Below are 110515 nucleotides of genomic sequence, written 5' to 3'. Positions count from 1 at the left end.
CATTCACACTTCAGCTTCTTCATGACTTGAATCCTTCTTCTTCATGTTCTACAAATAGGACTGGATGACATCACAGAAACCATGCGGATCATTATATTAGGGGATGTATTAGATTATCACTACAATTAACATAGATTAAAATGCGCTAAGGAATATGTTTTGCGTACGCATATGGAACTGACTCTGTTAAACACAGGGGGACACTTTTATTCTTGCTCCGAGCTATCAAAGAAGTCATTTTTATTCTAAACCTTTTGCATGTGCAATTAAAACCTTGTTATAACCTTGATACACGAACACAAGATAAATTTAAGAAAGACAATTTCTGTCTAAAAATTACGGCTTCACGTAACTAGACAATAGTTTATCTCATCATTCCAATTCTAATTTGACAGGCAGCAATCACGAATTCCGGTGAGTTGAGATATATTTATTTTCCTTCAGAATTTTACACTTGATATAATATTTCAGCAGATGACCGGAATTTAGTGTTGAGAAAGATATACTCATCATGTCAGTTCGTAGTAAGATTACGGTACTTTGAAAGTCCATATATCCGTCTCCAGACTGTGTTCTGAATTGTTGCTGAAGACTTTGTAGGAACACTATTTTATGAGTAAGATGTAAGTTTTGAATATATTTTATGGTGTTGTGTTTTCATCTGGTGTCGATTTTTCAGGCTATTTCAATTTACCTGGCCAAGGACGAAATAAATCTAATTTAAAAAATAACGAAGTCGAGAAGAAGAGAGACTAGACGTGAGAATGACGGCATGAATTGAGATTGAAATGTGACATGTAACTAGATACAGTAAGTGTTTTTAGACTGCTGCCTTGGAAAGAGCACATCCCAGTCCGTCTTGGCAACTATTAATAAATCTAGTCAAATTGGAAAATGTCATTTTGCTGAGGACTGGCTGTCTGCCATGTTCAAATTAGCCGCAATACAGTTCTTATTTACGCTAACGAGTAGTCGCTTGACTTTTGCTCCAATCACTTATATTTATTATCTCGGCATATTTAGCTAATTTGTCGTTCCAAAGAGACCGTATTGTGAAGTATTTGTCCCATTAGCAAAGCTTGTGATTCGTATATTTCGACTGCTTCAGCCTATTTGTGCTTATTTGCAAATCAAGCTAGTTTACCCAGTTTTCTTCGTGTCTTTCCAAGTTGTTATAATGGCACCAAATCAAATATGAGAGCATGGACTAACAAACCAACACTGTCACTGGTGGCAACTTCTCTCTAACAGAACTGTTCTGTTGTAAAACAAACAGGCTTCTGGCATCGTTTCTCACAGCTTTTCTAAAATTTTCATGCTTTGACGATGTCAGCTTTTCAAATGGTATTTCCATGTCACGCTGTCACTTTGTTGCCGTGCTTTACATTTGTATGAATACAGAAATCTGAAAATTAAAAATTTTCGTAAAATATAAATCTGCGACAATTTTCTGACTTTCGTTCTAGCGGGAAAAGCATGTGTAAGTTATGTCTTTTGACAAGGTACCTATTAGTTGTTGATGTATGGATAAATTTATGGGGGATCATCAGAACAGAGAAAGTTTATTTGGCAGTCAGGAAGCACCGTTTCAGAGCTTAAGAAGTTGCCGGTAATTTGTTACTTACATTGTTGCATATCCATGGCTGAAAGCTCCAAAATCTGTGACTTGTACTTTTCATTTTGCTTTTAAAAGGCATTTTCTTGTTCTTCTTCCCAAATTATCAAAAATATTTGGTGTTTAATTGTCAGCACAAGTGTGAAAGTCCTATGCCTTTGTTGACTTTCGAATTTAGTCCAGGAAAATTATATAGAATATTGATAATTATTTCCACGCTGTTCTTTTCACTAATTCTGCATCCGAGGTCTACCTGTACATTGTTCCCAACGCAGCATTACGTGTACTTTCCAGGTCAATTTCTTATAGAAAACAATGTTGACAAAAATTGAAAGCGAGGACATGCAAATACGCTACCTCGTAAGCTAAACGAAACTAACAACTGTGTGGAGGCAACGATAGACTTAAATCATATGAACTCTTAGATAATTTAGCTCTGCTATGCATAAGATGGTAATGGTGCATTTGTATCTAGAGCTTCAGGTCAGTAACAGTATTCGCGTCAAACTGCAGTAGCAGTCGTCTGACCTTTTATCGTATGTGGAGCGAAAGATACCCTACGATTTCTGAAATGTTTTAACAGAACAGAGTAGGTAAATAAGTAGAGTTTAACCTCAGCCTGTTGCAATGCTATATAATCAGTTGAAGGGTTACGGGTTACCGCTCTCTATTGTTTATCGGATTCCTCTTTTAATTTTTAATCAAAAGTCAGCTAACACTGTATGGTAAACCCTACCGTACTTGTTCATCGAAACCTAATTTTTGTGGTAATTAGATAGAAAGAAACCACAAAACAGCAGTCGCAACTGAACAATTTACGGAATGGAATTTGGGAGAAATCTTTTAAGCTTTCTTGACATTGCAGTTTTGGGGCTTACATAATCACTATGAGTGATGAGATTGGACAGAACTAAGAGAAGCAATCACATGTTTCTTTTCACTCAAATTTCAGTGATCACGCTACTGTTTTCACAACAAATGATACGGCAACAGAAGACGCCTATAATTGCTATTCTCGGTTTCTATTGATTTTGGAAAATAAAAGTGATTTGTCATAACAATGACTTAGACAGTGAAAAGCTTGTTAACATAGTCGTCAAAGTTTACACCTTTTCATATACACGAAAAAACATCAGCTGACATACAATATGCAGAATAATGACAATTTCAGAGATATGAAACGGATTTGAAAATTAATAACTCTTTATGCATTAGAAATGTGTGCGACAGAAGTAGATATTAGGATGTAAAGTTCAAGACTCTAGGTGTCAGGTGGGTCATTGGTCGGTCATTGAATTACCATATATAATCAAATGATGGGCGACAGACTTGGGTTATATTAATGGTTTTTGGCATCACGAAACTAAGTTCTTCTAATTCAACGGATCCAAAAGGGAGCATTTTAAGGTCGAATTTACCCAAAACTCGGACAGTTTCCTCATTCTCGTGTTACTAAATATTAGGCCTGCACAGCACTTTAGCTGGTGAACGCTATCGCTTAACTGAGTTAATGGCATTATTTACGAACGGCTGGTTTTAATAGGGTGAGTGAAAATCTAACCTTTCAAATCAGATGAATATTTGGAACATAGCAACTACGTTAGCCACAACAGTAACAGGCTGATTCAATTTAACGCACGGGTTAGGCTAATTGGTGTTTCAAATTCCATTTGATAATTTCGCCATTTTCTCGCGCGATGTCTGAATCTGAACGCTTCAAAATGGAGCCTTTCAAACATATATATTTGGATCGTCGGTTGTATCATTGGAAATGAGCAGTAACACACCATGTAACGCGTACAACTTTTCATTCGTCCAAATATCTAGAAATCTGACCGATACTGATCGCTGACCTCTGTCAACCCCTGTAGGGGGAAAACACGTCGGACCAATTAGTTTAAAATTACCATATCGATTGCTTCAGTTTGTCAGTTATGTTGTAAATCGTCGACAAAACAATGGCGCCAACTTAACTGTCGCAGAACTTAATATTCCATCGACATCTTGGCGAGAGGTAATTGTGAAATGGTGATAAAACATGAACATTAAAAACAGTCATCCGTTAGGGCAGTCATTAGCGTTCAGCAGGCTGACCATAACAATGGCTAAATAACAATATTTTGAAATACTGAAAGGTTATTTCAAGTAGGGCAAACTATTTCATTCTCCTTGACAGTGAGTGGCCTTCCAAGTTTTCACATTTGAGACTACTGACCTTCGTTGTTATGATCGACGACATATCACGTGATACTGTAACCAATACTAATGTGACCAAAAATGTACAGTTATTTACGAAGGCTTCAAGATGTTATCATCATTGGCGACATGTTCTGTCAAGTTATAGTATCAGTTGGATTAACTCTATGTCGACGGCAAACTTGGTCATCTCACTGTCTTATTGAAGCATACGATACCTTCCTAATAGTTATACAGTGTGAATCTTGGAGGTGAATTCCAACGGACAAATGTTGATGAATCTATTGCCCTCATTATTTATCATAATTTACAAAAGTATATCATATATGTCAAAGGTCATACAAAGTTTTGGAATACATTTTTGTGCGCCATCGACCGAACGCAATAGCCTTAAAACCAGAAATAATACGCGGTAAAACAGATACAACGAGCATAAAACTGTCGTTTGTCAAATTGTACCAATGATGTATACAGAACAAGACTACAAAACCAAACCACAAATGACTATATTTTAACACCTGCAATATTTGATATTTCCTTGAATGTACTAAACGCACCTTGTTTCCTCCTCTACGAGTAATGCTAACAAATGTCAACTACGAGTATGTTGGGAATCTTGACGCCCATGAGTACATTGGGGATGTCGACGGCCATCGTCTATGACAATGAAAACCAAGGTGACGCTAGCAAACGTGAAATGTTGAGCTCGTGATTGGTTTTCGACTTCCAAATTCTCAAAGTAACTAGATTTATGGGCTCAGAGGGTAATTTTCATCATAAATGTACAGCATTCGTCAATAAAAAATATTAATGTTGTTCTCCGCAACAATGCAAATGACGACAAAAGTAATGTACCTGGGTGGATGTACATGATAATACAAACAATTTGAATACTCTAGTCTGAGTATCGGATGTAGACAAGTTTACATCATACCGGTCTTGTTGACGGGGCACAAACAACCTGAATCGATTGACAGCGAAATTTGACCATCATCTGTGTGCAAGGCTAACGATGTCCTGATTGTCCTGATCACACAATTTGTTGCCACTTCGTAGTTTTCTATTAAAAGTGGCGTGACTGTGGACATGTGACTCAGGGATGCAGCAACAATCAGATTTCCTAAAGGGGCTGAGATGTATACAACATCGACATCTTTCAGTTCTTGTCAGGATGTGCCTCGATAAGTACAGTGTAGATTGACTACTAATCATCACTAACTGTTGAAACAAAATGATAAATCCGTGACACTGAGTGGTGCCACCACGAATTTCTATTTTCGAATTTTATTCAAATGTCACACGTCTGTGAAACAATTATCCTTAATTGGTTGGTTAAATTTTCACAACCTATCTTATCTTAAACATTGAATGATTTTATTTACACGCTCGATCAAAGATGCTGCTCTTTACACTTCATCAAAATCAAATGAAATGCGATATGTTATTATAATCTTTTACTTTGCAGCATTTTGAGAAGTTTACAAATTTGATGATCCGCTTGAGCAGTGATCAGATCTTAACTTCAAGTGATTCCACAGGTGTGTGTACTGATTTCATATTTGAATACTTGTACCTTTTTGACAAGGTTTCAACATCATTATTGCCAGAGTCTTTCGTCCAATACAAAATAAATCTTACCTGGTCCAGTGTCAATCAGTCGGTAATTATGGGAGTCAAACAGCAAGGTTCAGACTGTTACCTCAGCAACACCGTCTATTCATTCCGATGACCGTTCTGGGTGTACCAAACTATCTAACAGAAGACAGACCAGCAGGCAGAGAGACAGAAATACGCACAGTTATCCATAACACAGTCTTCCACCGTATGAAGGTTTACGAAGGTAGAAAAGAGCGTTGTCGAGTTGACAAGTCGAACGACCAAAGCAAAATGTGCTAAATTTTTTAAAAAGTTAGTGAAATGTGAATATCCAATTACCCCAGATTAGTTTCAATCGTGTTTTAAAACATTCTCCTTCAAATCAAAATGGCAGCCATCCCTGTGTTAAGTCTATGGGAGAAATTATACTTTCCAATTTCAAATCAAAATGGCAGCCATCCCTGTGTTAAGTCTATGGGAGAAATTATACTTTCCAATTTCAAACAAATAAGCTGATGAAAAGGTTAGTTACTTTATTTGCTTCAAAATAAGGCCATAAAAAGTGGTAAACCAGAAAAGTGTTGTAACAGTTTGAGAATCTGAACGAATATATGTTCCCGAGTTAAAGATCAACATGTGTACACTGCGAACATTTTAAGAGTTTCACACAAGGAAATGACATGTCATGCAAAAAAAACCACCAAAAAACAAAAACAAAAACAAAAACAAAAAAAAAACAGGTCAAAGCCTTGACGCTTTAACATTTGTTTTAGAGATCAGAAACATGATGATGAATGCATGAATATAGAAATTAAATGATATTTCAATATGTAGCTTCATCAAAGCGTTTCATTTATACTAATACACATACACTGAACTTTTTCAATAATTGTTTGGCCAGATTTAGAATAATGATTTGAGGAAAAGAACACGAAAGGCTGATGGAAGAAATTAAAATGATGAAGAGAGATTAGATGTCTCTGCTAATGTGACAAACACTTTCTAAAAAAGTTCAATTTTTTTTCTTTCACTTATTTCTTTTCATAATTAATGATATACAGCTGTTTCTAAAATGTATTAAGAGAGATAGCAAAACTTTTTTCACTAACCGTGATACATTTCCCTTAGTTTATCGCAGCCAGTTTCGTCAAATGGTATTTTCCTCCAACAAAATAGTCGCTGACAGAATATGATGTAACGAATCTGTCAGGTATGTGGATATTGCAAAGTAATAGAATAAACTCTTCAACTAACGCCCACTGCTTTATCGATCACACTGTATTTTATCTTGATCTGGAGTTTGGCGTGACTTCGATGTTGAATTTTGTGCAATATTCAGTCAGAAGATGATGATTCATCTGTGGAAAACACTGAGTCAAAAGACAAAAAGTGGTATTTCCAAACATTTTGCAGAAAATAAAATAGCGATAGATTTTTTTATTATAAAACACTTTACAAGGTTATTGTTGACTGTCCAGTCTGGTGTTGTAGACAGCATGGTATATGAATAGAATCTGACTTACGCAGAGAAAGCAAAAGGGGACTTGCAAAGTGTGTAGATTGATTTACATTTAAACAAATTGCCAGTCAATTAAGCATATTTGTGAATGTGGTGTCTTGTTTTCAAGGTCGATTGCGTCAGTAGGGCATTGGATCACTTAGATCTACAGTTATTTTCTGATTCACCCTTAGTGCAAGTTACAAAGAGCAGGAATGAAATCCTCGTCAACGAATGATATATGTATTTTGTTTCGATCTGTTTGGAAAATATTTTTATATTTGATAGTTACGATCATTCCGATCTTGTAAAGACACGATCTGCCCAGTGGACCTTATATCTCAAGCACTTGTGAACTGTATCCGTATCCGCTACGTCGTGTTTGGAGGGACTTATATGATGCACGTATGTGTGCACAGTGTAGGACATCATAGCAGTGGGCTTATGACAGTCTGTGCGTGTAATTTTCTCTTTATGTCCAACTTCTATGAAAGTCGAATAAGAAATCGTTGTTCTTGACTTATTGTAGATATAAGCCTTGTGGTCCCTTTGTAATGAGATCTGTTTAGTATTAGTGGCTTTTGGAACTGCGTTTAGAGAACAGTGACTCGGCGAATAGCACACATACGCATACATATAGACAGCAAGGCACAGCGCCAGATGTGGTCTGATGAACCCTGCAAAATACAAAGACAAAATAGAGGTTTTCGTGCAGAGAACAATATGTGTAGCAGAACCCTGTTACGGCACTGTGCGAGTAAACCGTCATCGCTCAGATCATTAGCAAAGTAATATTTGACAGAGAACAAAAATTATGATAGCCCTGAATTAATAATTGATAATCATTGAGGACTAATTATTATTAATAAGTATTGTAATTTCAGAAGTTGCTTTTGATATCCCGGGGCTTGTAATATGTCTTGTATGCCACCTCATTTCGATTCCAATTAGTGAACTTATCAAACTTATTAGATTTCATTAGAGTAATTAATAATTTACTCGAAATTAGAATGATAAAATTAGTTCTGAATGAACGCACACCAAATTAGAGCCATTCAGTTGCTCAAGATGACGTGAATTAGTTGTTACATCAAAAATCTGATTTTGCAAACCCAATTTCAATAATGGAATCTTTTGACGTTTTATTAGAAGATTAGTAATCAGTGATAAGGGTTGATTGGAGAGGCCATCCATTGATAAACAACCTATGAAAGATCATTTCCTTCTCACCATTCTCTCCCTATAAAAGTAAACACGCCTACAATGTTTTCATATTTAAAGTCAGATGGTTAGTTGATGAGTGTTATCGATTTGAAGTATCGTTTCTAAATCAATTGTCATTCAGTAATCGATATCAAAAGTGTTACGATGTTATCAGAATTCCTGTAATTCGCTTGACATTTTTTACTGCATTATGATGGTGTTTCAAAAATATGATAGGTCTTACTTTGCACTGCTAATGATTGCCCTCTGAATGTAAACATTGCGTAGAAATTCTACAAGTCAGAAAAGGGGCCGGATTCTTCTGTCCGGTCAAACAACCACTGCCCACGGTGAAATTTACAACTCTTTTGCCAGCCGGGCGCAAGGATTACCTCAATCATAAAATATATTCATTTCTCAACTGAAATGGAATATGAGAAACCAGTCTTGTCATAACCTATGCATATACGTGTAGGCAGACAGATACACGATACATGTTGCATCTTCGATGATGCCCATTTAAATCCATGAAAAGACGTATACATAGCGTATTTAAGGATATTAAGGTTTGACTAACGAACAATGTGTAACTGCGTGATCTTACTTTTTTCACGAAAAGAAATCTATATTACTTTCCGAAAATTAGTTGAGTAATTACTGCAGTTTTGTGACGTGGAACTAAATTCTTGTTCTTCTTTAGTCGATTTACTCCACGAGGTTTCCATCCATGTAATCAGCGATGCATAGAATGTGACATTTTCAATATTCATCGACTGGCTGACATCATAATATGCAGGGTTAGTGGCCGAAAATTCCTCCATAGTATTTAGAAATCACAGTTTATTTCATGATGGCAATTTTACTATAGGACGTTTTTCCCATCAAGTGAACCATAAAAGTGTCTTCGCTCTGAATTAATACATCAAACTCCACGAATCGTCTAGAAATCGGGCATTTTGTGAACTTGCACAATTTGGTTACCATACTTAAATGCCTGCATTTGTGTATTCTTGATAGTAGGCGTCTAAGCGTGCGATAATTCAGGCATTGTTGAATTGGAATCCTTGCATGGGCAGACCGTCACGTCTCTCACAGATTTGCTTTACTTTCCAACAATTAATTTTTCCCTATTTGTAAGATGCTAAAAACAGCACCCGGGAAATCTTTACCACTGAAAAACTGTCACAGAAAAAAAGCTTTAAAAATGAATAATTTCCACGATTGGATCTTGACAACTGCACACAATAGATTTACCTAACAATGGCTGAACTGCAATGTTTCCATGAGTAATGATCCAATTATTCTGTCCCTGGGGACATATTCAGCTCTACTGATTTTATACGACGGCATACGATGGCACAGTTCAAGTAGAGGTTTCCTTCAAGAAAATTCAATTTTGCATAGCAGCATCTCAGTTGAACATTTCCATTCTTACTGCAATATTCTTAGTTATCCAAATTGCTCAATCAATATTTGTAAAGTATACTTGTATTTTAATGAATACAACGAATTACTTGAGATTTTATGGTCGCTTTATGAAAGACATAATCTAGCTAGATTTGCATGTGATGTACTATCAAGGGCCGTTGTATCTGACTTGTCTGTAACCTGTTTTGACAGGCCAACACCAAGTCAAGGCCTCGGTACACTGTGTAAATGTAATATATCCAGCGTAATCATTTAAAACGAAACGGACAAGCAGTCGATGTGGATAACTCAAGAGACTCCCTGGACACTTAGCATTCATTTTAGTCAGGGAATATCTAAATGTGTCGATAAATAAATAAATGAATTGATTTTATGACTCTGGGCATGACATGTGTGACAGACTCCAATAATGTGAGAAATTGCATATTATATTATGTATGATATTAAATGATAAATTGAATTGCAAAGTGTGGACGTGATTGACAGAACACTTATACAATGCAAGTATCATAACTTAACCGTACGACATCAAAGTCCACAAATTCTAGTGTTGAATAAAGTCGACATATTAGACTTTTCATGATCGGTTTTGTGGGGGGAGGGGGGAGGGACGGTAGGGAGAGGTATTAAACATGATTGTTCGCTTTGATCTTTGTTAACGTTGAGGAATTCTGAGTACATTTTCGAAAGAGTGTAAAGGCTTATAAGGCTAGGTTGTGTATTGCAATTAGCCGGCGCGAATCAAAGCGGGATGAAAGACTTAGCCAAGTCTTACAGACGGTTTGCTGGACTTTGCCATCACTGCATCAGTCTACGCTGTACATAGATTTTCCAAATGGAGCCATTCTAACATAATTTAATCCCATCGATATCATTCGATTATGTCAGAGATAGCCGTGCTTTTAAACGGCTTTGTTTCTGGATAAGGTTGACTTCCTAGGGGAGATACTGCCAACTTTTCTGACAATATGGTCAAATGGCAATGTTACAACAGACTGAGCAGTCTTCTAACGTGACTCCGTTGTAATTTGTCACTGGCTGTATGCAACAAACGTTGCACTTTGTTGACAGGTTGTCCGCAGTATAGGCTGTGCCGATAAAAAAAGCAGACGATATGATGGTTTTATCGATGAACACTATTCATACAGCCCCTATTTGGAGTATATGTAACATGTAGACTGATTCTATCAAGCTTTGCTTGGACTTTAAACTGAAGCTTTATGAACAGTGCCCAATGGTGTTACAGATACATTGGTTGCGTAATGTGTTTGAAAGAAAAAATACTGTAAAATTGCGGTCATTTGAAAATGAAATCGGTAACATGGCTGAGCTGCTTGCCTTCTTTATTCCCTTTGATTATTTTTCTATTACATTTGATTACTGTAGCATTTGATTAATTATAATCTGTATAGGCGTTTGACACTGGGCTAACACCGAATTGAAATTTCAGCCTTGTAATTATCTGGCATTCACAGTAGGTTCCGCTCTAACTTTTCCCTTTTAATGTACCATCCTGTTTGAGCTGATGAGTTTAAACTACTAGCTACATGTATCTTCTGACTACAATTTCATTTTCTGATGGATAGGATTACCCACAAGGGAGATACAGTGCCACCAATTGTATCCATGGATTTAAATCTGACGTGTTAATGGACTAATTGACGAATTAGTAGCACATCATTTGCCGGCAGTTCAACACAACATGATACTGCATTCTGGAAACGAAAAGGGGCCAATGCGGTATTTAGCGCTGACTAGGTGATCAATGGTTACGTGATAGCAGTATATATCTGCCACACTCTAATTTAAAACACAATTTAGAACAGAGCTACTGACCAAGATCGTGTTCGTCATGATTGCATCGTAGATCGGGTTACCAGAGAACGCCGATTAAGATACGAAGTCCATTCTACAACCCTGAAACCGAGTTTGTATGAAACTGCCTTGACAAAGCCGTCGATAGGTACAGACTTCACTGAGCACTTGTTCAAACCAACAGATAACTTTAATTGAATGAACAGTGTTTAGCTGATTGGTACTGCTTTTAAAAATTAATACAATACTGAAATAAAATACAAAAAAAAAAAAGTGGTGTGATAACGGCAAAATGAGAAAATGACACAAACAGCTCTATTGAATACAGCTTTCTGTTCATAACATTAATAATTAAATAATAATAATAATAATAATAATAATAATAATAATAGTTGTTGTTATTGTTGTTGTTGTTTCTGTTGATGTTGTTGTTGTTGTTTAACATTGTCAGAGGGAAGAGATACAGTATGCAGTGCATAATTATCAGGTTTGGGTACTAATTTTCTACATTCATGTCTCAAAGTCTATTTTCCATGAATTTCTTGACAATGTATGCAGTTCGTACCATGTAATATAAATCTATATTTATTTGCAATCAGGTCAGCATGATAAGCTTTCAAGTCCAAAAGAGTTCCAAACTATTCCAAAGTGTTTCTTTCTTCCCCCAAAAGACTCTGACATTCATATTAAAAAGCAGCTTTATTGTTGAATAATATCCATGTTAAATTATTTCTTGGGACAAAACAAGATCCTAGTTCACAGCAAAAGTCTTTGGTGTTTCAAAAAGTGCTCACACAAGACATTTAAAAAACTGTCTTTTTATGATCAATAATGAGTAGAAATGAATGAGTATCATGTTGAAATTGATGGATTCTGCTGTAGATACTCTACCAATCACTCTGTAAAATGTCTCCTGTGCTACAGTCATCAAGGTCCACCCTTAAAAGAATGACAGTTTTACTGATATGTGTTTACAGAATACATGGAGCTGATTGGTACAATTACTAATTTTTAAAATTGTTACCAGGGCACAAAACCACAGTGTGATTTATCCCATTTCATTGTGTGATATATTTGGCATTGTAGTAATCAGTTACTTTGACACAAATTTTGCAAGAGACACTAAACTCATGACATTTTAATGTTGTTGGTTGTTTTACCCAAAGAGCAGACCAACTTTGTTGCCAAAATCATGTAGTTACCGTGCCAACATCAATTTAGATAGGAAAATTAAAGAAACTGTTATATAAATCTATATATACAATATTATGGTACAGATGTAGGAAGACAAAGAAAAATCAATTTTTCATCTCTGCCACACAATATCAAATTTTGCATCTCCTTTGATTTTCCCTTATTCACATTGCTTTTTTTTCACAAGAAATCTTTATAAGCACTAATTTTGAGACCAAGTATGCTCATCAGCAAAAAATGATCATTTGACTGGCTATTTCCATCAATGAATAAAAAATTCCATCATACATTAAATTGAATCTCTAAAACAGTATTGACCTACAGTTATTGACCATTCCATCAAATTCAACTAAAAGTTTTGTAAGAACAGCACTAGAAGATATAAACACTAGGTGTAGAGAATTAAAAGCAGACATTTCATATACAATCCTTCATCAGAAACTTCATCTTCAGTTACCGAAACATCTGCTTTTAATCCTCAATACCTGGTGTTTTTATCTGCCATTTTTCCAATATTGTAATTTTATCTGATTGCACATAAATACATAGTACGGTTTTGTACCTTTTTAAACCTAAGTTTCTGTTTTTTACAACTAGAAGATATTAGCTTCACAGTTTTACTTCAAAGTACATCAATTACATAAAACTTAACATGCATACCTTATTAAATTTCACTCATAAATATCTGATCACATTGAAATAAAATCACAGAACATAAAATGTATTAGCATTCTGATTAAGGCAGGAACCCATCCAACCTATTGAATGGTGTCTAAATAGAACAGTCTTCACTAAAAAGTGGATAAAAACGCCATATGACTTTGACTGTGACTGGGGGTTTTCTAAAGCAACCATGAGGTGACTTTGGGTTTTCCTAAAGCCACTATAAGGTGACTTTGAGTTTTCTTAAACCACCATGGGTGACTTTTAATTTCTTAAGCCACCATGAGGTGACTTGGGGGTTTTTCTAAAGCCACCAATGAGGAGAATTCGAGTTTTCTAAAGCCACCATTACGAGACTTTGGGTTTTTCTGTAACCACCATCAGGTGAATTTTGGGTTTTCTGAAACCACCATGAGGTGACTTTGGATAAAATGATAAATGTCAGGGATAGTTAAATATTAAATAATGTGTTCATCTTTCTTATGTGTAGTATCATATTGGGCTTTGCAAAACAAATCATAGAGACCCTAATTCTCACTGATTCCTGTGCTGTTTTAGGCCATTCCATATCTGTGAGTACATGTTTTGTAGTTTATAGGAAGTCTATAGGGGTATTACTATCAATAGGGCATAGCTCTCTTATTAAAGCCATGCATCCAAATCAAGTACAGCTAACGGTTAGGCATGTACTTGTTGGCAAGAGACGCATTGTTAATCTTGAATCTAGTTTTTTTTTAAAGATGTTTTAAGATTTTCAAGAAATTCATAGTGTAAAAAAAAATGGAATTTGTTAGAAAACACCAAAGTGTGCTTTAAAGTTTTGAAATTTTTTGATAAGAAATTTAGAAATTCTATGTAAGTAAAAATCATAAAATGAACAAATCTTTGTGCTATGTAATTAATTTCCAAGGAAAATCCTAAAGACAATAGTGCCTGAAGATGAAAATTTATTCATACTTGCCTTAAAGGAAATTAATTTACACATATGTATGATAATTTGTATTTTTCAATCAAGTAATTCTTATAATCAAATATTTTGATTGTTGCAATAATCCAAAAACTCTGTATTTGTGCACTTTGAAAGTTAGAATTCCTTCTTGATGTCAGATCTTGCTGGTAACACAATAAATTGATTTGTGGCTATTGGAATGGCATCTTTGGACATTAAAAATATTTACATAAAGAGGACAAACTGGATGATATACTGAACATGTCATAGTGCTATGTTGTGGCACCTGACAGCCATATTGGTAAATCATAAACCAAATCAATGTGTCTATATATGTTTGAAAAAAATTGTGAGTTTCTGAAAATATTAAGGGGCCATCGATGATAATATCTGACGCACAAGAAATGTAATTCCTTTGTTTTACTTGAAACCCCTCCCATCCCCCTCAAAACGAAAGTTCTTATGTGAAATCAATTTCGTATTATGATGCCATTTCTTACAAACCCCCACACACCTCCCCGATCTGCACACCCATGAAAAAAAATACCGGAAGTGCACATTAATTAATAAACCTCCACTTTACCTGTTTTACTTTTTAAGACACAGAACATTTTAATGTATTTCGCACATAGGAAAATGTTTCATGTACATGTCTCACATTTAAAAAGCATACAAGTTTTTTATTTCACATCTATGTCTGTTCGTTGTTTTTTCTGTCTCCATATGTTGTGGTCATTCTGTTCTCGATGAACATGAAGGTATTGCGATCTCGCGGCAAAGACGCACTTCAAACAATAGATGAAAATCCTTATGCGATTTTGATGCATACAAAATGAAATGAGCTTTTACCCCTTCCCCCTAAACAAAAGAATTACATTTCTTGTGCGTCAGCTTTTATTATCGATGGCCCCTAAGGTAACAATCAAGCAACTCATTGCTTTGTAATACAAGAAAAGTCAAAGACTGTATGTGTTTTGAATGATGTACAAAATGGTTTTATATGCATATATATTGGTCTACAATGATGTCACATGATTAGCAAAGACTCATCTATCTCAATTTGTCCAGCTATTGATTATTTCTCTAAAATATCAAGCGTTGGCTCTTGCTTCAAGCACATTGCTATGGTGATGAGTACAGTACAGCATATTGCTATGGTGATGAGAACAGTACAGCATATTGCTATGGTGATGAGAACAGTATAGCATATTGCTATGGTGATGAGAGCAGTACAGCATATTGCTATGGTGATGAAAACAGTACAGCATATTGCTATGGTGATGAAAACAGTACAGTCCCTGTACTTTGCTGTGGTGATCAGAACAGTACAGCATATTGCTTTGGTGATGAGAACAGTACAGTGTATTGCTATGGTGATGAGGACAATACAGCATATTGCTATTGAGATGAGAACAGAACAGTGTATTGCTATGGTGATGAAAACATAACAGTGTATTGCTATGGTGATGAGAACAGTACAGCAGATTTCAATAGTGATACAAACAGAACACTACACTAAATTTCTATGTGTTTAGAACAGTACAGAAATAGTAATAACAACCATTCTTTTCATAATGCTCCTACAGTATTTTAAATAAAGACTCTGTAAGACATACGGGTATAAGGCCCTTAGATTCAACATTTCAACAGTTTGCTAATTGTGAACTTGAGTACGGGCTGTTTTCTGTATGTAAAAGGTTTTATGATAATCCTTTAATTAATTTTTTTTAATTATTTGACCCAGTAAAATGAATTATTTTCAAGAACTGCATGGTTAAACATGAAGCCTGCATGGACACAAGGATGCCAGCGTGTTTGGTGTATTTCAGTTTTCCCCAAAAAGCAGTGCATTGACAAAAGCTAATGAAAGACACAATACAGAACAAGGATGCAGAGTTGGAATGAGTGACAAAAGGGCAATTAATGGCAAGATGCCTTCACACTGCATTCTCTACTTAATCAGAAGTAAATTGAGTGACAATTCCTTAAGTTAATTATTGAACAATTTTGCTGCTGCTTTTCTGCTGTAAACTTTGAAGCAGATATACATATGTTGGTGCATGTAGACAATGACAAGGTTTGGCAGAACCAACTGGTAAAGGAGAAGACTTGTTCAAAGCCCATAGCAATGAAATTTACAGCATTCAAATACAAAATTTGATAAAAATGCCACATATTAAATTTTTGAATAAATGCAGAGACTGGAATATTTTCAGACATATCATCATCTTTGTTGATCTGTGGATTAGATAGATTACAAACTAAGAAATTATTGACAAGCCAAAGTAAAAGGGACAGTTGAAGTGCAGTAACTGTTTGTAAAAATCAGATGTTTTTCTGTTCTTACTAAGTACAAATCCTGCGATATGCCAGGGGATTCTCACCGTAATAATGTAGAACTTTTCCACCTTTCACTTCAACTTATCATGGCCTAATGGAGCTCTTTAACTCGATAACAACTTTGTAAGGGGGCTGTTAAATGAAAATTATGAATGGAAAGGGTGTGTGAAAGGCCCTTCCTATGGGGCATTGATAATTCTGAAAAGATGGTACGTGTGGACTAATACAGGAACATACGAATAATGAACACCAAACTGGTGAATTGGAAAAAGTGGCCTATTGTAATTGGAAAGTAACTGCCAATTATACAATGCATGCTGCTGGTAATCTGTAATAGCGTGTACTTCTCCACTGCATAAGCGCGTACTTAATTGGAAAATAATGCAACAAAAAAATCCTAGAGATCTTTCTTTCTTATTAGGAGAATTGTAATTGGTAATTGTTGTATTAGTGAACACGATATGAAACTAGTTCCATTCTAAAAGTAACTAAAGGTAACTGAAGGCAACTCAAAAGCTTTTGCATGTTCAGTCAAACTAAATCATAATAAGTTGGTTTTTGTTAAAATACCAACAAGTGGTGGCATACTAGCGCTTTCAAATTTGGAAAATTAGATGTGGTGAAAGTGTGCAGTACAAAAAATGCACTGCCAACTAGAATACTTCATTACTTGATCCGGTACCATGCATTACTGAATGGCTATCGGCACAAAGAAATACTGAGTTTGCGTTTCCTGAACAGATTTCCTACAACAATGACACGGGATGGAATCCCTTGAATTTTCAATGAGAATTAAAAGAGCGTAAAAGGAGGGAGTGATGGCTTGTAGCAATTCACTCAGAGAAAGTCACTGACGGGCAATTATACCCGCTATTATTAGTGTTTGCATGCCAATTACTGACATTGTCCTTCGATCAGGCATATGTATCACATTTATACTAGCCATTTCATTCAGTTTTTTCGCAAGGTCTCCCAGGGCCACTGATAAAAACTAAATTTGTAGAATTAATTTCTCTCCTTGCGAGAAACGACATCACAGCTTGTCTATCCAAGTGATAGTTGAGGAATAAAGCATACTGAAAAAACAAGAGGGAATATTGTTACTGTACAAATTTACATAGCAGCAATGGTACTGATATCTCACAGAATTGATGAAATATGACTTTGACAATTTAAAATAATAGGTTTTTCTAAAACGCAAAATAGCATCTTTTGCCAAACAGTGACAGTTATAGATTCAGACGGGTAATGTCAGATTTAAATTCACTGAGAAATGACAATTGCCAAACTCTGTAAATCTAAACTTTTGTACGCATTTATGTCTGCAAAAGCAATGCTGTATTTTTCATCATTGCCATGGTGACATGCATGATGGTCTTAATTTGGATAGAAATTATGAAGAAAATGATTGTTGAGTATTGTAACAAGCTTCTATCAGTGGGAGAGCCAGAGTTTAAATCTTGTCTCTCTGCTGTTTGACACGTTTCTTTAAATCATTACTGTCTTACAACCAAAAGTGCAGATCAATTTTTCTCAGTGTTCCACGTGTACATACATTTCCATCTGTCTGTTATGAAATAAATATTTACATCTGATGATTTTTGTTCATGCCTTTTTTATAGGCCTTCTGAGATGAATTAATTTTGTTAATTTGTGGAAAGATAGATGAGCACATAACAAAATGGTTTTTTACATTGATAACAGATGTAAGCTGAAATCAGTGTAGCTAGAAGAGTCAAACTTGTGGTGACATGGCACTGTTACAAGACTGAGTAGAATAATAAATGCCAAATCTAAATTCACTGAATTGGATTTGCTAATTGTATATGGTAAATTGACAGTATACCTTGCCCAAAAACAGACAAAGGTTAATGTCAGTTTGTACAGATACAGAAAGGCCTTCCAAGCAAAGTATTTCACAAAACAATTACAGGAAGAGTTAGAGCTAACACTAGTCATTATGGGTAGCTGGCAGCAACAATTATTTTGCAGATATTGGTGTCTTAATTTTAGGCATATGATATTGTGATTTGTCAAGTTTGTGCTTTTTGATATCACAAGTAATTAAGGAATAATGGCAAAACAACATCTCATTCTAACTGAATATGAAGGAAAAATGCTGGTTTTCCATGAGTTTCACTATCATAAAAGATCATCAAGTCAAATTTGCAAAATATAGAGTTTCAAACACAAAAAACAACGTAAACAATGTTGGTAGGGCAGTTAGGTACAAGCTTGATTTCCCTAGTGGTTCAGAATCTGTACTGTCAACCTAACATGCCAAACGCCCTTCAGGAATGTGAAAACAGATGTTGCAAACATTAAATGGAATTCACAGTACACATTTACATGTATATTTCAATGTCTACTCTATTGGCTGTAGGAATTTGATGAAGAACTCCAAAAATAATGTTCATTTGTTATTGTTCTTTAAGAGATCAGGATGATGTTTAGAAATAAATATCTGAGGAAAAATTTGCATTGACCTTGTCTGTCTGTAGTAGATGCTAAAACATACATACCAAAACACTGTCAATTGAGCAGATTTATGCCATTAATACAGTTTTCTCATGATGCAAGTTGAGAGAAAAGTGTACTTATCAGGCTGTATGCAAATGTCCTCATTGAAGAAGTTGTCACATATTCTTCTTTTGTTTCTCAGTGAATATTCAAGTTTCATTTGTTAAGGCAAAAACAGACAACAATAAACAACATGAACAAACATCAATACTGGAAGATGATTGTCTTGGATGATTGTCTATTGCTTACTTTACTGTTCACAAATTTGCAAAATGGATGTTGAAGATGCATGATATTTCATACGATCAAAGAATTACGGTAGACGTAAAGAGTCCTTGTCTTGATATATTCAATCTGCAAAGATACCACATTTGTCTCACTCCCTCAAATTGAAATTTATTTCATCTTACTAAAACATTCACAGCTGTCTTTCCCCTATACCATACTATGTACCATTAACATGACCTCAAATATGAAATAGATACTACTATGAAAAGCTCAACTTCCCCTGCTCTGAATTTTGTTGAAAACAAATATTAAACATCTCTAGCCTCAGCAGAAGTTTACAAATTAGGATCCATCTTAAAAGATTCGTATCCAAAAAGCATACATTTGCAGTAAGTAATCTTAGCACTTGCAAAAGTGGGTTCAGTTCCAGAGCAAAGTACTATAAAGACTTGAGAAAATGACTTTTATCAAAAAACTAGTAATACATCAAACTCTGTGTTTTAGGAACATAGCATTGTATAGCATGACTTATTATGAAATACTGATTTTGTCAGTTTTATTATTTGTTTTCACTTTCATCAGCGGCTGAGTTTCTCACAAGAGTAATTTTCACTGTGGCTTTAATAGAATTTGAAAAATGACAAATATAATCACAATAAAAAGTAAAAAAAAAGAACAACATTGAGATGGTAAGTGCAGGGTCATGAAATGCTTTTCAACTTTAGTTACTTATGCCAAGAGCATGTCTGAAATTTTCAGGTATACATATTATAGTCACTTTGGATTTCATTTGCATAAATCTTACCCAGACTGGAATGAATTCATCCAAGAATGGATTTCATTGGGAGATTGAAAACATAGAACACAACAAAAGCAACAACTGTCAACTGTAAAACACTGATCAAAGTTTCTGGCAGTTTTATTTGGGAGACTGCAATAGTACAAAGGGATTTACAAAGGGAATTACAAACTTTGATGTAACGGTAAATAAAAACATCCAGTGCTTCCATAGTATGGTATGAAACATTTTCTATGATTTGAAGCAACATGTACTGAATGTTATTTTATAGTGATAACAAGCATAAATTAAGTAATCATTACCTACAAATTTCAAATGTGAGTTTAAAGCCCCAATAGCTACAAATTTTATGCATTATTTTCATGCTTTTCAAACCAAAGTTGGTTTGTGTAAATATAGTAACTGAATGACATATATAGAAGTATCACTGTTCACTGATTTGGACCATGCCTATGCATTTCACAGGTTAAATAATTAAAACTAGTGCCACACTCATAAAATGGCACCTCATGAAAAAGTACAAAAGGTGCAGTATTTTGTGCACATACACATCATGATCATACAAGAACAAGCATTTAGTACTTGAATGCACAACATGCGATGGCTGACATTTTGTTTTTGTAATCTTTATTTTTCTGTCATGTAATTAATTTTTGAAAATGGCAGGAAATAAAAAATGATAATAAAAGTTTTGAATTACCATGCCACTTTAAACACTTATAACGGTGTTAAGTCGTTAATGGGTCTTATTCAAAGAAAACTCTTGGAAAACTCAGGATATTTTGAGATTGGTTTATTTCACATTTGTAGCTATTGTGGCTTCAATAGCTACATTGTGGACCTTGATTTTGTGTAAGGGACCAGTCAGTTCTTTTGGCCTGGAGGCCTGAGGATTATTTTTTTTCATATATCTATATATATAACTGTATATAACTATATATATATATATATATATATATATATATATATATATATATATATATATATATATATATATATATATATATATATATATATATATATATATATAGTCATATATAACCTCTATTGTAATTTTTATACTGCTAAGGTCATGGTGGATAGTTGATTCATTGATGTACAGTCATAGCTTCTATTCAATGCTACTTTTGTAGTATGTTGTACTGGTCAACAGATTTGTATTGAGCTCTGTTTTATTTCGCAAAGACTACACTATGTTATACTTGTTTTGTAAGTTAGCTTTTTAGGATTAGTACCTGTATACTTACTACATTAAAATAAGAATTGGCCAACTATGTCTTTTGTTTCCTTTTTTATTAAAAAAAATTAAACACATTGACTCTCTTTTAGCATTTCCAAAACAAGGTGATTCATTACCAAATTCAAGATCAGGGTGATTCTCTCCCCCCCCCCTCCAAAGAAACTGACCAGTCCCTAGGTGTTTTGACCTTTGTGACAAATTCTGCCTGCCATACACCAGACTGTTCCAATTTGGTAAACTATGAGAAAGTATGTTGCTTGAGAAGTTATTGACAGTTTAGGTCTAAAGTAATCTTGTAATAAACCTAGGCTATAATACAAACAGACTGTAGAGCAGGTAACTTAAAAGCCACAATACACATGTCTGTAGGTTTGACACACACTCAGTAATAACCAACAATGACTGCAGTGTCACAGCTGTTGTGTATTCAGATCCACCTATTGGCAAACAAAAAGCTGATAGAATGTCTTTTCTGCAGAATAACTTTTCATATTCTTGGTGCTTTCAGAAATAGAATGTACAAAAATCATTTGTAATATTGACATTTATGCATATAATTTTGTACCAACTTCTGTTTTTGATTTCGCTCCAAAACTTACATGTTAACAGCAACTTAAACCTAATAAACAGTTAATGATAGAAGGGTGCACTACAATAGATTTGTACAAACATTATGACTACATGTTCATTTTGGCTTCACATATTATATGAAATTCTTTCCATAACATCAGACATATAGAACCCTTGGCGGTGAATAGCCTTCTTTGAATACTTTGCTATGATTGTTGACACTAAAAATTGGGCAATAACTGTAATAATGGTAGTTTGACAATTCAAATCCTGCAGCCATAAACTGGCAAAAAATTCACAAAAGAAATTGACTTATTTCAAATGGCCTCTGAATTATCTGCTAGGCTGGAATTGTGAAGAAAGTTACTCTGTAATAATAAGGAAATTGATGTACTATGTCAGGGACAGGCTCTTTAGAACAATTAACAACCTTTGTTGGAATGGAGTAACATTATCCTTGCATGTGAAAAGTAAACCTTTCCTTATACCTAAATTATGTGATGGCCCCAAGGACAGGCTATCAAGGGACCCTCTGGAAAATTGAAGATCTTTATACTGCATTTCCATCAGCTTGAAACACTGCTTGTGAAACTCTGTTATTGCCAAATCTCATGATGATTTCAAGACTGAAAATGTCTTGGTGTTTGTTTTTTATGGTATTTGACTGGAAAAACCACCACACATAGAAATAACCAAGTTTTACTGAAGTGCTTTAGAATTTATTGACTGGCTGAAAATGCTAGAAAACTTGATAATGTGAAGCTGAAGTTTCATAACAAATCCTTTCAACCAATCATCAAGGCTGACTATGCTGATGCTCTCTCAGAGAAACTAAAGAGGGCAGTCTATAAGGCCCTGTGATCTTAGCAATACCTTGCAGATCTTTGAAATAGAAAGTCATGGTGGGTGGAAAGGTGTGGTCCTATGGCCTTACAAATGCACTGGATACATGAAAGGCTGGGGGTTTGGTTTGAGTGGCATAGTGAGGATGGTGACTTGATAAGAACACTGATTTGGTAACTAAGATCATGATGGTTTTATGTGATCCTTCAAATAAGTCACTCACACAAAGATGTGAGAAAACATGAACAGAAACTTCTGCACACCTCAATGTTACTAAAACTAAAGAGATAGTGATTGATTTTAGTTGTAGGCACGATGAGCCACAACCAGTGTGCTTTAAGGGGAAAACAGTCGACAGAGTGTGTACTAACAAATATCTTGGTCAAATTTTGGACAATAAGTTAAACTGGAAGGAAAGCACTTCAAATATCATTAAAAAAGCTCAACCACGCCTGTATTGCTTGCATAAGTTACAGTCTTTTGAGGTAAATCCTAGTATTTTGTACACTTTTTATTCATCCACTGTACAAAGTGTTTTAATGTTTGGAGCTGATTGTTGGGGTGGTAACATCTCAGTCCAGGAGAAAACTAGATTGGAAAAGGTAATTAAAAAAGCTAGAAAAGAGGTGGGGCAGAAATTATGCTCCTTTGATGAAATTTATACAGACAAAATGATTTATAAGAGAAATGCCATCCTCAGTGATGAGACACATCCCTTGTACAAAGAATTTGATAGTCATCGTATCGAAAGAACTGGTAGATTAGAGTGCCCTTTGCACACACACAGCGTTTTAAACATTCTTTTATAAATTAAGCAGAGCAGATTTCTAAGCAAGTTTGTTTTTGATACATTTTTATGTTAGTGTATGAACGTGTTTGCCTTTTTATTCTTTGTTGCCGGATAGTTTTGAAGCAGATATTGTAATTTCTCTACGGAGATCAATAAAGTATTTATTATTATTTATTATTATTAAAAAGGAATAAAATAGATATGTAATATTTCATAATCACAGAATATCACAGTTATATCATCTTGGCATTCTTCAGACTCAAAATAAATATGTTTTTGCATTTATGCATTTATGTAACATGAAATATAGCAGTGAAAGAAGTGATATTGGCACTACTGCCATATGATAAATATATCTAGTGTTGAAATAATACAAAAAGTGTTGTTAGGTATTGTCATGAAACAAAATCAGGAGAACTATTCACAAGATATACTGACAGATAGCATTTGTCACTTGAATCAAATTTTAATCAGTATATATAAATGCTAAAATGCTTGTGTATATGGTCTTCATGCTGCTAATCCCTGCACTCCATGACTATTAATCACATAATAGCATATATCTTTCGGCAAGTAAGAGGCAAAAATAGCCTGTAAAGTCCTCACAACACATTTAGATTGTGTGCTACTTGTACCATCAGAGCTATCAATGGTCATACTAGTTCTTGACAGTAATAATCTGGATGTCACTAAATTGGACCATGTTAATCCAAGGGCTGGAATAACGTCATATCTGCAAAAGTCACTATCCCGTCTCATATTTGCACTAACCTGTAAATGTTAAAAGAAAATGACAACAGTAAGGAGAGTTGTAGTTTACTCATTAAGTGTTAGTTTGACTTTGGGGAATTTCAAAATCCTGCCCTTATAGCTTACAAAATATTTTACAATATGTGCCTCATGTTTCTTGCCTTGGGATCCCTGAGTACCATGGCTACTTGCACTGCAGAGTAAATACTTAAATATATTATGCCATTTCTTTATGTTTTGGCCTGGACAAAATTGATGTGGGTGAGGGAGAGGTCTGATGCTTTTCAACAACTGGATTATTTGTGACACGTGTTGATGAAAAAGGTGGAAATCTTTGGGCCAATGTGCAGCATCTAAGAAGCTGTTATCCAATTGGGTAGCTGATTCTTACTAATATAATTAAAACAATACAAATAGACTCCCTAACTTGCGGTGAATAGTGAGAATGGACCAATCAGAGATAACCTTATTAGCACGCTGCACATCAGCAATCTTTGATAGCTCATTTAATTTCAGGATGGCCTGACAAAATACACAATTGAAGATTTCATCATAATTTGAACATATCACTTTAATATCATCCCTGAGATCATGTCAACCAAAGCCGTGAGATGAGTAAGAACCAAATTTTTTGATAAAAATAGGCAAAAATTGCCCACAAAATACAAAATTACAGATTTCATCATAATTTCAATATATCATATTAAAATAACCCCTTGGAACCTGTATACCAAATATCAAAGCTATCAGAAGAGCAGTTTTTGAGAAACAAATTTTTTGACCAAAAATGGCAAAAATTGCCTTAAAAATATAAAATTGCACATTTCATCATAATATCAATATATCACATTTAGTTCATCTGTAGGAACCTGTGTATCAAATTTCAAAGCAATTAAACGTTTAGTTTCAGAGAATAAGACAATTGTTGGTGGATGACCGATGGACAGATGACAGACGGACAACAACGGAAAATCAGCCTATTTGATATGCTCCGCATTGCTGATAGTGGAGCTAACAATAACTTGAAAGGCAACTGCTGATGTTAAGATGAAAACTTGAAAACATATTAACAACTCGGACAACAAGCTGCAACAACAGCTGTGTGCAACATTGACAAAATTTGTCTGAATTTCTCGCATCAGTGTATGTCATTGTGGTCTGTTGAATTACATTTTCATATGTCTCATGTTGTTGGTATACAATATTGCAATAGTGGAGGCCATGCTACCTTCAACAGACTTTAAACTTTGAATTTTTTCAAGTTTTGTACGTACTGCAGTTACATGTAACAAGTAAAAGGGGTGGCTGCATTGTAATCATGCTACAAAGGATATGAAAATCAAATGGGAATGAGAGTATTCGAAGGTTTCTCAGTTTTAAAGCTGGATTTTCAATTTAGCCGAAGACTTCATAAATTTTAGAGCTATGAATCACCACTGTAAATTTATCAAACTATTCACTTCTTGATGATTAGAAAACAGGTTGACAAATTCTGAGACCAATTCATATCATGCCCAGTCCACACAGTAAAGGTAATTCACACCTAGAGCAGTGGGCATTTCAAGACCAGTGTTGGAACTGTGGAAAGGCCTGATATTCACATACCTCTACTTTACATAATTTCAACTTATATATCTATGCAATTCAACAGGTGGTTCCAGAGTTCTAGACTTTCACCTTTTTCACATTTTCCAACCTTTTCTGCATATTTTAAGGATCAGATTTTTCATTTTATTAAGGAGATGTGTTCATCCCACAATGCATTACTACATTGCATATCAAAGTGATAAATGAGTAATTGTAGTGGACTGACAGCCAGACAGACATACAGACACTGGATTCTCCGCTTATTGATGGGATGGATCACTTTCATATACACATTACAGAATATGAACTGGGAATTAATGAAATCCCAGATTAGAACCAAGGCCAACACATCAGGTGACTTATTGACTCATTACTTGCCATTTACTTGACAAAGTTATAACTCTCTACACTGATCACTGAATCACGGCAACAAATGATTTGTCATCATTATATTCAAATTATTTATTAAGGTACTGAGATTAACAAGGTAAATACTATGAGACAGAGAAAATTTTTGATAAGGCAGTTTATCCTTAGAAAGCAACTGACCTGGTTAACACAAATCACAGGAATATTATGCTGCTGGCTTAGTTTGTGTAATAATAATCCCAAAGATCTGAGATGATAAGCTCTTTTGGCTGTCTCTTCCAACCCGTACTCCCCTCTAAACAATGCAGCAATGGAATCAACCACCACTAATTTCACAAGATTTCTTCTCAGTAGGATGGGAATCCTCTTTGTCACGCATTGCAGCAAACCTTCCTAATAAAGAGAATTAATTAACATATAAACATCACAGGAGTTAAGAAGACAGTATGTGCAATTGGAATTCTAATACTGTAGAGTCATCTCAACAGACATCAACCTTATTTTCAAAGTTCATTGTATAGGCATATTTCTGACTTAGTACTTACACATTTTGGAGGGAGTGAGAGAGATTACTGCATAAGCCTTTCAAAGGAAGTTTGTGCATTGAACTGAAAGCCCCCTTTCCCTCCCTACTATCAAAATGTTAAAGTTGTATTGATAACAAACTGTGAGTAAAACGGAAAAGTTTAGACATGACTATTAAACAATTCTGAAATGTAACCATATGTCATCATTTAGTTAAGGTTCCAGGACAAGTATTGAGCCCTTCTAAACAATGAACTATCTGCAAACAACTGTGCTTGTAACTAAATAAAAGAATGTATTTTTTGAAAGCCTTGATATTGGCAAATGCTGTAATTTTTATTTTGTAATAATCAATTACATTAAGATCATGTGGCAGAAAATTTGAGTAACCTGTAAAAAGTTGTTTTTTATCTTCCCAGTACAATCACTGCAGTGTTTCCTATTGAAACTTGTGTAATTAGAAGTTCTTTTATCAATCTTACACACACAGTCTGTGATTTTTGGAGTTCCATATAATTTTCTTTTATACGCTGATTTTCCGGCTCATGATTGGTCCATAGTCAAATACTTTTCACAGTCTGTATCAAAATCATGAACACTGATAAAAGAAACCCATGAAAACATAAATTTTCTTGAGTTTGTTGTGTTATTAGTAGTTTGTGCACATTTTGACCGGGAACACTGCAGTACTGAGTACAGGGGAAGATAAAAACACATTTTTTTTGGAGGGTTTTCAAATTTATCATATCACAAAACCAATTGAAGAGCAAATGTACAGGATAGTGTATTATCTTTGAAAGAATTAAGCTGACATATGTAGGAGAAATGGGTCTGGATGCATATATGCAAGGACTGACACACAGAACCAATCTATAAGTATTTCCAGGCAACTAACAAAATAAACATCTTGCAGCCATATTGAAATGTTAGGCGAAAACAAAAACAATGTGCATATGTATGATATAGGGTTATCCTTGTATCAACTTTCACAGAAAATAGTCAGGGCAATCATGTTTACCGGAGAAAACACGGTGTACGTATGACATAGTTTTACCGTAAGTCATTGTGCTGACTCTGAAAACATCTTTGAGAAAATTTTTCAGACAGACTGCTGATGCACACACACACAGATACACAGACAGACATGACCAAAACAGCTGCCTACTGGACTTTGTCTGTTTAGACTAATCATGCAGAACAAGTCTCTTCAGGACTACATTTCTAACTGTAAATTCTTTTTTACAGCCACATTTCTGATATTACGTAATCTGATATTTCTCAAAAGATTACCTTATTACAAACGATCTTTTTAAATTATCATTCAAATAATGAGAACAAAGCATGATAATATCTGACTTTCAATTCATACCTTATCGGAGGCATGTTCTATGAAAATGTGATCACCGAGTCTAGGGTTTTTGGTTACATTGGAATCAAGCTTCTTTTCAAAATGTTGAATCATCTGGTGAAGTCTCTTGCTTGGAAAAACATCTTCAGTACAAATATACACTGCACCTTAAAAAAGAAAAGAAAAACAGCAATAAAGATAGTGTGGTCCTATTTGATAAGGATGGATGTAAGTTTGACATATAGATTATGATAAGTAGTTTCATAGGAAGAGTCTTGAAAAGAAGGACATGGGGTCAAGAGACACTTAGGGGCCGTGGATAATTAAAACATGCGCATGGTAAACGAAACTAAGTGTATTTTCTATATAACCCCCATATTCCGAACGAGTGTGGCTGCGTCGCGGACGAGTGATTCCCCGTGTAGCGGCCGTATTCCTCCGAGCCGGTATTTTGTGTTCTACACATATATTTTAATACTCCATATTTCCTTATGTTTCATTACCCTCCCACTTTTGCATTTCAGGGATTTGAAAATAAGTTCTGAACTGAACTTAACTGTGAACAGCTGATTTTTTGTTTACGTTTTAAAAGTAGTCCGGGTCCCATATCCACCACATGTGGAATATGGATTCATCGTAGTCATATACCTATAGTGTGACGTCATACTATAGGGATAACTGGGTCTATGTATGTGATAATTGTCAATATCCCCCTCCCCCTCCCCTACACGAAAGTATGGAGGTGCGACAATCCATCCAAGCCTCATTCTGTATCTCTATCCAACAATTGGTGATTACGTCACTATGAAATCACACATACTCTACCGACCCCCATACCCTCTAAAATCAATCTCTGTTCAGTGCCAACCCAACAATGACGCAACCAATAGAATGACATGAAACAGTGTATCCAAAATGATTGCTACGTTATTTTACTTGTGCAAAGATTCACATTTAAGTCAAAATAATGCTGGTGTAGCACCGGTGCTGTACTGGCCTGTTATACTCCAAACAATGTAAAGCGATATTTTGTGATACGGGAAAATGTGTAGCGAGATGTTGCAATTGGAAAAATTGTAGTGCGATTTTTGAGCATGGTAATCAAAATACAGGCAAACCCCTCCCCCCACAAACATAAAAGTTGTGTTTACTGTGCGCGTGTTTTAATTATCCACGGCCCCTTAGGTCATTTTGACTTCCCATGTCAAAATTTAAAACAAATGTGCCTTAAAATATACTCATACAAATTCATACAATTCAGACAAATGTGAACTTTGCTTTTATTTGAGAAAAGAGGTCAAAGGTCGCCCTAAATTTGGTAACGAATTATGGTCTCTTAGTGGTCCGTAGCTTATAGGAACCCAATCACTAGCTCAACCTAGACTTATTATGCACAAAATCAAAATGGGTACTACACAAAAGAAATTGTGCAGTACAAAACCTGACCTTCCACTGGAGCAATCTGCCTTCATGTGTATCTTTGGATTGTCACAAATCAAATTTTGGCCCATAAGTTAATACACAGAGCAGTTAAAACCCATAATTTGTAAGTTAGTTTGGCTTTGGTATCCACACTGTATATTTACTTTTCCAAGCTTTTATTTGCCTAACTGCACACATTTTTTTGCCTAACTTTACAACACTACATACATGCACACAACAATAATTGTTTGCTCACTTTGTGCTAGAAATTGAGTAAAAACGGATAAAAACAAGACATGTATAGCCACAGAATGAACAATTCTGACTCCAGTTCAACTCAAGGAACACACATGCCAAACATAAAAGTAATCTAATCTGTGGTTTTAAGGAAAAGTTGAAAATATTCATTTTGACCAAACTTTAACAAAAAACAGGAAAATCGTATCAGGAGAAATTTGCCCAAGTGACCATCCCACCAAATTAAAAAATCTTACTGGACAGTTTTTGAGATGCATTTGTACTAGTGTCTATGGCATATTACATGCAGCACACGGCATATACGCCAAGTCATGTCATTTTCCAAAGGACTAAAAATTGATCCAAGTAATGTACATTTGTAAATGTAATCATTTCTTTGAAGGAAGTTACTTTAACTAAAAACCGGAATATTGGCCTCAAAAGTTCACGTCTAACTGCCATCATCACCGAAGACTTGGAACCTAAAAACCAAATTTGAAAGCTATAACTGGTCAGTTTCAATGAAAAATGCATAAAAAACCACCAAAAATTGCCTAGTTGTGCCTTTATTTCCCACACTACTGGTAGGTACAAACACATCTTGGTGCTGGTTCCAAGTTCTGGGCAAAGTTGATTTCAAAAGAGTCAAAGAAAAGGTATGCTAGGCATCTGTACCCATTTACTCTAGTTGTGTCAGATAACACACAGTTCACCATTAATGAAACACAGACAGCATTGGAAATAACCGTTTTAGATTTGTTACCTGGGTAATTACAAGGAAATATGTTGAATTTCAGGTTGTTAGTGACTTAACACACTTCCCCTGGTGCTGTCAACAGTCTCCTGAATTCATAATATCATTAATTCTTAAACTTTAAACCATGCAGAATGCAAATAGTGTGCAAACTATCTACAGCCATAGTCCTCCCTTTTCTGAGTACTCTCAAAGTATTTAAGAATTAAAACTTACAAAATTCAAAAAATAATCATAAAAATCTGTAATGCCTGTATGATTCATCTTATCCACCTCACTTGACAATTCTCCATCTTTATCCTTTGAGTTACATTGTAACAAACTTTCCAAACCAGATGTACACTGCTTTTTTAACTTGTTTACAGACATATATCGGTGCCCTCTCTTTCAAACCTTCTCTAGGGACAGACATTGACATTATGACTACAGCACCACAGACATTGACATTATGACTACAGCACCACAGACATTCATCAGTTAAGCTAAAAATCAGTGTCTGTACATTGTATATTGAATGAGCACCCAATGTCCCTAATGCCCTTGGATACTGTGTCAGAGACCACTTGTTGTACCATAACTTGTAGAAAGTTCAATTAACACATACCTGCATTGAGTCCATTCATGTCAAGTGGCAGCTGTACTGCTAAGCACAATTGCATACATAACTGGGTTTTCCCTGTTGCACTTTCACCAACAATTTCGGTGATACCACCGGATCTAACACCACCTCGTAGAAATTCATCTATGACTTTGCAACCAGTGGAAATTCTTTGAACTTTAAGAGCACTGGGACACAACCCCTCATGGATATCTAGGGCTTTGTTGTTATTTAACATGTAAGGAATAGAGAAGAGAAGACCAGATATGTATCATTTGGACAAGCAAACAATGTGGAGGGGACAAAGTCCTGTAAATGTTACGGAAGAGAGAAGTTAAAACTAAAATTCAAAGAATTTCTATCCATAGCAATACTTTTCCTTATCATACAAATGTTTGTTCTGTTTGTAAAAAGCATTCTCTTTTTTTTTAAAAGACTGTGTTAAGCATATCAGCATAGCTCCCATGTTGTCCAATGTTATTGTAGACAACTACAGATAGTGGTCTAGACTACAATTCATCTGTAAACATTACCATTGCATATATTGTGTTTGCAAGACTCGTAGTTTTCACATATTTTAGGAAAATATTAGGAAACATACTTGATTTTTGGATGAAGAACAATGAAAGTATTATTGAAAGTTACAGTTATTGTCCCTAATAAGAAATTAAGAAAATGAATGGAAATTTTTTATTTGCCATGTAAAAATTTGCTGCAGCTAAAATCACACTAAACCAACTACAAGTCTGGTGATATCAACACAAACAAGTTTATTCACTAAAATGTGAAAATGATTGTATACTAAACCCACCTGTTGTCATTGGGCTTTGTGTGACATATTTAGCTGTCTCTTTGAGTAGATGCTGTATATCATTGGAAGATAACTTTGTTTGACGGTGAAGATCAGCTTCAGAAAGTGTCAGTATTTTCTGTGCAGAACAGAGTTTAGCTGTATGAACAAAAGAATAAAAGTATAGGTGTATCATCAACAAGAGAGCCTGTAAAGGCATATGATCATCATATCCATATACATGAAGGACTTTCATCAAAACACATTCATTTCATCTGGAATTTGCCTGATGGCATTTTGAAAAATAGTGTCAATGATACTGGGCTTTCATTCATATTTCGATGACAATCTATTGGTATTAATATTGACCTCCATTTGTATGAAACAAAGTGTCATACTTGTCAGTATTTTAACAAAACCTGTGTTATATTTGGGAAGTGAGTTTGAATATCATTTATATGTATCAGTAGTTTTATAATAATTCAGAACAAACAAACATGAAAACATAAAAGGAAATTTGCACATCAAATTTTAAAGCCATTAGTAGGTGATTTCTTAAGAAAAATTCTTCAATCAAAATTGCTCAAAATATTCTTAGGAATACAATGTCTCTTATTTTGTTTCACATAATAAAAAAGTTAATAGCCTAGTCACTGCCATGACTGGTAAATTTGACTGGCACAGCACAAGAATGGTGCTTGAAATTAAGTTTAGATACATTATATCAATTAAAGAAATTAATAAGCTGTGATTAGTACATAGGTTCTATATATTGAAAGTGCATGCATTCACTTTACAGACATTATAACAAGACTTTCTCCTGACCAGAATTGAGTGCTGTTATTTTGGCTAGATGGACCTCACTGAGCGATGGCACTGAAATCTTGTTATAGAATTAATCATTAGATGTTTAATGGTGGTGAGAAACAGTCTGTTGGCACTTTGGTTAGCATCCATACAAACAAACATACATATGATTACAAGGACACATTTTAAGGTAATACCTTGAAAAGACTTCATGATATCTGGAGTATTGGAGATATGTCTTTCTTTAAGTTTTACATAATTCTTAGCAAGATCTACATACTATGTTGTGAATTGAAACTTTCATTTTCCCATGAATAAATGTATGAATAAATGAATAAATGGCGATCAGCAAGTCTGGAACAGAAATCTTGGTTGTGTTAGCATTGCAAAAGATATAGAAAAGCAAATAGTAATATGCAAATTGTACACCTTAGCAACAGTGAAACTAAAAATACACTAAGATCTAAATATTAGTGCCACTTCAATGAACACAAAAGTGATGTATATAATTTTGGCCTACTGGTACAGGTTAGTTTAATTACAATTGGCATTTGCAACAAGGTGACTTGAATTGGCATTGAGCATGGCTGAAGAGCTTTATAGAATTTTATTCAAATCTGGACAACTGATGCATGAAAATGTTTAGAGTATTTAAATAGTATAAATATTTTGCTGATCATTTATTGTATCTGGTTTATCGCACCGTTTTATCAATGTGTTTGACAGACAAACGACAGCTTCAAAAATCAATATTTCTTTACTTCAGTGATTGGCTGGATGGATGTATTTATATGTGCTGCAATAATTTTTTATGAGTAATAATAGACAGTAGAGGGCCCCATTACCCGTGGGGAAGACGCTCAATTTTCAAACTAATGTTAAGTGTCAGTATGTATTTTCAAGTAAACTCAATTTCATGGCAATGACATTTTACTGCCTAATTTACAAGGCATTGATATTTTTTTACGAATTTTCATTAGTTCTACGCATGGATTTTTTGATCGAACAATTGATGTTGCATGTAAAGTTTGGCCACACATCCAATGCATTCACTTTGCACTGATGTTTTTTGATAAAAATCGTATGGTCAATCCAGTCAATGTAGTATCACTCAACTCTGAACGGTATGAAATGTGTCATTCTGTCAGCCAACCCCCTATCCACCCTTTGCGTTTTCACGTAACGGGGCTTTTTTTTTTTGCCTACTTTTAGTGATTTTCTGAAATATGGACGCCTTATGTAAACATAGTAGGGTATGCAGCTTGGGCCAGGGCAGCAGGTAACCTCGACCCCTGTCCGTTTCGACCCTCATTACTTCAACCTCAGTCGCTAGTCATGTTATATGACAACATTTTACTGAATATGTTAAGCCTTGAGAATTGGTTTTTCTGTTAGATAATCTGCTTGCTTGACTACAAAATTTGATACTTGAGGGACGCCTAAGGGGGTACCCTATAGTACATGTATTGTTATTTACTGACTGGGGACTGTGTGTCACTGAAGGGGGGATTACCACGTCATTTACTGACTTGGGGAAAAACGCATTCTTCATCATCGCAATTGCTTGCCACATGCAGCAAAATTGGATGAGCGAAGGCGATCCACTTGCCTTGATGACTTAACAGTTATGCTCAACGGAAAGTAGACGATGAGATTAAATGATACCTTACTAAATTACTAATTTACATCAGACACTTTATTTCTAAACTACACTAGTACCTCACAATATTGCTTGCGAGCGGCAAGTTCTCAAAGACAAGAATAACAAATACCAGACCTAAATGATTCCTTAACATAACAGTCGCTTGCCTGCTTCTCTGCCGACATGAGTGCCTTATCTCTTTCCAATCGGCAGCTATAGCACTTCTATGTTCATAGTAAATTCCCGGAGTAAATTACACCGATTGATGCACCAAACTTATAATACATTTTCAACTTATTTAGACACATAAAATTGACCACCGGATTGATTGTACGAAAGAATTTTAGCGTGAACTTTGATTTTGAGTCGAGCTGAGGGTCGAAATCGGCAACTGCAGAACCGAAATCGGCAGCTATAGCAGTTCTATGTTTCAAGTAAATAACATCCATTGATGCACTTTTCCAAACTTATAATACATTTTCAACTTATTTAAACACATAAAATTGACCACCGGATAGATTGTACGAAAGAAATTTTTAGCGTGAACTTGGATTTTTAGTCGAGGGTCGAAATCGGCAACTCGGCAGCTATAGCAGTTCTATATTCCAAGTCAATTCCCGGAGTAAATTACACCGATTGATGCACCAAACTTATAATACATTTTCAACTTATTTAGACACATAAAATTGACCACCGGATTGATTGTACGAAAGAATTTTAGCGTGAACTTGGATTTTGAGTCGAGGGTCGAAATCGGCAACTGCAGAACCGAAATCGGCAGCTATAGCAGTTCTATGTTCAAAGTAAATAACATCCATTAATGCACTTCCCCAAACTTATAATACATCTTTAACTAATTTAGACACATAAAATTGACCACCGGATTGATTGTACAAAAGAAATTTTTGGCGTGAACTTGGATTTTGAGTCGAGGGTCGAAATCGGCAACTGCAGAACCGAAATCGGCAGCTATAGCAGTTCTATGTTCACATAGTAAATTCCCGGAGTAAATTACACCGATTGATGCACTTTTCCAAACTTATAATACATTTTCAACTTATTTAGACACATAAAATTGACCACCGGATTGATTGTACGAAAGAATTTTAGCGTGAACTTTGATTTTGAGTCGAGCTGAGGGTCGAAATCGGCAACTGCAGAACCGAAATCGGCAGCTATAGCAGTTCTATGTTTCAAGTAAATAACATCGATTGATGCACTTCCCCAAACTTATAATACATTTTTAACTAATTTAGACACATAAAATTGACCACTGGATAGATTGTACGAAAGAATTTAGCGTGAACTTTGATTTTGAGTCGAGCTGAGGGTCGAAATCGGCAACTGCAGAACCGAAATCGGCAGCTATAGCAGTCCTATGTTTCAAGTAAATAACATCGATTGATGCACTTTTCCAAACTTATAATACATTTTCAACTAATTTAGACACATAAAATTGACCACCGGATTGATTGTACGAAAGAATTTTAGCGTGAACTTTGATTTTGAGACGAGCTGAGGGTCGAAATCGGCAACTGCAGAACCGAAATCGGCAGCTATAGCATTCTATGTTCATAGTAAATAACATCGATTGATGCACTTTTCCAAACTTAGGCCCTATAATACATTTTCAACTAATGTAGACACATAAAAATGACCACCGCATAGATTATATACGAAAGAAATTTTAGCGTGAACTTCGTTTTTCAGTCGAGGGTCGAAATCGGCAACTCGGCAGCTATAGCAGTTCTATGTTCCAAGAAGGCCTAAATTCCCGGAGTAAATTACACCGATTGATCCATAGACTTTCCGTTTTTAAGGTCTAAGCTTATGATTGATCCAAACTTATTTACATTTTCAACTTATTTAGACACATAAAAGTGACCACCGGATTGATTATACGGAAGAAATTTTAGCGTGAACTTGGATTTTGAGTCGAGAGTCAAAATTGGCAACTGCAGAACCGAAACCGGCAGAAAGTTTAGCGTGAACTTGAATTTTGCGTCGAGGGTCGAAATCGGCAACAGAACCGAAATCGGCAGCTATAGCTGCCGATCTTATCCCAGTGAAGCCCTGTTGGATAGTCTGCGCATGCGCGGGGGACGAAATCGGCAAGGGATAAAATCGGCACGGCACCCCCACAGAGATGGCAATCAGAAAGTTCTGGCGAAATCCACTGGCGTTCGTTCGTCTTCCAAACAGTCTGATCGAAAGCTCTGTGCCCGGGCCCTGCACACTTATTAACACACTAAATAGTAAATGAAGGGTGTCTGAGTATGCCCTGTACTTTTAGCTACGGTTCAAAAGGTATGTCTGTGTTCTGGTGTTCAGCCCGCAGCATAGTACTACACTCACACTAAAACATTCATTCTCTAAAATCCATATCTTCAAAACAATATTACCTTTCTTCAATGCTCCTAGTATTTTTGGATGAAGTTCAAGTGCCTGTAGCTCCATCATTAAGCTAACGGTTACGACAGATTCGCAAAACAACACATGGTAATGTAATAAACAACATAAAGTGACAGCAGACGAGCGAGAGTTGACGGAGCGGGCGATCGTTGTATGCGCAGTGCATGCATGCACTGGGTCGAAAATAGTGCAAATGACCTCGGGGTCACATGAATATTAATTTCCTATGATTACGCAGGGAGCCGGGAGGTAGCTACCTCCGCCATGGTCCGAGCAATGTCCATAAACAGGATAGTTTGGAAGAGCCAATGGCATACCGTATATGTTATGTATTAGTATAAAATGAGGTTAAGGCAAGAACCAATCACGTACTGTATATGTAACGAGGGTTAAAGTTTACGTTGGTTCGCTTTGAAATGTTATGCGATCTGACCAGGTGAAGTGAACTCTGCTTCCGAGAGTGGTTCCTGACCTTCACTTACGGTGGAGGTGACAGGGCGGATATGGACGCCCTTCAAGCATACATTAGCTCAGATTCTGATGACGAGAACGAATATCATAGAAGTGGAGAAAATGAGGGTATGCAGCTTGAAAGTAAGTCATGCGAACATGAAACAGTGGAAACGAAAACTCGGAATGACGGCAGTGGAGTTCCTGCTTTCTGTACCAGTAGTAGTACAAAATGTAATGACTTCTGCCAGATACGTGTAAATTTACCTCTGAGTGAATCTCCAAATTCAAAATGCAAGCTACAAAGGACTTCCAAGCAACAAGTAAATGTAGAGCCAATCTTAGGATCTTCTCAACAGTTTATCTCCACGACGTTGGTAAACTCAGATCTTAGTCCAAATTTGCTCTCGAGTGAAAATTGTCAACTCAATCTCGAGCCGAATCATGGAAACAGCACACAGACTCAAAGGTCGAATATATTCAAGAGCATGGAGTACTCCCATTGCAAAAGTGTCCATGAGACACAATCGGCGGGAGAACCAAGACCTTTCAGGATATCACGAGTAACTGACAACAGAAAATGTTTCCATGAAAGTGGGCAAGCCACACATACAACAAGAACACAGTTTTCTTTGCAGACACGACATGATCTCCAGCCAGCTATCTCAAACTTTGGTCAAAATGTCCACCAACAGAACCCCGTCCCTATCCTTCAACCATACACGTCAAAGAGAAGGAAGACTCAAGGAGGCCAACAAGATTATAGTCAGAATTACCATACCACAGTTGAATCAAATGACGTTGATCTCGACAGGCGCATACAACCAACACCGACGGAATTACAATTAAATAAAAAATCTTACAGAATACCACAAAAAAGGATGTACACTTTTACTGAGCATAGTTCAGCCATCAATCGCATCAGATGGAACAATAGTCAAGATAGTCATCTCCTTGCATCAGCGTCTATGGACAGGAGTGTGAGAATATGGGACCCCATTGCTTCAAAAAAGTGTGTCCAGACATTTTTGTACCATGGAAAAGGTATTAGAGATGTGCAGTGGAGTCAGAGTGGTGATCATGTTCTCAGTTGTGGATATGATAAAACTGCAAGACTTTGTCACATTGAAACAGGTAATTCATGTGGCTTCACACGTTCCCTCCACTTTGTGGAGATGAGTCTAAGGGACTGGTCAGTTATGCGCACGAAGGGCGCGCCAAAAAATGCAACTGGATGAAATTTGTGACTGACACGATGCATTTTAGGCAATGATGAGCCTGTGTCGAAATTCAAAAACACACTGACCCCCCCTATTGGGCATTTCAAAAACATGGTGACCCCCCCTATCACCAAAGTCAAAAACAGGGTGACCCCCTCCATGAATCCACCCCCCCCCAGGCCGAAGAAACTGACCAGTCCCTAACATCATGTCTCCTACACTCTGCCACTAATGACCATTTTGTGACCAAGAAATGAGTTAAAGGTGGTGTTTAAAAACATGTTTTCAAAGCAGCGTTTCTCATCAACGATGCACAAAACGCCCCAATACTACACATTTTCAAAAAGCAGAGAATGTAAAGTTTAGTGTGGTAGCAAGAGTAAAGTCAAAGGATGGAGTAAACATTTTGGGCAAAAACCCCCCTCAATTTTAGTATTACAGTTGACGCCATTATTCTTTGGGGGGGGGGGAGTTGGTAATTACCCACCAATTTAGCTAGCAATATGCCAATATACCAAGGGAACTGAGCCAAACACTGTTTTCCTATCTGGAGCGGCAAGATGAGATCTAAACAAACACAACAGGTAACAAATTTTACAGCAAGCAATGGTGATTTATTTTGCGGGAATTTTCTTCAGGGTGGGGGGATGGGAGGGATTTATAGCATTATGAGAAAAAAAACCTCCCATCACCTTGTTTGGCAAGTATACTATATTAGAGAGTCAAAAAGGACCATTTCTTTTGTACAGGGAAAAATACAAAGAGAAGCCCAGCAATAAAACACTATTAGATAAGCATCAGTCATTTGCACACTTGCAGCCATCTTGTGTCAAGGTTTACTCAACTGCAGTTTAAATATGTGCTGTGCTATATCAGTGTTTATTCTAGGCCGCGCCATTGCACAATTCACGAAGTAAAATCTCGATGGCCCTAATTTCACCCTTTGATATGCCCCTGAAAAGTCAATATATTGAAATTACATGGCGGCACGAGCTTATGGGCTTAGCCCTTTGTGTGATATTAAATGAATAAACAATCAAACAAAATATTAATGAATAAATAAAAAAAATAAATGAAATAGAAACAAGTCCTATCGAACATTCTTATCGGTCAATTTTAAAGGCCCAATAGCTGTATCTTTTAGCATTATTTTTGTGATTTTACTTCCAAACTAAATAAAGTTTGTGAGAATGTATTCATTGAGAGGTGTTTATACAAGCATAATAAACTGCCCACTGGGACTGCATGTGCAATTTTTAGCAAGATAAATAATTAACGTTTGCCCAAACATGAAATGGCACCCTTGTGCAAATAAAGGAAAAACATTGTACGTCATGCATATATGCATTGGAATCTTCACAGAAACAACAGAGTAGTCCAATATAATGCATAGTGCTGAATGTTTTCCACTGGGACATCATATGCTCTTTGTAATATTACCAGTTTTTAAAAATGGCGGGAAATCAAAATAATGGTTGAAATTTTCAGTAGTCAAAGACTATATCCTTTAAATTTGTAGAATTTTTCAGCCTTTTTCAGGTCAACAAATTTCAAGAGTTACAGCTATAGGGGCTTTACGAATACTAACATAGATTGGTCAGTGGCAGTGCTGAAGTGAATTGTCCACTTGCAAATAAATCACGTAATTGATAAAAGTAGATTGTACTTTGATGGATACGTTGATACACTGGTAATCTGGTAGGGCTACTGAATGGCCAGTCTATTAGGATTTTTTGGCTTCCAGTCGTTGTAAGGCAATATGGCAAAAGAAGCTATAAGGATGATAGCTGTCAAAACACCGAGTTGTCTTTGAAGTGATGGCACTAGTTACCCATAGATTTTGATGTGTAAATGTATTTTTGGTCAACGATATAAATTTTAAAGATGTTAATTTCATGGCTATGTACCAAATAAATGCAGAAATGATAACATATTTAAACACCAAACCGGCCAAAAGATAGACCTTTGTAATTTTTTGAAATACAGTAAAACCTGTAGAAACCGAACCCTAAAGGGACTGAGAAAATTGTTCGGTTTGGAGAAGTGTTCGGTTAAGAGGTCCTTTTACCATAGAGTTCTATTGGACTGGGAAAAGGGTTCAGTTTATACAAGTTTCCAGTTTAAACAGGGTTCAGTTTAGACAGGTTTCACTATAGTTCTACTGTGCTGCAGATCTAAGCTGGTTCAAGCCAAGTTGATTACATCATCATTATGCAAATGGATAGAAAATCAAAATAAACCTAAATATTGTTCAAAAATCTGATTCTTAGAAACTATTTGCTATTGGACGATGAAATTTTGTTGAAAGCAGATTTAAGTTTTTTAACATTTTTGTCACAATATCAATCATCTCTTAATCTTCCCATCTGTCAATGATAGTATCAATGCTAGTACAGATTGTCTATACTAGCATTGATACAAGCATTCACGTTTGGTGTAGCACAATTAGTGATCAAATAGGAGTACAAGTATCATTGATGCTATTCATTTTAGGTAAAGAAGTGGTATGTCTTCAGCATCCAGCTTACGTAACCTGTGTGAAATTCAATCCAGCTCAACCATCTGTCTTCCTCAGTGGAACTTATGAATCAGCTATTCTTTGTTGGGATACCAGAATAAATAAGGTAAGTGAATTTATCAATAACTATAGCCACATGAAAGTAGTGTGCAAGCTACAGAGCTATATATCAAGTATTCAGGCACCTTGTCTCAAGCAGATGTTAATACATAAAATGCACACACCCTGTATATCATCAGGATAGAACAGATCATCAATATACCAGTAAGGTAACTTAGCTATTAATTCTGCTATATATGAATTTGTAAACAAACAAACAAACAACAAAACAGTCCGAGACTGGTTCCTGTGATATAATGCAGTGAAAATTTGATATGGCTAATAACCAATTTGTAACATACCCATGTCCAGAGTATTACAAATGACAGGAACTACTTTGAATGTTTGGTTTCTATTGTGCCATATACATAAATATGGTAATATTTATATGTAAACACTCTTCATTCATGAAGAGTACGTTTTCCTTGAACTGACACCCATGCATGACAGGGCTGCCACACATCACCTAACACCATAAGTAACAATAACAGGACTTCTATACTCATGATTGAATATGGTAATTACAAAAGTTTTCCATGCAAAACCCTTGTGATGTTCACTGTGCCAGATCATTGACTGGAGTGGAGAGTGGCAGCCATTTTGTTTATTCTCACCAGGAGTTGCCATGTCAACAGATGTTGCACATGCAATGGTGACACGGTCACACCATTGGCCCACCGCCTGCTTTGTGAACCATAAATTGTTTGCTAAAGTTAGTACAATATGTCATTAACTACAATGGAACTTGGGATAACATTACAAAATTCAGCTTATTCTTGCCGTATTTATAGCCACCCAAAATATCCTTGTTCATAAGAGCCATTCAATTTTGATATCAGCAACAGTGGATCATAGGCAGGAAACAGCAGCCATTTTTTATGTACTATGTTTACTTTCAAGTGTAGTTCAGGCTCATCCTAGTAGGTGATGTTTAGTACTGTGTATTTCTGTTTACCATAAAATATCGTGGCTGATATGTTATCGCAATTTCACCATCTGTGCAGTGATTTTCCTGGGATTAAAAGCTAAATTAACTTGGTATGCTACCTACTGTCTAAGTGGTTCAGAACACTGACACGAGAAACGCCTGTTTGGCGAACTCTTCGTCCTCGTTATAGGCGTTGTGCACACAAACAGTTCAGCATGGTTTGGTCTCACTACTCCATCAAAACTTCTAGTGGTGACTAGGAGTTGCCAATCCTGCCAACTACACCAAATGTCACGGTTCTCACCATCAGGAATTTACAATACACACGATTAACTGAATTTCACCAAATCTGCTTTTATAACGCCAAAAAAATGTATGACATCATCAGTCTTCTAGTTTCTGTTGCAGGTCTGGCCATAGGAATAGACGCCAAATCACAAGTTTATGTTACATAGGCTAAGATACAATAAACTACACTTGGAAAAAAATTACATGTATACTATTTGTAAGTTTTAGGCGACAATTCTACTCATATTGCAAACGCATTTCACTGGTGTATAGAAAGTAGTTGTTTGTCAAGTAAAGCTTGCATGTTCAACTAACCTGAAAAAGTGTATAACATCATCAGTCTTCTAGGTTCTGTTGCTCTTCGGCTACAGAAATAGACTGAATTCATAGTACGCGCCATCGCTTTCAAGTGGCAAACCACGTGCTGCTAAGAACAAACCACACAATACTGACATGTTAGCTTTCAATGGGTGACAATAAATTAATGCCTGTTTCCTATTGGTTCTCTGAATGTGTAAAAATCTATACAATGAGTCAATATGTTCAGCTGATTGAAAGAACAAATATCAATGGTGTCATTGGTTGATGATGAAATGTATGCTATTTGGCTGGTCAATCGGATAACAAATTCAAGGCTGTTACACAATGTAAACAAACAAGATGGCTGTCACTCTCTGCTTACGATATGATGTTGCAGACTTAAAAATTTGAACAGCTTTGAGGAACGAGGATATGTCAGGTAGCTAGGTTAGCCTAAAAGGTTATAATATGTTGAATCCTGTAATGTTATCCTGTACTTTAATATTCCATTGAAGTTGTGGTAATTTTTTTGAAAGGCTCTGGCAAATATTTTACTTTTTCCCACGGCACATTCAACCTCCGAACAAGTAGTGAGTGCGTGGCATGACAGCAATGTTGCGTGCATGACACCTGCTGGCAACTCTCAGTGTAAACAAACAAAATGGCCACCTCTCTCCGCTCTGTATGACGATGGATTGTGATCAGAATCAGGAGAGATATAAAGCAGAGGAGAGTGTTTGATTGTTAATGATTGTAATAACATAGTGTACCTTCAAAACTTGACTATTTTTGAATCTCGATATCTTTTTTCTTTGTGTTTATTGAGATATTGAGGATTTGTCAGGCGTGGTGTTAACGACTTCGTATGGTTTATGAATGAAACCTGTACACAAATATTTTGATATTCATGTGCACAGTGAAATAAAACTAATGCTACGTTCAGACAGGTAAAAATTGAAACGCTTCTGCAACACTATTTGTAATTTGTAAACACAGGGGATTAATAGTTTGAGTCAGCTTGTGTCCACACTCACAAAATCAAGCCATTGTTTGGTGTTTAAGACGTCTTAATGCGCCCTCTCGAGTTCAAAAGGTGTGTATGACCAAGCATACGGCATTGTAACTAGATGGCTGAAATGAACGACGTGGTACTGGCTTGTCTTCTGTTTTTTTACCTGCTGCATATTCGGTCCAGACCGAGTCATCGTCGCTTTAATGATCTGAATTTCGAAACCAGTGTGGTTCTTCCTCAGTCGCTTTTTTGATATTTTCTCCCCATGGATTTTTGTTTCACTGTTTGTGGCTTAATCATTGTCAGTGTTTTGTTCGTCCAGTAAGGAGGCTAGAATATTTATATTCGAGTCAGTTGATCGTGTTTCATTTTGTTCGGTCTTTTCTGAAAGATTGTATACTTGTACATTTATGAGCGTGTCGCCAATGTTTGGATTTCTTTTGTATGCGATGATCAGTTTCATCGTGAATAATTATTTAGTGTTTGGTCTTTTTCTATTTCTTCCTTGTTCTTCAGGAGTGCTTGTTTGATGTCTTTTGTTTTGATATTTGGATTATGTGGACTACAAATAGTGTTGCACTATGCGTGATGTGTGGTAGAAAATATCACTTTATTAGTGTTGTTGTTGTGTGTTTGTTTGTTTGTGTTTGTGTTTCTTCGTGTTGCGTAATTTGTTTGCGCATTGATGTTCGATATTTCTTGTTGTGAATATCCTCGTTGTAGCAATTTTTCATTAAATGTTTTGACTCTGTTGTTAAAGTCCTCTTTGTTGTTACATGTCCTCATGTACCTTAATGTTTCGCCTTTGATCAGGCCCTTGAAGGTTGATTTTGGATGACATGATTTTCTGTGTAAGAACTGGAATGTATGTGTTGTTTTGTGTGCGTTCTAGTGTCTAGTATGTTTTCGTTGTTGTATCGTTGACCTTTGTAAATGACTAGATCAAGATATGTTATTTCGTGTGAAGAACTTTCATACGAAAATTTGAAAGTAGGATGCATTTTTTAAATTACTGTTATAAATTCGTGGAGTTCGTGCTCCGTTTAAATTAAGATTAGGAAAATATCGTCTCTGAATCTACACCATAGTGATATTTTTGTTGTGTGTTCACATATGATTTTCAGTTGTAATTTGTGAAAGGTGATGTCGATCGGCAATCTCGGGTGACGATGGCACACCCATATGTTTGTTTGTAGAATTCGTTGTTAAATTCGAATGTGTTGTTTTTGAAAATAATGTTTAGCATAGCTAACATGTATTCTGTTGGTGTTTCTACTGGGATTGACAGACGGCCGATTACCGAGGATCTGAGACAGTTATTCGAAGAAAGGCATCGATATTCTGCCGGTCCGTCTGTTGGAGAACACGGCGACATTGCACTTTTATATGATATCCGATATTTACGGCTACTAGTATACAATATCGAAGTTAGATTGGCTTAGCTAGATCTATAAAGGGCTGAAATCTCCGATATATATCGGATATAGTGCGATTTGACAGAATCAAGTATCGTCTAGTATAAAAGAAAGAGTCAGTCCTTGGAAGTCGGGTTTGACCAGAACTTTTAAGGTGGTGAAATCTCCGATATATATTGGATATTTACGCACGATTTGAATGAATCTAGTATCGTCTATTATCGAAGCTAGAGTCAGTCCTTGGAAGTCGGGTTTGACCAGAACTGCAAGGTGGTGAAATCTCCGATATATCGCATCATTACGCGCGATTTGAATGAATCCAGTATCATCTAGTATCGAAGCTAGAGTCAGTCCTTGGAAGTCGGGTCTGGCCAGAACTGTAAGGTGATGAAGTCTCCGATATATATCAAATATTTACCCGCGATTTGACAGAATCTAGTATCGTCTAGTATTGAAGTTAGAGTCAGTCCTTGGAATTGGGTTTGGCCAGAACTGTAAGGTGGTGAAATCTCCGATATATATAGGATATTTACCCGCGATTTGACAGAATCTAGTATCGTCCAGTATCGCAGCTAGAGTCAGTCCTTGGTAGTCGGGTCTGGCCAGAACTTTAAGGTGGTAAAATCTCCGATATATATCGGATATTTACCCGCGATTTGACAGAATCTAGTATCGTCTAGTATCGAAGCCAGAGTCAGTCCTTGAAATCGGGTTTCACCAGAACTGTAAGACGGTGAAATCTATATATCGGATATTTACGCGCGATTTGAATGAATCTAGTATCGTCCATGGGGTTCTGTCATATTATCGATATTAGAGTCCCCAAATTGCTGGTAAATATCGGTGATTTCATAGATGCGGCTTCCCATGGGACAACCGCAGTTCATTCTAGTATCGTCTCGATATTAGTCCCGAAATCGTCGATATGTCAAACTGCGATACTAGATTGTAAATATCCGACATTAAAAATTGTGCAAAGTCACGCCTTCATGGTCTGTTGCTGTCGACAACTTCTTTGTATTTTTGTAGTTTGTAGATTTTAGCTTCAGTGCCTTGAGCTTGCAGTGGCACTGATCTGCTGTCCGGTTATAACCTCTCTGTAGAGCTTTTTCTGCAATTTTTTGTACACGAGGCTGTGGCGACATGTTCTCTATCATTCTTTGAACGCTTTCGTCTACCCAGACTCAGATTAGCAAGCTTATTTCGTCGTCAGACCAGTTATTTCCACGAGATGTAGAGCTGTGTTCGGCAGCCATGACCAAAGTGAATATTGTATGTTGATTGTTGTTTGTTTATGTTACAAATACCTGTCGCGTGAGGGCGTTTGAAACGCCTCTGAAGTGGCTCGGTCCGTCCACACAGCGATTTGCAGATAGAGTTAATCCCTACAACGGCTCAGGTCGGGCTGACTAAACCGTCTCAAATCTGAAACGCTTCAGAACCACTTGGGAGTGTCCACACATAACTTTCTGTGCCAGTATTGGCCCAGAACCGTTTCAGAGGCGTTTTAATGGCCTGTGTATAAACGGCATAAAACTAAAGCTTCAAAATTTAATGTTTTTCCTATCATTTGTAGAATTCTGGGCATGGGTATGTGATAAATTAGTTATTACCCAACATCACCTGTTCTGTGTGTTGTATCAGCATTCATGTCATTTTTGCTGTGACAAACACTTCATTTCATGTTTGTCTTTTGTCTGACGCAGCACAAATGACACTCCTGCTGTTGCATCACAGGAACATGTGACATTGGGTAATAACCACTAATTATGACACAACACAGGAGTAGGTGATATTGGTAATCAACTAGTGACCTTTTAGCATTTTTGTGGAGGGACTATGTGTGGCTGTATCAAGAATGACATCGATTCACAATGTCCAAAAATGACTTGTGTATTTTGCATCCATCGGCAATGAAAATACAAATGCGCCTTTGACCATTCTATTAATTCTACCACCCTATTTTTTTTCTCAGAGTGTGATTTCATTTTACCCTTATCAATTCAACCACAGATGCAAATTCGAACTCTCTCAATCTCTAATAATTCGACCAATTGACAAACTGTTTCAAACATTTTATTTTCGAGAAAATACACAGAACAATACAAAGTATAGCACAGAATGTCAGGAACATCACTTTTAATTGTTTCAATAATCCAAGATAGTAAACATATTACTTATGAACTGTCAAAAAAGTTGAAATCCCTAATAATTCAACCACTAAAATTATTTTGGCTTCGTTAATTTTCTAATAATTCAACTATTTAACACTGTAATTATTTTTTTCTGGGCGAATTGATAGGGTTTTTACAGTGGTAGGTCAAGGTGTAAGCTGCCAATGTGTTCTATGAGTAACATACCCTGTGTATACCCTATGGCTAAACAGTTCTATGAGCAGGGTACACTATGTATACCCTATGGCTAAACAGTTCTATGAGCAGTGTACACTATGTATACCTTAGCACACACTGCATTATGGAAGCAGTTAAAGAGCTGTTAATATCAGTATATGTACAGTATTTCATTGTGATTTTTTAGACCTGTTGATAGTTAAAAGTCTTAAACCCTTGTTCCTCAGACTTAGTGACATGCGTACAAGGTCATTTTCTTTATTATAGGTAATCAAGGAATACCGTGGTCAGTTTGGTCAAGTGTTGGATCTCCTTTTCCTAAGTGGTGGGTCAACATTTGTTTGCTCCACAGATATTGTTTCAAAAGATTCATCAGACAAAACACTTATTGCATGGGATGTCAGAACATCAGCTATCTTGTCAAATCAAATATATCATGTAAGTATTCAGTCAGGGTGTAATACATACCTCATAACAGTTTTGTCAGCATTCATTTGTAAATAGCTTAATGTTCTGCATATTAACATATTTTTTAACCAGAATCTTTTTCTATCACTCTTGGGAGTCAACACTATCATCATGGTTTTAGTATCTGAATGTGTCAGGGGTATTGGTGTGGAAAATTTGAGTCACATTCAAAAAGCATAGGATTTCCTTCATGTTACTGTTGTAAATCTGTGTTCATTGATTTAGAAAAATAAGCTCTTTTGAGTTTATAAAATATTATAAATGTTAATGATCATAAATTTTAATTAGCTGACCACCATCTACAGACTTTAGTCAGTGTTCAGTCGGATTGAAATCAGATGTAGTTGTGGCAACATATCCAACTTTGTTTGTTCTTTGCCATGTATAACTGCTAGTCTCCTCACTACACCTGAACCACCTGAACCACTGCCAAGGTAGCAGTCAAATCTTAGGCATTGGCCAGAACAGCTGACCAATCAGAAAGAGATTTACAATCTCAACTTGCTATGGATTTCAGTATTGTATGTAAACAGGAACTTCCCCTATAGAAGACGGATTATTGTAAATCTATGCAAGGGTAAAAAAGCTACGCTACTGATTGGACATGGTGTGTTTGGTCCCAGAATCCCATAATTTTTGTCATGTTTCAGGCGTTCATTGTCATTGAATCTTCCATATGATGTCTGTAACTATGTAGTGACAACAGGGTAAACTTGAGTCAAAATAAACTGAAAAAATGTACTGGTTCTTGTCAGAGAATGCATATGTTTCAAAATGTGCTTCCTGTACGACAATTTTGACCCCTCTATGCATATGTCATGAAAATGCTCATGATTATTCAATTGATCATATGGTCAAAGCAATGTTATAAGAATTCAAAACCCCCACCCAGTGTATGCAAATGGCTTCATCTCCCTTGACAATAAGAAGTACATGTATGAAATTTATCTGATTTTGTTCATTTATAAATGCTTTAGATGCATGCATCCTTCCTTTCATTTAGTAGCAGAGGAGCCAGAGCACACAGTACTGTACATTTCCCATAATTCATTACGATTTGTATCCTCGGAGATTCCTCAGTGAAGTCTACCAGGTCTCCCATGTGTAGACAAATTCACAGACTATTTATCAGAATTTTGAAAACGTACTTTTATGCACACCATTTTTCTCAATTCTCATGTTAAATGATTTTAAAAATTATGCATAATTGAGAGAGGAGATAGCATTTTTGTAAAATTTGCCACAGATTGTGTCCTCAGCCATACAGAATAATGTGACGGAAAGTAGGGAGACTTGTTGCACCTGTAATGATACCGATAACACATTTTTTTTTGGAACAGCTCTTGTGTTTAAATGTTAAAGTTTTCTCAAATTCTTTCCTTTGACTTTGTTGTTGCTGACTGGGGGTTGGTTAATTTCAGCCAAAATGACTCCAGAAATGGTTTTCACCATAGAAACGTTGTAAATAGCAAAGGCAAACTATCGTCTCAGAAATGTTTGTAGTTGAGTTGTGTCAATTGGTTTTCAAGGCACGTAAAGTTCAAAAAAAGAAATGGCAGCTCGCTGAATCACAGCATGGAGGTCTTTACCCTCATGATCACAGAAACAGATATTTTCTTTTGTTGTCAGCCAATATTGTATTCGCTATGTCACTCATTATTGGGATCGCTTGATCAGAGCCTTCCTTGGCTGTGAACCCATTCTGAAATTGAATGCTGACATAAAAATTACATTGTTGTTACGCTCGTGTAGCTGGCATCGAGATGCTGTAGCAGTCGCGACAGTTAGGTGGAACAGTTTATGCTCTGTCTCAATGTTGTTGCTAATCCATCAACATATTATGCATAATCCCTTCCCAGGCACTCTCCATATGTTTGTTGAGTCATCACATAGACAGTGGGGGGGGGGGGAAGTCTCCCCCTCTACTGTCTATAGTCATCAGCACTGTGTACATTGTGCTCTGCGAGGGAACATCTCTTCTGAAAATCACCCTTCTTAGCCTCATTTTGACCATTGACACTGATTTCAAGGAGTGAATATACTGTTTGGATGGAATAATTGATTTCATTCTCTTGTTTTGGTGTTTTATCTGTTGAGTACATTGTTTATGGCCAATCTAAAATAAAAAGAAAAACTGAACCAATTTACTAAATCCCTTTTTATCAGTTCAACATTTTGTCACATTGCAGCACGCTCAAAAGTTTGACTTTAAAGAGTTTAACGCATGAACGGAAGTTCACCAGATTTTCACAGATGTCTGTCAAATAGATTGCCTCTCAAAAAGTGTCTCAGGTTCTTACTGAGATATTTAGTCATCACTGCTAAACTAGTCAGCATTATGAGATTAATCGGTTGATAAACTTTGATTCAACACTGAAAAAACCATAGACCCTCCAAAAATCTTGGAGGGTCTATGAAAAAACTAAGGCCTTTTTCAAAAACCTGAGACACTTTTTTGTAGCCAGTATCCTGAAGTGTAATTACTCATTGACACCAAGACAATAGCCCCTTCCACTCTGACGTAAGCTTTTTACATCAGTTTACCCAATGTCTTCACACTTTCATTGAAGTCTTCATAAAAATTAATTGACCATTAATTTTCTTGATCAAACAAAAAATTTCATGGAAATAGCTTTCAGGTGATAATATAATACTTGTATAAAAATACATAACTAGATGGCAAAATTCATGTTCGAAAATAAGTCGTTGCAAAGGTGGAAAGCTACGTCAATGTTGTTGCACTGAGAAAATTTCATGATGAGTATGTTTGATAATAAAACAAATTTTTATCCACAGGAAAAGTACACTTGTCCAACTTTGATATCTCACCCACATGAAGATGTTTTTCTTGCACAAACCAATGGTGACTATATTGGGTACTTCTCAGCAGTCAAGCCATATAAGATGATGAAAACTAAACGGTGTGAAGGGCATAGTGTAAGTATGGCAAGTCACTTATAGCGATATTGGTTGTTGTATTTCAACTAGAAGTAACCCAATGAAGATCAATATGGTACAAAAACATTGAGGACAAGCATGTGTGAATAGAGCTTTTCCCTTGTATTTTGTAACATTATAAAAAAATGTGAAGTAAAGGACTTTGATCTGTGGAAATTTAAAGTGAAGTGATGAGTATGTTGGCCTTGATTTTTTTACCCATAATGCTGTATGACTATGGCAATAGAAGCTGTCTGTATAGGCATGCTTCAAGTGGCATCTGTTATGTACCGTATATGTATGCACATTTACATTTATATGTCCAACCTTTTCAACAAACACTTGCAAACCTCAGCATTCAAGCAGCAAAATTGGGTTTGTTTGTTTGTAATGGGGTCAAAATGTGAATTCATTCAAATGAACAACTCTCAAAATATGCAAATGAGCCCAAATAATATGAAAATGGTCAAAAAATAAAAAAAAATTGTTAACTGCTCATCCCATTGGCTGACATTTAGTATGTAGGTACAGTAGGTAGATATTTGTAGATCTTGTTTGTTTTTGATATCTGCAAATTTGTATGTTGGTTGAACATGGTATCCGTCTTCCTTTGTCAACTTTGCTTTTATCAGAAACCACTTCGCAGAAATCTTTCATACTTTCTGTACAGGTCACTCAGGATGACCAAACTTTGGTTTGTCAGTTGATGAGAATGTTTGCACTGTACAACTTTTTTGACTGATATTGTCATTTGAAGTCACTCACACATCATTTTTTTCACATACTTATAACTGATAATTATTAAGTGTCATGAAAATTAGAGAAAAATCTGCACATTCAATTTCTTTCATTTATGGTCAAATTGTTTCCTCTAATACTACTACCTTTGAAAGTCGATGTGTACTTGATGGGAATGTCCTCTTTATGAAATGTGAAAATTTGCATAAAATTTGTGCATAAAATTTTTCGGAATGGTTTGTTCTCTTTTTCTCAAATTTCTTTTAAAGTCTGTATCTCTGGCTTAATGTGTTAATCCAACAGCAATGAGGAATACCTTGTATGGTTTCTTTAAACGGTAATGAAACATAGTATATGCAAAAATTTTAGGGGTCGCGTCATCTGTATCCCGCCAGTAATACCCCTTTCAAATTCATTATTTACCTTTTATAAGGAATGTTGTCATTACACTATATTATGTGAAAGTTTGTGTAAAATTCTCATTTTAACATTTTTGAGAATTTTGTTCTTATCTATTGTTCAATTTTCTTGTAAAAATCTGCTGCTCTGAAACTTTTTGATAAATACACAAGATTACAGGACAGGCTTGTCTGCTGTCCTAGCAACTTGTATACAATATCACCTAGCAACACAGTTCTGTTGTATACAGTATCACCTAGCAACACGGTTTTGTTGTATACAATGTCATCCATGAAGCCTATCATCAGCAGTGTTTATTTCAAAGCAATATCTAGGCATTTATCAAGATTGAAATATTAGGATAACAATAGTACTATTTGTTGCAGGTTTCAGGTTATTCCATTGGATGTGACATATCTGCTGATGGAAATGTTGTAATAACTGGTAGTGCTGATGGGAAGATTCATTTTTATGATTATAAATCAGCAAGGAGAATTCATGTGATGTCTTCTCACCAAGATGTTTGTATTGATGTAGCAGTACATCCTATTTCTACAACTCTGTTAGCATCATGCAGCTGGGGAGGTGTTATTTCACTTTGGCAGTAGGAATCTAATCTACATTAATTTTGTAGCTCAGTGACCATGATGTTTTACTATATGCATTCTAATCTTGAATTTGCCATAGAAGATTTTGTTGTTGAAATCTTTTCCCAGAAATACAACAGAGTAAATTTACAAACTACAGGCATTCCTTTGAGTATTGATCCAGCTCCTTTCATGACAAACTTACATCAACACAGATAAAAATATAGATTTATATCAGTACTTAATTATCCCGATACAGGACATGTTCAGCAGTATCATTAATGTGCATGACTCATGCAAGACATACATGTATGTATGTCTTCTAGGTTATGGTGGAGTTTTGTAGATTCTGTGAGAAATTGGATTATGATATTCTGTAGAGTTGTAGTTGAAATGTGAATACAATATAATACAATAAAACACTTCAGAAAGTATGTTAAAGCAAGCACAAATAACTAAACATTTTGTACAACATTGTATTGTACTCAACCACTGCTTCTATGATAACAGACCTTATAGTACATGTATTTGTAGTTCATTTCATGTTCTCAATTTGTCATATATATATATCTATATATATATATATATATATATATATATATATATATATATATATATATATATATATATATATATATATATATATATATATATATATATATATATATATATATATATATATATATATATATATATATATATATATATATATATTATGCGAAAATTGTTTGCTTGTCAATGCAGGCAAAGTATAGTGCTCAATGCATTTCTGCAGGGCGGTAATACTGAGAATCTAGGAACTTGTAGTTGTAACTCTACAGGCTGTTTCATGCGCTAAGCAATCATCAGACTCCTGATGATTGCTTAGTGCATGAAACAGCCTGTAGAGTTACAACTACAAGTTCCTAGACTCTCAGTATATATATATATATATATATATATATATATATATATATATATATATATATATATATATATATATATATATATATATATATATATATATATATATATATATATATATATATATATATATATATATATATATAATATTTAATCACTTCATTATAGAGTGAAGTTCTCCACTGAAGACTTATGAATTGTACACATTTGTTTTTGGTTTTTCAGAATTTCTTTTTGCACTTGTAAGAGGTAATCAGAAATGTTAAGTTTTGAAAACCAACTTCCAACTTCCAGCAATAAAAATTCTTGATTTCTAAAATAATGTCTTAAAAGCAAAGATTGATTTATATCGTCTTTTAAGTTCTATGCCTGAGACCTTTTGTTTGTATGTAAATTATGAAATCACAATAAAAAGTATAAGTTGCTTTGTTAAGCTATTGTGGCTTGTTACATGTTTGACAGATTACACCTATACAATGTACTCTTTTGAACCATGAAACTATGGATGAAGTGGACCTCGATACACAGTACTGGAACACAGCACAGTTAGGTGTTATACAATAGTTAGGGGTTTAAACCTATGGCCCAGAAGCAAAATAATCATCATTAAAATGGAGGCAAGGTACTGGCTTGGTTATGTATGATTATTGTGTGACTATCTGTGTTAAAGCCCCCGCTCAATTATCAGATTTATCTAATATAAATATTATTTACTTGATGAAATATTCAATGGAAAACAAAAGAATGACAAACTGTTAATGGGCTGTTGACACATTCGCTAATGCAAGAACCAGGGATTGACGAGGGCACCTTTAAAGGCACACCAGGGGTTTTGTGCTAAGGAAATTTTTATTGGAGTCATGGGGGGGGGGGGGCAGTTAACACACTGTTCACACCTGATCACCCCCTTAAATTTAGCAGCAAAGTGAGTTTTAAAACAAAAATTGTTTCTTGGGGCAAACTAAAAACTTGGATCTGTTGCATTGGGAGACCACCGCTGCAGTGAAAATGTAAAACAGAGAATTGACTTGCACTACAGGTCTGTCAATTCCAAAAGTACAAAGTACAAAGTAATTTCAATATGTAACATTTAGTTCATCTGTAGGAACCTGTATACTAAATTTTAAAGTTATCAGACAACTACTTTCTGAGAAACACATTTTTTGACCAAAAATGGAAAATGCCCCATACCAAAATTGCAGATTTCTTCATAATTCCAATATATCACATTAAGTCCATCTGCAGGAATCTCTATACTAAATGTTAAAGCTATCAGATCAGTCCTTTTTGAGAAACACAGTTTTTGACCAAAAATTGCCCCCAAAATACAAAATTGTAGATTCCATTATAATTTTAATATATCACATTTTGCTCATCCCTTTAAAGCTGAATACTGAATTTCAAAGCTGTCAGACAAGCGGTTCTGATGAAACAAATTTTGATCAAAAATGACAAATATTGCCTTAAAAATACAAATTTGCATATTTCTTCATAAATTTGAACAATTCTGAAATAGATCATCCATAGAGACCAAATATCAAAGCTATCTGACCTAAGGTTTTGAAGATTTTTAAAGATTTTTTGACCAAAAATGACAAAAATTGCCTTAAAAATACAAATACGCAAATTTTACCACCATTTAAAAGAAATCTAAGTGGGGTCACCCAAGTAAACTGCATATCAAATTTCAAAGCAATCGGACATGTGGTTTCAGAGATTTTTTTTACCAAAAACAGCGAAAAATGCCCCAAAAATACAAATATGCAAATTTCACCACGATTTGATCAAACTTAAGTGTTGTCACCCCAAGTGAACTACATGCCAAATATCAAAGCAATCAGACTTGCTAGTTTAGAGGAGAAGGCAATTTGTTGACGGATGACGGAAAACGACAATGCAAAATCAACCTATTTGATAAGCTCTGTGTCGCTGACAGCGGAGCTAAAAATTGTAGATTCCATCATAATTTGAATAGATCACATTTTGCTCATCTCTATAAACCTGTTTACCAAATTTCAAAGCTATCAGACTAGTACTTTTTGAGAAACACGTTTTGTGACCAAAATGGCAAAAATTGTCCCCAAAATACAAATTTGCACATTTCTGTGCAATTTGAACAAATCTGAAAGAGATCATCCCTAGAGACCTATGTACCAAATATCAAAGCTGTGGTTTTGAAGATTTTTAAAGATCTTTTACCAAAAATGACAAAAATTGCCTTTAAAATACAAATATGCAAATTTCACCACGATATGAACAAATCTAACTGAAGTCACCATAAGTAAACTGCATGTTAAATTTCAAAGCAATCTGACACCTGGTTTCAGAGAAGATTTTCTACCAAAAACAGTAAAAAATATTACAAAAACAAAAAGCAAAATTCACAATTTGAACAAAGTTAAACCCCGGTGCTGACTTAATCCAAAAATCTAGCAACATGTTTATACAATGATTGCAATTTCAAAAGAACACAAAAGACAGAAACTCCTCATAATCTTCTTAACACCTCAGTTAATCCTGATCCCGGGCCTTTTCGAGCCAGGCTTTTAAGTATGATCACCCCAAGTGAACTGCATATCAAAGCAATCGGACATGTGGTTTCAGAGGAGAAGGCAATTGTTGATGCAATTGTTGATGGATGACGACCATGGAAAATCAGCCTATTTGATATGTTCAAAATCGCTGACAGCACAGTTAAAAAAGCCCAAGATAATTTAGGCTGAAACCTCGTGCATTACACAATGCTTTCTCTCTACCTTGGTGATTCTTCTTGGCAAACATTTCTGTCCATCTGAACACACTGCAAAATAGTAGCATACAGTGTAGTAGTATGTGAACTCCTAAATTTAATCTTCATAATGTGAAACCAGCCATGATATTGTAATTATATGTGACCATAAAGTATTACATTTATGGTTAAAAGGTTTTATGGGGGTTCATGAAACTGAAAATACTAACATGTATGAGCATAGAGCTCTGCAATAATTCAGCAGAGAACAATCGCCAGGTCAAGATGACTAGTCTTTGTGTCATAATGTGGAGAATTTCCTTTTCATCACAAGTAACTACTATATCGTGAAAAATGGGTCTTGATCTTGAATGTGTTAGAGCTACAACAGTATAATTTGAAGATTTATTTGAGGGCATCAAACATGTCATGCAAAGTTACCCAAGATGGCCTCCCTTAATTATCATACTGTTGGTAAACTGCCACAGGTCAATCTCAAAAATGTCTCATAGCACATACTTGTGATCTTTGGAACTGTTGAATGACACCCAGCTCCAAAGAGGTCAGCAAGCATATCTACCGCATACATGATTGATCTTGCAACCAAAGACAACATTTTAGTTTTAGGCGATAGATCATTGTTGAATCAGAGAATGTTTAGAGTAAGATTCTCTGTCCTTGTGCCAAGTTTAACAGAAATATGTCAAGGCATGTTTATGTATTGGCTCTGGGCATCATAAGAAAAAGACTTCCTGGTAGCCATATTGGATGGTATAATGGAGACATGTAAAATTCTTGTGTAAAATCATAGAGTTGTCCTTGTGCCAAGTTAAAAAGAAATTTATCAGGTATGTCTATGTAATGGCTCTGGGAGTTAAAAACGCAAGAAAAACAAATTATGGTGTGTATGTATGCTATAGTGCATTATCTTTGTGCCAAGTTTGAAAGAGATTGGGCCATGCATGTCTCGGATATGTGTGGATGGACACACAGATGGATGTCAATCTATAAGTCCCCTTGACTGAATGGTCTTCATTACTTGTTACTTCAGTGACAGTGCCCTGACCGTCACAGTCCTAGTACGGTTTTAAATAACATGTAATTCACATGTTGAATGTGTAATTTTTACATTTCAAATTCATTGATGTTAAAGGAGGCAAGCCTACTATTGCAGTAAGATTATCTCCTTTGCCTTTCTTTATGTAAGATGCTCGCCAATGACCTCCCAAACCTATGTCACGTAACAATGCTATGTGATAATCTTTGCATCACAAAGTCAAAGAATCTAAAACATAAACACATATATTCTAGTAAAACAGATCACTTCTATTCAAAAAATCAAAAATACATGGCATTTATATAAAAAATTCAGCAAAAATTTATAAATTCCTTACACATCAACAAGAAATAATCAATATTGAACATACAATCTTAATCTGTCAATTTGTAGTTTGTACAAATTACCAATAGCTTTATTAAAATAGCAAAAATAGTATTGTCATAAATTTTACTTGCATAACACAGATTTTTCCAGAAATAAAAACCTTTGAATATCTTAACGCAGTGAAGAAAGTGGCAAGTGGTGAGCAATACAAATCAGATTCTGCAAGCACAAGCATTGCTCTGCCAGATACTCTGGATATAATATGAACTGTTGTACTTTGAAGTCTAGAGTGAGGGCTTGCGTACTGAATATGGAGTTTGGAGCTTACCCTTGACAAAATACATATAGCAGATAAACAGTAAGATGTATTTCAATACAAAGATGTGCATTTCTGCTAAAACACAATAAATGGCATTACTGTACAGTCACGCTACTTAATAGCAAATTATCTAATATAGTAACGACAATTTCTTTTACATGTGGAAATCCCACCTTTCAAATCATTTGCCTAAAATTCACTAAACATGTGATTTATTACATAAAATATTGCAATGTTGAATTCTCAAATGTATCCCTGAAGCTAAATTTATTCAAGAAACCTTACTTTATGGTAGGTAGCACATGCAAGTTAAGGATGATGATTGTAAAATCTATGTCTCTTTAGGTTCACAATTGAACCTAGCTGCATTTCCATAATACAACTATACCTAGCCGCATTTCCATAATACAACTATACCTAGCTGCATTTACAAAAACAATCGAACCTGGCTGCATTTACAAAAAACCCTGTCATGGAAAATATTCTCATTGTTAAAAAACACACACAGAAAAATTTTAACTATTGGTGACTGTGGCTACTGATGAAATATCTTTGCAACAACGTATTTCCTGAAACTACAGTTCCAAGCAAAGACACCAACTCTATATGGAACTCTGTTTATGAAGGCTTAAAAAAGGGGCAAAACAATCTATGAAAGACCTTGTGACAAGAAAGAGAGGTATTTACAGTAGGAATATTTTACACTCCTTTTATGTTTATATCAACTTTCCACTGATACAAAATGACCAGTTTTTGCATAACTATGTATCCTGTCATATGCCCTGTGCCATCTCACTTTACAGGATTATTACTATACTATATAATAATCATGACTTTCAATCTATTCACTTTTATATAAAGCTTTGCTTGTATTGGAGTAAAAAGTGAATCTCAGATCTTTCTGTAGAAAATGCCTGACCTTTGGAAAGATTTGGAACGGGATCAGTTGATTTTCATTTTAAAAACAGCCTTGGCCTTTTCCCGTGACATAGAAGTGACATCTTGTGATCCAAACATATTTCTAAATAACAAATATGGATTTTGCAGTTTTTTGTTGAACTTGAAAGCTTCTTGCTATATCTCAACGACTGTGAACAATTCCAAAACCCTTGCTACACCATACTATTGTACGTAGTATGCAGTGGTTGGCATTAGCAATGTGTTGAAGTCTGATGCATCCCTTTGTTTAAATGATTACATTGCAATAACAGCCCGGGTAATGTCCGTATAGAGGATAGTTGGAAAGAGCCAATGGCGTACCATATATGTAATAAGGTTAGGGCAAGTACCAATCACGTAACGAGGGTCAAAGGTTACATTGGCTCACTTTAAAATGTTATGCTCAGATCGTGAGCTGACCTGACAGATCCGCCGATCGAGTGAGACTGTTGGCTACCCGGAAGTGTCTCAGGAATGGTACCTGGCCAGGAAAACCATCCAAAGAAGCAATTTTTGATGTAATAGCCACCTGTGTCAGTCGCCATCTCGACCGTAATGAACATTGTGCGTAACGTCTACATCTAAAAACTACATAGTGCTAAAAAAAGGGTGAAATCTAGCCGAACATTCTGAACTTGTTGCAATCTGCGAGCCAAGGTTTGCATGGTTAATTATTCATGACGTTGGCGGCGGCAGGTTCGCTGATTGGTCAATCGTAATATCCTCTCTATGGACATAACCCGGACTGAATAAGGACACTATCACATCACACAGGAAAACTTCCTAAAGTGGATATCGATAAACTATTAAAAAAAACATGGTTGTTGAGATATGCTTTGACACAATGTCAGCACTGCTATTAGTATAAATTAAAAACAAAGCAATCTAGACATATATAACACACACCATTCTGGCAGTCAACTCAAAAATGTCAAACTAGAGACTATGGACCATACAATATAAATAAAAAGTTTGTGGATTGTCTGATGAAAGAAAGTACTTTACACAAATATGGACCAAATATTGTGATTTATGCAGCCCTAACAAATAGAAGTGCCTTCTCATGAAGATAAAAATTAACACACATAATTAAAGCCATGATGAAATGGATTCTACTTTAATACAATGCTTTATTACCTACTGATGGTTATCTGTCTGTCTAATCAAACTGAAGAAATTGCACTACATATTTACCAATTAAATAACCTTTGAAATAATTTCACCGAGATTTGGCAGTGTATGTATTGTATGTTTTTATCAGAAACGTAACCCTGAGATACTAAAAACTTATTTTCCACAAATGATTGATGCAGATACTATTTTACAAAAAGTTCAAGTCTGTCTGCTTAGCAAATGGGTTGTGATTGTTATACAAATGTACTTTTCACTTAATTTCACAAATTAAACATCAAAATTACTAAAAATTCCAAAATTGATTTGAAAAAACTAAGAAATCTTGTGTTACACAAATATTTTTGCTAAGGTTTAAGCTAATGCAGTAAGAAGTGGTTAGGCCATAGCTATGCATTTATGAAATGAGTCTTTCTTTATTACATAAACAGCAATTAACAAAAAACTTACCTGTGAACAGGAATTGTTGTATGTTTGTTATGATTAAATAATTTGTTGCCAAAGATAATTAGTGATTGACTTTTCACAGTCCAAAACATTTCTGTCTTAGTTGTTCAACTTAACATCAAGTACTTGATGAATACTTGGTAGGACACTTGGTTCAAATGATCAAATAACTTTGTTAAAGTGCCAATGCACTCCGTTCCCCGTCATCTTCTATCTTTAATCCATACAATGCAAAGGGTGCTACGGGTATGATGATATGTCTCTCTATAAAAATACACACTAATGTAAAAGTTGCAGAATTTGGTTATTTTGAAGCTCAGCACTGAGTCATATGATTGCCCTATCAGAATTCTGTACACAATGACATCAGCTGTTTACTGCCCTATCAGAATTCTGTACACAATGACATCAGCTGTTTACTGCCCTATCAGAATTCTGTACACAATGACATCAGCTGTTTACTGCCCTATCAGAATTCTGTACACAATGACATCAGCTGTTTACTGCCCTATCAGAATTCTGTACACAATGACATCAGCTGTTTACTGCCCTATCAGAATTCTGTACACAATGACATCAGCTGTTTACTGCCCTATCAGAATTCTGTACACAATGACATCAGCTGTTTACTGCCCTATCAGAATTCTGTACACAATGACATCAGTTGTTTACTAATCATTAAAGTGCCACTAGCTGTAACTTTTGATGATTTTTGTCTCTATTTTTGTTTTACAAGTCAATTCCAAGTTCTTGTTCTACTCCTAAAAGCATGTTGAAACACATACTATTTAGTTGACTAACACTGTGTATATACACCTAAAATGCACTGTTATTTATTGTATACATTTGAACTCCAGTCTGGACCACAATGCAACTGTCAACAACATCAACAACAATAATGCAATGTACACTTGTACAGGCTGACTTGAAAAGCTTAATACTATGCATTTCAACATGCTTTAGGGAGTAGAACAAGAAATCTTATTTTACTTGAAAACAAAAATAATGAAGTAATCAAAAGTTGAAGCTGCTGGCCCTTCAAGCAGATCTTCCCCCTTTATGAATGGATGATTTTGAGGCAAGATAGTGTTGTCCCCCTTTATGAATGGATGATTTTGAGGCAAGATAGTGTTGTGCCCCTTTATGAATGGATGATTTTGAGGCAAGATAGTGTTGTCCACACAGCATCTAGGGGGATGGTTTACAAAAATGTAAACTTGTAAACTGTGTTGAATGCTGATGACACACCCTCTGAAAATTATCTTAGAAAATATTTATTCAATTGATTGTCACCATGTGAAGTGTGATCATAAACTTGGACAATAAAAGCCTTGCATTGCTATCTTGAATACTAGATATGAGACAAAGAAAGACTAATATGAACATGAATGAAAACATTAAATGACATTACTGTATGAAATTTAAATAGTTTAATACAGGAAAGGTACAAGACGATATTTTACTTTTTGGCAATACCTTGCCCAGGCAGCACCATATTTCCTCTTACATTTGTCATAATCATTTCTTTCCTGACATACTGTGTTGCACACTCCAAGGATAGTGTAAAGCCAGGGCAATATATGAGAAAATCCTGAAGAGAGAAAAATGGAAGAAATTTGCAAAGATTTATTGAAGGCTTACCATCTGAAGAATAGCTGCTATAGTTGCATTGGAATTTGACATCAATGTTTTCATAGTCATTGTCATTGAATTTGGTGATGCATCATAACACCATCAGCATTTTGAAGCTGGAAGTGCTTACTGTCATCCCTGACAACTACCTACTTTCCAATTTTCTCTTTATTTATTTTGAAATTGATTGCCAGGTATTCCAGAGTGTACATTTATCAATAATCTGTGTTTGACAGGTAGGTATTCCATGGAGTACAATTATTCATCAGGCTTAAGAAGTTTGTGTAACCATCAAGGGGGGTCAAATATGTACCCAAAATATAAATCCACTATGTGTATGTTGTTATATTACACAATGAGTATTTTGGTTGGTGAAGCTTCAAGTAGATTGTTATGATAAATAAATAAATTAATCAATAAATAAAATGAATAACAGAGATGCTGTCCATATGCTGATGAAGATAGAACCATGGATATTCTTTAATATTGTGGATGGAAAAGTCCGATCAGCGTTACTCTAGTTGAAAATCTACAGGAAAGAGGTTTATTCTTGATCAAACTTCTTCTGCATTTTACTTTTTAGATGTGATACCAATACTTTACTTTGATAAGATGTAGTTAATGTTTGAATCCATCCTTTCCCTTCTTCAAATGCAGTTTAATATGCACTTAACTCTTTCTGTCCATGTTTTACTTCACAGCAGAACTTAAATGATTTTGGTAAAAGAGACAACTTGCCTCTAAATTTATTTGAAAATGTGGGCAGGTGACTTTTTTCTCCTTGACAAATGAAATTGAAAAGTCACTTGCATCACGGCATGCGAGTTTAAAAAATAATTTTCATGGCCTGATGTGTACGTATCTTTTCCCCTAGCTGGCTGGTAGGTTTTGAAGGAGGACGGCAAACAAATAATTTTAACTTTAGCTGACTGAGAGAAAGAGAAACAACTTGAAGAATCACTTCCAGGTAAATCTTTGGTAAAATTACACAATGGTATACAAAGTCTATGATTTAAAATACTCTCTACATAGAATATGCAAGGGTGAGCAATACACTAACCTAAACTCATGGGTTAGTAGTTTTTATGGCTAGGCTGGCAGATTTTTGCATCTGCAAGCCAAACTGACTAGTGCATTATTCAATTGGTAATTAAAATGTTGATGGTGGGCATAAAGTAACTGAGGCAGGACCAGTGCTTTTATTTGCTGACTAGAGCGTAGGCTAATGATCTGAAAATGATTTGCTCAGCCCTGATATGTATATATTGATGATAGATTCTTACCGCAGGGTAGAGACCAAGCAATGGAAAGTAAGATACTGCCAAGGTAATTAGGATGTCGAACCAAACCCCACCATCCTGACACCAGAAGACGAGTCTCAGCACTTGTAGCAATGCTTTCCAGATCTAAAGCAAAACAAAGCATGTCTCACATTGAGAAAGATACCGGATTGTTATTTGGAAGGTGGGGACTTTGATTTTGATGGAATAATATCAAATGTATATTTGTAGTTCTCACTTTGGAAATTTCCCCTTCGTAATATTCATTGTATTGTCAAGGCTGTCAATGAACACTAACCACAATAACATAGTCACTGAAAGCTGAAAATGTCTCTGTATAACAATTTGAGCTCCTGATAACATGACTTTTTCAACATTTGATTCAAAATTTTCTTCAACAAGGAAACATTTTTAAGCTCTACAAGTGTGCAGCTAGTTAAAACTCAGTGAAACTAAAAACAGCTGAACAGTGAACTGAGTACAAAGGACTACAATAATGGTACTGGCTTAGTGTAACTGCATTATGACAGAGTGCTCTTTTATGATGGCTCAAGAAAGCTCCCTTGGACTCAAGAAATTGACATAGTATATGAACTGAGGAAATTGTCTTTTGGACCAAACAATCCAGCTTCAACCTAAAACTTTCATACGGCAACAGCAGTGTTTGTATATGTGAGTTTAACATACTTACGTGCTAACTTAGGATTATATGGATTTTGCCGGAAATCCCATTTCTGTGAATTTGAGAGACGGTAGACTGCCATGGCAACCACTGAGGAAGAAGATAAAAAAGTAAAAGATTCACTTTGATATGATTGTTTTACTTGACACTTATGACACATAAGTTTTTCGAATTATTTACACTACAGTAGTCCAGGATTGCATTGAATGCTAGGAAATCTGGTAGAAAAAAAATTTGCCTCATGACCAAAATCAAAAGGTTTATTTCAGGTATCATTCTATTTTATATATATTTTGTTTAATCCCTTGACTGCAGGAAAAATCCAGGCTATTATGAATTACTGTACACCTTAAAGGCCAGAAAATTCTGGTAAGATCCTATTGTGATGTTCATGCTATCTTTGGTGCTGCTACATTACAACTTTGTGGTATATTGTTGTATGTCTTTGGACTAGGTTTCCTAATTTTTGGAACAGTTTGGATGCAACTGCCAAAACTTTGGTCAGAGGTAATGATTTGTGAACCTGACCTCTGAAGGTCAACTTTCATAGATTGTTTGCAAAACAATTTTATTCTGTTGTAATGTTAACTAATATTAGCCTTTGACTACAGGCAAGATACACTGACTGTATTTGAAGTGTTCCATCTTTTGAGGGTAACGATTTTGATGACAGCAACACGCAATGCACATTGAGTGAGTACCTTTAAGTGATCTAAAGACTTTCATTCACAACAAAAGAATATGCAAATTATGCATTGTTATGTAAATTGGCCATCCCTCTCTTTTTTCTAAGCTGTGGAGAACACTGTGAATACTGAATAAATATAATGATGATGATGATGATGATATAATACCATGTGACACACCAATACTACAAATACTTAGGTCCAGTTTACCTGATAAAATAGTGGTTTTTAACTTTTTTAATGTTATTTTTGACTTTCAATATTTTCAGCCATTTTTTGCAGGAGTAAATTGTGGAAATAGAAATATTTATGACAATCACAGTTTATATAAATACTTTGCTAACAATCCTGAAATTTCCTTGATTTTATTTTATTGGTTGAAATACCATAAATATGTGTGTGCGTGTGCATTGTAATAATACAAGCTGTGCTGCAGCATGTAGGAATAACATAGGCAATGGTAGTCAGGGGTTCAAATGACTATTTTAATACTTTGAATGGTGTTGGAAAGAATATACTGGTACTATTAATAAATAAAACTATGAAAATACCACGTCTTATATAAATTAGAATTGCTAATATATACTAGTTTTTAATCATTATATGAAACACTTACACTGCGTCAAAAGAAGTGCTGCTATTTTCAGACTTTGTAATTCAACTGAGTAGAGAACAAGATACTGTGTCGTGAAAGCCAGTCCAAAAGGCATCATGGTCAAACATCCAAAAGTGTGATCAAATCCACAGCCATATTCTTGAAAGTATGATGTAAACACGACTCTGTCCTGTCATAAGAAAGAATTTGAAGTGCAAGATAATATAAATAGAAACATATAATTGTGGATAATACCTAGATGGAATATCCATAGCAAATATATTATCATGTCCAAGAGTGTTCAACTATGGTCATGATTATTAACTACTAGCTACACTGAATCATTTTTTGTGTTGTCAGGAAATGCAAAGACAAATATAAATATCATGACATGGAAATCTTCTCAGAAGAGTTTGTAAAGTTCCTGAAAGAGGACTTAATCCACTGACTGTATAAATCAAGTTAAGGCAATACTGAAGGATTCAAGTATCTAGGCAACAGTTGCTAAGGAAAATTTGTCAAATCCATGCAAGTAAGAGTGTTTGTGCATTTATTGACCCTGAGATGCAAAACAATGGCACCGACAACCAAGCAGACGAATGGTTGCTGGTCATGGAACGTGTGACATCATAGATATGCAGGTTAGCAGAGTATGATTTTGAAATGATTAAGCCACTCCAAATTTACTCAAAATCCCCTGAAATATACATGGTGATACTTCATATACTCCTTCAGTCCTGGGCATTGATTTTGTCGGCAGTGAAACATGCACTATGTTTTGAAATGGCAAAAATCTACTTTGTAATTTCGTACAATTTTTAATCCTTCTTGCCATATCTTAAAAAGTATTGAGAATTTTCTAAAATGTATGCTCAACCTTATTTATCTAGGTGGTGTCTACAATTCTGCTGAAATTCATTTCCACAGATGGAAAATTGGCCGACTTGAAAGCTTTTAAACATTTGCACAAGAGCAGAAGGCAATAGTGCCTAGAAAATTACGATTTTCATGTGCAATAGTGTGCATTTGCAACAAATTCCAGCCTTAGTGATTTCGTGTGCGTTGAATCCTTTGGTATCGCCTTACAAAATTGAAAATAGTTGTTTTACTAAACTACTGGTAAATTAGCAACAAACGTTACCATCACCAAGCTATAACACATCAGCAGCTTTCCTCATGCTACACAGTGGGTAATACAGTTGAGAATATCACTATGGTATCTTTGAAGACCTTTGAATGTCTGTCTTCATGGTACATAAATTTAAGTGCTTATACATCACTTAATAATATATACTATGGTCCAAACAAGGTACTACCGGTATGTGCCAGCTATAGGTGACCATTTACCCGACACAAGGAGGGCAAATGGTCTCTTGCCCGGAGGGTACATAGTCTCTGGTTTGGGCTATCATGTTTTTATTACATGCCACTCTTACATAATTTTCACTCCAAATTTTCAGGTTTACATACAAATGACAACCATATGCTATACTTCCATGTTAGATGAAAATCTGTTGAAAAAACAGGTTTTCATCATCAAATGGTGCACTGATATATTTAAATCACTGTTATGCTGTTTATTGAATTTTTTTCACATAATTTTGTAAAAACGCTATTTCCTATGTATTGCATGTAATTTTATCAATCCTCAAACTATCAAATAGAAAATAGTTCCGGTTTCAGTCAAATGGTGACTATGCGGCCCACTATGTCATCAACAAGTTACCATTGAATCCTGTGGAGTGTGTGATGTTTGATGAGGCATGTGATAAACACTGTAGGGAAACATCTGGGAGTAAGATTTATATAGCTACATATATTTCTGTACTGTTCCAATTGTAATTGGTAACTACTTACCTCATACCAAAGGGAATCTAATGCATACCAACACTGCAATGCTGACGCTAGAAGTATAGCTGCTGATGGTTGTCCACCATTTTCACACATCTTACCCACATTGGATAGAGTCAGTAATACCTGGGTAAGTGTATAATGAGAAATTGAATATCTTCACAAATGTACTACTCATAAACATGCAAAGAACAGACGCTAATTTAAGGTAGTGACTCAGGTTCGTTGGTCAATTTTAGCGATTTTGTGATTATTTCATATTCTGAACCCCTGAAATATGATCTTTGTATTAGAGAAAACTGTGAGGTAACATTGTACTGGGAAATGTCTGAAATTTTAGTGAAAACACGGCCTTCTAACCACTGCGCGAGTTTTTATTATCTTTTTGTTTTAACGGTCCGGATTACTGTCAGCATTATCGTTATACCTTGAAGGAGATTATGTAATTTTTACGCACTATATTGCGCATGCGCGCACGGTCTTCATAAGAGATGCAATTCCAACATGAATGATGATAGCCAGCAGTATAAGCTGTAGAAAACGTAAACGAGGCCAAAGAGACTCTATTTAATCTTCATTGGAAAATATGGTTCTAAAACAGCAGCCCATATTTTGGACTTAGTTTTTAAATTGTCAATCCGACACTGTTATGTCGGTCTAGAGCACAGCAACGTACGCGAAATGTCGCTTCACGATCGGTGCCAGTCTAATTCTATCTGTGTCAGAGAGTGTCGCTGGGTGTAGCGACATGTCGCCGTTTCAGTTTTACAATCAGCGAATCTGTCGAGTATCGCCTCAGTCGTTTATTTTAAGTCATGAAAAATCGCTTTTACGTGTAACTGAAGTTGATTTTGATTTCATACCCAGGACCGTAATAGTACATGTCACAGTTGAAAGCGAAATAGCGCACAAAAAAACAGGTATCATATCTGGTGGTGAGCAAAAAGACTGCAGCAGATCACATGTGAAAATTATAAACAACTTGAACTTCTCAACTACAGAATTTTTTAGAGCATCGAGAGTTGGTCGTCTCATCTTCAAAAGCAAGCAAGCAAGTGACGTCCTGTACTATAGGCACAAAAATCGGCGCTAAAATGAACTTGACAACCATTTCACAATTGGTACGTGCAGAAATTACGGGCTATGAGACCGGAAGTCGAGCACTTGCAAGCAAGCCAACGCGCGTCGTCGGTAGAACGCAGCCCTGTTAACCATTCCGGCTGTATTTTTTTAAACTTTTTTAGTCTTGTAACCAGACTCTAACCATTACCAAACAGTGTACAGTTAATATAATAATAAGCTAGATACGTATTTGACAAACAGATTATGCCCTGAATGATCTTTCTAGTGTTTATCGTGTAAATATTACCCACCGCTTAGCTGAAAAGCCTCACGTTTCTACGCACAATTTTCATCATTTTTAGGCGAACTAGTGTTCAGGACTTGTCAGAAATTCTTCAATCTGATGCCCAATATTTAACCTAGACCCAGGTCGAATGAATTTTTTTTAAACGCGCAAAAATCTGACTTTTTCGGCGAGTTTGTGTGAAAAATGGGACGTTTACACAAATCGTCGATTTTCTCAGTTCCGATTGTTGCTATGTATGCGCATCTTCAAATGAGTGTAAGTCGGCGACGCTTGGGCGGATTTCCCCAATTTTTCGCATGCTAACACTTCATGATTAGACCTGAAAAACCGTGTTTTAGATTTTTGATAAACCCCCCTGAAGGGACGATAACTTGACAAACGTGAACAAAAGCCGTTAATTTATGCAAAAATCCAACAGTTCACACTTCGAAGGCTCACTGTGCAGAAACAAAAGCAAATTTCAAAAATCCAAAACATGGTTTTCCCCCTAGTATATCAAGCTGTCTAGTGCTGTTAACAGATCACTTAGGGGCGCTGCCAATTCTTACTTATACTTTTTTAAGTGAAAAAACTCGAAATCACACGTTTTTGACTTAAAAAAATATACCAATACATGTTTTGACTACTGAACAAAATTTTTACCTTCTTCAAATATAGACCTAACAGAAGATGTGCCACATGTTGGGTGTGAGACCCCGTTTTTTATGTGAAACTTTTGATTGAAAATATGTGTCAACGAATCTGAGACGCTAATTTAAGTGTTCCCATGTTGTGAAGGGTTCTACTATGAAAATTCTGGTTCTCTGTTTCTCATCCAGTGTATATAGAAGGAAAGCACTGCCTAACATCTCAGGAAGATACAGCTTTGATGTAGAAGACACAAGCACAATATGAAGCTCATTTCAATTTCATGTTTACAAAAGGTATACCTAGACAACACTTCTTAAACTTGTTTACGGAGCTAAAACATAGACTTGTTCTTTATGTTTACATCAGCAAGACATAGACAACATTTCATGCTGTAGGTGGGATTCAACCAACATTGATAACCTTCCATTCTCAACATAAAATATGTCTGAATTAATTAATTTCTCATTGTCTCAGAATATTCAATAATTCGACATAGTCTCATCAGGCACATTTTGCTAATTTGATGAATTGGTAATTCCTTCAAATTCTATGTTAAAATTAAAATAGACAAAGTTCTGATACACACAGACAATATAGGAAATTTGCAACTCTTTTTACTCTTAAATACAGTAACTTACCATTGATATAAAGCTCATCCGATACATAAACATCTTGAAATCAATCATTTTCAGTCTTGGATGTAGTTCATGTCCAGCAAACATGTCATAAATTATTTTACCTGACCAAGTGACAAAAATAGTGACACTAAATAAAGATGACATAAAAACCATATTATACAGGGCTTGACAATTCCTATCGCCCGACGCCCGGGACAAGTGAAATTTACGTTCGGGCAAGTCAAAAATAAAATCTGGTCGCCCGCCGGACAAGTTGTTTATACAACTTCTGGCGCAATCAACGCGAACCTAAGTTGCGGTGTCGCCCGATTTGCGTTGTCGTTCACATCATACAAAATAAATGTCAATCACTGACTTTTTTAGATACAATTGTGACGTTCTTCTGCGATTCATTTGCCGACTCACACAATGTTGCAATTTTTCGATGATCGACATGAAATTGTTTCATCGTCCAATTAAAAAGTTGCTTAAAACTTGGCGAAACAGCATTTCTTTGTTGTATGCTGACTGCTCCGCCCCAACAAATTAGGTAAAAAATTGCTAAACCCAATGCCATAGTGCTTATTGGCAATCGACCGTGCTGTACTTCAAAATCATTTATGCGGCCTCGCGAGGTAGACGAACATTGTTGGCAGATAGTTTGTGGAGTGATCGCTGTAAATATGAGTATTTTACGGTAATATTTCCACTAATGCAAACAAGGCATTGTGCATTTTCGCGAGCCAGAGCGTAATTTCCGCTCCGCAGACCTACGCAAAAACCAAGCAATGTTGTTGCCGTAAAGAGGCACGTAGTTTACGACGATGGGCATTGTGTAACTCTGAGAAACGACATTGTGATGATTTACGACGGCGCCACGCGGGCCAGCGTGAGTGGGATCGTCTGAGAATCGACGACTCGATGTGATGATCGATGTTTCTGACAAAAGATCTAAACATAAGCGTTATGATGAGGAAAAACGCCGTAGACGTTATCTGCCGAAATGGAATTTGGAAAGCACAGTGGCCTTGGTTGAAATATGACGGTTCCAAAATGTTCAGTACGTCGTGTCTCAAATACCCCACCATTGCCAAAGCATGGAGGTAGGAAGAGACTACCTCCATGACCAAACCAAGCGAAATGCTTTTCTTGACAGATACGACATGTTTCGCGTTGAATCGATAAGGTCTCACGAGTTTAGTCAACCGCATTTGGACTGTTTGGCGCATCGCAGATGAGATCGTGACGACGACAATGATTGTGGAAATTTTGTGGGTCCCGCTGAGCCCGATAGTACGGTTTCACTTGCCAACAATCTGATCGCATGCACTCGCAATGCGTGAACCGAATGACGACGACCAGCGACAGAAACTGACCAATCTTTTACGACGGCATTTATGCTTGCCAAAAAACGGGAAGCCGATGTATGATATGTACCTTCAAATTCAATGTTAGCTCTGCGTACAGGTCTGTGAGTTCCCGGCGTTATAACGGCCTCTTGTGGTGGAGGCCGTATGACGCCGGAAACACACAGACCATACGCAGGCCTACTTCAATGTAAACTTTTGAAAAAAATCGGCGTCAACATCGGCGAAAATTACCAAGATAAGAAAGCCCTGAAAGCCGCTACGGACTTCGTCGCAAGCATTTGGTCTTGATTATTACAAATGGAGGACAAGTAAAATTTTTGAGAGGACAAGTGAAATTGAAAATCCACTTGTCCGACGGACAAGTGAACTGGAAAAAAAATTGTCAAGCCCTGAAAACCATATTATATAGTACATGTATGTCTGTAAAAAAAGAAGTTACAATAAGAATCAATGAGGCCAAAGCAAAAGAGCCTGCAATGGCTAGTAAATGGTTCTAAAGTGCTTGTAGCTTTAAAGTTGGTCATCTCATACTATGTCAGAATTAACAAGTGCAATGGTAAAAACCCTAATTTATACTTTAAAATGCTCGAAAAAATAAAACAAGGTAAATACCATAACAAAATATTTTAAATAGTGACTAAGTGTGCAAAACTATTTATTGTAGTGTTGGCTTAACAGATAAGTTATTAAAAAAAAATCCAAGGCTTGGAAAAAAATAGGGCAAATTTCCCTGTAGCTACTATAGATGAGGGCGATAGGATGGTGTGGAAGACGTAGATAGCAAAATACCAGATATAGTGAGTGCAGAGATCCTTTGGTCCTTAAGGTATAAGGATTGTTTCAGTATGGCTCATACAGATCCCCTTTATACTTGGACATGTGACAATAGCCAGCATAAAAAACTGCATCTAGGTCTATAGTTTCTTTGCCATCCACCTCTCACACAAGATTGAAACTTACACAGGCAATTGGATACAAAATCTTAAAATGTTAAATACCTATTAGAAAAGTGGTTTCTGAGATGATGATTCATTAAATATGCAAAAGAGCAATAATTTGATAGTGCTTCAATGCCTTTCAGTGTCAGTACTTCTCTGTATTAGCAACATGTACAGTATGTGTTATCAAATTTGACACAGTCTTAATGGATGCATTACCAGGTACTTTTTAAAGGGCTTGCACTCATAACTACAATACTATTTACTAATTAATTTGTTCAATGATCACTAATAAATTTGAACCTTGGAAAGAGCACATTTAGTATTAGAGGGATGTTGTTTATTCTGTTTGTTTGGTGGAGTGGGTGGCTAGCCTCCATGCTGTGATGATTTATTTAACCAATCAATGACCTGATAGCTGTGTGTATGTTGATTTAAGGAGGTCTACTCAAAATTAGAAATATTATTTTTCTGAAAGAAAACAAATTGACCAAAAATGACAAATATAGCCTCTAATCATTTTATATAAGTTAAAGCAATCTCATTTATGTCATCCCTAGGGACATGTATAGCAAATGTTGGTGCTGTCTGACCAGGACTTTTAAAGAAGGTTTTTAACCAAAAATGACAAAAAAATTGCCCAAAATTCATCACAATTTGGACAAATCTCATTTCTGCCCAGATGAAATGATGTGATGGCATTTAGCCTTATCATTGAAGAGATAACCATACTTACCAGAATTTCCTTGAGGTGCAAGAGCGTTGCCTGGAGCTATTCTAGCTTTCACATACAGCACTAGACTCAATAAACATGATATTACAACACTGATGGAAAGATACTGTAGACAATGATCATGTACAGCTGTGACAGGTACTTCATACCATGCAGCAATACAAAATGCAGACACTGTGATGATCAACATGCACAAACCTAAAAAGGAAAAAATAATTTTAGCGATAATCAGAAACAAGCATATCCATGGTATGATATCAATTGATTCATTTTCTTAAATGAAAGCTTATAGACATAAAATATGAAGAAATATAGATGAACAGCCTACATACCAGTATCTGCCAGTTTGAAATAGAGCAAACTACCGTACTCGTCCGAGTATAAGCCCCCGGTTCGGCAACACTAAAAAGCCACAAAACTAGGGGAGGGGCTTATACTCGAGCAACCCCATGTTATCTGACATGGACGCTTAATTTATGCTAATTTTATGCACGATTTTTTTCAACACCACTCGATCTTGATATCGCTTTCAAAATCGACTTACACATCCAAATAAATTGATTGTACAATCTCTGAATACAGAAGTGATATTTTGGTGAAATTTCAGCATCGAAAAAACCCCAAACTTGAAACAAAGAGTTATGTATGCTGCTGCTGATCAACAGTAATGTGAACAGGCATGCATTGCCTTTAGGCAACTCAATATTCCAGTATCAAACTGTCTACATCTTGTGAAAACAACAACATAGCAGTGAAAATTGTAATAGTCACCAGGAAAAGTCTTCACAAATGAAAGGATAATGGTTTCAAACAAAAGAAACAGCATGTTTCAAGCATGCAAACATCGTGGCCGTGAATGAAAATAAACAATGGCGGACGTGAGTGAGACTATTCTATTTAGGCAACAGGGGTGAGCAGGGTCAAAGAATCAAGATAGTACTGGAAAAACGTGTCATTTTCCTTACGATGCTGTCAAGGGAACTCCAGTTTCCCATTGTTTTAACATCTTTTAATAGTTTCTTTATTATCTAAAAGTAATTTTACCAAGTTAAATGACCAAATATACTCTCCTAACCTTTCTGTATTTGAGTTACACTAGGGTAGGGGCTTATACACGGATGTAATGCAGTTTCTAAAATCCTCTGAAATCAGTAGGGGGGCTTATACACGGGCAGGGGCTTATACTCGGACGAGTACGGTATATACAGCAGACATGTATGCATTGATTTATTCTCATGGATGGAAGACCTACCTTCTTATCTACATATGTGTGGCACCTTCAACAGTTGAGGAGGGCTTAATGGGAGTTAGTGCATAGGTGGAGTGAGGGCTTCGTGGGAGTTAGTGTATAGGCGGAGTGAGGGCTTCGTGGGAGTTAGTGCATAGGTGGAGTGAGGGCTTAATGGGAGTTAGTGCATAGGTGGAGTGAGGGCTCCATGGGAGTTAGTGTATAGGTGGAGTGAGGGCTTAATGGGAGTTAGTGCATAGGTGGAGTGAGGGCTCCATGGGAGTTAGTGTATAGGTGGAGTGAGGGCATAATGGGAGTTAGTGCATAGGTGGAGTGAGGGCTCCATGGGAGTTAGTGTATAGGTGGAGTGAGGGCTTAATGGGAGTTAGTGCATAGGTGGAGTGAGGGCTTAATGGGAGTTAGTGCATAGGTGGAGTAAGCTGGCTTAATGGGAGTTAGAGCATAGGTGGAGTGAGGGCTCCATGGGAGTTAGTGTATAGGTGGAGCGAGGGCTTAATGGGAGTTAGTGCATAGGTGGAGTGAGGGCTCCATGGGAGTTAGTGTATAGGTGGAGTGAGGGCATAATGGGAGTTAGTGCATAGGTGGAGTAAGCTGGCTTAATGGGAGTTAGAGCATAGGTGGAGTGAGGGCTTCATGGGAGTTAGTGCATAGGTGGAGTGAGGCTTCATGGAGTTAGTGCATAGGTGGAGTGAGGGCTTAATGGGAGTTAGTGCATAGGTGGAGTGAGGGCTCCATGGGAGTTAGTGCATAGGTGGAGTGAGGGCTTAATGGGAGTTAGTGCATAGGTGGAGTGAGGGCTCCATGGGAGTTAGTGTATAGGTGGAGTGAGGGCATAATGGGAGTTAGTGCATAGGTGGAGTGAGGGCATAATGGGAGTTAGTGCATAGGTGGAGTAAGCTGGCTTAATGGGAGTTAGAGCATAGGTGGAGTGAGGGCTCCATGGGAGTTAGTGTATAGGCGGAGTGAGGGCTTAATGGGAGTTAGTGCATAGGTGGAGTGAGGGCTTCGTGGGAGTTAGTGCATAGGTGGAGTGAGGGCTTAACGGGAGTTAGTTCATAATTGGAGTGAGGGCTTCGTGGGAGTTAGTGCATAGGTGGAGTGAGGGCTTCATGGGAGTTAGTGCATAGGTGGAGTGAGGGCTTAATGGGAGTTAGTGCATAGGTGGAGTGAGGGCTTCGTGGGAGTTAGTGCATAGGTGGAGTGAGGGCTTAACGGGAGTTAGTTCATAATTGGAGTGAGGGCTTCGTGGGAGTTAGTGCATAGGTGGAGTGAGGGCTTAATGGGAGTTAGTGCATAGGTGGAGTAAGGGCTTAACGGGAGTTAGTGCATAGGTGGAGTGAGGGCTTAACGGGAGTTAGTGCATAGGTGGAGCGAGGGCTTAATGGGAGTTAGTGCATAGGTGGAGTGAGGGCTTAATGGGAGTAGTGCATAGGTGGAGTGAGGGCTACATGGGAGTTAGTGTATAGGTGGAGTGAGGGCTTAATGGGAGTTAGTGTATAGGTGGAGTGAGGGCTTAATGGGAGTTAGTGCATAGGTGGAGTGAGGGCTTAATGGGAGTTAGTGCATAGGTGGAGCGAGGGCTTAATGGGAGTTAGTGTATAGGTGGAGTGAGGGCTTAATGGGAGTTAGTGTATAGGTGGAGTGAGGGCATAATGGGAGTTAGTGCATAGGTGGAGTGAGGGCTCCATGGGAGTTAGTGCATAGGTGGAGTGAGGGCTTAATGGGAGTAGTGCATAGGTGGAGTGAGGGCTACATGGGAGTTAGTGTATAGGTGGAGTGAGGACTTAATGGAGTTAGTGTATAGGTGGAGTGAGGGCTTAATGGGAGTTAGTTAGTGCATAGGTGGAGTGAGGGCTTAATGGGAGTAGTGCATAGGTGGAGTGAGGGCTTCATGGAATTAGTGTATAGGTGGAGTGAGGGCTTAATGGGAGTTAGTGCATAGGTGGAGTGAGGGCATAATGGGAGTTAGTGCATAGGTGGAGTGAGGGCATAATGGGAGTTAGTGCATAGGTGGAGTGAGGGCATAATGGGAGTTAGTGCATAGGTGGAGTGAGGGCTTCATGGGAGTTAGTGCATAGGTGGAGTGAGGGCTTAATGGGAGTTAGTGCATAGGTGGAGTGAGGGCTTAATGGGAGTTAGTGTATAGGTGGAGTGAGGGCTCCATGGGAGTTAGTGTATAGGTGGAGTGAGGGCTTAATGGGAGTTAGTGCATAGGTGGAGTGAGGGCTTCATGGGAGTTAGTGTATAGGTGGAGTGAGGGCATAATGGGAGTTAGTGCATAGGTGGAGTGAGGGCTTAATGGGAGTTAGTGCATAGGTGGAGTGAGGGCTTCATGGGAGTTAGTGCATAGGTGGAGTGAGGGCATAATGGGAGTTAGTGCATAGGTGGAGCGAGGGCTTCATGGGAATTAGAGCATAGGTGGAGTGAGGGCATATAGAGTACTTCGAATTATTAAAATTATTGTAAATTATTTTCATATTGGCTTTGAGCTCTCATCGGACATACAGACTGTTGATTGTGTTCCCTGAATATTACAATAATTCACGCTCAAAAACATCAAGCATCACCACATTAATCAATGTGACGATGATAATGATAAATGAACTACCACGTTGTAATTATCATTTATCACTAGGTTTGACAATGACAATTGTCATGCAACTATTGGCTAAGCTCTGGACAAGATAATTACATGATGGTGGCAATGTTTTTCATTAGATATTAGAATAATAACTTAGGACAGCTTGTCCAATTACATGAAAAGGCGATAGAGGGACCATAGTTTGTACCTGTAATATTGGCTTTACATTGGTATTAATTTGGTGGAGTTAATATTACATTTGAATATCTTCTGTTTTTGTATTTCTTGCCATCAAATGCATTCTTGTACTTTGCATTTTGATTGATATGTTGAAATGGCTGAAATGCAATCCTTGGAACTTGTACATCTGATGAAAGGATTCAGTAAGTCAACTTGCAGCCACAACCTATGCTATCTAACTATTACACAACCTATGCTATCTAACTATTACACAACCTATGCTATCTAACTATTACACAACCTATGCTATCTAACTATTACACAACCTATGCTATCTAACTATTACACAAACTATTACACAACCTATGCTATCTAACTATTACACAACCTATGCTATCTAACTATTACACAACCTATGCTATCTAACTATTACACAACCTATGCTATCTAACTATTACACAACCTATGCTATCTAACTATTACACAACCTATGCTATCTAACTATTACACAACCTATGCTATCTAACTATTACCATGGAGGTAGTAGAGAAGGAGTCACAACTGAGATAATTACGTTTATTACTATTGTGCACCATTGGTTTAATCCCTTTATGTCCATTGTTTAACACCCCTTTCCCGCCATGTGCGTTGCCGACGGTACCTTCGCAACCGAACCGAGTGAAATTAACCTGGGTTTGCTAATGCGACTCAGTTTCTCCACAGTGTCATAACGCCTGCGCAAAGACTGTATTTGCGTAGCTTGGGTCAAGTGCGTCATGATAGTGTAAGAACCGACACGTTCCGTCCACGAAAAGTGAAGTTACAAGGAATTTAAGTTTTTCATTCTCAAAATCTTGGTAATTTTAACGTCGTTTTTTATATACTTTACATTCGATCGCAGGAACCTTTCCTTGTTAGAATGAAAGTTCTGATCACGAACTTTTCAATCATGTACTGAGTATGGTGCAGCGGACTGCAGCACTGCCGTGAGCGTGGGTTAAACTTGTAGCGTTTCCCGGGTGTTTATGACGCGACGCCATAGGCGACGCTGCGACGCTTTGTTTCAATGCATCGTACGTGTTGTTTTTATATCGCGACCATTCATTAAAGTCATGGACGTAGCAGTTAAAAGCTATGCTTTCTTATTTAACCTTATCATTAATGCCAGTACAACATGATAAAACACGGCAAGAACCAAGAACTGGATTTGGAAAAAAGTTGGTGTGTTAACAATGCTGCTCTACGATGTATGGCATTTTTTTGTAATCGCACGCTATCGATCATCAACTCAGTCTCGCGCCTTTGCAGATACAAAAGCTCCCTTCCTCAATTATCTGTTCCTCGACCTCTTTAACATCGTGTACATCAAAATCAGTGGAACGACTCGAACTTCCCGACGCGACGCTTGGACACGTGACGCCATGTTTGAAGATCTGTCAACTGCCGAGGGACGGCCGAAACACCCGAACGACCCCGAACGAACTTAATCTTGTTTCCTAAATCCGAGAAAACGCGTTCGCATGTCCCGTTGGTGCTAATGGAGTATTAGTAAGGCAAACAGCGGCAAAACACATGGTCCCTTTGATCTCCGCCTAGTTGTGACTCCTTCTCTACTACCTCCATGCTATTACACAACCTATGCTATCTAACTATTACACAAACTATTACACAACCTATACTATCTAACTATTACACAACCTATGCTATCTAACTATTACACAACCTATGCTATCTAACTATTACACAACCTATGCTATCTAACTATTACACAACCTATGCTATCTAACTATTACACAACCTATGCTATCTAACTATTACACAACCTATGCTATCTAACTATTACACAACCTATGCTATCTAACTATTACACAACCTATGCTATCTAACTATTACACAACCTATGCTATCTAACTATTACACAACCTATGCTATCTAACTATTACACAAACGGACAAACAATACTTACCATTCTTTCGATATATCATTCTTTGTCCATTTCTCATTATAGGTCCCTCAAACACCTGTAAAATAGTGAAAATATTTTTAACTTTGGCTCCTACCAAACGTACACATAAAGCAATAATCAAATAGATCTAATTTTATCTTGAAACTTTTATTTTATTAATATTTTTATTAATAGGTAAAATTTTCTATTTTACAAAGCAAAAATCTCTGCATGATAACATTGTTTGATTGACTAAATGGACTCTTGTCAATAATCACAGTGGTTTGACAGGTACTGTGCACAGACTAATAATTTTACATATTACTTTGTTGGAAGAAAGATACATAGCTGTATAAAATGTTATATCTTTTAGCCAAAACAAGGTACTAGGGGCCAGAGGGTAGTTGACTATGTGCCCAACATAAGTAGGGCAAACGGTCTCCTGCCTCAAGAGTTCATAGTCCCTTGTTTGGGCTGTAGTATTGTAATTACATGCCTCTAATACATAGTTTTTATGCCAAACTTTTGGGTTGACATGCAAATAATAATTATATGCTTTATTTGCATGTTGAATGTAAATCCAATAGAATGATTTTCATTAGTGAATGACGCATTTATATATTAAAACACTCTCACGCAGTTTATTGGTTTGTATGCATAATTTAGTGAACAGTATTTCCTATGTAAAAACTGCAATTTAATAATTTTGAGACCCGAAGTTGTAAAATTTGAAAACAGTTCTGGTTCACTTTCAGTTAAATCATGACTATGCATCTAATGTACGTCATCAACAAATTACCACAGAATCCTATGGAGCGCACAATGTTCTATATGTACAAGGCATGCAATGAAATAAAATTTCTGTATTGGAAACTTGTTTATTGCAAGACAAGATGATCAAGCAGCCTGTATTTTTATCATATGGATTTCAAAACAAGTTGATGTTACTGTCATATGTCTTTCATTTTTCATAAAAGGTGAAAGGAATGTTATCAATGAAGGAATTGTTCTTTCTCCAAGCATTACATTGACAGTTTTATAAATCACACACTGTACATACCTGACCAAGTGGTAACATAGATAGTATGGCAAGGAATAAAATCAGTCCAAGATACTGCAATGATGCTTGGGTGTCAAAATATTCTGATGGTGCAGCAAATGTGGGCTTCTCCAAAATTGAGCAGGATTTACGATTACAAGCAACATACAAGTAGAAAATGAGGACTGGATACAGCAATGTTGCTAAGATGCAACCTGCAAAATAAATAAACAAACAAAACAAACATAAATAAATGTCCATCCTCTTACTTCAGAGTTGACATGTACCTATATTGTAAATATACTTAGATATTACTTCAGAGTTGACATGTACCTATATTTTAAATATACTTAGATATTACTTCAGAGTTGACATGTACCTATATTGTAAATATACTTAGATATTACTTCAGAGTTGACATGTACCTATATTGTAAATATACTTAGATATTACTTCAGAGTTGACATGTACCTATATTGTAAATATACTTAGATATTACTTCAGAGTTGACATGTACCTATATTGTAAATATACTTAGATATTACTTCAGAGTTGACACAAGCACTGAATTTTTTACTGTCATATGGTCACCTGGGAAACTATATGAACAAAGTTAACAAAAGCTGTACATATGGTAAATGATGCTGACAAATCTAACTGTACACTGCTCCATAAATTATTTTAATTGGTATCCAATTTTCTTCTGTCATGAAATTGAATGTGTGGATTGCCTTTAACTCTAAAGCTCCACCATCACCCATTTATCAAAAGAAAATGAAAGGTTGGTTTGATTTTCTCTAAGTTTAGATACTGAATTTCATGTTTCTACAACTGATAAACTGATCGCAATTGTGCTAAATTCAGAGTTTCTTGTTTGATTGTGCCAAATTGTTTAGTTTTTATACTTGACAGTGCCTCTTCAACACAGTTAGTTCTACTCTTCGATACATGTATTGAAACACACACTGAGCTACATGCACTTACTGGATGTGGGAAATTTATAAGGAGTTTATCCATTCAAGGTATGATGGAAGTGGTACGGTACTATGGAAACTCATTATTGAAACAAACAATTCATAGTCAATGACATAGTCCCTGCTGGATAAACTATTTTGGCTTGCAGCTACTGATCTCAGTTTCTGATGATTTAGGTTGAATTTGCAGACAGGTAGACGGTAGGAGTCTAAACCATTATGTCCCTGCATCATGGAACTAAAAGTCAGTCATAGAGTAAGTCTAAGAAATGGACAATAACTCACCAATACTACCACCAAACCCTAAGTCTCTAGTCTTAGGTACTCGTCCACTTCTTACATCGACTGGGAGTTCTATGGTTCCTTCCCCTTTCTTGGAAACCGATCGTGTTATGTAAGTCCTTGTAGTTTCACTGACAATAGTCTGCATGACAGAAATATTTCATGTTCATTGCCATATGATGACAATTGTTAATTTCAAAGCTCTCCTGTTGAAAGCATTGGATGACTCAGAGAGAAAAGTTCTCAAGGTGGATAAAGTTACAATTTTACCTCTGTATCAGAATTTGCATTTAGAATGATGTAGGACAATACATGTCATACACTTTTCCTTTGGCTAGCTTTTTACATAAACAGGTGCTGACTCCAATACCATACACAAGATTATTATCAATTATCATGATAACAAAGAAAAGTCATAGTGAATGACATAGTCCATTGTTAATCCCATTTGAATTCCAACAGTTCTTGTCTGTGATTTCTGCAATGATTGTCAAGTGAAGTGGTCCTTGTGCAGTATCTGTGTATGAACTGAGTATTTGGGAAATTTCATATGGTTGCACTGTCTCATTCTGTGATGAACTGCTTGAAAGTTTGATATCGGAGTGTTGTCATCCTGGCTATTTTGTGACGTACATGTCAGATTCACATATTGATATTAAAATGGTATGTCAGCAGTAGGGTTATGTGCTTTGCTCATTACTTCCACCTAAGATAGCAAAATATTAAATGTTTAAAGCCGGATGTCTGATTGCTCCAGAATTTCAGAATTTGACCATTTTTTCATATTTTTTAATCTACTATCTTGCATACATTTTTGAATAACATGTTCATTTGAAACAAACCCATCTGCATGTATGACTCAGGGTGTATTTTCATACCAAATACTACATATTGTGAAAACCTGGAGAAAACACTTTTAACTCATTTTCTTGGATTTCAGGTCGTTGGCATATATTACAGTATGCCTGGAAAGTACATTATTGAACAAACCCTGATGTTTACTCCATGACAAATCTGCAAAGGTGGTATGTGTAGTAGTTGTCAAGTTTTGCAGCACATCTACACATACCTCTTCAAAAACAGCAGTTACTTCTGCTTTCAAATCCAACTTTTGGACAAAGATGACTTTGAGTACAGGGTTACTGGAGAAAGAACAACTTAAATGTGCAGTCGGAACTCTGCAATTACGTACATCTGTGCAAAGGATTGGACTTTGAAGATACAACTACAACTACAGTCCTACAATTACAGTATAGAAACTATAGGTATAAGGAGCAATACCTTACTTTGCTAAACAAGTATAGGTATGCATGCAAGCTCTACATGTATATATCTATAGAATTCATTGTTTACCTTTGTAACGGTAGATTTTGGTGTAGAAGTAATCAAAACTTCCTTCTTTGTCTCTGTTGTATTTCTTCTAGCAGGGCTGCCTTGTCGCTTTGGAGAGGGTGACCGTCTTCTAGAAGGAGATTTTGACCGCCTTCGACCTGTTGAGCGTCGTCTCGCAGGAGAGCGTGATCTTGAACGTGGCCTAAAAGATACCTCTGTCTGTATTGTAACACATCAAAAAGAGATGATTGTACATTGGTATGAAATGAGCAAGCTATAAGGTTATTGTAACTGTTGTATATTTCTCATCCAATGTTGACACTGCTGAAGATCATATACATTTTGGTACATGTAAAGACGTGCAGACTTCAGAAGTCAAAACTGGCTCTTCTTCAAATATTAACTGTGCACATGCTTGTTTACGTCTGGCACATATATACATTTATGGGGTCTAGTCTCAGTCGGCGCACACAAGTTTGTCCCAAACTCATTTCCTACTAAAACCACCTCGTCTTTAAGTACTACCTCGTCCCATGCAACTTTGCCCTAAGTACCACCTTGAACTAAAATCACTTTGCCCAAAATATAGTACCATCATAATACTACCATCTTGTCCTAAAACAGTGATGCCACAATGTATCACACTGTTGTTTTACTTGCAACTTGGAAGCATTACTGTGTCAGAACATTTTGGCTACCATAATCCATTTATTCTTGCATAAAACCATAAATGGTAGAGAAAAAAGAAAAACATAAACTACTAAATGCTACAACTCAGGTGCCTTGTGTGAAATTGCATGATATCATTTTGTTGAAATGTGCACACTTTCAAGACTTTAGTCCTGGGATGATGTATAGATGATGACAACTTCAATGGCAGTGGTTGGTTATTTTCAGCTTTACCGGTTGGCAATAGGTTTGGGCAAGGTGGTTTAGAGGTGACATGACTCCAGGGGCGAAAAGGTTTTGGTACCTGGTTGTTTTGGTGCGAAGTGGTTTTGGTGCAAAATAGTATGGGATGAGATGGTATGGTGCGAAGTGGTTTTGGTACGAGTGTGTGGGAACTGGTAAATGATGCAGGCCTTGATGGCCTACCACTTGATGACAGGTTCATTCTGATTCTGGTATAGTTCAGGGTTTTCATTTAAAACTGTCAGGTGGTAATTTTTCGCCGCCTAAAATCAGGACAACCACCAGTTGAAATTATGCCTAGGCAACCTAGTTTGCGTCTTTTACCCACTTTCAAAAATGATAAGGCATTAATCTTTCTAAAATTGAAAAGAAAATGTAACAAACGCGATGAATAGTGAGAGTAGATGACATACTCTATTTTTGCAAAGCTAAATACTTTCAGGTTTATCGCTAAGCTCCTGGCTCAACTCAGGGTCTTGTGCAAATATCCAATCATGGGATGTATTATCTATGTATTGTTTTCTTTGATTGGTTCGTTTACACCCCTGACATGTATAGGCTGCTCTAATTCGCTAAAATTTTTAACACAGTCAATTAGCATAGCCTTTGCTGATCCGGTATATGCAAGAGGCACTAGATGAATTTTTTCGAGACATTTTCGAGAAAGCAATCCAAGGACAGAGAAAGTACATTTGGTTATTTTATCTTGTTTCTAGTTGTGAATTTGCGCCTAAACGTGGTCTGTCTAACCACGTCTAGGAGAATAGACAAGTCAATAAAAATGCTATTCTTATGCATGTCTCCATATGCATCGCATATCTTGCTGGTAAAGACTCTATTCTATTACGATTACGTGAACGAGCAAAGTCGATCTTCATCAGTGGTACAGGATTGGATTTCGTTTGATGTAATTTATAGTACCTAGTGATTTGTATGAAGAAATTAATAAACTGTGTGTACTCTCAATTATATGGGTATTTTGTACTAAGTTTTGAATTTTAGTATCAGGTGTATTTCAGATATAGTAATCCAAAGCAAAGACAGAGTAGCGAAATCGCAGTAGAAAATAATTGCTCTGGAAAAAACATACAGCTGATTCGTGAAGAAATCGGAAATGATTTTAATGATTATAACAATGTATGAATTAATACCATAACTGAAAAGAAAAAAAATTAATCTAAACACTGAGTAAATATATTTTTGTTAATGTGTTCCTGTGTGTAATGTGTAGCTAGCTAAGTATTCAAATCAATGTAATCTGTATTGCCATCAGGCAGCAAGAGCAACTTCACTGATTTTACTAATTCACTTTCAACTACAGAGTTTTTGGATTGTATTAATTGTACAGTTTAGGTAACTTCTAAAACTTACCACCAATCAGAAAGCTTCAAAATTACTCTAACATCTAACAAAAACTGACTTATGAAAATCGTTAAAAGTGTTTCTAAACGTGTACGGAAGGGCTCAAAATAGCATCTAAAAACCCTAAAATCTCAAGGACCCCTTTTTGAGAGGGGACACACCCCCTTCTTGAGCTCTTCCCCTGCCAATGACCTTTGGCCATCAGTCACAGTGACTGTAGGTAACTGCAACACTAGCCTGTTGATATTTCTTTTTCACCTATTGATCAAAAATTTAATGAAAGCCCTGATGGTTGAATTTGTTAGATATTCCCCAGTATGTTTGCTAAGGTATTGTAACACCTGTAACAGTTGTCCTTTGATGGTTTGCCTTTATAAGCTAAGGGGAACCCTGGTATCATGACAGGGGCATGCTGAAATTTACTTGGGAGCCATTCTCGATACAAAACTCCTGTCTTAAGTTGTCATAGTTTATATCCACTGAAAATATCTGAAATACTCACAGACAAGACAATACTCACATAAAAAGGGCATGTTACTAGTATAGTTGAGTTATTTTGATTGTGCTTGAACATCAAGTCTGGACAGTTAATGCATTTATATACATGTGAAGATTATGGCATTCAAGTTGTTTTAAATTTGATTGTCAGCTGTCTGCAAGTACTGTACTCTGCATGGGCTATGTTATTCACTTGCTGTTCATGTGAAGTAAAATTAAAATGCATACATACAGCAACATGCATTTTTTGAAACTATTAAACATTTGTAATTTGGCTATGTGTAACATGCAGGTACTGTTTGCTTTTTATGTTACTTACATTTACACTTTTGGCATCTAGTTCAAACTCTGAACCATCTTCAAATTTTACAGTATATTTGTTGTCAACTGTTCCAATTACAGAGGCTGGGAACCAAAGTTTACTGCCTGGCCACCTGGCCATTACAGTATCACCAACTTTATGGCGTTGTGGCATTTTGACCTAAAGAGAAATGGATAAAAAAAGCTTATTAAACAACCAATGTTATCCCCAAAGCAATTATATAAAGGATAACAGCCTCTACCCTCTAATTTTGGGTAAAACAATATAAATTCATTAACATAACAATAAATTATATTGCTACATGATGCAAATTGGCCACTATGCCATCAGAAATTCCTTGGGAGAACACTAACATAAGTTTTTTACTGACATTTTTATTTGATCTTTTTTTCATGTGGTATCATGCACATAATATTGTTGCCGCTATTTTTTACAGGGCTGAGAAGAGGGAAAACTGCATTGTTAATTACCATTTCTGAGATACTATTCTGTTATAACATACTTCTAGTCTGGGCAAGATCTTGACCAGGGAAATGAGTTCAACTCAGGTACAAAAACATGAGTAGGACAAATAGGAAAACATGGTATTGCCATCACAGCATTTATACCAAAACTCCCACTAAGGGTTGGACCAAATTGAAGGGTATGGCATCTTCGCGCTTTGTGTTGCTTTACAATACTGCTATGACCATGGAGCTACCATGTAGCTCCATGTTATGACAAAATCTTCAAGTTGATTCAAAAGTGATCATGTAAAAGCTGTCTAAAAGAAAAATATATCTGGAGGATTGCAAAAAAAAAATTACACTTTTGGCTAGACAAAATAAGTAAATTGTTCCCCAGAATAGACTTTGCAGAGTGCAAGCATCAGCAAAGTGATCATGATGCATCTGCTGTGTCGTCCTAATAGTGCAGTTCTGTAGCCCACAGCTTTCCCTGATGGGGAAAATCACCAGGGAAGGTTCACTGGTTATTTTAATAAAGGCTACAGAACTGCACAACCAGAGTTCAGATTTGAGTTTCGTGGTTCTGCATCATGATGGGGAAAATCACCAGCGAAGGTTCACTGGTTATTTTAATAAAGGCTACAGAACTGCACAACCAGAGTTCAGATTTGAGTTTCGTGGTTCTGCATCATGATATTAAAATCATGTTCTTGTAGTTCGTTGAAGGAACCCAGAGTAAAAAAATCCACGCCGTGACTAAGATGTGGCTGCTTGTGAGGGTGTATAGGCTGATAGAGAATTTTAAATATTACAAAATAAAATTGAGCCATTTAGTGCCTATTGTTCATAATAACTTTCCTAAAACATACAAGGAAACAACGCGCACCGCCTGTGTACATTTCAATTAATTTTTGTGAAACTTCACTCACATCATCCTTGTCATGGTCAGTTACAAACCTGTTTGATTGAAGGTTTGACCAGCCTAATTGGCAGTTCGACATTTTACACTCTCATCCTGATTTGCAAGGTATAAGCTACGGTCATATTGTAATTTATGAGGAACTTTTGGAGGTTAAAATGTAACTTATGTATGCGTAGCGGGAGTTCTCCCCTGATGTCAATAATTGTATGATGAGCTATAACTAGTAAAATCATACATATTTCTTCACAGCAACATTATTTTCTCCCAGCTTAATTGCATAGTATTTCAAGGTTGGTAATATAAAAGAAAAGTGTGACAAGTTCGAAGTGACTAGAATGAGTTAACCACAGCCAGCAACAAGCTTTGAATTATGTATATGGATCGAAACGGATAGGGGTCGAAGTCACCGGCTCTCGTTCGGAAACAGTATGAAACTGAAAACATGCCTGTTTCGTAACCGAGTTTGCCGGTTAAAATTAGTGTGAACGCGCGTTTGGGAATGTGCGAGTGCCAGTGTGAATAACATCACATGCAATACCATTTTTGGAGACATTCCTACGTCAGGTGTCTGCGATTATCATAATGGAGGTAAACTTAGGAGGTAAAAGTACTAGTAAACTTAAAATAATAGACTCAGACTGTTTGGTGTTTCCGCACAAGCATTACACTTCATTGTGAGTACTAAAATGTAAGTTGGCTAGTCACGTGTTATAAATGAAAACTCAGAATTTCTGAAAAGTTGCCGGGTTCTAACGTACCTGTCGTGTTTTGGGTTCTATTTGGTGAGCCGATCGCGGTTGTTCCCGATATTTTAGATATTGTTTACTACTACTGTATTGTTTGTGGTCATTTAGGAATTTGAAAACAATAGCCTATAACGACTCTGAGCGGGAAAGAAGCCTATTGGTTAATATGTATTACTGAGCTCCTTTGATTGGCTGTATCTGTTGTATGCAAATATGCATATGTTGCAGTTGCTGTTTTTGCGAACATGCATCGCACAGTTACTGTCTTCAAGTGCTGCAAGAAGAACTTATCACATAAGTCATAACTTAATTAGATCATAAGGGGTGGACGTGTAAGTTCAAAACGTGAAAGCGAGTACGGACCTCGACCGTGTATCGTAGCACTGTGTGTCACTCGTGACCTGACCTGATATACACATAATGCTTACGTCACCAGAAAACGCTGATGCAAGACAGCTGTAAGTGTTCAGTTCGCTATGCCGCAACGAACCGGCAAGAGTGTGCCGGCGATATCCCCAGCAATGCATCTAAATTTGACAGTATCGTCGCTAGAGTTTGATTTGTGCATAATTTGGTAGGGATTACCATGGATCCAAGATTGAACGTAGATGCAGCTTCGAGTGATAAAAATTCTTTGCCGTCGTTGTCGAGTCTTCCACCAGAGGTTAGTTGCTAGCCCTTGTCTTGTTGTATATTTAATTCTGCTAAACAAAACTGTCAACACTGACAACAGATATTTTTCTAACATTGAGAGTCACCATTCAACATTTTATGCACAAGAAAGGCAAGCTTTCTTGTTGCTATGGCAGCAATAATTGCATGTGTATTACCTGAAGTGCCACAGGGCGTGAAACGAAAATACAACCATGTTATCAAAATGTAGTGTAGTAGGGGTTTGCTGCGGATCCGTAGCCCTACCACTCCTTTGCTTGTTGTGTTGTGTACCATTCCCCCAATACAACAAGCATAGGGAGTGGTAGGGCTACGGATCCGCAGCAAAGTAGGGGTCCACTTTTTACCATGTATGAATATCATTACACAACATGGGAATTGTTTATATATTCTTTATTTTTTGCCAATAAAAATGCAGAACAAGTTGTTGACCCTGGCGTTTCAACTGCAAATATATGCAAAGAAACACTGCAATAATCAAAGGGATTCAATAGATGCATAAAAGTACCAGGGAGCTAGCATGGATGTAAAAAATCCATCCATGTAGGGAGGGGTACTTGGCTGCAATAATATTGTAGCCCTGGTGGAGCTGGGCTGCGGCAGCTACACGCAGCTTGGCCTTCTGTTATGCAGCTCACGCTGTAATGCCCCTACCTGGTTGGGGCATAGTGCGAGACGCAGGACAGAAGCCCAAGCCACAGGGTCTAGCTCCACCAGGGATACAAATATTGCAGCTAGGATGTACTGTGACAACCCTGGGATACTTGACAAACCCCAACACTCTTTCCTGAATATATAAAGTAAGTGCAGTTAGTTATCGGTTAAGTACTCTTTTGCTCCCAACTACTTCAAATTATATTACAGCTTTGTCAATACCAGTGTATATTGTGACCTATCCAATTATCTGGTATTGAGGTTGAAGATGTTTTCTATATCTATAAATTCTCTGGCATTGCCAAAACTATACAATAATAGCAGTATACACATATTGACAGGCCATCAGCATATGTCTGTACTGTGAGGGACTGTGAGTCACCCCCAAAACAGACTCCCTCGGCTTTCGGCCTCAGATCAACAGTCAGTTTTTGGGGGTTACTCACAGGCCTGAGGGGTTAAAGATGTATGCTGTTGCCCTCATGGCCAGTCAATACATGTTTTATAACACACCTCATCTGCAGTCATGCTGAACGTACCATACACAAAACTTGAAGCATGTAATATGTTGGAGTGGTGCTGAGTTTTTCCCAACAAGATCGCAATACTTCTGTAAAAAACATTCAATGCACCTTTGATTATCGTTTTCGTCCTTTTAGAGCATTCAGTTCTTCTTCAGAAAGTGTGACAAACCTTGAAATTTCTCGATTATCATTTCGATCGGCCGCAGACAACATCTTTGTTTTTACATTCTGGTTCGCGCATGCGTCAATGTCGTTTTTGACGTCAGCGGGCATCATTTTTCGGAACTGATGCCCAGCAGGCAACAGTTCCGACAATGAAACCTGATGACGTCATTTACGTGGATCAGCACAAAAAGAATGCATCCCACGTGACTATCAATTGGCGAATTAGAACACAGACTGCAGATGAGAATATATGTACCCAGTCCGAGCCCACAATGGACTCGAGCAAACTCTGCGCTCCATAATGTACTTGGCTATGCCTTGTACAGGTTGTGCAAAGTTTCTTTTTATCCATCCATATGTAGCCAGGAGGGGATACATATTGCATAAATAACAATTGTGGAATCCCTTCAATTAATAATGGTTTTCCTGGCATGTTTTTGTAAAGCAGCAATATGATTGAAACATCTAATAGTATTCTTGACTGACAGCAGTGATATTCCATAAATTGGTCCACAGGGATGACCTTATTGAAATTTGTCCCTCTCTTCCCCTTTTCCCGGTGTAAATCTTTTAGGAAAAGCATTATAACTATATTAACAGCCAGGCACTTACAGTATGTAAATTTGACAACATTTTCTGTTTACATATGTTTTCTTCTGTCATGTTTCTCTGTATTGATTCACTCAAGATAACATTGGAAATTGGTGTAATTTTGTTTCCCTGAAAAATCATACTGGTTACATTGTATTCATTAGTTTTCACTGTTAGATATATGTCAGATAAGGCCCAGAAAGTCTTACATTGATTTAAGACCGTATTGTCACTTGTGTGTTGTTCCCATCTCTTTAACAGATTGAAGAAGGAAATGTTGAGTATAAGGTAAGGACGTCCATAGCTTTTCCTTTAATGCTAAGTAACTGTTGATATGATATATGCTACATTGTTTGAACCAGGTTTCTCTCACAATGGGGAATGTCCCCATATGCTTGAAAGTTTTTTTTGGTTTTTCGGGGGTGGGGGGGGGGGGGGGGGGGTTTAATTATGTGGGGGACTATTATAAATTATGCAAATGAGTTTTTTTCAAGTTGTCACTGACTGAACAAAGTAAGGTTAAAGTGTTGATCAAATATCAAATTAATTAAAGACAGTCTCATTTTTTTCGTTCTTGTCCATGTAGGAACTCCAAATTGTTTTATCCTAGTTTTGTGTCACAGATTCAGGCTTTAGACCATGGATCAATCACCAGCCAGAAAATTGTCACGGAAAATTGACAATCCATCCATAACTTTGGAAACTGCTGAAATGATCAGTTGTGACATTAAAGCATGTAAATGATATGTGAACATTATATTTTGTAAAAATGATACCTTAAAAATGGTGTTTTGGACCTCAAAAAGTCCTTGTAAGTTGCTGAAAAAGTCCTTGAAAGTCTCTGAATTTTAAGTGTCTTTTTGGTGTAAGGACCCTGTTTTGATCGGGAAATTTCAACTGGAAATACCGCAGTGTTTAACAGTTTATTTTGTCTTTACAGCTGAAACTTGTCAACCCATCACCATTCCGGTTTGAACATTTAGTAACGCAAATGAAATGGCGTTTACGTGAGGGTCAAGGAGAAGCAATATATGAGATAGGTGTTGAAGACAATGGCATGTTGGCAGGACTTTCTGATGAAGATTTGGATGCGTCATTGAAAACCCTCAATAGAATGGCAGAAAAGTAAGGAAAATGATTTGTTGGTTTTGTTATATGAATTTCTATATCATATGTACTCGTTGTAAATATCACATAAAAATTCCATTTGATTGTTACGGTGTTTGTATATTTGGCACAGCATTTACCAATGTCCAGTCACATTTTCTTGGCACTGTAATGTCTGACTTTTCAACTCCGCTGTGAAGTACAAGAACTTTACAAACTACCAGCTGCATTTGTCATGTGGTTGGTATCTGCCAACTTTTCAATTATTTCAAACATTCATCTTTTCCTACTGCTGCTCCAATATCTTTAATATGCGGCAGATATTTCTGTTGATGCCTACGTAAATCTTTGACAAATAGAATAGAATAGAAATTGTCTATTTTAGCTCACATTTTTGTTAGTTCCTATTTTGTGATAGATATATAACAATGGGAGCATATCTGATAAGTGTAAAAAATCACTGTACTTTATGTCTGTCTGTCTATAAAATGTATGTATGTCTGGCTGTCAGTCCATGACATCGTTCATCAAGCGTATAATATTCAAATACAGCATCAAACCAATCTTCAGTGCAGCAGGAATTTTCAAAATGATTTAATTTATGCTATTTTTCTACAAATTTATGATCACAATGAACGCAAACTGATCACACAATGTTATACAAACCAAAACAAAGAGATGAAGGTAGGGACAATTATTAGCAGTAATATTACAAATGCAAAATATTACCTGTAGCAGTAACGCAGAGCACAAGAAAACACAAAACATTCTTGGTTCTGAAGTTGGACTACGCTGGAAATGGTAGTGAGTCTATGTCATGTAGTCTACCTTGCCAGACCTTGTTGCTTGGCTAACAGTCAGCTGACACTATGAACAGTGACTGCAACAGAAACTGCCAGCATTGGCATATGAGAGAGAGAGAGAGAGAGAGAGAGAGAGAGAGAGAGAGAGAGAGAGAGAGAGAGAGAGAGAGAGAGAGAGAGAGAGACAGACAGACAGAGATAATCAATTGTCTTTAGTCTCTATTAGCATGATTATTTTCCAAAATTATTGATTAAGCATCACTGTACGTGACAGCAAGAGAGGTTGTGCAACCAACTTCTTGACAAAATTCTCTGTGCATGGCTTCTAGCTGCAGCAAGTGTCTTTGCATTGTGACCATTTTGGATTGTTTTTCAAGATATAGTGATGAAGGCCTTTGGTGACCCATCTTACAGTAGATTTGCCAGTTATGCTGTACATGTTAGCAACACCAAATGTAACTGAAAAATTAGTGTTGAATTTACTTACACTGGAATTTTGGAAGGTTACATGACAAGAGCAGGAGTTGGTGTCCCTGTGATAGTATTTTCATTTGTTGCTTTTAATGAGCTACATTATAACAATATTAACCTGCAGACACTCTGTCCCCATTTCAACTTAAACAAACCAAATGTACATGTATCTATTTAATATGTTAGTCATTTGTATGGTATTCAGTACCATTGACATTAAACAAACCATCTGTATCTATTGAATATGTCATTTGCATATACAGTATTTAGTGCAATTGATGCTATTATACACACCGGTACTCATTGATGAAGTCACGTAAAACCGCTTCTTCAGTATATCTCAGAGATATACCTTCTTATGGAGATGGGCCTGAGGCCTTCTAAGCAGCAAAATATGTTATCATTATAGGGTCTCTTTGCACCATACAAATTTGAAATAGCAGTAAGTTCAGGGAGTAAATATTACTTAAAGACAAGGAATAAATATTACTCATTAGAATCCTTTTGAAAGGTGTTCATTTCTCCAAAAGTGCCTGTCACGCCGCTTTTAAGTTTGATTTGCAAGATGCCTGAAATGATTCCATCTGGATATGTTCAAATGGTTTTAAATTTGCATATGTAACTTCTCTGAGCAGAATTTCTCATGTTTGGCCAAAATATCTTAAACTCTTGTCAAGTTTACCTCAGTTCTAGTCAAAAAAGGTGTACAGTGACATAAACACCTCATACATTTTGTCTTACTATAAAGACTTGGAGCTTCAACAACTATATTGCGAGAAAGGATAGTTGAAAGTATGGGAACAGAACAACAACGGAGAGCCTGTGAAGTGCTTGTGAGAAAAGTACCTGATGACCAGCAGGTAAATAAAGATCTGCTTTGTAAACACTTCATATACTTTGCCAGAGATGGGCCTTATATCACCATCAGTATTAATAATATGTCTTTAACGTGTCTCCATGGACAAAGTCAGAGATGACTGGGGTGTGTATGTCAGTGTATGCATCTATGTAGATATCTCACATGCCATGGCTTTCTCTTAAACTTGGTACAAGGATAATACACTCTGGCATACATATGCACATCAATTGATTATGTCATATACCATATTTGTCCATGTAAGCCCCACAACACAAAATGGTGGTCATACTAGGGGAGGGGCTTATACTTGAGCAATCTCTGTTATCTTCCATTAACAATTAATCTATGCTTATTTACGTATTGAACACCATCCAAACTTTCAATTACTTTCAAAAATTGACCTGATATCCAAAGAAATAGTAAAGGACAAAAAAATAGGAAAAAGATTTATATTCTCAAGATCTTCATGAACTTGCATGCCTTGATCACATTAATACTGATAGATAACCATAGCCAAAAGACAGCAAAACTCGGAGATTATTTTGACCAACTTTAGCAAATATTTCATGGAGGAAACCCAAATACTGATGAGGGATTTGGATCCACAAGGATGCTAAATGGCAAGATGCACCCTACCCAGAATACAGATGCCAGTGATACATTTATTGTAGTTCCAATCATTGTGTTAAATCAACATACACACAGCTATCAGGTCATTGATTGGTTAAGTAAATCATCACAGCATGGGGGCCAGTCAAGTGTAACTCATACATAGGATTATAAGTCCTAGCAATTAAGGATAATATCAGGTCATTCTATTACAAAAACACAATAAACAACAATTACCCTGTAAATGTTACAAATTTCATAGGAGACATTCACTTCTTACCAAAGCTACTCGTCAAAAGGGGCCTATGGATCTCCTATACATTTGCTTATCCATGTTTAACACATACCAATATGATATGTCCATTGCTCTATTACAGCGAGGGCACGACTTATCGGAACACCAAATTAGGTAATTACCAGCAACTTAGCTTAGCACTTTGCAATTTGACCTGGCATTTACCTAAACAAGAGTCTGTTTATTGTCTGAAGACTGATAAGATATCCACCAAACTCAGCAGGCAGCTCTCACTGAGTAAACTGATATGCCTACACACAGGAACAACCCATTTTCAACTGACATATAGTTATGGGAAAATTGTGAAAAGGGGGAATAAATATTATGATGTAACACAATCTATTGTACTCATTTTGTGTCCTGGGCCTGAACCTGACAGGTTTTGCCTCTGTATGTTATTTGGAATTGAAACATACATGTAGCAGCATCCCTTGTAAATCTAGAGTTACAAAACTCGTCAAATTTACCACCTTCCATGAGCCCACCACCGACGTTGATGGAACAGTCCATTTTTGACATATGATTGGATGGTTGCTCTGACAGTCAGTGTTTCTTCAATGTATGTAATTGTGATTAAAAACTGGTAATAACATGCATATACAAAAACAGGACACAAAATGACAGCGGCAAATCATGTTTTACACTTTACAACATTTTATTCCGGCCCTTCAAAACTCTCCCATCAACTACATGCAGCTGCCAGTCAAAAATGTTTTTTGCAGTGTAGGCATATCAGTTTACTCAGTGGAGGAGCTGCCTGCTGGGTGTGGTGGATATCTTATCAGTCTTCAGACCATAAAACAGACTCTTGTTTAGGTAAATGCCAGGTCAAATAGCAAAGTACTCAGCCAAGTTGCTGGGTAATTACCTAATTTGGTGTTCCGATAACTTGTGCGCCAAGTGAAAAACCTTGAACCCTTCAATAAGCATGTAACATACATTTGTAAGCACTACTCACTCATTTACATCTGAGCAACAAACAAACACAAAATTGGATTATATGGGGACTTTATTAACAATCACATCCTTTTTTTCATGAAAAGCAACATTATATATTTTCTGAAGAATATATTTCACAAACTAACATAATTATGTTTCCAAGAATATTTTTGTCATTTCTGATTGGAAAATTTCCTTTCCAAAATCTACTTATACCAGTACATTTAAATTTGATATGTAGGTTTCCTAGGACATTTTCTTTGTTCATTCTAAATTATGAGAGAACTACTTGACTATGCCTCAATAAAGTATTCAAACCTTACCAGATACTATATTCCAGTAATTGACAGAGTTTGCTTGATATGGACAACTGTAAGTTGTACTTTTATTGAAAATTCTTGAAATGTGAACAACTATGTTGACAGCTGACCATAATACTGAAATGGTTTATGCTGAATTTTTTTCCATGACCCACTCATCATTAAAGTGGTATAGACCAACTGTGGAATGATAAGTGACACATTCCGTATTACATGTACATGATCTTTCACAACCAACACTACAAAGACAAATATATCAAGAAGTAAGCAAAGTTTATTGTTATTAATTGCACTGACAATTTTGCAGTGTTCCATCAAAAATGATAAAATGGTTAAATTATATAAAGTTTGGTAGATAGTCCATCACATTCTCATGATGCATCTACCTTTTAATCTTTTTCTGTTTGTTTACAAGTTATTTGTTTTGTTTCATCAATACAGTTCATAGATCTGCGGCTTGCAGTACTTGGTAATGCTGATGCTGGTAAAAGTACAATATTAGGAGTTTTAACACAGGGTGAGAAGGACAATGGTCGAGGACGTGCTAGACTTAATCTATTTCGTCATCTACATGAAATACAGTCGGGAAGAACTTCAAGTATAAGCCATGAAATTCTAGGATTTGATAGCAAGGGAGAGGTAAGGGTAAAGAAAAAGCTATTTTTTTCAAATCATATTTCCAATACCAAACTAGATACATGTACAGTAATAGCAATGCCTAGGAGATCATTGTTCTGAGGTATTCTCCATTAGTTGATTCTCAACCATCATAAGCAAGTCATCATTGATAACACAGTCCCTGCTGAATCACTCTATATGCAAACTATTGGACTGTAAGAGTTGTTGATGGGTGGGTGACAATGTGCAATCGGTTACAATTTTGGAACCAAGAGTCACTGAAAATATCTCATTGCTTTAAAATCTATCATGTTCGAAATGACAAAAAATCACTTTGTAGAAAGGCTGATGACTTGGCTGTAGTTTTGTCATTGATAAGGAGACACTTGAAAAAATGCATAGCAACATTTAGCCAGGTACTGTTGCAACACGACATTGATGTATATCATAGTTCATTGATCATTTTGTAAAACAAATTAAGATGCAGGTATACATTATGGTAGATTGGGTAAATGCACAACCAAATTTCTAATGAAATTTACAAGCTCCAAACCCGGGTAACGGCACAAAGAAATATGGTACCAGTCCACACATAATATATGTGTAATTTTGTAAAACATTCAATAACATGGACAAGATATGCGGTAATTTTGATCATTAACTCCATTGACAGCTGTCATATAGAATTTGATTTTTAGGTGCTGTACATGCATGCCATGCTTATTTAAAATAAATAACAGCAGAGCTATATTAGCCACTAACTTGCTTGTTGTTAGTTGGACATCTCATATTGAAGCTATTTGGGCTAGTTAGTCCCTTGTATGAGAAAATGCAGTTGTTGTGTATGACTGACTGTACTACAATATTTTTTCACTTTCAGGTGATAAACTACAGTGATTCTAGAACAGCAGAAGAAATATGTGAACAAGCATCAAAACTTATTACATTCATAGACCTAGCTGGACATCAAAAATACTTGAAAACTACTATATTTGGCTTGACAGGTCACTCACCAGACTTTGCTATGCTCGTTGTCAGTGCTAACATGGGAGTAGGTATGTAATTTTAAGTCTAGCAATGAAAACGCCTTTATTGTCCTTTGCACAAATGATTTATATGCATCAGTAAAGCTAAAGGTAGTAAATTCCAACTTGTAGGTCCTGTTTGCCATATAGTATGTACAGTGCTGGGTGGTCATCAGCTCAGTGTCTGTTTGCATGTATACCAGACTTGGTTCAAGTTTGTGATTTATGATAAAAATAAAGTAATTTCAATCAATTATTTTTCATTTAGTGTTACTTTTTATGTTTAATGCTTTGATGAAAGCATAACATGTGCACATGTATGGGGTAAATGCGATAGGTAAGTTTCGGCTGCTGGAATCACTGACTTAGTAGTCTTGCATGCATGTAATAGTACAGGTAGCTGGACAGACTCTGTCAGTGTCTCTGCTAAGGTTTCAATAGATAGGCAAATGGTGTTTGAACCCTGGTATAATTTATGTCATCTCTGGATAGGATTGCATTGATGTAACACATGGCACCCCGGTAACATGACTTGGAAACTCTAGTAAAATTTACTAGGCCACTGGCTAAAACAAAAACACAGCTCAGTGACATAAAAACGCTTCTAATTACTTGAGCCAGTGAGCATGTGCATTACCCTTCCCTTCCTATATTTGTGACTTTATTTCCAATACTCGAAAAATCATATTCTATTAACTGTTGAAACAAAAAGCTTCATGAACAAATGACCCTCTCCTATTGCAAATACTTTGCATTTCAGTAGGGCTGTTTGAAAGTGACGTCTTTCTTCTCTTATTGATATGCAAAAATAAATACTTGTATGAAAATTTGGGTGATATTTCAGATAATGTGCACTCAAAAACGACAAAGACACCATTTTAGTTAAACCATTTTTCTGATATGTAACCTCTGGTCTTAGAGCTTTGAAATTCAAAAGTTGGCTTCATTATCACCACTTTCATATTTTGACTTCAGAAGTTACAAATTTGTGCATTTTCTCGGTGCAAAGTTCGCTGTGCTGTAGGCAATCAGTACTCTTGAATATAATCCTATTAAAATATTAGAATGCAAATCTGGAGATAGTTCACACTTCCTATGCAATGAAATGAATCACATCAAAGGGCAATGGCATTTCCTCCATTCATGTAAGTTGTCTTTGACTTTGAGTTTGGAGAGCTATACAGCAGTTCTATTATTGTTTTCAGCAAAAATTAACAGTGAAGCTACATCATCTGCTATTTCACTCTTACAAAAGATATTAACCCTTTTCCTGCCAAGTTCATATTTCACCATCAGGTCAAGTTCGTTAAAACTAGTAAAGCACAATATGTCCCATTTGGTGCCAAAAATTAACATTTGAAGGCCCCTGAAATCACAGATACTGTAAACATGATTTTTATGGACTAAATCTTTTGGACTAGACTAAGCCAAATGGGTTGAAATATGTATGGTTTTGGCTCAATACCGCTTTTCACTGAGTTGGCTGATGGGCAAGTGATACTGTCTGGCAGGTAAAGGGTGAAAGTTATATTCATACTTTGAAAGTCATGTAAATGTTCTTTGCTTTTGAACTACTATTATGCAGAGAAAGTATTTGGCAATACAAGTGCAATTGAAACTGCAGTGCCCTTTCTATATATTTTATAATTCCCACACTTAAACCTTTCACCCCCAGTTCCCTGTATACAGGTCCAACTTTACCATAGACAAACAATGGATTTGGGACAAACCATGGTCTTTGCATTCATATTTCAGTGCAACACTTTAAATTGATTTTTTCCATATCCTTGCACACAGCCCTTCCCCTTTCTGATTCATGTGTGAAATAAAACGGCCCTCCACCAAACTGTTGCAAGAAAAATGGTGAACCTCACCAATTGCACCAGCCCCTGTCTCTGTTAAGTCCATTCAGGACCTAAGATAAAATTTTGAAATGTAGGACATAGGATTGGTTGGTTTGTGTCTTTGCCAAATAGCTGACAAAATCTAATGTTGCCAAGATGCCTGCCTCCATTTATACTCCAAGTACATGGTTTGTGTTGTGTTATGTTATAACATAACAAAGATATGGCCAATCATTTGATGGCTACACAAGAGTAATACATTGATATGAGTTCTTATGGTTGACTACACACTATGAAACTAGAATAGTTGTAATTTCTTATTAAATGTTTTTCTTGTGCAGTTGGTACAACAAGGGAACATCTTGGTTTAGCAATGGCTTTAGAAGTGCCTGTGTTTGTTGTGGTGAGCAAGATAGACCTATGCCCTCCAGCAACTGTTGAAAGGACTGTATTGTACTTGGAAAAACTCCTAAAAGGTCCAGGATGCAACAAAGTCACATTACGAATACGAAATGTAGATGATGCAATGACCGCAGCAACCCATCTTCACTCCACACGGTGAGAATTCAAATGTAACTGTACTCTTTCCTTGGCCCTCAAAGGGTTTGCTACATGATGATACTTATTTTCAAATCTGTTATAATTTACACAATCAACTGAATGCTTATTTATTCATGTTTTCTTGTATTAGTATAACCTACAGATTAGTCAATTTGTGTTGCCCGTGGAGTTTTTTATTATTTTGTGAGTATGACTTGAAAAATATGTCCATAGTACCTGTTCATTTTTCACCACGTCAGAAACTTGAAAATTCATGTTCAGTCAATTTAATGTTTCCTCATATGTTTTCCTGTTTGTTTTTCTGTATTGTTACAGAACTATCCACTCTTGTAATTAGAGTTTGACATAAAAACATTTCAAAAGTTAACTCCTTTTATAACCCAGGTTCTGTTCATAATACTGACTAGTATTTGACCGCGTTTGTTTGATATAGATACGGTTCATATTAATATCAATAGATTGTGATCAAGAATGGACACAGTGTCATTGACACTATTTTTTTATATCCACAGCAATACCTGAGGCTGATCAGAACCAATTCCATTCAAACATCATAGAAGGATATTGCACTATGATTTTGATATGCATGTCACTTTGCGTTATGCTTCAATGATTGCAGCAAGTACAAATGAGAACTGTTACAATCAAAACATGACTTAACAGTTGTCAGACACATTTGCTTCCGTGGGAAGTTTTTCATTATTGATGATTTAAAAGCTTTTGTATGTGGGTCTCTTAAGCTGACTATTTTCAAAGGATCAGAATCTAACGCCAACTTAGGCAAGGCATATACTATGAAGGTATTTGTATGATAGCTTTCAAGTTTTGTCAGTCAAATAATCAAATGTTCCTGGGTATGATACAAATCAAACAAGATCTATCTAAATTGGTAAAACCCTGTGATTTATCTGTACTTTGTCCAACTTGCCAAGGCCTAACACATGTTTTTACTGTTTTCTTATTTTTCAGTGTTTGTCCAATATTTACAGTATCCAGTGTAACTGGCCAATATCTTGATTTACTGAAAAGTTTTCTGAATGTCTTACCACCATTGCATAATAGTAAAGAACAAGAGAGGTTAACGCAGGAATCACCAGAATTTCAGGTAGGATAAATATACAAACCTCTTACTCCAGTGATCACAGGCAAACTAGAAGTGAATAGTCTAAAGATATTATTTTCATAATTATGAAAAATATAAATCATAATTATGATATCATTTAAGCTTATTTAGTATTTCATCAGGGTTGAGCTTCCTTTCTGCATAGCAGTACTTGATAAAATCACTATGTTTGTATGAGCTATGTGTGACATAGGCTGGGGCATCCAATATATAGGAGAGTGTATACAAAGGGAAGGCAGCCAGCTTACACAGCCAGTCCTCTCCACACGGCTTTGAAAACTTTCTATTTTACTTGCTGCTGCCATTTAAATTGCTGTATCTCCAATGCTACTAATGGTTGATAAGCTGGCCATTGGATCTGCCTTGTTTGGCCCTTCTTAATTGTCGCTTTGTGAAGCTATCGCTCTCCAAATGTTGTGCAAAGTCCTAAAAAGTAGGTTGCTTCTCCACCTTTCACATGAATATGGACTCATGTATGATAATGAATTTGGTCATTATCAGTGACCTTTGTTGAACGATATAGCACTGCATCTGTAGTGAAGTACATAACCTATGATCATACTGACAATGTACCAGAAATGTTACTGCAAGTATTGTATTTCATCACACTGACTATGTCCCAGTAATGTTACTCCAAGTGTTAGCATTTTCACTCAATACCACAATGTCTCTTAAACATGAATCTCAGAAATCTTACTCATAGTTGTGTCTGTGTATTGCAGGTTGATGAAATCTTCAATGTTCCTCATGTTGGAAATGTTGTAGGTGGTACACTTCTGAGGTAAGCTCTTCCATTATTTTGTATTAGTATTTACAAAACTGTAACAATGTCCATTTACCCCTGTCATGCACAGCACAGTGTCTGTGGCTTCTCCGCTAGGTGACTGGGTACCATACATTGTGAGTTTGAACTCAACTGAAAATACCGTATTTTCTCTCCTGGGTTGATAGCTCTGCTGGTGGACAGAATTGTCCCCAAGGCTGTCTTTCTCCCGTTTAAGCGATGTATTCATTGCTTCGCCTCGATACAGTTTGTGTGCGATGTGTGATAGAGAGCGTACGAGCGTGAGTGCTTCACAAACTCTACAGTGTGTGGAGGGGTCGAAGTCAGAAATATTGTAACAATTTAGCTCCATTATTGAACCAATCTTTTTTGAGATTGTGGATTTGGCCGAACGGTTTTGTCTGTGGCTTCTCCGCTAGGTGACTGGGTACCATACATTGTGAGTTCCAACCCAATTGAAACCACCGTATTTTTACAAAGGATATTCCCCTACTTAGGAAATTATGCACTTGAACTACAGAACTAATACAAGAAGAACATACATAGGCAAATCAAGATGTTCCATAGTGAAAAACAATTTAACTGTCAAGAAACCACTTTTAGTCCTGTGGACGAATGCCATAACTTTTCATATACCATGCGCCGTACACTATCTGTAGATGGAGATATGTATGCTCAACAACACTGCTACTGCAAATCAGGCTATCTACCAAGGGGTCCTGTCAAAATCAAAGTGGCTGTAATTACTACAGCATTGATGAATGCTTGATAATTATCATAGAGCAGAAATCAACTTAAAGTAGAACATGGAGGTATTAACTGTGACTCAGCCTGCAGAATGTCTGGACCTCTTCATTAATCCCCACGGACACCGTCCGGGGGGACTTATAGGTTTGGTCATGTCCGTGCGTGCGTGCGTGCGTGCGTCCGTCCGTGTGTCCGTCCGTTCACGCAGATATCTCAGAGATGCAAGGAGCGATATCATTCAAACTTGGTACAAGGATTACTTCATATGTCATACAGATGCACGTCGATTTGTTTTGTGATACGATCCAATATGGCCGCCAGGCGGCCATTTTATTACGATTTTTTCATGTACAGAGCCATAACTCAGACATGTTTCAACCGATTTTATTCAAAGTTGGTACAAGGACATTGACCAATGTCATAGATATGTACATTGATTTTTTTGTGATACGATCCAATATGGCCGCCAGGCGGCCATTTTATTACGATTTTTTCATGTAAAGAGCCATAACTCAGACATGTTTCAACCGATTTTATTCAAAGTTGGTACAAGGACATTGACCAATGTCATAGATATGTACATCGATTGTTTTGTGATACAATCCAATATGGCCGCCAGGCAGCCATTTTATTACGATTTTTTCATGTATAGAGCCTAACTCAGACATGTTTCAACTGATTTTATTCAAAATTGGTACAAGGACATTGACCAATGTCATAGATATGTACATTGATTTGTTTTGTATTATGATCCAATATGGCCGCCAGGCGGCCATTTTATTACGATTTTTTCATGTATAGAGCCATAACTCAGACATTTTTCAACCGATTTTATTCAAAGTTGGTACAAGGACATTGACCAATGTCATTGATATGTACATCGATTTGTTTTGTGATACGGTCCTATATGGCCGCCAGGCGGCCATATTATTACAATTTTTTTCATGTACAGAGCCATAACTCAGACATGTTTCGACCGATTTTGTTCAAAGTTGGTACAAGGACATTGACCAATGTCATAGATAGGCACGTTGATTTTTTGGTGATACAATCCAATATGGCCGCCAGGCGGCCATTTTATTACGATTTTTTCATGTAAGGAGCCATAACTCAGGCATATCTCAACCCATTTTATTCAAAGTTGGTACAAGGACATTGACCCATGTCATACATATGTACATCGATTTGTTTTGTGATACGATTCAATATGGCTGCCAGGCAGCCATTTTATTACGATGTTTTCATGTACAGAGCCATAATACTCAGACATGTATCAAGCGAATTTATTCAAAGTTGGTACAAGGAGATTGACTAATGTCATACATATGCATGTCAATTTATAATGTGATACGATCCAATATGGCTGCCGTGCGGCCATTTTGTTACGATTTTTTCATGTACAGAGCCATAATTCTCAGGTATATCTCAACCGATTTTATTCAAAGTTGGTACAAGGACATTAACCTATGTCATACATATGTAGGTCAATTTGCTTCATGATATGATCCAATATGGCTGCATGGCAGCCATTTGTTACAATTTTTTCATGTCCTTAGCCGAAACTTGGGCACATCTCAACTGATTTTATTCACGGATTTTATTGAAACATAGTACAAGGACATTGACCTATGTCATACATATGCACATTGATTTGTTTTGTGATACAATCCAATATGGCCGCAGTGGTGCCATTTTTTTTTCTGAATTTTTCATGTCCGGAACCATAACTCAGACTTGTATCAAGCGAATTTATTCAAAGTTGGTACAAGGACATTGACTTATTTATACATATGTATGTCGATTTGTTTCACGAGATGGTCCAATATGGCCACATGGTAGCAATTTTGTTATTATGGTTGTTTCATGTCGAGAGCCATAACTCTGGCAAGTCTCAACTGATCTTATTCGAAGTTGGTACATGGACTTTGACTTATGTTATACATATACATGTTGATTTTTTAAACAGTAAGATCAAATATCGCTGCATGGCTGTGATTTTGTTACAATTTTCGAATGTACAGAGCCATAACTCAGACATATTTCCACCAGTATCATTCAAAGTTGGTACAAGGACATTGACCTATTTCATACATATGCTCGTCAATTTGTTCACGTCATGTAGCAGTAACATGTCAATTATTGAAGTTTCGTAAGTAGGCTGATATGTCAAGAAATACTGCATCAAATTCATGAAATTTTGTACAGATGTTAAGCTCACATTGCTTTAACATTGAAAAAGACATTTATCAGTGTCATTTTCATCAATTTTTAATTGCATAAGTAATGAACTTTCCTAATTAGAGTGATATAGCCACAAATTAATACAACGTCAAATTGATGAACCTTGATACAGATGTTGATCTCATAGTGTTGTAAATACTGCATCAAGAAATATGGTAACAGTGATAATCTGTTAAGTGTTAGGATTGTATGCAAAAGTGTTTACAACATCCTGTTGATTAATTCCTAGTTGACTCATTTTATGAACTTTAGGATGGTTGCCTACATTGGTTTTATGTTTTCATCACCATGGAACTCATTCTTGGCCATTGAGCACCATCTGTATCGCAGTATTTTTATCACAGACCTAATTAATGAAGATGACTCTATCCTCTCTGAGGACATGTAATCAAAGTACCCATTAACAAGTGGGGACTGTGTCATCAACGATGACTTGTTGTATCTAGTGCAATGTACAGATATACTTTGAAGGTCATCATAGGCTATACGATTATTATATTTCAGGCCATAAATACTGAAGATAATTAATTCTTCCATTTTATCTTGAGATAATTCTCCTTTAACCAAGGTATACAGTCACCTGTAATCTAATATGCCTATATATGGTCAAAGGGGCGTTCCTTTGTATTCAAATGTCTATGTGAGGGCGCTGTTTTTTAAAAGCGGCCACCCGCTTAAAATCTGTGATTGGTTAGATTTTCTCTTTCAATGGTAACTATGGCAAAATTGGAACAGGTGACAGTATTCCTTTAACCAAGAATGAGTAAAGTTTTCTGTTAATATTATAATACAGGGGCACTATAACAGAAGAGGACACCTTACTTGTTGGTCCATCTGAAAGTGGATATTTTGCACCAGTGAAAATTCAGTCCATTCACAGAAACAGGTCAGCATGTCGAATAATCAGACCATCCCAAGCTGGTACCTTGGCTGTAGGAGATTTTGACAAATGTACACTCAGAAAGGTAATACCGGTCATTACGATCATTAAGTGATGTACTCTTGATATCTAGCATTGCTTTGCAAACTTCAGTCACGGGAAAGTGGTTGCACACATTGGCTATTGAATGCTGTCTGGTATTTTGTGTTTTAATGTTCGATAATGTTGGCATATTATTGTGTATGTTTTGTTTTTATTGTGTTTTGTGTTGGGTTTTGATGTAAGAGATTAGCCATGGCAAGATAACTAGATCCTTTGTGTCTCAGACACTGTGATCCTTTGGTGCTATCATTTAAGAATCATGAGTAACACTTTTATCAGTCAGTCACTTGCAATCATAATTGTTGTGTCATTCATGTTTTTGTTTTTTGGTCTTCTCTTATTGGAATGTCTTTGTTTTGATCTGTAAAGGGTTCTTTAGAGCAATTGTTTTCCCTTTGTTATTGTTAGTTTATTTGTGCATTGTGTTTGTGTATGTTGACACTACCTCCAGTGTGAGATCACATTAATTTGGGAGTAATGTTCATTATTCATGAGTTTCTATGATCTACTCAGCCCCTCATTGCTCTGTCTTGGAATCTGTGCAGTGTTTACACAATGCTGCAGTGTTTACAATTACTCATTGACAAGTAATTGTTTTTGGTTTTCTTTTGTGTGTTAGGGTATGGTAATGGTTGCACTGGAAGCCAAACCACAGTCATGCATATCTTTTGAGGCTGATGTATATGTACTGTTCCACTGTACAGCTATAACAATCAGATTCCAAACAACTGTTCACGTTGGTAGTGTGTGTCAGACAGCCATTTTAGAACACATAGATAAGGTAAGTTTAGTCTAAATCATAAATATCTCTACAGACAAATAATACTTCTGACAGCTCATTACCCATAACAACAGTCCCTCAGTAGATACACTAGACTCGTTATTGTGATATTGATTTAGATTTCAATCTAAGTGTGTCATTGCAATTTGTTTACTCCTTTGATTTCATTTCCCATGGCAACGGGAGTCCTGACCAGACTCATCTGGGAAGGACTTACAGAATTAGTCCCAATCAGTTCATGTGTGTGCATGCATGTATCTGCATATTACAATCCAAGACACAACATAAATGTGGATATATCAGGATTTAAGCAAGGCAACTCTTCAGAGTATATTAGCTCATCCTTGATTGAAGAGTCATGACAATGCACATTTTACTTTTATTATACAAGGGTAGAGCCATATTATTTATACCTGATGATTGATATGAAAGTTGAAAATTAAAGATATGATTCATGATAACTTATTCCCTATTTTTTCATTTTCATGTACACATTTTTTGCAACTAATGGGACAGTAGCTCTGACTTTTGATGATCTTTTCAGTCTTTTTTGTTCATTGCATATGTTTACAATACATTTGAAATACAAAATATTCTCAACCAATTACACACAGTAAGGTTAGAGTTAAGACTGTCGACAGTCCCTTGTTGCCTTTTCTGCCTCTTATTGGTGTAGTCTCTCGCATAGAGGATGATTTGGGGGGAATCGTAAGTGTAGTGCCGAAGGCGTGAGCTAGGCATTCCGAAAGTGTACGTTGACACAAGGCGACACTCGTGGCTTGCGCCTTCGGCTCTTTGCTTGCAATTCCCCCCACCGTCATGTATGTAGGAGAGACCACACCAATAAGAGACAGAAAAGGCACAAGGGACTGTTGACAGTCTAGATCAGAGTCCATTCATTTGAATCTACTGCATGATGATGACACCCTCTTGCATTTGTACTAGCTTTTTACATTGTCAAAAAATTTAGCACTATTGCATGTTTAATATGAATTCACATTGCTTTCTAATTGTAACAGGTCGGCCATCCCCCACTATCACAAAAATCATGCTTAAACCTACAATCCATCTCAGAGTCTGTAGATTGAGACATCTCCTCTTTGTCAGTTATGAGGCTGTATAATTACAAAATTGTTACTGCTTTAGGAGTTACAGAGCATCATTGCCATTATTTTTTTAACATCTAGTAGATGTTGAGATAATCGTTAGATTTCTAAATCTACAATAATTGATCAAGGAGGGACTATGCTGATGACAGTGCTGGTTGCTTAAACTGAATTTCTGGACTTTGTGCTATTATACTGTTTGCACTAATTCTGTGCTGTTATACTGTTTGCACTAATTCATAGCTCTCAAGTAAGCATGCAGAATACTTGTAATTTTAACTTAAGGTGTATGAGTATTTTTTCTTGAGTGTCATTTTTGTTTATCTATCATGGTCTTGATCATTGAGATCTACTTGGTCTTGTTTGTTCACAGGCCAGTGTACAGACCAATGAAAAAGCAAGAGTAACATTTAAATTTATTAAGCATCCAGAATATATCCGTGAAGGATCCAGATTACTCTTCCGTGAAGGCAAGACTAAAGGGATTGGCCAAGTCATCAAAGTTCATCCATACAATAATCCAGACAGGTAGAAAGAAAACCAAATGTAGATACGGAACAATATCAATGTTATATCAGGCAAATACGGAATGACCTTCATTGTGATCCGCACATTTTAATAAACAATAAAAAGTCTCCTAAAGTTTTGGTGTAAACTTTTGTTGTTACAAACCATATAAAATTAATGTATTTTTGACATATACTTACCGTCAACATACTATGAACATAACTTCATCGACAAATTTCTTATATTTAAAACAACCAAATGAAGTTCAGCAGAAAACATAAATGTAATTCCATAGTGTTAAGGATTAATTGGAATTGTTTTGGACGGTGATTTGTACTTGCCATATACTACCAACATTAAGCCAGTTGATTCACAATTGAAAGTAACCAGCATTATTGAAACAGTGTGCCACTCTGATTTCATTTTGGAAATCCTTTAGAATCAATTAAAACATTACCTCTTTCACGAGTGATCTTCAATTCCAATATGTGTGTTCACATCACATTGTGAATGAAGATTGCTTCCAGGGATTTTCAGTGTAGAAATTATTTCGAGGATCTCTCAAGCTAAAGACTTTTAGTCAAGTATAGTGTACACTAAATGAAGACGATCTATCTTTCAAGTGTGGATGCTCTCATATTTCTCAATTGCTAAGATTTATCAAGGTACAAACATTCTTTGTGTTTGTATTTTCTGTATTGGCAGTGTGGTTTGTAAAGTTCGAAGATATCATTATGTTTTGCAGTGGTTCAGAAAATCCCTTACTCAACATCATCACTACAGAAACTGTAAATTGTAACATCCATTTCAGAGTATGATTGAACTACTTATCTTATCTGATTGTTTTGCATGTAGGTGTAATATTAGTATTGTCAGGTGTTTTTGTATATAGATCCAAAGATTGTGTTGTCCTTCAAAACAGCATATTTTTTATCAAACATTCTTGTTTTCACACTTTTAAAATAATGTATGATAATTAAACTCTATAATACCCAATTTCAGGTGTTTCTTAGAATTTGTACATGGGTGTCCATAGATACACCATCAGCTTTGAGTCTTTGGACAGCCATATTTATTCCTGGAAAGAAGTGGTGCTTGTGAAAGGTTCCGTGTGTATGTGTTGTGTAATTCTGTGTGTTTATGTAGGTATGACGCGCTTCAGATGCACTTTGTGTGTATGCACCTGTGTCTAAAAATTCCCAAATATTTAGGTAGGTACATGCACAAGTTTACGAGCATTTTGATCAGTTATATGTAATTTGGCGATGGAGATGTGGTCGTAATATTCTGTATTAAGACACAAGTTGTGACTTCAGGAAATGAAAGGAATGACAGATATTGATCATGAGCTGTGTCTCTTTCAGCTCCAGTTTTTGCCATCTATGTGGCAATGGGATGTTACTTAAAGATGGATGGTCTGCATGTGTGTACGTATGCCTACCCATTACAAAAACTCACAAACCACTGTTTCTATCACTGTAGTATTTGGCTTGGAGATACATCATGAGTTGAAGAGCTGCCATTGTCCAATGAACATGCTAATCTTCAAACTATGTAAATTAACAATAAATATCTCTTGAGTTAAGAGTCATATTACTCTGATATTTAGTCATATACATGTAAGTGCCTTGGATAGAGATAACTGCAATATTTTCTATTTTTAGCTCACATTTGGTATACCAATGTGAGGTTACTTAGCTTCCAAATTGCACAGCAGGTTTCTGTTGACCTGCATCATCTTTGATAAAATGATAGTGAGATTCGAAATTTGAATTTTCACTCAATTTTTTGGTCAAAACTCTTCTAATTTGGAAACCACTAGAATGATAACTTTCAAGTTTACTTTCTTTGTGCCTGTTACTAATTACTTTATTTTGATGAAATTGTGTTATTTGCATCTGTAATATGACATGAAACAAATTCAAAAGAATCAAATGAATACAAAGTAACAAAGTTATCCAGCTTTAGATTCAGAAAATGGGTATTACAAAGTAAGGATGGCCCATCTCAATTGCATGTGGTGGTGGTGACGTACGTGTGACTTGTAACACCCATCAAGATTAGATTGAAGTGTAAAAATTGATGGTAAAGACCACTAGATCAATTGTTGTAGTCAGAAACCACACCAACTATCTACTGTAGAACTTCCTAAATGATCTGGCTGATCTACCCCCTGGCTGATCTACCCCCCTGGCTGATCTACCCCCTGGCTGATCTACCCCCTGGCTGATCTACCCCCTGGCTGATCTACCCCCTTGCTGATCTACTCCCTGGCTGATCTACCCCCTGGCTGATCTACCCCCCTGGCTGATCTACCCCCTGGCTGATCTACCTCCTGAGCTTCAGATCAAAAAGAAGAACTAAGTTGTTTCTCCGAATCGCCACTTCTTCTTAGCCAATTTGGGATTTTTTTGATATTGCAAGAACGAAGTCACTGGAACCATCCATCCCTTTTTGTAGCCATTACTTTGTGCATACCTGGACTGTCTTTAATAAAACTTGGTATAACGGCAATTTACCATAAAGTATGTTTTGCAATTCAAAATGAAATTTAAAAAATGAATGTGAAGTTACTTATGCTGATAATTAGGTATAAATTATTTGGTTTCACAATCTTCCTCCTAGTATTTTGTCTTGTCAATTTTGCTACAAAGAACAAGACCGTGTAACCCTTTTTCTCATATTATGTAACTATCAACCACTTTCAATTTTCCCTGTCCATAGT

The 110515-nt window shown here is 36.3% G+C and overlaps 4 protein-coding genes across 7 annotated transcripts; 2 read left to right on the top strand and 2 right to left on the bottom strand.

The window, feature by feature from the left end:
- Positions 1 to 22551: 22551 nt before the first annotated feature.
- LOC139144308 (DNA repair protein XRCC3-like) lies at positions 22552 to 36910 on the bottom strand. The gene is made up of 6 exons (XM_070715002.1): positions 36719 to 36910; positions 31889 to 32026; positions 31084 to 31296; positions 28088 to 28233; positions 26374 to 26586; positions 22552 to 24258 (listed from the first exon to the last, which is right to left on the bottom strand). Exons 1-6 carry the CDS (start codon positions 36774 to 36776, stop codon positions 23998 to 24000), a joined length of 1029 nt encoding a protein of 342 aa, XP_070571103.1. The 5' UTR covers positions 36777 to 36910; the 3' UTR covers positions 22552 to 23997.
- A 56-nt stretch (positions 36911 to 36966) lies between these two features.
- On the top strand, positions 36967 to 53031 carry LOC139144307 (WD repeat-containing protein 25-like). Of its 3 annotated transcripts, XM_070715001.1 has the most exons (6): positions 37184 to 37322; positions 37817 to 38312; positions 40892 to 41022; positions 47577 to 47747; positions 50574 to 50714; positions 52238 to 52593. In XM_070715001.1, exons 1-6 carry the CDS (start codon positions 37269 to 37271, stop codon positions 52457 to 52459), a joined length of 1215 nt encoding a protein of 404 aa, XP_070571102.1. In that variant the 5' UTR covers positions 37184 to 37268; the 3' UTR covers positions 52460 to 52593. The 3 variants fall into 3 exon arrangements, with proteins under 3 accessions (XP_070571099.1, XP_070571101.1, XP_070571102.1); XM_070714998.1 differs by having other exon boundaries at positions 36967 to 38312; positions 52238 to 53031; XM_070715000.1 differs by lacking the exon at positions 47577 to 47747 and having other exon boundaries at positions 37067 to 38312.
- Positions 53032 to 57374: 4343 nt separating this feature from the next.
- LOC139144306 (delta(14)-sterol reductase TM7SF2-like) lies at positions 57375 to 87579 on the bottom strand. The gene is made up of 13 exons (XM_070714997.1): positions 87475 to 87579; positions 85346 to 85507; positions 82276 to 82473; positions 80926 to 81064; positions 79688 to 79881; positions 78649 to 78703; positions 72676 to 72870; positions 69653 to 69753; positions 67022 to 67141; positions 65186 to 65354; positions 63893 to 63973; positions 63205 to 63327; positions 57375 to 61880 (listed from the first exon to the last, which is right to left on the bottom strand). Exons 2-13 carry the CDS (start codon positions 85499 to 85501, stop codon positions 61720 to 61722), a joined length of 1692 nt encoding a protein of 563 aa, XP_070571098.1. The 5' UTR covers positions 85502 to 85507; positions 87475 to 87579; the 3' UTR covers positions 57375 to 61719.
- A 102-nt stretch (positions 87580 to 87681) lies between these two features.
- Positions 87682 to 108786, top strand: LOC139144305 (GTP-binding protein 2-like). 2 transcript variants are annotated; one of them, XM_070714996.1, is made up of 12 exons: positions 87682 to 88126; positions 90330 to 90356; positions 91009 to 91193; positions 93198 to 93309; positions 95913 to 96110; positions 96970 to 97144; positions 99300 to 99516; positions 100489 to 100624; positions 101365 to 101423; positions 105208 to 105379; positions 106016 to 106177; positions 107657 to 108786. In XM_070714996.1, exons 1-12 carry the CDS (start codon positions 88049 to 88051, stop codon positions 107813 to 107815), a joined length of 1680 nt encoding a protein of 559 aa, XP_070571097.1. In that variant the 5' UTR covers positions 87682 to 88048; the 3' UTR covers positions 107816 to 108786. The 2 variants fall into 2 exon arrangements, with proteins under 2 accessions (XP_070571097.1, XP_070571096.1); XM_070714995.1 differs by having other exon boundaries at positions 87904 to 88126; positions 95913 to 96116.
- Positions 108787 to 110515: the final 1729 nt, after the last annotated feature.

Source organism: Ptychodera flava, chromosome 11, assembly GCF_041260155.1.
Source record: "Ptychodera flava strain L36383 chromosome 11, AS_Pfla_20210202, whole genome shotgun sequence".
Classification (NCBI taxonomy): domain Eukaryota; kingdom Metazoa; phylum Hemichordata; class Enteropneusta; family Ptychoderidae; genus Ptychodera; species Ptychodera flava.
This window is presented reverse-complemented; position numbering and strand designations above follow the sequence as displayed.

Coding starts and splice junctions, on each gene's coding strand:
- LOC139144308 (XM_070715002.1), bottom strand. CDS start 36,776: ATGATGGAGCTACAGGCACTTGAACTTCATCCAAAAATACTAGGAGCA. Junction 28,234..31,083: donor CATGAATGGACTCAATGCAG/GTATGTGTTAAT, acceptor TTCTTTTTTAAG/GTGCAGTGTATATTTGTACT. Junction 26,587..28,087: donor TAGAACATGCCTCCGATAAG/GTATGAATTGAA, acceptor TCTCTTTATTAG/GAAGGTTTGCTGCAATGCGT.
- LOC139144307 (XM_070714998.1), top strand. CDS start 37,232: ATGGACGCCCTTCAAGCATACATTAGCTCAGATTCTGATGACGAGAAC. Junction 38,313..40,891: donor ACTTTGTCACATTGAAACAG/GTAATTCATGTG, acceptor TATTCATTTTAG/GTAAAGAAGTGGTATGTCTT. Junction 47,748..50,573: donor TGTCAAATCAAATATATCAT/GTAAGTATTCAG, acceptor TTTTATCCACAG/GAAAAGTACACTTGTCCAAC.
- LOC139144306 (XM_070714997.1), bottom strand. CDS start 85,501: ATGCCACAACGCCATAAAGTTGGTGATACTGTAATGGCCAGGTGGCCA. Junction 72,871..78,648: donor AATGATATATCGAAAGAATG/GTAAGTATTGTT, acceptor TTTCCTTTTTAG/GTTTGTGCATGTTGATCATC. Junction 67,142..69,652: donor GGATGAGCTTTATATCAATG/GTAAGTTACTGT, acceptor ACACTTACCCAG/GTATTACTGACTCTATCCAA.
- LOC139144305 (XM_070714995.1), top strand. CDS start 88,049: ATGGATCCAAGATTGAACGTAGATGCAGCTTCGAGTGATAAAAATTCT. Junction 88,127..90,329: donor TGTCGAGTCTTCCACCAGAG/GTTAGTTGCTAG, acceptor TCTCTTTAACAG/ATTGAAGAAGGAAATGTTGA. Junction 93,310..95,912: donor AAGTACCTGATGACCAGCAG/GTAAATAAAGAT, acceptor TCATCAATACAG/TTCATAGATCTGCGGCTTGC.